The sequence below is a fragment of the Panicum virgatum genome, chromosome 2N (assembly GCF_016808335.1).
Source record: "Panicum virgatum strain AP13 chromosome 2N, P.virgatum_v5, whole genome shotgun sequence".
Taxonomy (NCBI): domain Eukaryota; kingdom Viridiplantae; phylum Streptophyta; class Magnoliopsida; order Poales; family Poaceae; genus Panicum; species Panicum virgatum.
The window spans coordinates 56,185,155-56,323,520 of record NC_053146.1 but is presented as its reverse complement, the minus strand read 5'-3'; the positions used below and the strand labels follow the sequence as shown (position 1 = coordinate 56,323,520).

The window sequence follows — 138,366 nt, the reverse complement described above, 5'->3', positions numbered from 1 at the left end:
TCTACACTTTCTTTACAAAAACACCACATTCATCCCATCCCACACACACACATTTTCTTTATGAAATAAATAGTATTATGAGTAAAATCCTAAGCGTTCTAATATCGATTAACGTCCAAGCAAAATCAGACATTAATCTAGGTGGTCAAGGAATGGTCATCACAAATCAAGGGGTGGCTATCCAACCGTGTTTTCATGCAAGCAAAACATATGCAATTTTATAAAGCAGGCCATTGGGTTGTGTTGATAAAAACTAGGACAGAAACATGCATCAAAGGATGGGATTGAACTTGCCGTCTTCGTAGCCTTCGGGGAGGTCTTGTCCTTCGGGCTCGGGGTCGCGGAACTGGTCCTCGTTCTCCTGCTCACAGTACGGCTCGCTGACGGGTTCTCCTTCGTTCACTCCGTGGTCTACAACGTAAACGAACAAGCACACAATCAATACTTAGAAAACAAAGACTTATCGTTGAGCTCGGGTCGGAAACACATAAAATATGGAGATAGAAGTGACATCTTTGAGTGGTTTGGTACTAACGCGGCCCGAAACTATAATAGAAGTGACATGGTAAAGTTTGGGGTCAATCGGAGTTGTTTCGGCGCATGAAATAATAGGTTTTGTAAGGGTTCAGGGGCTAGATCAGGAAGCGGGGACCTACTTGTAATTATTTTCTTGAGAAGGGAGGGGTCTGTTTGTAATTTCTAGAAATATTTGGACTGAACTGAAAGGGTCAAGGGTATACTTAGAATTATGTTTTTAAGTGGAAAGGTTTACTTGAAAATAAAACAAAGGGCAGGGTTGTTTTTGGATAAGAGCCATAAATGGGGGGGGGTTCTTTATGGAATAGAGGGAAGGGGGAGGGCCTAATGGCAAAACTGCCATCTCCCTCCTCCCCTCGCACGGGGAAACAGGGGAGGCGGTAGGGGGCGCCGGCGGCGGCCGATTTGGCCGTCCTGGACCACGGCGGCGGCCGGGAGTGGGGGGAAAAGGGGCTAGGGGCACTTGGGGTTCGATTCCCCGGCTCACCTCGGGCTGGGGCGGCGCTCAGAGGCGGGGCGACGGAAGCGGGTGGCGGCGGCTCTGGTGGCGCGTGGCGGCGGCGCTGCGGTCTAGGAGGAAGGGCTAGGGCTGGTGAGTGCGGTTGCGGGGATGGCCGGGGAGCTCGGGGGCTCTTTTATAGCCGAGCTAAGGCGGTGGAGGTGGGTGGCGGCTCGGCGAGGCTTGCGGGCGGGAGTAATGGCGGGCGGCCGCGTTAGGTTGTCGCGGAGCGGCGTGCAGCGGCGAGGGCGTCGAGACCGCCCACTGTGGCACGTGGAGGGGGAAGGCTGGGCGCTGGCCTTGGTGCGGGCGGCGAGGCGGCGGCACTGCTGCTAGGCGTCGCGCGGCGCGGCGGCTGCACGCGGGCACAGGGCGAGCGGGGCCGAGGCGAGGCGCCAGCGGCGGCCTTGGTGCAGCGGCGCGCGCGTGCGGGGCAATGGCAGGGCGCGGCTGGGCAGCGCTCGGGCAGGCGGCACGAGAGCGGAGTAGGCGCGGCCGGGCAGGGCAGGCCGGGCTGGGCGCGCGGGGAGGAGGGCCGGGCACGGCGGTGCTCGGGCGCAGAGAGAGAGGGAAGGAAGGGAAAGAAAGAAAAAGGAAAAAGGGTGAAGGGAAAAAAGAAAAAGAAAATAGAAAAAAGAAATGAAGAAAAAGGAAATGGGGGAAAAGGGAGAGAGAGAGAAAGCAAAAAAAAGGAGGGGGAGGGGCGGTGCGCGTCAGCGGCGACCGCGGCTGCGGTCGGCCACGCGTGGCGTGCGGGACGCGGGAGGTGGGGCACGCGGTCGGAGGAGAGAGGGGAAAGGAGGGGGCGGGATTCGCGGCGGCCGGTCATGACGCGTCGCGTTGGATGGGGAAAGAGATGGGACGTGGATTGAATTCGGGTGTCGGGTTGTTCGGGAGAGGCTCTGGGAATTTAGGGTTCCGGGTTTAAGTCGAGCTCAACGATAAAACAACTTTAGCGCATGATTTATTTTGGTGAGTTTTCGGGATGCTACAGAGAGCTCCCTTGAGCAAAGTCTTGCTGCGGCAAGCAACCGTGTATTTGTCGTGTGACCCTCCGACTTGGTGTGGAGCGGCAACGACACTTTGTGCGGGAAAGGAGACCCCTCTTGGTGAGAAGCTCCGATAGTGAAGACGGTGCCGTTGGTGACGCTTTGAGAGAGACGGTGGCGGTGACCTTGTCTTGGTGACTTGGCGCCACTTAACCTTTGCTTGCCGGAAGCCTTGGTGGCGAACGCAAGACGGTGATCAAGCGAAGAGACTCGGCATCACACTTGTTCTTGTTGGACAAGTGGCCGTGGACGAAGGGAGGAATTTGGTGTCCTAACCGAACCACGTTAAATCGTGTCTTGGTGTCTTCACAGGAGTTTGCATATTCTCTCCCTTACCTCTTTACTTACCGTATTACGTTTCCGCATTTACTCTATCTTGCGTGCCTTTACTTTCCTAGTTAGTTTGATTATGATTGGCTATATGTTGTAAGTCTTTTAGGAGTAAGTAGAGAGTAGCATAGATAAACCTTAGTCATAACTAGCATGTGTAGGACGTGTTAGGTTTATCTCATGCAAATAGATTGAGCCCTAGGATAGAACGCGATTAGCGACCCTATTCACCCCCTCCCCCTCTAGGGTTGGACACCCCAGTGATCCCTACAACGGAGGAGGCCGGCGCCGGTCGGGCGGAACCGAAGCTACGCGGCCATGTCGGGCGGGCGGGCAGCCAGCGGCGACGGCGAGCTCCTCCGGCCGCGAACTAGCTGCTGTCCGAGGCACTACGCCACATACGATGATCGACGATGAACTTGCGCGCATGGGCATGCCTTGATGCTGCGGGCGAGCACGCATGAATAGCCCGGAAGAACTCCTCGTACTCGGCGGCGTCGCTAGACTTGCGCCGCACCTCCACGACTACCAGCTCCGGCGTGAGCTCGTAGATCTCCACGACCACCACCAGCGCGCCGTGCTCGCCCTCCCGCGTCCCTTCCATGTTGACCGACCCGTCGTCCAGCTCGCGCACCACCAGGCCGGCCCCCTCTAGCGCCGCCAGGATCTGCTCCACTGGCGCCGCCGACATGAACCGCGCCGCCACCGGATGGTGGTGCTTCTGCTTCGGGCCGTGGCAGCTGTTGTCCGAGGCCGTCGCCGCCGCGGAGCAGAGGCTGGTGGCCGCTCCTCACCTCGGCGCCTGCTCCCGCGCGCGTGGATCGAGGATGGCCGACGGCAGGAGGGAGGGGATGAGCGAGAGAGGCGCTAGGCTCGGGGAGGCAGTTTGGACCGGCAGTGACACGATATAGCAAGTTTAAGGTGCTGAATGGACGTTTTGCAAGTACCGGGGCCTGCATGAGAACGTGGAACAAATTAGAGGACCGCCGGTGAAATTTACTCTAGATAATATATCCAGTCCAGCAGGTTTATTTTGTACAGCTCATCTGTACTATGACTAGCATGATTCTGTGAGCATGAAGAACATTTGACTACATTAATACATTAATACATTGACATGGCAGGTCTGTGCTTGTTCTTTTAGTCGGACCTAAGAATGTTCATACGCAAATACAGAACAAGAGAGCGTAGTTCCAGGGCCTTGCCGTGGCAAGTCAAAACTAAGGCAAGTTTTGGCCCTGGCTTGTGATTGTTTGTTGAGCTGGTAGCATTTGGCTAGTTGAATTCATAAGAATTTTTTCACGAGTAATCAGCTGGCTATACTGTGTCTCATGCTAAGCGTCATCTGTTTTTACATTTTGGGTTTTGAGCTTTGCAATTTGGCCTCGCGTCTCCTCCAGAGTCCAGACTAGATTGTTGATGCATATCCGCCTCCACTACCGATTCGCGCACACCAAAATACTTCTCGATGCGTTCCAATCTCATCACTGTTACTGACATAGAGGTCCCACTGTCATCCACAAATCCGTCCGAAATTTCGCGAAGCCGCCCAAAACGCTGGGGCCCACACTCCATCAACCCACGAAACTACGGTTCCCTTCGAAACCCGTCGACCCCGCCACATCCTCACAAAAGAAACACACCTCCCGCTCCCCCACCCCGCCATGTCACCGATCCGTGCACCCCTACACCCTTCATTCTCCTCCACCCATCTCGCATCCGACGGTGCACATATCGCATCACACGGATCGCGCCCTCCTGCCTGCCCCTAAAGCCCTGCCTCTATAAAACCCAGACCCACACGCCTCCAACCCACCCACCTCAGCACCAGGCTCCGCACTTCACACCAGCGCAACCACCACCACCTACAAGCGGGAGCGAGCGGCGGCTTCGGCGATGTCGGGCAGGGGCAAGGGCGGCAAGGGGCTCGGGTAGGGCGGCGCGAAGCGTCACCGGAAGGTGCTCCGCGACAACATCCAGGGGATCACGAAGCCGGCAATCCGGAGGCTGGCGAGGAGGGGCGGCGTGAAGCGCATCTCCGGGCTGATCTATGAGGAGACCCGCGGCGTGCTCAAGATCTTCCTCGAGAACGTCATCCGCGACGCCGTCACCTACACGGAGCACGCCCGCCGCAAGACCGTCACCGCGATGGACGTCGTCTACGCGCTCAAGCGCCAGGGCCGCACCCTCTACGGCTTCGGCGGCTAGGTTAGGGGTCTGCCGATGTGATTCGGTTCGATGGGTAGCCCTATCGCCTTCATGTGTTCCGGTAGTTGCTGTAGCGGAGATGGAGTAGCTGGTTGCTTGGTCCCTTCCGTGCTGGTTGGGTGGATGTAAGAACCGCTGGTTCGAGGCCATTGGTTTTCATGCAGGATGCTGATGTAGGAAATTTGAAGTTCAAATTTGGTTCTGTTCAGTTTAGACTTATGCTCTTTGTCTCGATGTGGATTGTGCGATGCTATTTTGTTTTGTTCAGTTTTCATCAATTTTGGAACCCCCTTACTGGCTGCACAGACCGGTTCAATTCGGTCGAAATTGTGAAATGCGCGCATCGAAACGGAAGATCCCCTCGAAATTGAAATTGATATGCTGGATCGTCGGTGTGTAATTCTCTATTTCTCACTGCAAAGTTGATAAAAGCCTCTCGCAGTGGTAAATTCGTGGTTAACTCTTAAAATTTGCGGAGTTCAATCTCAAGCAAAGGGCAGTATTATCGGTTTTTATTTGGGGGAAGTAGGCTACATGAGCTGGGGCACCAAAGGTACAAGCGCTAACCCCTTTCTGTTCAGTAATTTCGTCGAGCACCTAAGACGCATTGTCTAGGGTGTCGACGGCACCGATGCAATGATCATCCTAAGATTCATTAATCCTGTTGTCTGCTGCAGGCCGCATCATGCCCCCCGGCGCTCGCATTTCGGTAGTTTCGGTAAAGTCTCGACTGTTCCGTCTCGTTGGGAGTCGGGATAAGGACGGCGCCGCGGTGTCGGCGAGTAGCAACTGCAACCTTGCTCGGTGTTGCTGTCCTGTGTGTCCTCTGTAGCTTGGATTCCGCTTGGCTGCTCTGCTGGTAATGATTCCTCTACCTCTACATGTCATTATCATGCCTTTCGTTTCAGTGATTTATGGATGCTGCTTCCGCAAAAGTTGCTGGGATTATTCTTGTGGGTGGTTGTTCCCTAGGGCTAGGGGTGACTTTCGTCAGGTTCAGGCCAGCTAGTACACACTTTTGTGGTTATAACACGATGTCTTGTTTGCCAGTTCATTCAGAGGTATTTCCGTACTTTGAATGCAAGCTGAATATTGATGTCGTGTTAGAATTGAACCTTCCCTCGCAAAAAAAGAAGAAGAAAGAATTGAACCTTGATCATTCTGAGCTTGACACCAACGTTCCGGAATCAGTTTCGCGCTGTTATGTTTGCTTGGCCTAAGTATCTGACAAACTTCTGTAGTTGTGCCAACATGTTGATGAAATACTAAACTGGAATTGACGTATTCAGAAGCAACTTCTATATTTAGGCAAATGATCATATTTCAAAAGGTATCGAGCAATTGAACTAAAGGTACAATAAAACAAGGGTCATGTTAACAATTATCATGCTAAAATTGAATTCCAAATTCGCAATCCTGCCATGGAAGGCTCAAACTATGAGACAGTCTGGAAATGGTGTGTAGTTTAGGTTGGGGACCAAGAATACTGATGCCGTGGTTCTAGTGAAACTATTATGTACTACCAGTCTAGCTCCACCCTTGTCCTGATTTTGCAACCTGTAAATCTCATGTCGATTCTGTACCATCCTCATACCATATTGTTTCTATGATTCTATCTGAATCCAGAAATTTAAATCTGACAGTTCAAAACCACTTGGTTCTTCTGAATTGTACCACAATGCATTCTGATTTGTGCTGCCAATGTTAGGTCATAGTTTTATTTTTTTGAAATTTGAGCAGGAGTTCTGCTATTTCATTAAAGCAGAGGGCAAAGTAATTGCGAAGGAAAACAACTCTCCTTAGGGCCTGGAGTAGAGATTGCAGATCATAGGTAATTGACTAAGGGGATTGGCACCTTTGGTGACCTTTACTGTAAAATGATGCTTGCTACTGCATAAGAAAGGAATATGTAAATAATATTTGTCAAATTAGATTTCTGCCTCTGCATCTTACTTTTCTTTCACTATAAATCACTGTGTTTAATGATAGATACATAGGAAAACGAACCTTGAAGTACCAAAGTAGTATGTTTATCTATTACAGCATAACTCTACATGAAGAGTCAGAGTCCCAAACTTAGGTTGTCATCCTGTCGAAACTCCAAAGTGAGAAGTGATGTTACCAAACATATACAGAGTCTAAGTGCAACTGATAATGAAATTTCTAGTTAGATGTAGTTAAACAGCTGTCTTTTCAATTCCATCACTTTGTTTTGTTGCGCCATAGATCATCAGATATGAACTGCATCCATGAGTTGTCTTTACCATGCTCACTTGAACCAGATGACTGTCCAGCATCCCTGACGTTTGTAAACTGTTCTTGTTTTTCTTTAGCTTGTGATGAGCTGCACTCTCCTTGCTTTTGCTCATGGAACTCTCCAAACGCCGCATTTTTCTTGAATACGCGACACAGTGCATAGGAGTCCTGTTAAATAACAGCAAGAATTAACACGAAATTGACATCTTCTCCATTTCATTGTCAATTCAGGTGAGATGTTTTTTGTATTGCACGGTTGCACCTACTGAAGGAAGATTTGAAGTTCAACCATTTGGGTGAAGATCTATTGCCATGCAAAATTGAATACTAGTAAGTTGTTCCTTGAGCTTTATATCCCTTCTCTGACATATAAGACCCTATACTTAAAATGTTTGTCTAGAGCGTACTGTACCATTCTGTTTGAATTTTTTTTGCTGTGTTCCATGTTCTGTTTGTTCAAATACATTCCATGTTTATTGCTTTTGTCTTAAGGGATAGTATCCCGAGACCAGGGTTAGAAAATTCAGCATCAAGCACAGCAAGAAATTAACAATGTGCAGATTCAGAACTTATGTCATGACATTGAAGAATTTTCTTAGAACACAAGCAATCACTCATATTTTGATTTTAGTTCAACTCTTGTCTGATTCGTAGAAATACCAACTCATAAGTCAGAAGTGATGTGCTGCTAAAGAATTCAATTAGAACGCAAGAAATCACTCATACCTGCAAATAGTTTACTGTGATATTTCCTTGGGAACTGAAATAGGTAGTCATGAATAGTTTTAATTCAACTCTTGTTTAGGCCATAGAAATATCAACTCATGCTTTCTCTAACAGAACTATATACGTTTCAGAGTACCATCCTAGTTAAGTTTTTTGGTTTGTCAATGTCCTGTATTCTTCGATCTAATTCACACTAAACATGGGATCAGACATTTTTATCAGTTTTGGCTTTAAGTTTTCTACAGTTGAGTAAAGTAGGATCGGGACCTAGAGAATAAAGTGTAAAGCCACCGACACAACAATGGACCACACTGGAGGATGTCTAAGCTTTAAGATAGCATCCACATGCAACTGACCTAGATTATGTACGCTTTGAACTCTGCATAGCTACTAAACTGTGTACAATCATGCTGTATCATTTCACATCCTCCACCAGGAATTGGATGTTAAATTTGTCTTATCAAGAGCACTAGAAAAAGCATACCATGTGTGGCGGTGTGGCCCATTAAATAACTGGAAAGAAACTTCTGCTGTACTTTGCAAAGTAGCTATGGTCCATGGAAGCAAGGAATATTTTATGGCTACCACAGATGGATACAGGGAGAAAGGGGAGAAGAGCCCTAACTTTACATGCACTCCATGCATAAACAACGTAGCTTCCTTGAGCAGGCAATGCCCTAATTTGTTTTTGAATATGTTTCATCGTCAATTTTTCTTTAGCATGGTATTTCAAAATTTCTGTGTATTTAAGGACATGGTTACTACGGCGTTAATTAGTACAGAGAACACACATCTTTTTATCTTAGGATGTTGGCTAATTTTTTTTGATACAATCGAATGCAAACAGAGAATCTGAGATCACTAAATGCACCAGAAGCAACACACAAGGGTTTGACTGATATTGATGTATAGGTCTATTGGAAGATGGATGAGTCACCTGAATCCCCTTGGTGTTCTCGCATTCGCTCTCTTCGATGCGGTACTCATGCATCACCCAGTTGGTCCTCAGACCCTGAGGAGCTCGACCCTTGTAGTAGACCAATGTCTTCTTCATGCCAATCGGTCTGTTCTGGTAGCTGACCCGCCGATCTTTGCCTGTTGATTTCCAGTATCCTGCCTGGGTTGCACGGTTCGTGCGGCATCCATTTGGATACTTCCTATCCCTTGGCCCAAAGAAGTACCACTCGGAGTCTCTGCTAGGCAGGAATGATTTCTCTTCCAAAACAAAGATATCTCAATTTCAGTCAGGAAAGATGAGTTCTCAGGATGAGCAACTGAATGAACTTTGGTTTCAGGTTACCTGCTAGCTCCCAGGGCTCACATTTGTAGAGGTCTACCTCAGGGATTATGTCGAGCTCGATGCTGAGACCATGGACCTTCCTCTTGAGGTAGTAGTTCACAAGCTCCTCGTCAGTTGGATGGAACCTAAAGCCTGGCGGGAGATCAGCCGGCGCCATGGCCTCCAAGTTCGCTGCCTCCTTTCTTGCTGATCTTTCTCTTTGTCTTTACCCTTTGTCTTTCCCTTCCGTCGCCGGCCACTGTGCTCTTTAGCTCCTCCGTGAAATGATTCAAAGCCTGCCCTACAAGTAGCCCAAGTAGCCTTGTTTCCCTTTACATGATTCTCACACAAGCTCTGGAGTCTGGAGTCTGGGCGTCTTACAGCACCGCAGGATCTTCTTTTCTTATCTTTTAACGGAGCCAACTTTTATTTTGTTTTTTTGGATAACACACTTTTGCGATATTCATGCTAGTAGATTGTGTAGGACTGTATTGGGATGCGAAATCTGTCATGGCATTGCCCCTTTGCGCCGTGGGGGTATGTTCTTTTGTTCACTGAATTTGTTTTTGTGTCTCAGAAGCTTGATCTCTTTGAAGTGTCAGAGAGAAGAGGACTAAAGGCAAGGGTTATCTAATAACATGTCTCTACGTATCGGGATCAGCACTGCAAAACAGAAAGTTTAGGGAAGGTAAAAAGAGAAGGAAAGGCCCATGTAGCCATGAGGCCTTCCAGTGTCAATGAGCTTGCATTGCTATCTATTTACCCATCTAGATCAGACAAAACTTTTAGCTTTGGATTTTGGTAAAGGAGTACTCGAGTACTATGGATCATATTTCACTTTTTTAGTCTAGCATATATGTCTCTGGATGCATAAACTTGATTGTCTTCCATAGAAAGCTCAAGTTTAATAATAGATAGATATGATCGAGATCCTTTCTTTCTTAAATGAAAGATTTATATACGATGATCACAACTCAATCAATATAACATAATTTTTGTTTATTTGCAACCATGGTTGGGGAAAAAATATTTTCTGTTCATCTTTTCATGGCTCACTGCCCTTTTCTTCTAACTTCGCCAACACCACAATGACAACATGCATGTAAAGAGGTAAGCAAGTATAGTCTTAGCCAATTCTACAGAAAAGACAGGCATCACTTTCAGCTGCATGTGGCCTAAAGCAAAATTTGCTGCTAAATGTAGATTTGCAAATTGCTTTCACAGTTGATACTTGATATACCTGCTGCCGAAATGGTGGAACGATTCAAAGGTGGTGCCAGGGTACTGTGTGTTGACATTAAGGGTGCACTCTGATTCTCTGAACATGCAGAGGCATCACGCTTGCAACAAAGTTTCACGATGAAGATGCGTGTGAGGTAGACTGCTGAACTTTAGTTTTGCTTGATGCTTATAAAGATGATACAGCACAATGCTAATGTTTTGCCAAAATTGGCAGAAAAGAATTCTTCAGCATGCGGTTATTGTAGATCTGTTGTCACAGCACTTCCCATAGAGTAATTCGCTCTGACGCGTTGAACAACTTGGTTCAAGATTTCCAAGGTAGGAAGGTCCAAAACATCACTGCACTTATATACATATATATATTGACCTGGAAGGGATTCCGATTGACAGCAGGGCTACTGCCAACAGCATGTGGTAACCTAACCTCTAATCTTACTTACGGATATAGTGTTCCTTCAACCTTCTGTGAACCCAAGCGTTTCAGCTTAGCAAAGCATCACAACTGCCTGCATGTGATTGAACGCCTGCCATTAGGCTTTTCCATAATACCGAATTCATAGAGGCATTTATATCTGATATGATATGGTTAGAAGAACAATAATGTTGTTTGAACAAGTAAGCTATATATATATATCCTCTATGGTTATATGCGCTAATAAAAGGGAAAACTGGTTTTCTTATGAGATAGATATTTGATGCCCTATGAACTAGTATGAGCCAATGTTTCTGACAAATAATCTCTAAACTTTTCAGTAATGTAGTATATGTGAATATCCTCATCTCTTATGATACATGTACACCGATGAACTACTTTGTGTTTATATTTAGTTTTGATTTTCCATTTCTTTTTATTGGCAGACTGCAGGTGCAACTACACAAGATGATCTGGGACTTGACAGAACTTAGAGAGGACAGGTATAGTGTCATGATTGCATTATCTTCAATTTTGCATTCATACTAGCCATTCCCCTGTTGGGGGTGTCGTGTCGGAGCTCCAATCCTACTCCACGAGTGTCTAGGTGAAAACCTTGTCCAGTTCCTGGACGGGTGACGGCGGCGCCATTGGCGTCCTACTCTTCTTGGAGGCGTCACCTTTAGAGACCCATCTAAGCTCTTGGCATTTCTGGTTCATTGGTCATGGGCGGCCGCAGCCGGTGGTGGCAATCTCTCCGCATGGCAAGCTGTATGGGTGTTGTTGAGCCCACGTGGAGGTGTTCGCGGCTATGGTGGCGGTCGGAGGTTGTAGCATGTTTGTCGATTGTGGCTGCTTGCAGCGGACCACGGCGGCTGGCGTTGCTTGGCAACCGTCAGTGCGGTGTGGGACTGCGTCAGAGGACAGCGCTTGCGGCGTCGGCAGCGTGGGACGACTTGGCTGGCAGCGGACTGCGGCGGTTTGTCCAGCTTGACTGGGCTATCCGGTGCGGAACATCGTCGTATGATGGCGCTAGCGACTTCTTCGACTTGTTGAGATGGTAGCGGAAATTATGTGCGCGGGTGATGCAAGGAAGTGAGGTCGACTTGCGGCGTCGGCTCAGCGGTTCGACAGAGGTCCGGGGAGGTAGGTCAATTTCGCCCACCACCCTGACGGCAACTTAAGACACGGATCCGTGATGTGGAGACTGAGGTGGGGTGGCGAGGTCGCCGCATGCGGTGTTTCCCTGAGGCGACGAGAGAGAGTTGGAGTCCAACGGCGGATGCGGCGTGGCCCCCGCGCGTTGTGTTATCGCGGTGGCGACTGCGAGGCAGCCTGTGAGGTCCGGATTCGGTGGTTTCATCCTGTCGGGTGGTGTGTGGTGTTGCAGCGGTACTATGGCGGGTCCCGCATAGCGGTGGTCTTCTCGGTGTGGTGCGGTCTGCTTCTGTTGGATCCCTATCGATGCAGGGTTGCGTTTGCAGTTTCGGCGATTACATTGGTGGATTGTTGGTGGTTGCCGCATCCGACGGGGTGGTTGAGGTCCGAGTCGATGTCCCAATCCGACAGGGCAGTGTTGTCTTGCAGAGATGCGTTGTGCGGCTCGCGTCGATGTCCCAATCCGACCGGTCGGAGTTGAGTTGTTGTTGGCATGCGTTGATGTCCCAATCCAACCCGTTGATTTGGTGTTTTTTTCCTCTTTCTTTTGTTGTCTGGTTATGGTCTCCCAGGAACATAATCTTGTATTTTTTTCTCCTATATCAATAGAAACGCACTCGTCGAATGTTATTCGTTCAAATATATATATATATATATATATATATATATATATATATCACTTGGAATAACAAGACAAAAACTATGCAATGGCATAGCTATATCCACTCTGCTTCTCACAGAAAAAAAAGAGAAAAGAAATCACTCAAAAAGTACAATACATTCGATAAACCATGCACCAAGAAAAGAAGAGAAGAAACCAAAAATCAAGGAGCAGTTTGTTCCTATATACTATATGGTATAGTAAATATATATATCCCTCCTTATGAACTCAACTCAAGGAAGGACTCCAACGACAACCTTGAGGCTGCAACAATCCTTTCAACTCCCAGCAATAGGATGGAAGCCGAAAACCCAAAGGATGCCAGCTTATTGCTATGATCTTACACCTTGTAGACTCGTTCGCGGTGGTTATTAATAGCTAGCCAGCAGTAGCATCTCGATCAGAGAAAAAGAAAGGAAAAAAATAGTTATTAGGTGATTTTCTTTTCATCTGCAGCATCGTTGAGCAAATCAGAGCTTCGTTCTCAGCTGGCCAGGGCCACACAGGATGTGCTCTCCTCGGCGCCGTCGGCCGTGCTGGAGCACCAGGCGTCGTCGGAGATAAACTGCATCCAGGATTCGTCCTTGTCCGCGTCATCGTCGGCGCCACCGGATGTGGAGCCGACGGGCACGTCTGGCGACGGCGTCTGGTACTCCTGGCTGCCGCTGGTGAGCAGCTGCTGGCAGGCGCCCTCCAGCAGCGCCATGCTGCACTGCGCCTGCAGGTCGTCCACCTCGGTGCAGATCGCGTTCTTCTTGAAGACCCGGCACAACGCATAGGTGTCCTGATCATGACAATGCAAGTAATATAAGGAGAAAAGAAAATAATTAAAGAAAAGAATCATCAACACATAGTATATATTTCTGTCTTTTTTTGCAAGCTAACTTATGTGCTACACTGACTCACGATTATGCTTGTACTACATGCTACATTTGCTAAATAATGTTTGGGATAAAATCAAACAGCATTGTCCTTTACTGATGTAGATTATGCAGCGTGTTGTATTCTACTCTGGATACCAGAAAAGAGATGAGTTGATTTGTGAGAGAAAGAAGACGGCGAGGGAAGGGAAGGGTGTGAGGCTGATGATGGATTCAGCATGGAATAAAGCGGAAAGCGCGCGACACCGACTTGCTCGGCCATGAGAGCGGGAAGAGGGCGAGAGAGATGGTTTGCTTTGTTTTGTTTTGCTTTGCTTTGCTCTTTAATGCCTCATTGACATGATCAATGCACAGCCCAACGCAGATCATGTCTGCTGATCCTAATATAAAGAGAAGTATAGAGGATTATTACGTACGTAAATACGCCTGTCCACCAAAGTAGCACTACGTACTAATACTAAGCGACGCCTTTTCCCTTTCTTTTGTTCTTGGTCAGGATTCAGGAAGGCTACATATTTGTCTCATCAGAGTGTGGGGAAGCCAAAGCTGTATCAGAGAACAGCGTACTGCTACCGATCGTGGTGCGTACAGACGCAACAAAAGGAGTTTTAATGCCTCGCAGAAATTTTCTTTGCCCAGGTCACTAGGTCAGGGCAAAAGGAAATACAGAAAGGAGCCGAGCTCTCAAAGCCCTAGCACATGATCATGGTCATGTGAAGCTTCTATACGTATACATATACGCAAAAGCTGCATATATTTGCATAGGATATATATATGTACATGTAGCAAAGAAAGTGCAAATGTATTTGCAATTCGATGCTCATCATGAGTGCAGCGCGTGCTTATTCAGATTCAGTAGATAGCTAGCAGCTGATCTGATAGATACATCACAAAGCTAAGGCAAGCTAGAGAGCAAGGTAGGTTAATAACCTGGATGGGCAGCGTGTCCTCGGCGTCCTTGTCGTCGAGTCGGTACTCGTGCATGACCCAGTCGGTGCGCACCCCCTGCGGCGCGCGGCCGCGGTAGTAGACGAGCGTCTTCTTCATGCCGATGGGGCGGCCGCCGTGGTGGAGCACGCGGCGGTCCTTGCCCGTGGACTTCCAGTACCCGGCCCGCGTCGCGCGGTTCGTGCGGAACCCGTTGGGGTACTTGCGGTCCCGCGGCCCGAAGAAGTACCACTCGGGGTCGCGGCTCGGCAGGAACGACTTGTCTGCACGCCGGCGATCGATCGCCGTCGATCAGATGCATGTATGATGATCACTCTGCAGCAGCAGCAGCTAGCAGATAGGATGAAGAAGAGACGTACGTACCTGCGAGCTCCCATGGCTCGCACTTGTAGAGGTCGACCTCCGGGATGATGTCGAGCTCGATCTTGAACCCGTGGATCTTGCGCTTCAGGTAGTAGTTCACCAGCTCCTCGTCCGTCGGGTGGAACCGGAACCCCGGCGGGAGCCCCACCGGCGCCATTCCTAGCTATGTATATCGTCGATTGGCGGCGACGGTCGTCGTCGTCGACGACGATGATGCCGCCGGCCCGGGCGCGGCCGGTGATCGACCGATCAAGCTGCTGCTGGCCGGGGAATCAAGCGGCGATCGATCGTCCCTTCTGCACAGGCGCGCCACGGACGGGGTGTGGCTAAAGACACCTTGCTTGCTCGCTCCTCTTTGCGCGCTGCTGCGGATCGGTGCCTTTACCAGCGACCCCCTTATAAGTAGTTTTTTTTCTGGCGATCGCCGGCCGGCGTCGTCAGCTGGGGCCGACACAGACGCGGACACAGTCATGCCTCTCTCACGATTTTGGGCGATCGGATGGCCACCTTTAGTGGCCTCTTTTCCAGATTCCCGAGCCCTCACAAGATTGATGACCCTTTTTCCACGGGCTCCACCGATCAGCCCTCTCCTGTAAGGCTGTAACTGTAGACTTCTCCTCTCCCCGACACATCCTGAACTCCCGGTCTCATCTACCTGCAGCACGCCAGTGCATCACTACAGGTACGGTCTTACTCTAGACGACCCTACATGTGGCTATGTATGATTCTCCAGAGTATACTTCGTGTTCATTGTCTTGATTTATGAGACGTGGATTGCAGCACAGTCAGTCTATATAGTCTGTAAATGTTTTTTGAGGGTAAATAGTCTGCAAATGTAAAATTCTAGGGAGCCGAGAGGTGTGCATGGCTCCTTGTTGTTTGAAAGTCCAAACAATGCCGGTGTTTATGGTACTGGCTCTTGTTTCATCGATCTTCTGATGAGAATAATGGAACATTATATTGTGTCGCGCCAACTTGCCATTCGTGTTGATGGATCTGTGCAAATGTATGCACTGCGTGACAAAAAGCAGAAAAGAAGGAAGGCGACGAAAGAAAACGAGCTCAGCTAAAGAACGGTAGGGAAAAAAAATATCTTTAGAAGTCTTGAGGAAGAAGGGGATACAGAGAAGCTTTGCTGTCTCGGCCACCCTTTGGTGTGCCCGCCATGCATGCACCGCCCCAGCTTTTACTTTCAGGGATAAGTGTTCTTCACCTTATCTTCCATGCATATGATGGCACAAATAATGCAAGCGATGATCCAGGTGGTGAGATCAAGTACATTATTGTCAAAACCAGAGAACATTTTCACAAAATCGGATGGACTACGGACAGTGCAGACGCATCACGCGTTTGGAGATTTGTTATAGTAGTCTTGAAGATGCATGCAAATTAATTAAACGCATTCTCCTGAACTAATTAAAGCCGTCGGTTAACTATATTTTTCAGACGTAATCAACGTCAAAAAAAAAAGTTGTTTTCATACCCATGTGAACGAGGCGCGTTCGTCTTTGGACAACGTATACCGACTGATCCGGTGAGTCGTAGAAGTAGGTGTGTAAGCAGTCGTGCTTAGCTTTCTCCATTTTGACTTGTGCTACCAGCGTCAAATAACAACAGTCGTCGTTATAACTCCGTTTGAAAGAGCTTACGCTTAATTAGTATCCGTTTGGCGCATGGCTGATGATGTGAGGTTGCCGTGGTTCGCGGTGGATCGGAGTGCATAAAAAAAATCTCATTGTTCTGTGACATAAATTGTATTATTGTTTTAAGAGTGAAAACCAGCTCATTGTTTAGTAGTACACATTAATTTTGGACCATGGTCACCGTGGAATTTTGTTATTCTATATAGCATTTGATTTTATTCGGCTGTAAAAGTAACGATTCAGTTGTATATTTGGGTTTGTTTCGGCAGTTTCTTTTCGCGGTATATATTGTTGGGTGAAACTCCTGTTATTGGACCGTTGTCTAAATCTCGTTTTCGTCACGTGGCTGAAACGTTTTTGGGCCGAACACCTCCTCCGCTGGTCCGGCCCGGCCCGGCCCGGCCCTGCCTACACCATGATAGAAATTGGGGTGCGGCTCCAGCTATTTTTCTCGTGGTAGGCTGGTAGCCTTGGCGGCGTGTGTAGCGCTAGCGACTGGCGAGATGCGCGACGACAGAGAGATGCGCCGTGTGCCGCACTGCAAAAAAGTCAATGACACCAGATCACGTCACACGGCAGCCCCAATCACGACAGATCAATCGGACCGATCGATCAGCGTGCAGGATCGAATCCTGCCCGGCCCGGTCCGCATTGATCGCCGTCGCCGGCCTGCTATAAGCTGACACTGGAGGCTGGTGGACCCAACATGTCAGGATGCCGTCGTCGTCGTCGCCAACAGGTCAGCAAGGACTAGAACCTCGGACGGACGATTAACAACTCGGGGGGGGGGGGGGGGGGGGGGGGGGCGCATTCCATGTGTTCGGAGACATAGATGATACTGTCGACAGGTTCGCATCAAGAACAAAAATTGTTCGAAAAAACATTTGCAGCTAGATTGCAGCTATGTCTGTTCCATCTTTATACCGAGCAAAATGAGGCAGCAGCTCCAACAAAACACTATCCGTGTGTTTGGTTGGGGGTTGGAGCGAGTGGGGTTGGGTTGGACCCGTCCCTACGGCTGTTTGGATGGAATTCGAGGTGGGTTGGGTTGGACCCCGAAGCGAATATTCGGTTGAGATGCGGATCGGCGACGTCCGCTGAAATCTGGCGAACGGAGCGAACCCCTTTTCTTCGTCTGGAGCGCCGTGAGCGTCGGCAGGCAGCGGTGGGCGAGCTCAAGCCCCGAGCAGGAGCGGCGCGGTGGGCGAGCTCGAGCCTCGGGGCAGGAGCGGCGTGGTGGCGAGCGCGAGCCCCGAGCAGGAGCGGCGCGGTGGCGAGCTCGAGCCTCCCTCACTCTTCCTCCCCGGCGCGGGCGAGGAGGTCCGGCGGCCCCGCGTCGGGGGCGGCGGCGGCGCACGGGCCCGCATCGGGGGCGGGGGGGGGGGGGCGGAGCCGCGTCGGTGCGGCCATGGGAGGCGCGGCGCGAGGAGGTCCTGCGGCGCGCGGGCCCGCGTCGGGGGCTGCGGGGGCAGCGGGGGCGGAGCCGCGTCGGGGGCGCGCGGGCCCGCGTCGGGGGCGGCGGGAGGAGGTCCGGCGGGCCCGCGTCGGGGGTGGCGGCGGCGGGGAGGTAGCGGCGGCGGCGCGCGGGCCCGCGTCGAGGGCTGCGGGGGCGGAGCTGCGTCGGGGGCCGGGCGCAGGCGGCCGGCTTCGGCGGGGGCCGTGCAGCTCGGCCGGCGGCGGGGGGTCGGGCGCAGGCCGCTGGAGGGGGGCCGGCCGGGGGCAGGGGGCCGAGCGCGCGGCGGCCGGCGGCAGCTCGGCCCCGTGGCTCGCGCGCTTCCTGGAGGAAGAAGAAAGGAGGAAACGGAGAGAGAGGAGAATGACAAGTGGGACCCACTAACGGAGTGAATCTCACATCCCCAATTCCTCCAACCAAACAAAAATTAGGGTTGGAGCCAATCCATTCCAACAAAGACAACCAAACATGAGGAGGGTTGAAGTCATCCCTAAAATCTGAATTGGAGTGGCTCCAAACCACCCAACCCGCAACCAAACACACGGTATATGAATCCTCTCACCCTTTTGGCTAGCTTCTCTTGAAGGTTCGGGTTGAGCTTCAGGCGGGACTGTCTGGGGGAGCTCTTTCTTGTGGATTTTCTCTGCTACGGTTCGGCGTCCCCCTCTGAAAAAAGTTTGGTTATATTAAACTTTGCTCTTGCATAAATACTGAATATCAGAAGAAAAATAACATGATAATTTTTTCCCATGGGCAACTACTCTTTCATGCTCAATAAACACATGTACCCGAGCTGATTCACTAATAGGGGAAAAAATGACAATGCGACATTTTGCGAATGATACCTCCCTTCTCTCCTATAATCATAAGAGGCAACTTATTTGGGCATAATAACTTTTCTGCTAATGAACAAATTAAATAACAAAAATGTAATCCTATCTACTTTTTTTTAGATCATGGCCTGCACAGTTTTAAACGTGGCTATATGCACCTAGTCATAACGCATTATCTATTATGGCACGCATGTGCGTCCAGTCGTAACGTACTACACCACACAATGGTGAATTGAATTGCGCGCCAAAATTTAAACTAATTGCAAGAACGGGGCAATCACATCGAACCGAATTACTATCATTTGCTTATGGCAATAAACCAAACATATGCACACCTCTTGTCCTAATATTATATCATATCTAGATGCATAGTAAAATTGATGTATCTAAAAAAAAGCAAAATGAATAATAATTGGGATGGAGGGAGTATAAAACTTCGCAAAAAGTTCACATACCTCGTCTCCTCCAGAAATTTGGCCGAATCCAACCTAGAGCCTCGAAAGCTTGCACCTTCTCTTGGAAAAGCTTCACCTCCGACGTGCCGGTGGCAATGTCAGCGATCTCCAAACAATGGGCAAAGTGTTTTTGATCACCATACAGAGGCTCGGAGAAGTAGATGCTGTTCCTCTTCAACGCGGAGGCGCTTGTTCCGGCGAAGCTGTGACGGAAATGGTTCGACACGAACAGCGTCAGATCGCCGGCGTCCTTCACCCTGGACCATGCCGGGCTTGGGTCCAGGAGGTTGCACCTGTAGACTATGCTGCTGTAGCTGAACCTCTGTGCCCAGCGGAACACGTTCACCTTGGCTCCGACCACGTACAGCTCACCGTTCGATTCCAGGTAGCTGCGGTGGCAGAGATCCTCAGGTGGCGACAGCGATGGCATCGGCGTCGCGGTCGGCCTTCCATGGGCAGCGATGTTGCTGCAGCTGGAGATCTCTCCGGTGCAGTCGATTGCCAAGAACCTCCCTTGGCAGTGGACGACGAAGTCCACGGAGCATTCCAGGTAGGTCTCCAGCAGCGTCCAGGCGCTGTCGACCCCGACCCGGCAGAACGCGACCTCCGTGGAGCTCGGGAGGACTGCCATGGCCACGCAGCCTCGGCCGTCGGCGTCAGGCGGCGCGGAGAGCACGATCTCGTAGAAGAACACTTGTCTCATCTCGTCTAGCTCGATGGCGCTGGCAGCAGCCGCGTCCCCGTAGCCGTCCTCGGGGTGGAGCACCCACCGGCCGTCCTTCTTGGACACGAACATCGAGGAGGCAGCGGCGACGTCGTCGTCGGCCGGCGGGAGCTCGACGCGGGCCCCGGTGAAGGGGTTCAGCAGCGTGACGGCCGCGGACCCGTCCATGAGCGCCAGCCACCCGCACGACGCGCCGCACGGCACCTTGCCGCGCGCGTCCGGCGGGAGCGGCAGGGAGAAGGTCTTCCCTTCGTCGACGCTGTAGAGCATGACGCGCTCCGTGTCGGGCCCGAACGGGAGCAGCAGAAGGGGCGCCAAGGCCGCGAACGGCACGGCGTCGCGCCACGGCGAGCAGACGGACCGGAACGACGCCGCGTCGGTGCCGGAGGCGAGGCGCTTCCCGATGGCCTCGAGGAGCTCCGAGGGGAGGCCGGAGCTCCAGTTCCGCATGGATCTCGCCGCCGGAGGCCCCTGAGCCGCCATGGACACCACGCTACACGGCTGTCGCTCAAGAATCGGCGGCTGCCGGAACATGTGACTCTGGATGGTGAAAGGCTCCTATAGACGACATGCATTTTGGCATTTCGGTGTTCCGTTACTTGCAGCTAGCGCTGAAAAAAGCGCTGGCTCGAACACGTTTTGCAGTGAAGCGCCGAAACGAAGAAGAGAGGCACCTTCCATCTCCACCCAAAGTGCCTTTATTGCTGCTAGCCTGCTATAGATAGACAGAGCGACTTAGTTTCGGGTGTACTGGCCTTTCATCAATTTTTTGAATGAGCAGATGATCTTTCTTTATTTTTTGAATTATAAATACTTATGTCTTGCAGAGAATTAAAAGGATAGCCAACACTGAGTAATATACATGGCTCGAATAATCCTGTCTCTAAATTTATAAAACCAGGAATCCGGATCCTTGAACTTGTCAGGGTATAACATCTCGATCTCTAAACTTAGAAACCAGGAATCCAGGTACATGCAGTGATTAAAAGTGGCTTCGACCTATGTTTCTAATTCAAAAAACAAATCCAACAAATAATAGATATAGTTTTTAAACCATAAAAATATCTCTAAGCCTCTAAAATTCTCCAAAGTTCCAACAAAATACTAGAGATACATGAAGCCTAAATAAAATAATTGAAGCTCATGAAAATATATTTTCACATTCTCCTAAAGTTAAATCTAACTTTTGGAAGTTTCTAAAAGTATTTTCATGAGCTCTAATCAGTTTTTAGGCTCCTCGTGCTCAAATTATTTTCTTTGGGCTTAGAGATATTTCAAAAAAAAAGTAGAGATACATAGGAGCAGATGGAGCTAAACAAAATAATTTGAGCTTATGAAAATATTTTTAGAAACTTCTAGAAATTAGATTTAACTTTAGGAACATGTGAAAATATATTTTCATGAGCTCCAATTATTTTATTTAGGCTCCGATGTATCTCTAGTATTTTTTTAGATTTTGGAGAATTTTGGGGGTTAGAGATATTTATATGGTTTAAAACAATATCTATTATTTGTTGGATTTGTTTTTTAACTAAAAACATGGTTTGAAACTATTTTGAATCATTGCATGGATCCGGATTCCTGGTTTGACGACACACCATGACAAATTCAAGGACCCAGATTTTCGATTTTATAAGTTTAGGGACCGGAAGGACATAATAAGTTTAAGAACTGGCCGTGTATTTTACTTGCCAACACTTAATATAACGAAGGATGTAAATGATCTGTGGAACAATGGAAGAGTGAACTGCTCCGGTAGACCAAAATTTGGCATTTCAGTGCCGGGTTGCCGTGCGCGGCTGTATTTGTTGCAAAGCACTGAAGCTGTTGTTTGGGCACGTTTTGCAGTGGAAGTATACTCCTTTCATCTTCATCGAAAGAACCTTTATTGCTGTAGACAGAGTGGTGATGCCTAAAAGACCCTCTCTCTTATTTGTCATATATATGCCAGTCGAGTAAGAGTTTCGGTTCTCAATCCTTTACTAATTTTTTATTAGGAAATGATATACTCCTATTAATTTAATTATAGGCATTCATCTTACAGTCTACGTGCCGGATTATCAGTGAAAAGTATATAGGTGAAATTTGGTAGCATATTACAAAGAAATGTAATTGCTTTCTGCAGCTGTACATTGTACAACGTTGATAATGTGAGGTTACATGATGAACCCTTTGGGAATGTAGACGTGCGAGTGCAAAAAAATAATAATAATAAAAACACAGTCATGTTTGTATATGAATGGTTGGTCAGAAACCTGGGCAAGGCAAATGCACCATTTGGGTTTTTATATGTGAAGTAAGACCTGGACTAGGTGCTTTAAATGTGAGAGTGTGAGACCTACGAGAATGTTCAGAAATCAGAACTTGGCGCCTGGATGTCTCCTCTCTAGATGCAGAGAAAAACAGAAATTCCGTACCAGCCAGATGAAAATACGAGACGTATCTGCTATGACCAATATAATAGCTATCATACAAGTGAAAATTATCTTTACTTCATTCCATTACGGTTTCATAAGCTTTAATGGAATTACTGTGAATACATATGCATCGATGGAGTTACTGAAAAGTTCAATAATTTTTGACAAAAGTACAGGTCCTAATCTCATACCCATGAATTGATCATTTCTATTTTAGTCAAAATACTGAAATCAGAAGGCTCTTGACAACGATTGCCGTGTCTAAAGCAATAGTAGAACGTAAAAGATTGACCAGACAGTTATCATAAAATTGAATTTTTATATTTACTTGATCACTTCATCTATTACCTCTTCCAAGTGTCATTGGCGTTACTGTAAGCGCTTGCACATCAATGGAGTTACAGAAACTGAAGCTCCAAAAAATTTCGAGAACTTAAACATATGAGTAGCCTTCATTAGTTACACTGCTTATCAAAATTACATGTACAAAGAAAGAGGTATACAGGTTATCATCACTAGTTTTTTAAAACTTCCTACCCATAAGGTCATGACTCCTACTTTTTTCCTTAATAGATTGGGGTTCCTACTGTTAAGAAATAATAAAAGAAATCTTGTCCAAAGGCACAAACTGGCCATGCAATTTTTTCACATTTCATACTAGCCTAGCGATCAAACTTGATAAAGCGTTCCATGCTTCCCATGGATGAACCTCGTATCGATGGATGCCTATCAATTATTTGGGAAAAAATTGGTAGCTTTTCGACATGCTTCAATGCTGCCTCTGCAATACGCCGTGTTCTGGAATCACCATGTTGAAAAGAATGAACAAGTGCCGATCCCAAACCGCGATCAGTTGAAGCGGCTTTAGAAATCTCCTCCGAACACAGTATCCTCTCCACAGCCCACGTCACCCTGTGCTGAAGACTGCCTGTTGGGTTTTCCTTCCAGATGTATTGGAGCAATTCCACTAGCCCTATGGAGCACCAAAACTCCTTCTGCAATCTCCACTTCATCCTCGAGTAGGGTGCAAAGAGCTGCCAAAGCAGCTTCAGCTACCTTCTTGTTACCATGATTTAAACAATGAGCCAGCCACTCCACAGCTTTCCCTTCTAGGATACAGAAGCTGTCCTTAATCGAACAAACTCCAGAATGAACACAACAAAACTGAAAGCTCGGTTGTTTCCTCCCAAACAATGCAAGCTTAGATTTCTGTTCAGGTCCATCAAATTTCGGTGTGCTAGTCAGATATTTGGATTCTAACGAGAGATTCATTAATGCCCTTGCAGAGATCAATTGTACCTCGTCCTGACCAATTAACCGAAGCAAGCTGGTGAACAAGGCAGCAAGGTTGTACTCACGAGCAAGGGATATGCATCGGGGTTCATCTCGCAAAACATATGTTATCCTTGCAAGGACTTTTGCTAGGCCCTCAAGCACTGTATTATCATAAATGTCACTTCCAGCCTCCCTGCGACAAATGCTTAACACCTTACGAGCAACTATCTTGAAAGCACCTTGCTCCATTAGCTCTCTGGTGAGGTGCCTGTCCCTTTTAGGAAGGTTTGCCAGAATCTGAAGTGCAGCATGTTGCTCATCTGTGTTTCCATCATTTAGGAATGCAACTTCAACTAAGCAACCAAGCAGAGTTGGGCTCGCCCGGAAGACTTGCGCTATCTCATGATCCATGTGGAATGAAATTTTGTATATCAGCTTTAAAGATGCAAAACGGCTTTCCTGATGATCACTCTCAACAAATTGCACCAAGTTGGTGATAGCACCAGAAGATTTTATAGCCGAGACAATGGATAGTACTGTTCCTGTGGAGCTGCTCAGTGTATCAAAAAATTCAAGAAGCTTGCACTGTATTGGAGGTGAGGTGTTACTGATTAAATGAAGTAGATTGTGAACAATGTCTTCAGACACCAGAGTACGATCACCGTCAAGTGGTACTGTCCCAAAGTCAACACCAGATGCAACCAGATTAGCTAGAACTGCGGCTGCAGCCTCTTGCAACCTTGGCGGAAGGAGATTGGTGCGATTGATGGAGAGAACTCGGAAAAGAGGGAGAAGGACATTTTCCTCTATAAGAACCTTAGCGCTCTCAGCATTGGCGGATATATGCTCTAACACCTTGAAAACAACTTCTTTTGCTTCCAAGCTGCCCTTTTCAACAATATCAGCAAACAAGGAACCCACTCTTCGGGCCACTAAGATCTTCAGGTCATTAGACAAAACAATCTTTTCAAGAGATGATGCCATTAGCAGCTGCTTTTCTGGAGAACCTGATCAATTTCAAGGGGGGATAAGTATCATGGTGTAAGAAAGTTATTAATAACAGATAACCAAATATCTGTAGAGAACCATATATAAGCAATAAGGAAGGAGATGAACCTTCAATAAGCAGGTTAAGTAGAGGTTCCAGTCTGCCATTTTCGGCCATCTGCACGGCATTTTTCTCACACCTGTCCAGATTCTGGAGTGTCATTTCAGCCTTCTCAGCAACTGTTGGATTTTCAGCTTTGCTTCCAGCCACCTTGCCCAAAATAAGCACTGCTCCATTCAATTCGCTTATCTTTCCGCACACTACTTCAGATTTTGAAAGGTCGCACAATGCAGAGACGGCCAATTCCCTCTCCTGACAATCTTCACAATCGATGAACTTGATGATTGTTCGAATGGTGTCCCCTTCAGAAACAGCTTCCTACAAAGGATGAAGACATGTTGTCAATACTAGTATCGTACATCACGTTATCATACACGGTGTTGTTGCATCCCCTTCCACCTACCCTGTCTTGATCAGTTTCTTTGGCAAACTCCTGAATAGCTTCCAGCGCTTTGAGACGCACCACGGCGCTGCCACTCCTCAGCATGCCACCGACCATCTGCATCATCCCCTCGCCGCGCACAGCGCGCCTGCACGCCCTCCCCCAGCTCCATCCTCGCACGGCACAGCCTAACGCCTGCACGGCCTCTTCCTCCGCGGCGTCCTTGGTGAGCCACTGGCAGGCCCCGCGGAGCTCGTCCCTCTGCCGCCTGTCCGTCCACTCCCCGATGGCGGCCCGCAGAGCCAAGACGGGCCTCAGGTCCGCCCTGCGCACCTCCTGCATCGCGATCGGGCAGCACGGCCCCCTGCCGAGCTCGCGGCACTCGGAGAACCACCGGGCGATGGCCTCCCGCTCGTAGGCGTGCCCGGTCTCGATCACCACCGGGTCCCGCATCACCTGCATGGTGATCGGGCAGAGGAACGCCGACAGCACCCCGTCGTCCTCGTGCCCGTCGGAACCGCCTGCAAGTCGGGTTCAATTGTTCAAAGAAACAGAGGTCCACGTGAGCACTCCGTCGAGCAGCATGAAGGCGCGCCGAAGTGTGTCTGCGATCCGTGAAGCGACGGATCACGGCTCGTGCGTGCGAGTGTGTACCTTCTTCTTGGCGCTGCGAGCCTTGGCGGTGCCGTTCCATGTGCCGTGGCTCGGGGAGGAGGAGGAGGATGCCGGATGATGCCGCCGCGCCGGGGCTGGGGAAGCGGGAGGGAGGAGCGGTGGGCGCTGGACTGGTTGACTCGGCGGCATTGGGTTGGATTTCGCGTGGTTTAAAGAAGAGTTGAAGAAAGGGAGTGGGGTTGGTTGGCTACTTGGCTGGCCAGTGCCCCAGCGCGGACGGAGACGCCGGCCGGCGGGGTCGCGGCGGTGACGACGCACTGACGCGCGGGGTGGGAGCCAGTGGAGTCGTGGGAGCCGGTTGACGGTGGTGGGCCGCGGCCGTGGGGAAGGCGGACGGCGAGAACGAGCCCATGCGAGCGGGGCATTCGGTGATGTGAACTGATCCGCTGCCAAGGCCGCTGTAAGAGCATCTCCAAGAGTTTGGCAAATCGAGTTGCTATTTTTGATTTTTGGTAAAAATATTAAAAATACTTCTCCAATAGTTTGACAAAAGACTTAGCAATTTTTGGCAATTTGGGAAAAACCAGCCTCCAGCGCGTAAATATACGCGCGCTGGCATCGTGGTTTCTAGTCAGGTGGGAGGGTGAAAAAAGAAATAAATAATAAAGAAGAGTTCCTGATTTAATTTTTCAAGAGGTGGAAGGGCATAAATATAATTTTGTTTCTCTCTCAGGGTTCCTGATGTAAGTTATATCTGGATTTGGCAAGTGAATTATGCCAAACTGTTGGAGATAACCTATTTTTTTACTTGGCATATCTTTTTAGAAGTTGACAAAACATAAGATATGCCAAGTAAAATATGGCAAACTCTTGGAGATGCTCTAACAATTTTTTTATGCCGGTTTCGTACGTGGATCATGGAGAACATTCGTCCATCTCGGCATTGACCGGTCGTTCACGAAATTACCGAGTCACCGTCGATTGCCAAGTGCCCAAGTGGCAAGTGGCGTATTCTTTGTGGTTGAATTTTGTCGGTGACCACGATTAGGGGCACCCTAATCGGGGTAGTAAACTCACCCTAAAAACGAAAACAAATGTTAGGCGACTGAGCCCACGAAAGCTCACGGCCTCCTTTCAATCTGGAAGAAAGGAAAGGACACAAAGAAGCCCAGCATGCGGCCCATCTACACCCCCTTGGACTCGCGAGGTGATCTCCATCTCGCTCGAGGGCTCCCATCGAGACCCTCGACCGCGCCCCGCGTCTCCGCATCGCTCGAGGGTAGCGAACCTACCTTCGAGCAGGCAAACCATCTCCGCCTCGCTCGAGGGTAGCGAACCTACCCTCGAGTAGGGCGAATCATCTCCGCCTCGCTCGAGGCCACCCTTCGACGTAAAGGACAAACAACCCTTCCGCTCACCCACCCGTCGTATGGAGGCATTGAACGCCAACCACTCCTCCACAGCGCCCAGGACAGACGACGTCAGGCCGCCATTCCCCACAGTGGCTGTGACCGGAGTCCCGTCCGCCAACTCCGGTCACTGCTCCGCCATCCCGGACACTGTGGCAGCACCGTGGGAACCTGCGACACGGGACGAGACGTGCTCGGCACAGCTCCCGTTACTATTCTGCCAACTCCGGCTGTCCGGACTCCACCTCACCACATCTATGGCCCCGGACCTGCCTCCTGCTCGGTTAGGGGTCCGGTGTCACCACGTGCCCCTCAAGGAGGGACGCTCAGCACTAGCAGCCGGAGGCCCGAACGTCCCCCCTCGAGGGGTCCGGGATCTCCATGTGACTCCCGGACCTCCTTAGTGCACACGCTAGCACTCCGTCCAAGGGGGGGTCCGGGATCGCCACGTGCTCCGTTACCACTGGTGCACATATATATGGAAGACCCTGGCCTGCAGGGCCCACGGAACGCCACCACGCCACGTTTGGAAGATTGTACACCCTACAGCGACGACCACGCCGCCTGCTGGGGCTGGCAGGACGCTGGCGCAATCTCCGCAAGATCAAGGACGATTGCCACGCCCGACGCCATGCCCCACAGTGTACTTCCTATAGTATTCGATCACTGCACCCCCGCGACTTGGGGGAAGGACGATGACTTCCACGATCCCCTGTACACGTACACCGTCCCTCCTTGTGTCTATAAAAGGAGGAGGCGGGCTCCCTTTAAGGGGGGCTATGATGTCGGCAGCATCGCGCGATCAGACCCACTCGACAGAACGCAACGCTCAACCCCACTAAGCACCCGATATTGGCACTCGCCTCAATCAACTCCTCCTCTAACAGAGACCTGGGAGCTTCCCTCCCTCTCTCGCCGCGCCTGTACCCCCTACTACAGGCACCTCCGGTGCAAGATAATACAGTGCCCTCGCACACCCCTTTGCTGGACGTACGGCCCCGCGGCCGGAACCAGGATAAACCCGTGCGTTACTGTGTTGCCTCTTGCATCAACATCTGGGACGAGAAAACACGCAGCATTACTAGTTGGGATCCGGACCGCTGGGTCAGGACACCGACAGTTGGCGCGCCAGGTAGGGGCTCGCTGCGTGACATTTTCTCCTTTGTTCCCATTTGATTTCCAGGGATGGCGTGCAGATCCAACCCATTCCCCATGGGCGTCGCGGATCCGCTCCCAGTAGGATACGTGATCTGGTTCGGGAGTCTTGAGTTCAGAGCAACCGGCAACGTTTACCTCATGGAGCTCCTCTCGCCCAGACGCAACCCGGACACTCCGACTTCACCAGCCCGGCGCAAAAGGCGCCCGGGCCAGCATTCGCGACAAGCGAGCGTAGAGCGGCGCCGGGCGGCGCGCCTCAGCTCCCCCACGTGGGTTGAGGTAGCCATGTTACGGCTCAGTGTCGCGGCCGACGGGGCCATCGCTTCGTCATCACGTGCTTCGGCGTCAGCTACGCCGACACCATCATCGACTGCAGCCCTAGTGCCTCCAAGGGGGGGGCGCGACTGCGCCGTCGCCCTTCCCCCATCGGGATGCGCAACGCTGCCTCCTACGCTTCTTCGTCCAGCACCAACTTCGCCGAGTATGAGGATCTACCGGGTCATCACCTCCTGTCGATCTGCAGCCTCATCGCATCATTATCTCCTAACGACTCCTACCCCGAGACGGCGAGCTCGATCGCCGACGACATCAGCTTCTTCATGGACAACTTCACAGCCGAGGAGGCCGAGGACTACTCCGGGGTCCACGACCCCGGCGCTTTCCGCTCGTTCCAGCTGGCGATGGCTTACTGCCTCACATGCTCCGAGGACTCCAACGAGGGGGATTACGATCCCGCCCGGGAGTGCTTCATGGTCCAGCTCGCGGACGGGCAAGAAGACAACGCTCCGGATGATGACAGGAACGGAGGGGCAGACGCGCAGGCAAACCAACCGGTGGCGCCGGCTGTGGCCTCTTCTTCTTCGTCAAGCTCGGCAGAGCAGAAGGCACAGCTGGCGCAGCTCAAGGAGCTTCAAGCCAAGCTCGACGAGCAGCGTCGGTAGACTCAGGAGTTACGCACCGCACTCGAGCAACAGCGCACCACGCGTGGCGCACTTGCCCAGGCGGCGGCACGCGTTGCTCGGGAGCGGATCCAAGCCGACGACAACATCGACAAACCTCCAGAATTGAAAACAGACGGCGAAAAACTTGTCGCTGCGGCCTACCTACTCCAAGCGATGCCCGAGCCGTCGACTACTTCGGGTCGCAACCTGCGCCGCGAGGCACAGGCGCTCATCGAGCAAGCTGCTGTGCAGCAGGCCGAGAGCTCTGCATCACGCATGCGCTCGATAGCCCCGAAGCAGCCCGGTGGGACTGCACGTCAGGACCACGAGGCTTCGGTGCACACTCCGCCAGGGGGGAAAGGAAAGGCAGCCGTAGCGCATGACGCGAAAGCACCCTCGGTGCACGACCGCATCGGGAAGGCTCCCGCAAGGGAGCGACTCCATGACACGCGTGGGCATGCCGTCGACGGCGACGCCCGCTACATCATCAATGGCAGGAAGTACACCCCTCGACGGGGTGGACGCTTCGACCCCGAGAACGACAGGGGTGAGTCACCAGAGCCTCCGGGCACCCAGGTGTTCATCCGGGAGATTCGAACCGCACCTTTTCCCCCGCGCTTTCGACAGCCCACCACCCTCGTCAAGTACTCGGGCGAGACCGATCCCGCAGTCTGGCTCAATGACTACCTTCACCTTGCTGACGCTACACGAACGTGGCTCGAGCACTTGCCCACGGACGAGATCCACAACTGGGCCGACTTGGTCCAGATCTTCGTGGGCAACATCCAGGGCACGTACGTGCGCCCTGGGAACTCTTGGGACCTCAAGGGTGTCGCCAGAAGCCCAATGAGTCCCTGCGCAACTACGTGCGGCGCTTTTCCAAGCAATGCACCGAGATCCCCAGCGTCACCCACGTCGAGGTCATCAACACCTTCCTCGAGGGCACGACGTGCAGGAACCTGGTGCACTAGCATGCGCGAAGCCATCCCGCCAACACCAATGAATTGTTCGACGCTGCCACCAACTACACCGCCGGCGAGGAGGCGGTTGGTGCCATTTTCGATGACAAGCCAAACAAGCGCAAGGAAGATGTGCCCGTAGAGAGCGGTAATGCCAAGATCAACTCCCCCGCCAAGAAACAAAAACGGGGGAGGAAAGGGAAGAAGCAGGCCCCACCAGTCCAGCGTGGACCGGGGCAGGCAGAAGAATCCGACGAGGCCTTCGTTGCCGCCCCGGACCGCAAAGGACCTCGAGGCCCCCCTCGAGGTGGAGGTGGTCTATTCGATGACATGCTCAAGAAGCCGTGCCCTTACCACAAGGGCCTGGTCAACCACACCCTCGAGCAGTGCGAAATGCTCAAGAAGTACTACAACTGCGTCGCGCATCGCGACAAGGACAAGAAGAAGGATGCTGGCGACAAAGGTGGAGATGACGAGTTCCCCCCCGGTGGAGAATGCCTTCTTCATCTTTGGAGGGCCAACGACGAACATGACCTCTAGGCAGCGCAAGCGTGAGCGCCGGGAAGTCTTCTCCGTCACCAAGGCCACGCCATCCTACCTCGACTGGTCGAAGGACACCATTTCCTTTGGCCACAAGGACCACCCCGACTACGTCCCGCACCCGGGACGGTACCCGCTTGTTGTCGACCCCATCATCGGTAACACCCGCTTCTCCAAGGTGCTCATGGACGGAGGCAGCAGCCTCAACATCATGTACGCCCACACCCTGGAGCTCATGGGGATTGGATTGAACAAGCTTCACCCCAGCAAGTCGCCATTTCATGGCGTTGCACCGGGGAGGCGAGTCCAACCCCTCGGCCAGATCGATCTACCCGTCTGCTTCGGCACGGCAGCCAACTTTCGCAAGGAAGTGCTCACCTTCGAGGTGGTGGGGTTTCGGGATCCTATCATGCCATCCTTGGTCGTCCCTATTACGCCAAGTTCATGGCCATCCCCAATTACACCTACCTCAAGCTGAAGATGCCGGGTCCGAATGGTGTCATCACCGTCGGCACTTCGTTCGAGCATGCCTACGAGTGCGATGTCGAGTGCGTTGAGCACGCGGAGGCTCAAGCGGAGGACGAGGCCCTCGCAGCCACTCATGACAAAATGGCAAGCGAGGCCTTGGACTCCACGCACCGACACGTGGGAAGCTTCAAACCCGCTGAGGGTATCAAGAAGGTGCCCCTCGACCCGAATCGCTCCGACGACAAGGCATTGCAGGTCAGCGCCACCCTCGACAGCAAATAGGAAGTGGTGCTCGTCGACTTTCTCCGCGCCAACGCAGACATCTTTGCGTGGAGCCCCTCGGACATGCCTGGCATACCGAGGGAGGTCGCCGAGCACTCCCTTGATATCCGACCCAATTCCAAGCCGGTAAAGCAGCGCCTGCGACGCTTCGACGAGCTCAAGCGCCGGGCGATCGGCGAGGAGCTGCAGAAATTTCTGGCGGACGGATTCATCAAGGAAGTATTCCATCCCGAGTGGCTAGCTAATCCTGTATTAGTGAAGAAAATGAATGGGAGTTGGCGGATGTGCGTAGACTACACTAGTTTAAATAAAGTATGTCTGAAGGTTCCTTTTCCTTTGCCACGCATTGATCAAATTGTAGATTCAACTGTGGGATGTGAACTTTTATCCTTTCTTGATGCTTACTCCGGTTACCACCAAATTAAGATGAAAGAGTCCGACCAGCTCGCGACTTCTTTTATCACGCCTTTCGGCATGTACTGCTACGTCACGATGCCCTTTGGCCTCAGAAACGCCAGAGCTACATATCAGCGGTGTATGCTCCACGTTTTCGGGGACCATCTCGGGCGGAACATAGAGGCATATGTTGATGACATCGTTATAAAATCCAGGAAGAAAGACAATCTGGTTGCCGATCTCAGGATCGCATTCGATTGCCTAAGGGCTAAAGGGGTAAAACTTAACCCCGAGAAGTGCGTGTTCGGAGTCCCTCGAGGCATGCTCTTGGGCTTCATTGTCTCCCAGCGGGGCATCGAACCCAACCCTGAGAGAGTCTCGGCCATCACTCGAATGGGACCGATCCGAGACCTAAAGGGGGTACAGAGGGTCATGGGATGCCTAGCGTCCCTCAGCCAATTCGTCTCGCGTCTTGGTGAGAAAGGCTTACCCCTGTATCAACTCCTGAGGAAAACCGAGCACTTCACGTGGACCCCCGAAGCTCAAGAAGCCCTCGATAGGCTGAAGGCATCGCTCACTCACACCCCCATTCTCACGCCACCCGCGGATGGCGAGCCCCTCTATCTGTACATAGCCGCGACGACCCAAGTGGTCAGCGCGGTGGTCGTTGTCGAAAGACAAGAGGAGGGCCATGCTCTGCCTATCCAACGGCCGGTGTACTACATCAGCGAAGTGTTGTCTAAAACCAAGACACGCTACCCGCAGATTCAGAAGCTGCTATACGCAGTAGTTTTGGCATGGCGCAAGCTGCGCCACTACTTCGAGGCCCATCCCATCACCGTGGTCTTGTCTTTCCCTCTGGGAGAGATAGTCCGCAACAGGGAAGCCAAGGGTAGAATTGCCAAATGGTCTGTGGAGCTGATGGGAGAAACTCTCACATACGCTCCCCGCAAAGCGATCAAGTCCCAAGTCTTGGCAGACTTCGTGACTGAGTGGACGGACACTCAGCTACCCCCACCACAAATCCAGGCTGAATGCTGGACCATGTACTTCAACGGGTCGGTGATGAAAACCGACGCCGGTGCCGGTCTCCTCTTCATCTCCCCCCTCGGAGATCACATGCGATACGTAATACGCTTGCACTTCCCTGCGTCTAACAATATGGCGGAGTACGAGGCCCTCCTTAGTGGCCTCCGCATCGCCATTGAGCTCGGCGTCAAACGCCTCGACGTGCGCGGTGACTGTCAACTCGTCATCGACCAAGTGATGGAGGCATACTGCAAAGCAGTACGCCGCCTCGAGGTCAATTTCGACGGCCTAGAACTCAATCACGTCCCAAGCAAGTACAACGAGGATGCCGATGAACTGGCCAAGATCGCGTCGGGGTGGACCACCGTCCCCCCGAACATCTTCGCTCGCGACGTCACCAAGCCCTTCGTCGAATTCAAGAATCCGGCGGAGCCAGGCCCCTCGAACGCCGGGCCCTCCGGCGGGAACCCCCCGGCGGACGAGGCCGAGCCCATGGACATTGGCTTCGGGACCTCCTCCGCGGACGAGGCCGAAGCAATGGAGATCGACGGGCCCCCCACTTCGCAAGATTGGCGCGTCCAATACCTTGACTGGATGATTCAAGGGGTCCTACCTGTGATGGCCCAGGTTTTTTTAAATGTTATGCAGACAAAATTAAACCAAAGTCTAGTTGAAGTCTAAGTGAGAAAGTAAATTTTTGTACATGAAATGATGAGTTCTTCATATTACAGTTTCGAAATGTTTAAATTATCTTTCAATTGGTAACAAACAGGATTTCAAAATAAATTTTAAACAGTTGTTCAAATGAACTTTTGCCCAAAACCAATGTTATAGGTTTTCAAATGGCGAACAACTTTCATGTTCAAAGTTTTTCGATTTGCCACACAAAAATGGAAGAAAAAAATTGAATTTCAAAGTATATAGGATATTTTCAAATGCACTTAAGTTTCAAATTTTATCTTTCAAACGAAGCCTCAAATGAATTTGTGCCTAAAACAAAAGTTGTAGATCTCAAAATTTTAAGCAAGTTTGGTATTCAAAAGTTTACAAACTGGAATTTTGAACTTCGAGTTAATTACAGAATTGCCCTCACTCCATCTCTCTCTCTCTTTCCTCTGTTTCTCCCTCCCTCACGTCGTTCGCCGCCGCACGCCGGTGCCGTCGGCCATGCGCCGTGCCCCCGGACAAACTCGTCCTCGGTGCCCCTGGTTTCGTCAAAACCACCCTCCCTGTCACCTCCCACGCGCGACACGCCATCGAACGTCGTCGTCTCGCCGTTGCCGCTCTCGACGTTCGAGCCACGCGTTGCCGCGCCGCTGTCCCCGCCCATGCCGTCCTTATCTCGCTCGTAGGCCAGCTCGCTCCTCTCCCGAAGCCTCTCCATACTGCCTGAGCCACCCACGCCTCTCCCTCTCCCTCTCGCGCGAGCACCGCCGCCCGCCATGGCGCCGCCGCCCCCTAGGCCACCGTCGAGCCCCTCCTCCATCTTATATCGGCCCAAATTGGCACCCCAGCAACATTCCCTACCTCCTCCCGAAGCTCCCAGACCGGGCCGCCCCACCCCAACGCCGCCGGTGTGCCTCCACCGTGGAGCAGAGCTGCCGCCGCCGCTGTGGACCATCGCCGCCGCCCTGCTCCCGCGGAACCCCCTCCTCCGCCCCACCCCGAACCAAATCAACTGCGCAGCAAGCTTCTCCACCTCACACCGGAGCGCCGCCTCTGCCGCTCATCGCCGCCGCCGCCACCCCTGCGCTGCCGACCCACCGCCTCCGGCCGTCCCGCGCTCAACCGAGCACACCCCTAGGTAGCTTCCGCCCTCCTCTAGCTCCTCCACCCCGGGCCCCTCGCCGCCGGCGACCGGAACCGCCGGAGCCGGCCGGCCAAGCCGCGCCCCTCCTCTGTTTTCCGGCCAAGGGCCAAAGCATAAGCCCCCAAATCTTTCCAGGGGGTTTTCTGCAAATCCAGGGGCTTAAACATAATATTAGATTTGTTTTTAAATTTTTGCAGTAAATTTGTAAAATCAATAGAAATTCGTAGAAAAGTCCTAAAATAGCAAATAAATACTTTTTGGAATCCTTATCGAAATCTCTACAATCTGGAACCATAATATGACATGTTTGAGTTAGAAAGTTTTGCTGCAAAAATAGATTTATGTTTGATAGTGCACAAAGACTAGTTGATCTTACCTTTTTAATAACTGATGTTGGGAGCCATGACATGTTATGAAATTTTTATGGTAGAATATACATGTGATTCTAGTGTTACTATAAAATTTTCATAGTCAGTTCTCATGTCTAGATATAGATGCTATTAAATCTTGATTTATGAATGAGTGTGGTAGTTTTAATTTTTCACCATGTTATGCTTTTATTCTGAGTTTGAAATTTCTACAGTAGGATCAACCCAATGAATGTATTCTGTGGTAAAATTTGTAAGCACTCTACTATTTAACATGCCCAAATAATTTATCTAGGTTTAAATTCACTAAAACATCATAAATAGTTTCTATTCTTAGAAAATTATTATATTTTTAACCAGTGAGTAGTTTTGAGTACATTATCATGTTGGAAAAACTTGAGACCCATAAACTGAGTTTAACTATCTGTATAAATAAATCTTGATTAATATAGATCTAGCTTGACTTATTTTCTATACTCTGTAACTTGCAAAATAAAATATGAAACCAGTAGTTTTAGTCGTGTTATGACCTGTAGTACCCAGTAAAATATTTCCCGTGCTGTTTCTCAAAGGTTTGTAAGGTAGTGCTTTAATCGGGTCTATTCATGCTAAGTAGGTTCGGTGGGTTGTCTTTAAAAGAAAAATAATAACACCTAAATCGCTGAACAACTCGAAACTTTGCATTCATACATATGCATTGTTGCATTTCATTTAGGTACGATAGAAGAACCGCGTGAATGACGTGATATCGGAGCCGAGCCAGAAGACGGTGAATAGTGGATACGTCTAGAAGATGGACGGGTGGATCCCGATGTACAAGACCGAAGGAAGCTGCTCGTTGAGCAATTCTCCTCTAACTAACACTGACCTAGTGTTATTCTCAGGCAAGCCCCGGAGCATGTCCTATCTATTTTAAATTTATGCAACTTATTACTGTTCTATCTACTTGCGCATTTAAGTTTACAGGAGTTGCTTGGAACCTTAGCTGCATGATCCTAGGTACCTATGCTTGAACACTAGTATGTGTAGGTCGCTAGTTGGCTAGGCTAATGGTTCGGTAGAAGTCGAGTAATTTCCTGTCACTCGCGAGAATTATAGGAGTTGAATGTTTACTACATACTGCAACTATAAGGCTCACGGGCGGGGTTGTGGTACTTGTGATACCCCGTCTGTTTAGTGAAAATGGATAAGGCCGCAGTGTGTGGTAGTGGTGGTTAAGCTTTTGAACGTACTAACCACATGCCGAGAAATATGATAATCGGTAATCTTAAGTACTGGATTGCACAGAGGCCGGAACATACTCCCCACCGTCTTTGAACGTTGTTCTCATGCGGCCACAAGCGGGTGCAAGAAGGCTTACGACCCGGCATCGTACCGTGGCGGGGATTCTTGTAGTAGAGGGCGGTGGGCCTGTTCCGCGCAGCGGGAATTGAAGGGAAAAGTCGCGTGGGCGAAACGAGACGTCGATCCCCATGTGTGTGTGTGTGTTAGGTCTACCTGGCCAGGTTAACAAATTCGATTCGAATCGTCCGCTTCTCATGGTTTGGGACTGCTTAACCCTTTTGCCACATAGAGTAAGAAGTGAAAGATGATGATGATGATGATGAATATGGTTGGTTGGATGATGAAAGATAATTGTTTCCCACCATGTATGCTATTGGATAGATGCTCACCTAGAATGATTAATTGAACTAGAAATTGGAAGCTAAAATCTGAAATTAAGGATCTACTCTTTACTGCTTTTCGGCAAAACAAACCCCTCAAGCCAAAAGCCTTTCATGTCTAGATTAAGGGCTAAGTATACCCTTAGTCGGGTAAGCCTTGCTGAGTATTAGTATACTCAGCCTTACTTGTGGCTTTGTTTTTCAGGTGGTTCATCGGAGTTTACGGTTGACGTCATGTACGGGCTTCATCATGACATCTGGTTTCGACGCTAGACTATCGTTCATTTTTCGTCAAACTTGAACTCTGTTGTACTTTTATAAATTCAAACTCGGTTTGTAATAATAATTCAGTTTCATACTCTGTATAGTAAAATTTGCGGAATGTTGCATTCTCTGGACTGCTTTGTCGATCCTGTTTCAAGTGGTTTAATCGGGATTTTACCCGATAGTACTGCCGGACTACTCCGTTTTAAGTGCGTATGAACCCTAGTTACCATTTCGGTGATGGTTAGCGCACTTAAGCCGGATTAACTTAGGCGGGGCTGCCACACTACCCTCGAACCACGCTCAGGCGCGGCGCCTCGCTAGGCGGGCCAAGTCCTTCGTCCTAATCGACCACGAGCTGTACAAGCGCAGTCCCTCGGGCGTCTTGCAGCGATGCATCCCCATCCCCGAGGGCAAGGAGCTAATCCGTGACATCCACACTGGCACCTGCGGTCATCACACCGCACCACGAACCCTCGTGGGTAACGCATTTCGACAAGGTTTTTACTAGCCCACCGCGGTCGCCGACGCCACCGACATCGTGCGGACCTGCGAGGGCTGCCAGTTCTACGCTCGAAAGACACATCTCCCGGCCCATGCTCTGCAGACCATCCCCATCACATGGCCGTTTGCCGTGTGGGGACTGGACCTCGTTGGCCCGCTGCAGAAGGCGCCCGGGGGCTTCACCCACTTGCTGGTGGCAGTCGACAAATTCTCCAAGTGGATCGAGGCTCGACCCATCGACAAGATTAAATTCGAGCAAGCCGTTCTGTTCTTTACTGACATCGTCTTCAGTTTTGGGGTCCTGAACTCGATCATCACCGACAACGACACCCAGTTCACAGGCAAGAAGTTCTTGGCGTTCTGTGACAGCTTCCACATACTGGTCGGCTGTGGCACACCCACAGACGAACGGGCAAGTGGAGCGTGCCAATGGCATGATCCTCCAGGGACTGAAACCAAGGATCTTCAACAAACTGAACAAGTTTGGCCGGAGGTGGCTCACAGAGCTACCCTCGATTATTTGGAGCCTGAGGACGACCCCAAGCAGAGCCACGGGCTTCACCCTGTTCTTCCTCGTCTATGGCGCCGAGGACATACTCCCCACGGACCTGGAGTACAAGTCACCAAGGCTAAAGGCCTATCAAGAGCAGCAGAGCCAGCGAGCCCGCGAGGACTCGCTGGATCAAGTGGACGAGGCTCGAGACGTGGCGCTCCTACACTCTGCACGCTACCAGCAGTCTTTGCGAAGATATCAAGCGCAGAGAGTCCGGCGCCGAGACCTCAACAAAGGTGACTTGGTGCTGAGGCTTCGACAAGACAACATGGGCTGCCATAAGCTCTCACCACCATGGGAAGGCCCATACATCATCGCCGAGGTGCTCAAGCCCGGCACGTACAAGCTGGCGAACGAAAACGGCGAAGTCTTCACCAACGCTTGGAACATACAGCAGCTACGTCGCTTCTATCTTTAGAGTTCCGAGCTATTTGTACATCGTTTGTACTCGTATTTTCGATTTCCCAAAATAATGAAGAAGTATGATTTACTTGTTTATTTTTTGGGAACCTTCCGGACCCTCGAGGGCTCGGATGCGCACGAACACTGAGGTACGCCTGACTTTACCCTCGGCAAAGCCAAGCCTCCCTCGGGGGCTACTTAGGGGGGAACCCCCGAACGTCCCCAAAAATCGCCAACGTTGTCGGGTACCACGATTAGGGACACCATAATCGGGGTACTAAGATCACTCTAAAAAAACACAAACACGTGTTAAGGCAACTGGGCCCACGAGGGCCTACGGCCTCCTTCCAATCTGGAAGAAAGGAAAGGACTCAAAGAAGCCCAGGATGCGGCCCATTCGCACCCCTCTCAGGCTCGCGGGACGATCTCCGCCTCGCTTGAGGGCTCCCATCGGGACCCTCGACTGCGCCCCGCATCTCCGCCTCGCTCGAGGGTAGCGAATCTACCCTCGAGCGCGCAAATCATCTCCGCCTCGCTCGAGGGCAGCGAACCTCCCCCGAGCAGGTAACTCATCTCCGCCTCGCTCGAGGCCACCCCTCGCCGTAAGGGACAAACGGCCCTGCCGCTCAACCGCACGTCGTACGAAGGCATTGAATGCCAACCACTCCTCCACAGTCCTCAGGACAGACGGTGTCAGGCCGCCATTCCCCATAGTGGCTGTGACCGGAGTCCCATCCGCCAACTCCGGTCACTGATCCGCCACCCCGGACGCTGTGGCAGCACTGTGGGACCTACGACGCGGGACGCAACGTGCTCGGCACTGCTCCCGTATCATTCTGCCAACTCCGGCCTTCCGGACTCCACCTCATCACACGTATGGCCCCGGACCCACCTCCTGCTTGGGAAGGGGTCCGGCGACGCCACGTGCCCCTCCAAGAGGGACTCACAGCACACGCAGCCGAAGTCTCGGACCTCCCCCCTCGAGGGGTCCGGGACCTCCATGTGTCTCCCGGACCTCCTAGAGTGCACGCCAGCACTCCGTCCAGGGGGGTCTGGGACCGCCGCGTTCCCCACCACCGCTGGCGCATGCAAGACTCTGACCTGCAGGGCCCACGAAACGCCATCACGCCACGTCTGGAGGACCGTACACTGTGGGGCTAGCAGGACACCGGCGTGATCTCCGCAAGACCACGGACGACATCCAGGACGACTGCCACGCCCGACGTCATGCCCCACAGTGTACTTCCTACAGTGTTCGATCACAGCACCCCCGCGACTCGGGGGAAGGACGACGACTTCCACGATCCCCTGTACACGTACACCGTCCCTCCTTGTGTCTATAAAAGGAGGATGTGGGCTCCCTTTAAGGGGGGCTACGACGTCGGCAGCATCGCGCGATCAGACCCACTCGACATAACGCAACGCTCAACCCCACTGAGCACCCGATATTGGCACTCGCCTCAATCAACTCCTTCTCTAGCAGAGACCTGGGAGCTTCCCTCCCTCTCTCGCCGCGCCTGTACCCCCTACTACAGGCACCTCCGGTGCAAGATAATACAGTGCCCTCGCACACCCCCTTTGCTGGACGTACGGCCCCGCGGCCGGAACCAGGATAAACCCGTGCGTTACTGTGTTGCCTCTTGCATCAACATCTGGGACGAGAAAACACGCAGCATTACTAGTTGGGATCCGGACCGCCGGGTCAGGACACCGACAAATTTATTTATTTATCCGGATTCGAACTCCCCGATTTGGTATGGGTGATTATATTTCTTTCGGTAGTAGGTGATATTTCTATCGACAGCGAGTCGTTGTGACGACTTTATTAGGATCTGCTGGTTTAGTTTCTCGGTGGTGGCATGGTGCTCGTAAGAGTTAAATTAGGATCTGCTGGTTTAGTTTCTCGGTGGTGGCATGGTGCTGCGTAAGAGTTAAATTGTATATGTATTCGTGATCACCTTTGACTTACCTAAAAAATAATAAGTTTTTCTAGTGTGGGACAGTATCTTCATATAGATAAAGTTTTGTTCTTTAAAAAAAAGATAAAGCTTTACAAACGCCATTGGGAACGTAAGCAGGAAAGTGGCAACGTCAACGGTTGACCTCCTTTACATGGGGCGGGGCCTTCGTCACGCACCGCATCACGGGCCCTGCCAAGCGTCGCTGAACCCCAAGAGCCATGACAAACGCGCAGGCCCTGCCAAGCTGCGTGCGTCAGGCCGCGATTTTTCTTTTTTATATTTAAAAAAATTCAAATTTTCAAAAATATATGTCCGTTTCGAAAAATTTCAAAAATATACCCCGGTCGCCCACCCAAGGGGCGACGGGACATATTTGTAATTTTTTTCGTCCAATTTGCAAATAGGTTCCTGGCCGGGGGCGCGCTGGTGAGGGGGGGCCTGTCGCCCCCCCCCCCCCACGGGCGACAGGCCCCCCTCGGGAGACTGGGGGTGCCCCGCCCACAGGCGACGGGGGGCCTATCGCCCCCTCATTGGGCGATCGGGTGTGCCCCTCTATATAAGCCCTTGACCCTTCATTCCCTTCTCATTTAAGACCAAAAATTTCACCAAAAATAAAGAAAAAAAGAGAGGGGTGAGGAGAAAGGAATCGGCGAAGCCCTGTCGGATTGCGCACTTGTGATTTGCAGGTAAGTATATTTAGCTTATGTATTTTTCCATTGGTATTGTAGAGTAATTTAATTTAATTAGTGCTATTGTAGAATCATTTAAGTACGAGTTTAATGATACTTTAGTTACGTAGTAGTAAATTAGTTTAGAAAATTAGTACTATGCATTTATTATTACAATTGCAGTACTATTAGAGACGTGTTTATAAATTAATTACGATTTAGAATATAATTTCACATATGCATTATAGAAATTGAGTGTCATCACGTAGTTATGAATACTTATATGTTGTAGTTGAAATCCATACTTAGTTTTTACGAATTATTGAATAAGGTAGGGAAGTAAAGAGTATAACTCGATAAGTATTCTGTAATATACAGATATGTCGAGTAAGATGCAGTTTCAAATATTTTTTGGTGACTACAATGTTTTGTATGGGTCAAATGGAGTAGACATTTCTGCCTTTAAGTGCACATCTAGCGCCATAGATAAACCTCTGTAGAGGAGTTTTGGTTCCATATGTAAGTGGCTGCAGCGTGGGTTCCGTGTTCATCAGGAGACACATGTGATGACCGTCCAGTCTCTTGTTAATTGGGAGGTAGAAAGTGATTTATGAGAATGGATGATGATACACAACACTGATGACTGGCAGAAGTACATGCAAGCAGCTCTAGAGCGTGGGTGGCCTCTGGCCATTCTTGTTCAAATCCGGGAGAAGACACAAAATAAAATCCAACATGGTGCAGATCAAGTAACTCCGAGTATTGGAAGAGAGACCAACTATGTTGAGCAAGATGACTCAGAAGAGATAGAGAACCAAAACAACGGACCACAGGGCCTTGCTGATGAGGGAGAGAGGATACATAGCATTGTGGACGAGATGGAGACAGAAAAACAAACCACAATGGAGATGGAAGAATATGAGGGTTCATCTGATTACGAGCAGTACTCATTGCCAAAAGAGTGGAAGGAGCATGGTTTTGGCAATCATGTCACAGAAGACGTACGAAATCAGGACTGGGAGTACAGAGGGAATGAGGTAGTGCAAGGTGCAACATATCCAAACATTGAAGCCGTAAAAGATGCTGTGAGACTATGGGCAATATCATTGAAACGAGAATTTAGAGTCATAAAGTCTGGCAGTAAAGAATATAAGGTGAAGTGTGTGAATGATGGATGTCCATGGCGAGTACATGCATTCAAGGGAAAATGGAAGTCGAACTGGAAATGTTCCATTGTGACAGGGCACACTTGTTTGCTGTCAGAAGTTCTTCCCTCGCATCGCAATATATCATGCGACTTTGTTGCAAAGCAAATATATGGATTGATTATGGACAACCTAAATTATGAGCCAAAATTGATTGTTCGACACATTGATCAGACTTACCAGTACACCATTAGTTATTTGAAGGCATGACGGGCTAAACAAAGGGTGTTCGAGATGTGGTTCGGCACATATGAGGCAGCATATGATAACCTACCTCGTATGTTATCCCAGGTTGCTGCTAGAAATCCTGGAAGCTTTTATGACACATACCTCGTACCAACCGTGACTATGGGGCAAAGCATTCTGCAACGAGCCTTCTTTTGCCTAGGTGCATGTGTTAGGGCATTTCAAAGTTGTTTTCCTGTGATCTGCATTGATGGCACATTTCTGATTGAAAGTTATAAAGGTCAGATACTCACCGCAATCGGGGTAGATTGCAACAACCAAATAGTTCCGTTCGCATTTGCATTTGTTGAGAATGAGAACTTAGACAGTTGGTATTGGTTCCTTGAACGAGTGAAGGTTCATGTTGTTGCTGCACGTCCAGATGTGTAACTTATTAGTGATAGGCATGCAGGTCTGCTACAATCAATACTGAAATTGCAACGTGGAACTGCGACAACGCCTCCATTGTGGCCCGATGTCCAAAACAAGTGGTGCATTAGACATATGGGTGCAAACTTCTATGACCACTTTAAGAATAAGGATCTTAAGAGCATGTTTAAGAGGTTGTGCACCCAAAATTAACAGAGAAAATTCAATGCATTATGACAGATGCTTGATCAGTTGACTGCAGAGCTAGTGAAGGTAATGGCATCAGGAACAAGCACGAGTCAGGCTGCAAAGGCTAGGGATTCAATTGAGATGCTATTTTCACACTGGATTCGAGGTGCACCTAAGGAGAAATGGTCATTCCTTTATGATACCAACGGAATACGGTATGGTATTCAGACAATGAACCATGCAGAGTGTTTCAATATGGTTATGCGTTCTTGTCGTGCCTTTCCTCTTGTGGGAATTATTGAGTTCATCGTGTATGTTTGCATGAAGTATTTCAGAGAGCGTTACATGGCTGCAAGCATAAACATCAGCAACCCCCAAATTCAGTTTTGCACAAGAGTGACACAATATATGCAATAGAAGATTAAAAAGGTCAAACTACACCGCATCATATCGACAGGTATAATGGAGCATAGATTTGAGGTTCTATGCAAGGATAGAGCTGGTCGTGGTATCTGTAGAGATAGGGTGGTACAGAAGAGTTTGATTACAGCAGATGGCAAAGCTTTCCGCTCCTGCATGAAGCCTAAGTTATTGCATTTGCCATGCTCGCATCTCATTGCGGCATGTGCAGAGTCTGTGTTGCAGCCAGAAGTATTTGTTTCACCTTATTTCAGCAAGGAAGCAGCTGTATCCACCTAGGGACATGAGGTATACGGGATTGGAATAGGGGGACCTTTCATTCAGGATAATGAGAATAAGATGTTTATTACTGATCCAGTCACTAAGAAAGGCAAAGGTCACCGTCAGACACGTCGTATTCGGAATGGTATGGACGAGTCCGAAGCAAGTAAGGCACAAAAGCATTGCAGCCAATGTGGAGCATTGGGTCACAACTACAAGAAGTGTCCTCAGAATGCACTTCACGATGCTGCTGATGTCGGTCCTTCCAGAAATCCCAGAGATGGAGCACCTCCTACGTTCAGACGACCATCAGCGAGAATTGCTCGTTGAAGCCACTCGGTGTCATGATCCATCAGTGTGCAGTTTGTACCTATATACTAATCGTGCGTGGAGTTTGTATCGAACATATCTGTAATATGTAGTAATCGTGCGTCCAGTTTGTATGAAACATATCTGTAATGTATAAATATCGTGCGTCCAGTTTGTATCGAACATATCTGTAATATGTAGTAATCGTGCGTCCAGTTTGTATGGAACATATATGTACCTATGTGTTCTTATATATTTTTGAATGCAGGTATGGAGATGGACTCCTTGCTAGACCCAGTTATCGACTCGAGCCACAGGTCTTTCTTTGCAGCAGTTGAGCACCGAGCCCAAGAGGTGCTACGTCCTCGTCCACCTAGGGAGGCGATCTCTATACACCACGATTGAGTTGACAGGTATGTAATGAAATATTATTGTATATCACTTATGTATTCATCGGTATTCCTTTGTTTCGACAATTTTGTTTATTGCAGGTTACGTGAGTCCAGTCTACTGACTCTGGGCCGTCTTGTCGAGGGTGGGCCTGTTCAGCTCGACCGATCCCTCCTGACGGCGCTCGTTGACAGATGGAGGCCGGAGACACACACGTTCCACCTCCCGTGTGGGGAGATGACTCCTACGCTGTAGGACGTGGCCTTCCTCCTCGGCCTCCCTATCGTCGGGGAGGCTGTAGGTCCGCGTATGCTGGCGGCCTCGTGGAAGGATGAGCTGGAGGCCCGTTTTGCTCTGGTTGACTGCGTGGAAGAAGCAGGTCCGATCAACCCGCACCCGCGAGCAGCAGGTCCTTCGAAGACCTGGTTGCTACAGTTTACAGTACGTATTCATTGCATATTTAAGTTTAATTGTTACAATTTACATGTTGCATTGTCAGTTGAAACCATTAATCTTAATTGTTTATGTAGCCTACCCTGTTGGCTGCAGATGCCGACGAGTACAGTGTGACCAGATCGCTTGAGGCATACCTACTTTGGTTGTTTGGTTACATCTTGTTCAACAACACTCATGGCAACTCGGTCGATAGGATTCTCCTTCCGTATGCATGGGAGATTGCGGATGGGGACGAGGACGTACCGCCCTACAGCTGGGGTGAGGCGGTACTTGCAGCCACTTACCGTGGACTCTGCAGCCTCTGATCACTCTCGTATTTTCCATTACATACGATAGATAGTATGTTTATGCTTCGCTGCTGCTCCATTAGAACTAACTACGATTCAAACTCGACATTATGTACATGTCCAGTGAATGCAAGTTAGGTACGAGACATACATACAATCATAATACAACATTAACAATACTAAATGCGAATACATCTTGAACCGATGAACATCATATGTTATAGATCATGACATGAAATCATCTAGGTCGTCATCCCAGTTGACAGATGATGGTGCTGCAGGTGGTGTAGTATGGCTCGACGAACCTCTTGACTTTCACTTTCTCTCTTTTCTGGATCTACGTTCATGTACAGGGGGAGGAACATCATGTGTTGGAGGCCATGGTTTGGGGGGCATAAAGTCATCCATGTCGTCATCCCATTTAACACAAGTTGGTGCTTGAGGTGCTGCAGCATGACTTGACGAATCTCTTCCCTTTCCCTTTCTCTCTTTTCTGGATCTAGATTCATGTACAGGGGAAGGAACATCATGTGTTGGAGGCCATGGTTTGGGGGGCATGAAGTAATCCATGTCGTCATCCAAGTTAACACAACTTGGTGCTTGAAGTGTTGCAGCATGACTTGACGAACCACCGGTCATCTGTTCTTGTGGAGGCCAAGTACTATCACCCGAAGATCTTCTCCACCTCCTTCGCCTAATTTGCGGCATAAGTCCACCGAAGATACATACCAATTTACGGAAATTTGGTATCGATTTGTTAATCAACTCCGTGTCCTCGGGGTAATCCTAGCATATAATTAAACAATAATATTACTGTTTCAAACATATGGATTCCAAATGACGGACGGGATTAGAACTGAATGAGAGTTACCTTAATGTGCATCTCATACACCTCTGGCCGCATCCATATCTTACAAGAACTTTGTAAGAATCCAATGATATTAGGGTGATTCGCTAGTTCACATACTCTTATGTATATCTTTCGACGTTCTAGCAGGTGTCCCTTTACATCTTGCGTTGTAATACCTCAAAATAATGTGAAATATTTAAACTCTACTACTTTGGACAACACCATCTCTATCGTACCATCCGCTAACGGATCCTACTTCTTACTGATAACAAGATGGGTCATGATATCAAGTATTATACTAGATTTTTCTTCGGTCCATGAAAATCCTCCACAATTAGAGGCAGCCATTGCCTTATGCTGCAATATCAATAAGGTACTGTCATAATTCTATTCTAATTCATAATTAATTTAAAAACAAGTCTATAATAGTACTGAATTTGTAATACTAAACGAGTGTTCTAAATCACCAAATCTAATTCAGCTAATCCGCTAATTAAATTAAATTGTTATACAATATCAACGGATTCATACGTAAGTTACCGGTAGATCACAAGTGCGCAATTCGGCAGAGCTTCGCCGATTTTTTTCTCCTCACCCCTCTCTTTTTTTCTGAATTTTTGGTGCAATTTTTTTGGTTCAAATGAGAAGGGAATGAAGGCCAGTGCTTATATAGGGTGGGAGACCCCCTGTCGCTCTGTGGGGGGGTCTGTCGCCGGGGGGCAGCCAGGGACCTCTTTGTAAATTCAAAAAAAAATTTACATTGAGGTCCTGTCTCCCGTTGCTTGGGCGACAGGACCCCTGTCGCCCTTGGGCCGGACGATCGGGTTATATTTTTGAAATTTTTCGAAACAAAAATATATTTTTGAATTTTTTTTAAATATAAAAAAAGAAAAAGGCGCCGTCGGGCCAGGCACGATCCAGCCCGCGCGGACGGCCACGGGCCAAGGTCCATCGCTCTCCGGCGCCACGCGCAGGCGCGCACGCCACCACGGGTCCACGGCCGTCCTCCCCGGCTCCGTTTCTCCTCTCCACGGCACGTGACTGCTCCAGGCATTACTGTAGCATTACTGTAGCAATTTAGTGTCTACTCACGCCCTAATTAGGCTCATTAGATTCGTCTCGCGATTTACAATCCATTTGTGTAATGCGATTTATTTTTTAACTACATTTAATATACCATGCAAACAATTTACAAAAATTTTACGTTTTGCGTTTACATTATCTAAACACGGCCTTACAAACGATAGCTGCAAATTTCTCTCCGGAATTACCTACCAGTGCCGTCTGCCTGTTCCATGGACAGGTTTTAAAAGCGACCACCAACAATGTCTACCACGGAGGCGTGCACTGTCACGCACGTCACGCACACACCTGCCCGGCCTCGCGTCATTGACCGGCGCCGATGCCGTGTCGTCAACTGCTCCCAGCGCCGTCGGGCGCCGGCCCATCATCACCAGCCAGCCAGCCCAAAACCACAGCCCATCGGCTCGTACAGATACCAGACCGAGACGATCAGACGACCCGCTGCCCACTGACCAGTTGTCCCCCAGTTTCTGGACCCAGCCGTCAGCCAAGCAGCACGGTTCAAACCCGCGGCACGGCCACACGCACACGCGAGACGCAATTAGCACGGGGATTAAAGCGCCCTAATCACACAATTAATCTGGGGCCTTTCCTTTCCCTTCCTTTCCCGGTGGTGGCGGAACGGTCACTTGTCCCTCTCCGGCTCTCCCCGACCGGAACGAGCGCGTGAAATTTGCAAAAAGGCCCCCCGCGTTTATAAATCGGAGCCCCACAGACCACAACCTGTCTTCCTTCCTCCCCGCACGAATTCGAATCCGCGGGAGGTGGTGGTGGTGGAGGAGACCGGGGGGTGATCCGGCTCCCGTCTCGGCCGATGGCGTCGCTGTTCGGCAACGGCGGCTACAGCTACTCCTCGGGGTCGTCGGATGGGGAGGACGAGGACGAAGGGACGGAGGGGTACCGGAAGGGCGGGTACCACGCGGCCCGGCCCGGGGACCGCTTCGCCGGCGGGAGGTTCGTCGCGCAGCGGAAGCTAGGCTGGGGCAACTTCTCCACCGTCTGGCTCGCCTACGACACCCTCCACAGCGTACGCACGCACGCCGGCGCTTGCCCCTAATTCATTTTCCTTTTCTGTTTGTTTCTTGTTATTTCGCTTGATAGATAATAGTTTCTTTTTCCCATTTGCGTGTTCTTTGTGCAACCTTGTGCACTTGCTCGGTGTTTCCGGTGGCTTTTGGCTTTTGGAGAGTTCGGTAGAGGTTGTTTGGAAGCTTGCCGTCACGCGAATCCAAAATAGTGCAGCTTTGCCCTTTGAACCCTGTTCCGTTCCTTGTCTTTTGCGCTTAATTTATCGTCTCCAGAAGAACTTGGCGGGCATTTGAGTACGTATTAAGGCCGAAATTGTGCTTTTGATCCCTTAGATTGTATCTTGCCTTCACAGCAACTACTGCTGCCCATTTTCATTTCCAATTTGTGACCAACGGCCTCCTTTATCTCGTCTATGTATAATGAATTTACTAATTGGGATGTTGTAAATGCAAATTTGGCAGAGATTTGTGGCCCTCAAGATCCAGAAGAGCGCGAGGGATTACGCACACGCAGCTCTCCACGAAATCGAGCTACTGTCAGCGGTAGCGAAAGGAGACCCGACGAATTCCAAGTGCGTCGTGCGGTTGTTAGACCATTTCAAGCACGTTGGCCCCAACGGGCACCACGTCTGCCTGGTCACGGAGTTTCTCGGCGACAGCCTGCTCCGGCTGATACGGTACAACCGGAACAAGGGCGTTGGGCTGAGCAGAGTGAAGGAAATCTGCCGATCTTTGCTGGTCGGCCTTGACTACCTGCATAGTGAGCTTGGCATCATTCACACGGATTTAAAACCGGAGAATGTTCTTCTGGTTTCGACAATTAATCCGGCCAAGGATCCTGTGCGCTCGGGGTTCACCCCAATTCTTGATAGGCCTGTGGGAAGCCAATATGGTAGGACAGTGATCAGTTTCAGTGAGAAGATGCTAAAAATGAGAGCAAGACGTGCCGTGGCAAAGATTTCACGGAGGCGAGTTTCGCTTGGCGGGTTTGCAGCTGAAGTGGAGAAGGAGAGGAACCTTGATGGGATTAGCTTGAAGTGCAAGATCGTCGATTTTGGGAATGCCTGCTGGGGCGATCAGCAGCTTGCTGGTGAAATACAGACAAGGCAGTACAGAGCTCCGGAGGTTATCATCGGTTCAGGGTACTCGTATTCTGCTGACATGTGGTCGTTTACTTGCATAGCCTTTGAGCTTGCCACTGGTGACTTGTTGTTTGCTCCCAAGAATTGCGAAGGATGCAGCGAAGATGAGGTAAAAAGAAAAAAAAACACATTTTGTTTGTTTGCATGTGCTTACCAGTTTCTTAGGATCAACAGTTTCCACACATATTTAAACTACCATTGTGGGCTTGTGGTATTCTCTTTGTTGCCAAGTTTCATGGGAACAAACTTTTCTTCATGCTTATATTGCAGACAGCACCATATATGGTCTGTTACAGCTTTTGTTGTGTTCATCCACCAAACTTTCAAATACTCACTTGCAACTTTTGGGGCATTTAAACAATAACACTGACATTAATATACTCTTCAGATTGTGGGCCACTTCAGAATTCAACAACTTTGCAATTGTGTAAAGATGTACCCAACCTGATAATTGCCAACCTAGCTACTGAAATCTTTGTAGAAATGAAACAAGATTACAGGGTCCACACTGGCAGTATTTAAATGAACATACCAACTTTGATGTGCAACATTTGAGGTGCCCCATGAGATGCTGCTATTTGAACAATTTTTTCTTGTGATAGTATACTTCTGGCTTCCTTTCTATTGTGATCTTGAAAAGCAACCTCCATTACAGTATGCAGTTTCATTCAAAGAACTGACCTTTTGGAATCCTTTTGTATAATGACTGTAAGCAGGAACTAGATTTTTGTGCAATTGTATTGAAGGTTACACAAATACGGGCCTTATGAGCTGTTCTTTCTGTACTGACCTTTTCTTTTTTGATAAAAGATACGATTCTAGTTGCCGGATGTAATGCCTAGGACAAGTTAAGTTTAATGAACTGAAAAATAATTAGTTGTATGTACAAACTTCTTTATTCTGATACCTGCTCAATTGCTCTATTAATGTGAACTTGACATCTTTCCTATGTAAGTTTCTATGTGTAAGATTCTATGTCAATTGTGCTCCTAGCTCAATCCACTCCGGATGCTGAGTCATGTTTATCAAGTTTTCTGTATATGTTTGTTATCATCAATCAAACAATTCATCAGCCTTTTTTGTAATCTATCTATAGGACCACTTGGCTCTAATGATGGAAACTCTTGGAAAGATGCCTCGGAAGGTCACAGCAGTCTCCCTCATTCCCTCTTTAGTGAGCTATCTGAATTTCCCTCTTATTTTATTTTTGTTGTCTTTCAGATTGCTACCTCGGGAACTCGTTCCAAGGATTACTTTGATCGGCACGGTGATTTAAAGAGGATCCGGAGACTGAAGTTCTGGCCCCTGGATTGTTTACTTGTTGAAAGGTACAATTTCACTGAAACTGACGCCCGAGGGTTTGCTGATTTTCTTCGGCCAATCCTAGATTTTACACCGGAGAACAGGCCTTCTGCTGCGCAGTGCTTGAAACACCCATGGCTTAATTGATCTGATGAGATGAGGAAGTCTAACCAACAGAAGTTTATACATACCAAGTACGCTCACGATCGAGGACTCTTTGTGACCGGGACTGCAGATATCCACAGACTTTAATGTAACATAGTCAGGAACTATGTTTTTTTTGGTGCAGCTTGATGAGGCATGATGCTTCAGCTTCTTTCTTCGTGGTATCAGGTGTTCTGATGTATCAGCTGTTCCACTGGTGTGTTTGAGGTGCAGAGCTAATGCGATGTCAACCTGCGTGTGTTAGTAGGGCCAACAACCTTTCTCCTTTAGCAGAGAAGATGCAGTGAAGTGTAGTGTAGTGCTTCTTCAACTAGTTACTGAATGGATCGTGCAATTGTGCGCTGTAAAGCTGCCTGTCGGCTCGGAACCAGCGTGCTACACCGCATTGGAGCTTGCTTGCTGGTGGTGTTTTATCTTCAGAACTAATATGCCTTTTCTGACAACGTGAGGTGAGGTTCAAGCCCATCCGTGCTGCCACTCTGCTCGTGAAAAAGCTCTGGCCCTCTTTACCCGTCAACGCGAAAAAAACATCACATCGAATGTTGGGACACATGTATGGAGTACTAAATGAAGTCTATTTACAAAATTTTTTTGCATGGATGGGCTGTAAGTCGCGAGACGAATCTAATGAGCCTATTTAATCTATAATTTACAACAGTGATGCTACAGTAACCAACTGCTAATTATAGATTAATTAGCATCATTAGATTCGTCTCGCGATTTACAACCCATCTATGCAAAAAGTTTTGTAAATAGACTTCATTTAGTACTTTAAATTAATAAAATTCCAACACAAAATTTTTACACGTAAAGAACTAAACACGGCCTCTATCTATCTGATGCCATCTGTGCCAGCTTGACACTGTATCAGTTTAACAGTGTGCCAGCCTAACAGTGTCAGTGTATGTCTGATTTTGCTGTATGAGATCTTAGGGAAGGCTTTCAAAGGTCGAATATGATAGAACTAGCAGTCCAGGTGGTTTGTATACAGCCAAAAAAAATATTGTGTTTGTCATTATTTTGCTGAACTTCGTTGTAGCCCAAAAATCTGGTGCTGGAGGGCTGCAAAACGCCGTCCGTGCAGCCCCCGGCCTGAATGTGCGTCAGGTGGGCGTTCGGCAGATCCGACGCCTCGTGTGGAAAAGAGCCACGCACGCCTGAATCTCTTGGGATCGATCGTTCCGACTTCCTGTTCGTCAGGCAGCCTGCGACCTGGCGGTGCAAATCCGGTCGCCGTAGGACGACGGCTGGTACTCCTGCGGCTGCCTCCCCGCATCTACCGACCCACCGCCGACCCACCTCCTCCCCTTCCCCTCACCGACTCGCCTCCTCCCCTTCCCCTCCGCCGCCACCATCCTGATTGCCTCGCCCGCTCTCGGGAAAAAAAAAGTGAGCCCGTCTGGCTGGTGGCCGAGTCATCCTCGCCGGCCTGGGAGCCGAGCCACCTGCCTCCCGCTGCGTTTGTGGGCTTCTCGTGGCCTCCGGGACGTGCGGCGCTCCTCTCTCTCTCGGCCTCTCCCACTTTCCAAGCGCGCGAGAGCGACGACAGGGGAGTGGCGCCGCCTTGCCAGCTCTTCGACGGGCGGCGCTCCGCCGGCCGACAAGGTATGTCCGCCCTTTCCCTTCCCTTCCCTCCCTGCTGTGCGAAATGGAACACCCAAACCCCCTCACGGTGTGCGATTTGTATTCGGTTCTGACCATGGATTTTCGTTTTTTTTGCAAAAATTATTGAATGTATATGTGTGCACCCATGTCCTATGCTGGATCCGCCCCCAAAACCCTTGTTCGTCCATTCCATTCCTTCCTGCTGTGCAATATCGAAAACCCCAAACCCTAATCTATGCTGGGGCCGCACATGTTAAACTTTTCAAAAAACTATCGGGTGCACATGTGTACACCCATTTCCCATGCTGCCCCCCCCCCTTCCTGAAGAAACCTACTTATAGCACTGCAATTTTGAAATTACCTGTCCTGTTTATTCTCCTTGCATATGTTTGATCATTGGGCATTTTCCTGTTTCAGCATATTCTTTTCCCAGTATGAGTAAATGCAGACCATAAAGCGCTTGCCGGAGAGCGTTCATAGCTCGTTGCGTTCAAGCGTTGTTCTGTCTGACCTGCCAAGGGTTGTTGAGGAGTTGATATATAATAGCATTGATGCCAATGCGAGCAAGGTATTGCTTTCCAATATGGAAAAGGAATAATAAGTAACATATAATATATGGTGATATCTTCTGTGTTGTGTGTTATCATTAATATACTTTGTACCAATTTCAGATTGACATTGCAATAAACATCAGAGCATGTTATGTAAAAGTGGAAGATGATGGTATGCACTTATGCTATATCTCTCTCTCTGTTTCTTTTTGGCGAAAAAATCTTGAAGAGGTTATCATTTTAAAAAAATTATTGCAATATTGTACAAATCGCAGGTTGTGGTATTACACGAGATGAATTGGTTCTCTTGGGAGAAAAATATAGTAAGCCAGAATTATTGTTATTTATTTGCATGTCTTTTCCAGTTTTCCTGTTGATGGTACTGTTTTTGTCATTTTACTTTGCATTGTTGCAAGCGATGCAACATAAAGAAATGGTTTTCTGGATGTTCATCTTATTCACTTATGCCAGATGTAGAATATGGAGTTATTGATTTGCTTAGGACATAATAATGAAAATGACATTCATGTTGTTGTTTATTTAAGAAGTACTGTACCTATTTATTTAACAATCAGGGACCCCTGCCATCATTGTTAAAATTGATTATGCTATTCATTTTAATTAAGTATAGGTCCATTTTACTTACCTGAAACATGTGTAGGTTTTGAAAGAATAAATATACTCAATTGTGGTTCTAACTGTGCTAATGATTAATAATTCGCTTCTGCCATAACAGCAACATCCAAATTTCATAATGTGATGGAGGACAAGGAACTTAGTCCTAGAAGTTTTGGACTAAATGGAGAAGCACTCGCATCACTTTCTGATATCTCTGTGGTTGAAGTCAGGACGAAAGCTCGTGGGAGACCAAATTCATATTGCAAGATAATAAAGGCACCACCACTGAGCTTCTTTAATGATGTACACTATCTTGATTATCCATGGTTAGTCCATCTGAATTCTTCTGACAATCGCACAGGGATCTAAATGCTTACATCTGGGAATAGATGACAAGAGGGAAATGGTTGGCACCACAGGTATTTGTTCTACTTATCTTCTGGAAACAATGCAGTGTCTATATATACATAATACATGTGAAGAGTGAGATTTAACGGTCTATCCAAGACCCCAGTCATGTGTGTTATATTTCTCCTGTGTTATTTGAGCTATTATCAGGCCTTTCTTCTTCGCAGTTGTTGTTCAGGAGCTTTTTTACAATCAACCAGTACGGAGGAAACAAATGCAATCTAGGCATGTGATAATTATTACTACTATTCATACGCATATGTCTCTTCTTATTCACAGCTCTGTTCAATAGATCATTTGATTAATATTTCCCCATATCATATTTTGTAGTGAGAAAAGAGAATTACATCATGTGAAGAAGTGTGTCCTGCAAATTGCGCTTATTCATCCACAGATTTCAATCAGACTCCTTGACATTGACAGGTTGTGTGTTGTGCTAAGGTTGGTTATGATTTTTCTTGTACTAAACATATTGACATGCCTGTTTCATTAATGCAGCGAAGATGAATTGCTAAACACAGCTTTTTCATCATCCCCTTTGCCCCTTATATCAAAAAGTTTTGGGGATGATGTCTCCAGATGTCTCCATGAGATATCTGCCTCTGACCAGAGCTGGGTTCTTTCAGGGCATATATCTGGACCTGCAGATGTGTTTCGTACGAAGGTAAGGTCCATTATTTAAGCTATGAAGTACTATTTTGATAAAGTATTTTCAGCAAAGTTCAATTCTCATTTTCAGGATTTTCAATACTTGTGTATCCTCGTCAATTTGCCGTTATCTACTTTTATTTACTATCTTCCAAATTCTTGGAAACATCCTTGACTTTCGAAAGACATCAACTCAAGATTCGTGAATAGAAACCCGATTCATAATATGCTCAATAATCTGGCGTCTAGTTTTCAATCTTCCATTATGAGGACAAATGAAGAAATTGATGTTCAGAGCAGGAAGAGGCAGAAGACTGATATATACCCTGCTTTTCTACTGAACATTTGCTGTCCTAGATCTAGCTACGATCTACATTTTGAGCCTACAAAAACCATCGTGGAATTCAAGGTGACTCACTATGACTATGGTTTTGATCTTCCTTGTTTGTAGTAATTCAGAAACATGATGTTACTTGTTTCATCTCTAAATTATTTACAGTGTTATATTTGGCTATTTAATCTCCCCCTTCTTCCCACCTCTAGGATTGGCAAACCGTCTTGCTTTTCTTTGAACAAACTATCACAAACTACTGGAAGAAGAATGCACTGCAATCACCAAAAGGTGAGACAATGAGACCTCAGTGTCCCTTGCTTATGGCTTTGTGAATAAATAATTATTGGTCTGAAGGCGTTATCATTGTACCCTTTTCCATTAGCTGATGGAGTTTGCGCTGGCGGTACCAGTGTGCCTCTAAAAAATGATGGTTGGTGACTTGGTGAACATACTTCACATTTTTTTTTGTCTCTTTGATCTGTTAAGCTTCTGAGCTTTTTTCATATGGTGCTGTTGCAGTGAAATTGAATAAGGGACTCCTAAGGCATCATAATGTGCAGAACAATGAAGAGTACGCTAACTTCCAAAACACTCAGCAGAAGAATGCAGTCAGAGATATCAACAGTGATATGAGTGCCACAGGATTACAGAAAGACTCACGCTGCTTTTCTTTTGATATGGAGCCATCCATACAGCATGTCTCTTTTTCTGGACAGGTCACTAATTCACCCTGGCTCACTGACAATGTTGCCAGTATTGATTACAAGTTAGGGTATAAGGTAATGCAATCTCCTGAAAGAATCAATTATCGCTGGTTAGAGGATGGTCCTTCCCAGTTAGATGCTGATCTTTCAAGTGTTAACCCAACTGGTCGGAAAAGGCAAAGGACAGAAGGTATATTCCATGAGTGTGCATATTCTGGTAATTTTGGGATGTTGGAGGACATACCAACTGAAGGTTTTTTAGCTCACAAACAAGAATCTGAGTTGATTGGTTCAGAAGTTGAAATACGAGAACCTTGCTTTGGGTCTTTCAATAGGTCAGACAAATTGAGGTCTGATTTGGTGCAAAATCAAACAAACGTAAAGGCATTCACATCTGGCTGGGATGGATCCTGTGTTGAGTTTGATAAAACAAATGGGGATTGCCTACTCAATGAAGCTACAGATACAATTACTAATATTTCTTTCCCCGATATGTTACAGTTCAGTGATGGATTTTATCATAATGATGTTAACACCTCCAGGAGCTTCTGTAGAGTTTTGAGAAAGTGCAGCATCAATAAGAAGTTAGGGACTGCAACTGGATGTGTTGAAGGCCTTGAAGCTGATACTGTAAGCCAGATGAACTTCCCTGATATTCATGCTGTGTGGAACAGTGACTTGATGGATAGGTCCTGCATTGGGGATACTTCCCATCATTTTTCACATCTATCCTCATTGGATGATACACCTTGCAGTCGTGCAAGGACTGGCTGGATACTTCACAAGAAATCAGATAAAAGCTTTGGTTCTTGGAACTGTGAAAATATTGACAGCGATGTTAGATTTGCCTTGGACAGATTTAGCAATGTTTCATCAATGATATGTGAAGGAACTAAAAATTTGGATAACTTTGACAGGGCAATACAGCCGCTTAATTACTTCAATAAGGATTGTGGTTCAACTGACCAGTTTGGTTCTGAAGATGACCTGATAATGTGGAAATCAAAATTTGACACAAGATTTTCAGTTGATATTTCTCCCGAGAGAAATGATAATGGTTGCCATTTGAACGTCCCTTCTTTTAATATGGCAAATGCCAACTCACTTGCTAAAGATCTGCTGAATCAACGCAACCTTGGACTGGACCAGAGATCCAGGCCTTCCAAGGGCAGTAGATCTAGGTGTCATTCTGCTCCACCATTTTATAGAGTGAAACAGAAATTCTCTCGATTAAATGAGCTACTGAGCAAATTGGCCATAGATGGCGATAAAGGTATCTGCACTAACAGCCCTGAAGGTACATCCTACAACCATTGCCCCTTTTGAATTGCATTTATATGAGGGTTAACTTTACATCTTCTAATCAAATGTAGGCAATGCATCTACTACACCTGTGGATATCTCACGTATGAGTTCAACCCAGCCTGTTCCTGAGACTGATAGCGGTGAATTTCCAGACTTAAGTTTCAGGTAAGCTCATCTGGCCTATTTTCCTTGATATACCTTTAGTACTTGAACATATCTCTCTAAGCCTGTTATTATACACTTATCTTGTTTGGGTCAGCTCGAATGGATTTGTGAAATTTGGAGATGCATGTTCTGATGGGCTTGAGGATTCACCTGCTCAGATAACTAAATGGCGAGATGACTCTGGCCAGCATACAGTTAAGCATGCATTGAAATTGGGATACTCACATAGAGGTTGTATATGTCCTTGCTATTGTGCATCTTGTTATGTTCTTACTGCTTTACCTCCCTATGCAGGCTTCAAACATGCCGCATGGTCCTTTTGAATGCTATGATGATGTACTTAGCATTTCTTCTGGGACCTTGCATCTCTCTTGTAACTCGCTAGTTCCTGAATGTGTTGACAAGAACTGCTTTGAGGAGGCAAGGGTCTTATTGCAGCTGGACAAGAAATTTATTCCTGTGATATCTGGGGAAACTATCCTCCTTGTTGATCAGGTTCACTTTTTCTCATTTTTGCAAGGGGATTAGGTTCCCCGTTTGTACCTTCATTTTTAAGGGGCCTGGTACCATGGTAATAGATACTAGCACACTATTTATTCTTGTTGTTTTGGCTGGAACAATCATGTTATGGCAATACAAAATATTTTTCTTGTTGCTGCATTTGGAGCAGTCAAATCATGCGCCAATGCTCATGCTCTCTACCAGTTGCTTATTTCTTTTTATTTAGTAAACCTTTTAGTCAGTTTACTAGTACTGATGTAAATTCAACTTCTTAAAAGGAAATACTTAAACCTTTTAAAACAGTATCTAAAATATGCCCTAAAGCATTTCGATTATATATCTATGCCAAAATGTGGAACATGCATTTCTTATGTTCATGTTCATTCAGAAGTAGGTAATACATGTGCTGAGCTGCTGATGAAATGCTTTTATTTTTCAAAATACATAGCAAGCCATGTACTTACGTCCTCTTGTTTTACTATTATACAGCATGCAGCTGATGAAAGGATACGTTTAGAGGAGCTTCGTAGAAAGGTTGTTAATATTACAGTGGCCAAGAACAAAAATATTTTACTCTTTCATACTCATATAGTGATCGTGCAGGTTTTATCAGAAGAAGGCCATGTTGTCACTTACTTGGACTCTGAGGAGGAATTAGTACGTCATGTTTGTTAGTCAGCATCCGATGCATTATGTTAATATTGCATTTGTGAACTTGTTTCAATGCTAATATGCTGCGTTCAATACTGCACTCGCCAAAAAAAAATTCAGTCTCTCCCTGAGACTGGGTTTCAATTATTCCAGAAGTATGCTGAGCAGATTCGGAAATGGGGCTGGATCATCAGCAGTGGTAGCAATTCCTCTGAATCATTCAAAAAGTAGGTGCTTGACTAGCATTTGGTTTTGGGGGAGTTTTTTTTTCCATGAAGTCGAAAAGCCATTCACCTCATATATATGGAATCAAATGTATGTCTGTCATTTGATCATTTGCTTTGTATATTTCAGGAACATGAATATTCTGAGGAGACAAACCCGTCTTGTTACTCTTGTTGCTGTAAGGAACACCCTTGCTTCTGCCGTACCATTTAACTTGTTTGGAATCAATGCTGCTATGTACATGTTTTCCTTTAATATGCTGAACATGGTTTATAGATTTGTATTCTTTTTTATTATTTGTTTTTTTAAACATGTAGGTCATCGAACATTATATAAGTTGTTTGATATCTGTAATTGTACACATAGTAATGACAAGAATGAGACGGAATGGTGAACCGAGATCTTCAAAGGTTCATGTCAAATATTTACAAGAAATATATGAATTTCAAACCCAGATCTTCTCATTTCTGTGGAGTTATATACGAAAATGGTGTTACAACCAAGTATCTGATTGAGCCTTGTTAGGTAAATCATATGCCGCGTTCAATAGTTCATGTATGCTAAACATAATCTGTGCTACACAGGTTCCATGTATTTTGGGTGTCAATTTGACAGGGAAAGATCTCATGGAGTTTATCCAGCAGGTAACCACTATGTTATCATGTGCAACTTAAATTCCTCACTTGCAAAAAATACCTCTGCAAGTGAATGAGCCTCAGATTTTTCATCTTATTCTATCTGTAATAAAAAAAATGTATGTGGATATTTTATTACATTTAGTTGATTAACCTTTAGTCATGTTACCTATTACTGTCTTTTCCAGCTTGATGAGACTGATGGGTCATCAGCAATGCCCCCAGCAGTTCTCCGTATTCTTAACTTCAAAGCTTGCAGAGGTTACTACTTATTTGCCCCATATAGATATAGTTGTCCATAGTGCAAGCATTTCTGTGTATCACACTTCGATAAAACATGGCTTGTTGATGTTTCTTCTTGGCTTACTGTAGGGGCGATCATGTTTGGTGACCCCTTGCTACCATCCGAATGCTGTCTGATTATTGAAGAGCTGAAAGCAACATCCCTATGCTTCCAGGTAAGGACGGTTGGCTGCTCGGTTTCTTATTTCCGCTGTTACTCTGTGTTCCTGTTATGGAAAGAACCTTTCCTCCGCTGAATAAAACCCTCTCTTGCAGTGTGCTCATGGGCGCCCGACCACAGTGCCTATAGTGAACGTCGCATCCCTCCACGGCGAGCTGGTGAGGCACCAAATGCTGAGCGGAAGGCAGGCGGAGACATGGCACGGCTTGGCGCACCAAGGGCCCAGCCTTGAGCGTGCTCAGATGCGCCTCAAACAACTGAGAAAGCTGCACCGTGGCCTGTAGCTGTAGGAACATATCGAATGGTTGAAGTCAGATAAACGGGAGCGTGATTTGTACAGTTTGTAGAGAAGGGAGTGGAATTCCACTGTGCTGTAGTACCATTGTACATATGATAGACATTCCTTCCTGATGAGGAGATAAAACGGCGCCCATCATCACCTGAGAGGCGACTGGGATTTGCCTTGGCGTTGTTGTAAACTGTGTACATTCTGGTTTGTTATATCAATGCATACCATTCATGACGGTTAAGAGTTGAGTTGGGTGCGATATCTTTGTTGACCTGCGTTGTTTGTCCTCCTCTGTCCGAGATAGTCACTGTGCTGTGATCTTTTGACTTCTGTGCGCATATGGCGAGCAAGCAGGGCGCAAATGTACCAATGGTTTTAGCATCGCGATTAAATTGCTTTTGCAAATTGCTGAAAAAACAAATTGTGGAATCACTAAAATATGTTGATACTACAAATAGATGTTTTCCGCTGAAACTTTACTGTCGCCCTTCAATCCAACGAGCACTGCCAAAGTGCACAGCCTTTTCTGCATTTTTGCAAACAGTAACGAATTGCACTGTGAATTCACTCTCCAGAAGTGACTTCTTCAAGCTTAGCAACATGCATGGAATGTGCTGAGTGAAAATGTTTGAGTTGGGCTGCTATTCGGGTTTTTCGGGTACCGTGATTTGAAATTCGAATTATCCATAATAATTTCGGGTACTGTGGGTTGAAACCCGAATTAGTGTTCGGGTTTTTCAGGCTCCGGTTTTTCGTGTTTGGGATTTAGGTTTCGAGTATTTTGCCCAAACATAATGCATGTACTGCAGGGTGTGTTGACACTGGCAGGACGCTGCCACGCTGAGCGTTACCAATCATGCGAAGCGACCATGGTAAATGCAGTATGCAGCAGAAGCTCAGCGCACTTGGGCCATCTGAATCTGACCGAACCGTTGTCTCGCCTGAGCCATGGGCCAAATCCCTTCAGAAGATACTGTTGGGCCTAACGAATATTAGCCCACGAGCACAAGCTCATCATCTCGCGAAACGTATCATATACACCAGGGTGGCGCGGGGCGACTTTTCGAGCAGCATTTAGCTTCGCATTTCCCCCCAATTCCTCCCGCCCAACCCACCGCCCAAATCCTCTCAGCCACCCTCCGATGGGCGCCGCCGCCATGGCCAGCCCCGACGCCGACGACTTCGTCTCGCCGTCGGCATCGGCGCCTCCCGCCCCGCGAGCGCGGGCCGACGGAGGCGTGTACCATGTGGCCGGCGTGCCGGTGGAGTTCCCCTACAAGCCCTACGGGACACAGCTGGCGTTCATGGGGCGGGTCATCGCCACGCTCGACCGCGCGCGGCGGCAGGGGCAGTCGCACGCGCTCCTAGAGTCTCCAACCGGCACCGGCAAGTCGCTCTCCCTCCTCTGCTCCGCGCTCGCCTGGCAGCGGCACTACCCGCTCCGCTCCCCACCCACCGCGCCCGCCACTCCCCCCGACCCGTTCCTCCACGGCGGAGGATTTGTCGCCGACGATACCCAGCCGCAGGCGACGCCGGGTGCGCCTCGCTCCCCATTTCCTCTCTCTTCAATTCCTTTGGCGGTTCTTGGACCAATCTTTCTTGGTAATCCGTGGCTTGTCGTTTGCTCATTTTCCCTTTTGGGGGTTCTTGATTGTTCAGTCGTCCCGGTGAAGGCGGCCAAGAAAAAGAACGCTCCGACCATCTATTACGCGACGTAGGATTTCTGCTTTGTGACTTCGATTGATGAGGGCCGTGGACGATTTCGACTCTGATTTCTTTGTTGGTTGTATTTCTGAAGGCGGACGCACGCGCAGATAACCCAGGTTGTCCGGGAGTACCGCAAGACGTCGTACCGAGTGCGCATGGCCATCTTGGTAATCCTTGTTCCATCTGAATTTGTTTCTTGCCTTTTTCTCTGTTAAGATAGAGAACGTGTAGTTCAAACGCATGTTGTTTGAACTAGATTTCTAATGGTAACTGATAGTTGTTCTGGGGCGACAACAACATTGTCTGTTTCCATTTGTGGTTCATAATGATGAGTCTGTACTCTGTCAAAGCAGGCCTCAAGGAAGCATTACTGCGTAAATAAGCTTGCTTGCATGAGTGACAACATTGATGAGCAATGGTAATTAACATAAAACAGCATCTCTTTCAAACCTTTTGCATTCACATTAGGAACCTAACTTCTAATTGAGTTTTTCTCTCATCAGCAAGTTGCTGCTAGACGACAATGTTCAAGGTTCCTCATGCTCAGAATTCAAGTGAGCTTTCCTATCTTCTAAATGTCAGAACATATAGTTTGCCGGGAGAGCATCTTTTCCTCTTTAAATGCTAATGCTATGAGTTAAACGTGCAGGAATGCTCAAAAACTAAGTCGACATCCATCCCTTCAGATTGGTGGCTGCTATGAAGTTCATGATATTGAGGACCTTGTCAGGGTTGGACGGAAAGTGAAGGGTACATGTCTCTTTAGTTTCCACCTGATAGTTTTATATGGTCCTTGCTGATTCCCCTTCAATTATCTACAATTCCATTATTGGCAGGATGCCCATACTTTGCTGCACAACACATGGCAGAAGCAGCACAGCTGGTTTTCTGCCCATATAACTACCTGATTAGTCCGGTTGTCAGGAGGGCAATGGACATTGATATCAGTGGCTCAGTCATTATTCTTGATGAGGCACAGTAAGATTTCACTTCTATGACTCTTTTGGATAATCAATTACTTGTTGATTTCGTTTCCTCAATTAAATTGGAATGGTTCTTGACTTCTTGTGCGCGCCTTTTTATGTGATTGGCTCTCAATATTTCCCTTCAGAGTGGTTTTAGGCATGTAGTGACAAAATGGCGACCCTGCTTATTTGTCTTCATCTTGCATCCTCATTTTGCAGCAACATAGAAGATACAGCACGTGATGCTGGAAGTGTTGATGTCGATGAAGAATCACTTTACTGTAAATCAACCGCAAAAATCTCAGTCGAAATTCATTTTCCGTTAAAGTTTAAAAGCATGCTAAAATTGACTCTGGCAAAGTGTTGCAGGCAGAACTACAAAACTTGGCCACTGATGAGGCTGTTGCAATGATATACCAACCCCTACATGATGTTATTCAGGTACCTCTCAGAAGAGAAGAGAAGCCCTACTGTTTTTTCTTTTCCAGTAAAAGTAAGGATAATTTTATTAGTTAGTACTAACATTATTCCTAGACCTAAGCTTTTAGTACTATTGCAGGGTCTTATTGGTTGGATTTCTGAGCGGGAGGATAATCTGCAGAATCACGAGTTTGGACATCCAGCTTTATAGTACGTAGCATGTGACTCATTTCCTGGTTCTTATATGATTTATTGTTTACTATTTATTGAGCCATGTATGAAGTGGCATTCACATATATATTAAAAAAAACTCGACCGGCAGGGGAAAGACCGCCCCCACGGCATTGCATTAAGAAACCTCAGCCAAGCCGGCTGAGAAAACCTCCGAAACCCTGGCTTCACCCTATAGGGCTGCATGGTAACCTGGGCCGACCACAACCCACTGTGTTAGCGACCATTGCAACTACCCCTGGTAGGAGGGTCCAAACCAACCACAGGTGCCACAGGCCGGCGCCCTACCACTATATTTTGGGTTGCCAGCGTTTTCATTATTATTCTTTTTTTGCTACCACCAGGATTTGAAGTTTGAACCCTAGTTGGTGTCTTCCTCAACTGGGAAGCTTACCACTACATTACAGGAGTGTTGGTGTGACATTCACATATAGTGCAGCACTGTATGTTTTTCCTACCTACAGTGCACTTAACCTTCTGTAATCTTCAGTTGGACTGGTGAAAAGGCTATGAAAGAACTCGAGTGGGCTGGTATTACTTCAACACACTTCTCGGTATTGCAAGAATGTGCAACAAAGGTGCTTTTATTTCAAATATCGCAGTGCAGTTGCTCTTGCATATATTAATCTATATTGGTGCGGATGTGAAACGTTCAGACTCTCAACTTATATACTGATATTCATATTCTTTCTTTAGGCAGTTAAAGCTGCTTCTGATACCGAATCAGATGGATCACACTTAAGTGGTGGTCGTGCTATGAAACTAGAGAGTAAGTAGTAGACTGGCAACTACTTTATTTCATTCATCTTGAGTACACACTTAGTAACCCAATGATGTTATTCAATCTTTTGCAGGTCTATTCTCTTCATTGAGCTATTTTTTTGCTAATAATGGGCGTAATTCATGTGATTATCAACTTGCTTTGCAGCGTTTTGTTAAAAAGGAAGGTAATAAGTCATTTATATCCTTAATCTAAATCAAGAAACAATCTTAGAACCCAGGTAAATCTTTCATGATAACATGAGTACAGTGATAACTGATAAGACATTGAGTAAAATATTTAATCCTCCAGGTTGTGCACTTTAGGTGTTGTAAAAGAGCCATTAGTGGCATTGTTATTCAAATCACAAACCTGGTTGCTTACTTTAATATAATCCATTAATTCTTTGTATGCTGTCAGTTCTATTCCATTAATTCAAGAGCAATATTTCTAATTTCATCACATGACTTTTGAACCATTCGCAGGCAAGGATGAAATTTCTTCAAAATGCACAATGAGTTTATGGTGTCTCAATCCTGCTGTTGTCTTTCGAGAAATTGCGGATTTAACACTTTCAGTAATTCTGACATCTGGGTAAGTCTGCTCAGTCCTTTTCCCACTTCGGATGTTAAAATGCTTTAATTTGACTTTAGTAATACGGCCCTGTTAAGAAGCAGATATCCGATCAGATGGTGAATGAAACTAGGAAAAGAAAAAAAACATAGAAGATGAACTAGACATGCTGATGGTAGCTACTCCAAATACATCAATCCTGCATCGTTCATGGTTTTGACAGTATAACTGAACATTTCTTTTGCATTGTTCATGGGAAAGGGGACGAATTAGTCAGTGACTGCCAGTAACTTGCTTGAGTAGTTTTTTTTTCTTTCTGGAACACGTATAACTCCTATGAGTAAGTCCCAACATTAAAGCATTAACATCATGCAGATTTCTGCCAACTGGAACTTGTCTGAAGACAGGGTTTTCAGTATTATGTGGACTAGTGTAAAGGCTTTTCAGTACCTTTTAGACACATGGCCCATCAAGATAGACATCTCACAAACCAAAAATTCATTTATTATCATATTATGCCACAATTGAGGTTCTCTGAAATTTCCTATGATAGTTCTCTCCAGTGTCAGATAATTTACAGCTCTTAAACTACATGTATCTGCAGCACACTTTCACCAATGGGTTCATTTGCATCTGAACTTGGTGTCCAGTTTGAGGCTTGCCTGGAAGCTCCTCATGTAATTAATGTCGATTCTCAGGTACATCTAATCAATGTTTTTTATTCTGCAAATTGACATTAGTTCATTTTTCTCCAATGCAATGTCTGGGCATAAAATACACTATGTCACTGTTGCTTGCTTCTCTTCTTCTGACCCAAGGTAAATGTGACGGAACCGCCAAATTAAAACTCTAATTAAGCGTAATGGCCGTCATTTGAACACATCGGGCTCATTAGCTTAATGGTTTAATTTGGCGATCCTTTCTCAACCCACGCCCCGATCGAAACATCACCGATAGTCCCACGCGAAGGTGGGCGCAGATGGTACAAGCACGACACATATTTGAATATACAACAAATATACATAGAACTTGACCTTAAGTTTTACAAACCGAGTTTGAATAAATACATACTTCACAAACTCTACAATACTGAAATCCTGGCTCGTCTAGAGGAACGGGCCTACAGCTACCAAAAGTGAGCCCTAGAGAGATCCCTAACTAAACGTCCGGCTCCACGACCACCCATCCCTCTGCATCCCGGCGGATGAACTTGGCGCAGCAGGGACAGAAGTCTACGTCTGCGTGCCCTGAAATAATGTTGGCAACAAACCCTGAGTATTCTAATACTCAGCAAGGCTTACCCGACCAGTGGGTATAACTTAGCCCACATAGCTAGACATGCAAGGCTTTTGGCTGGTGGTTATTTTGCAGAAAAAGCAACTAAAGTAATTCCTTACTTTCATTATTTTAGCTTCAGATTCTAAATAAATTAACTCTCATCTCATATTCGCAAAGACCTACTATAGCAAACATGGTGATGCAAGCAAAATAATTCGATGAGCTCAATATTTTATATAAACATACCTAACTCATGTTCTACATTTTTGCTACGGTGTGACAAAGAGACCAAGGCCCTCATAACCGCGAGACACGGCGAATCGATCCGATTTAACCTTGCAAGGTGGACCTAACCAACACGGCACGTATTTGCCCCGTTGGACTATACATACCAACCATTCCCCTCCCCGCCTCGAACTACAGGAACCAGCCCAACGACATATGGTCAGCCGAGCTCAACGTGAGACCACCAAAAGTAAACACATGCATCCCAATTCTCCGCGACTACTCGACTCGCCCCAGGAGTTGGGTGCGGGTTCCTGTACTTTCGAAGCAAGGCAGTACTCGGCTTACCGGTTTCGACTACCTCCTACTCCCGGCATGCGGTTAGTACAGTTCAATCCCCGATCAGCACTGCCACATCCACCGGTCCTTAATCGACACAGACGGGGCTAAGACACCCAGGAACCCTGTCCTGCTGCCATACCTATCCATCATCCCCGCCCGGTCTCACATTTCCATGTTCATTTCGAAACCAAGCTCATATACTGAATTATATAAAGATAATAACGTATCTCGCGAGTAACCGGAAATTACTCGACTCCTAACATCCTACATCTCGCGAGTGCAGGAGACCACTCGTCTTCTACCGGTAACATTAAGCTTAGCACAACTATCGTCCTATACATGCTAGTATAACTCGGGGAATCCTAGGAATCATGCAACTAGGGTTCCAAACAATTCCTGAACTTAATGCACAAGTAATAGAAACATACATAGGTGTCTTAATTTAAAATACTAGGATGTGCACCGGGGCTTGCCTTGCGCCTGCTGCTCAACACTGGGGCCAGACGGGCCTTGGGCCGGGTGCTCACACCCCTCCTCTTGAGCTTGCGTCGTTTGCTCTTGTGGTGCCGCGATCACCTCAAAGACGGCTCCCTCAGATGCGGATGCTACACGTATGCATATGAATTAAATGAGTGCAGCCCAAGAATGTAACTAGTTTACTTTAACTGAAACACCCTGCGGACTGTCCGCGCCCGAGTGGCGGACTGTCCGCCGCACTATCCTACCAACCCAGCAGAGGCAACAACGTCTCTGGAACTTTTTCCCATTTTACCTGCGGACTGTCCGGCCACCCCTGGCGGACCGTCCGCAGTTCAAGTACTCAACCCACCAGAGACGAAAACGTCTCTGGACAATTTCCTAGACTCTACTGCGGACTGTCCGCGCCCTAGTAGCGGACCGTCCGCAGTTCACCCCTGCGAACCTCCAGAGACGACATCGTCTCTGGAACAAATTTGAGCCTCAATGGCGGACCGTCCGCTCCCCGATAGCGGACTGTCCGCAGTCAATCTTGCAAAAACAACCAGAGGCAACATCGTCTCTTGACAAAACTAACCTGACCGGCGGACCGTCCGCGCCTCCCAGGCGGACCGTCCTGCGATAACTAATTTCTGACCTTCGCCCTAGGCGGCAGCAAGGGTGGCGGCGACGGCGGAGGCCGTGCTCCGGCGCCGCCGACACGCCATGGAAGGGGAAAAAGGCTGGGAAGCATAAGAAACTCACCACGAATCCATTCCCGCGGTCGGTTCGAGTGGAGGGCGACCGGAGAGGCGGATCAGCGGTGGAACTGAGCTTCAACGCCTCCAATGGCGTCCGGCGGTGGTGGGAAGGATTCCGGCCGTGAGGAGCCGGTCTGGAGGTTTGGGAAAGTGGAGGAGGGGCTAGGGAAGGTACTCGCGCAAGGAATCGAGTTAGGATGGCCGGAGAAGGGAGATCGAGGGGAGAGGGCGACGTCGAGGCGAGCGGTCTAGAGTCGCTCGGTTCTGGACGAAATGAGGAGGAAGAGAGATCTGACCAGCGGGTCCCACATCCGTCCAGATAAATATCTGGCGATGCCTCGCGGACTGTCCGCGTGGTGGTTGTTACAATCCTACCCCCTAAAAGAAATCTCGCCCCGAGATTTAAGGAATAGCTAAAGTGAGAGTTATAAATTGGTGTGTACCTCGATAGACTTGTAGCAATTCCGGACATTTAGCCTGAACAAATTCCTCCGTCTCCCAAGTAGCTTCCCGCTCGGAGTGGTTGCTCCATTGCACTTTATAGAAAACACTGGTTTGATTCCGAGTGACCCTGGTTTTGTGATCAACGATTTTGATTGGGTATTCGGGATAGACAAGATCGGGTTCCACTTGTAGTTTCTCAATGTCAAACACCTTCTCTGGAACACGGAGGCATTTCCTGAGCTGAGATACGTGGAATATATTATGAACCGCGGATAAGTGGGCAGGAAGCTCCAAACGGTATGCCACTGGCCCACATTGCTCAACAATAAGAAAAGGCCCAACATAACGAGGTGCGAGCTTTCCTTTCACCCCGAACCGTTGAACCCCCTTCATTGGAGATACCCGCAGATAGACATGATCCCCCACTAGAAACAGGGTGGATTGACTGCTTTTTGTCCGCATAACTCTTTTGTCGGGATTGGGCAATCTTCAAATTTTCCTGAATGACCCGAACCTGCTCTTCTGCTTCATTCACCATATCGGGCCCAAAGAAAGTTCTCTCCCCCGCTTCTGACCAATTCAAAGGCGTTCTGCATTTCCGTCCATATAAGGCCGTAAATGGAGCCATCTTGATGCTTTCTTGATAACTGTTGTTATAAGCAAACTCGGCCAATGGCAAGCACTCATCCCATTTCTGACTGTAGGTGAGCACGCAAGCCCTAAGCATGTCCTCTAATATTTGGTTTATTCTCTCTGTCTGACCGTCAGTCTGGGGATGATAAGCCGAGCTGCGGAGGAGCCGAGTGCCGAGGGCGGCATGAAAGTGCTCCCAAAACCGGGCAATGAACTGAGCACCCCGGTCTGAAATGATTGTTTTTGGAATTCCATGAAGACTCACAATGCGATCTATATATAGCTGAGCGTATTGCTTCGCCGCATGTGTGGTCTTTACCGGTAGAAAATGGGCCGACTTGGTGAGACGATCTACAATAACCCATATCGAGTCATACCCCTTGGTAGTTTTGGGTAGACCGACGATGAAATCCATACTAATGTCTTCCCACTTCCAGGATGGAATACTCAATGGCTGCAAGGGGCCGGCTGATCTCAAGTGGCTATCCTTAACCCTCCGACAGGTGTCACATTCTGACACATAACTTGCGATTTCCCGCTTCATCCTTGTCCACCAAAACCGCTGTTTCAGATCCTGATACATCTTGTTGCTGCCAGGATGGATAGAATACCTAGAGAGGTGAGCCTCATCAAGAATTTGTTTCCGGAGTTCTAAATCCTTAGGTACCACCAGCCGGTTCTTAAACCATAGCACACCCTCGCCATCTAGCTGAAAACATGCCACACGAGGGTCCCTTTCCATGAGCCTCTGCCTAATCCTTTCCATGCCAATATTATCTCTTTGAGCGGCAATAATTTGATCCCGCAGTGTTGGAGTGAGGGTAATATGAGTAAGTGTACCCTCCGCTACTATAGCCAAATTCAGCTTCTCCATCTCTTGGCATAGAGTTGCATGCATAGGGGTTACTGAGATACAGTTGCAACTTGCCTTTCTGCTCAATGCATCTGCTACCACATTAGCTTTGCCCGGGTGATAGTGGATTTCCAGATCATAATCCTTAATCAATTCCAACCACCGTCTCTGGCGCAAGTTTAGCTCATTCTGAGTAAAAATATACTTTAGACTCTTGTGGTCGGAGTATATATGCACAGGATTACCCAGAAGATAATGACGCCAAAACTTCAGCGCATGCACCACTGCTGCCAATTCCAAATCATGAGTGGCATAATTCTCTTCGTGTCGCCTAAGTGCTCTGGAAGCATAAGCTATCACCCGCTGATCTTGCATAAGGACGCAGCCAAGGCCCGTACCTAATGCATCACATACAAACATCAAGGCCAGAATCATACCTGGCTAAGTCAAAGGCGGAAATGAGAATGCAGCCAAAACTCATACCTGATGCATCACAATAAACATCAAATGGTCGAGTGATATCTGGCTGAGCCAGGACAGGAGCAGACGTCAGAAGTCTTCTCAAGGTCTGGAAAGCCTGCTCACAATTGTTGCCCCAACTAAATCTCACTCCTTTCTTGAGTAATTCGGTCATGGGCCTAGCAATTTTTGAGAACTCCGGTACAAACCGGCGATAATATCCTGCTAGCCCAAGAAAACTTCGAATCTCAGGAACAGAGGTAGGAGTCTGCCAATCCAGGACATCCTGAATCTTGCTAGGATCAACAGAAATCCCTTTGTCCGAGATGATGTGGCCCAAGAACTGGACTTCCTTGAGCCAAAAATCGCATTTGCTAAATTTGGCATACAGCTTGTGCTCCCGCAGGCGCTGAAGCACAATGCGGAGATGCTCTGCATGCTCTTCTTCATTCTTGGAAAATATAAGAATGTCGTCGATGAAAACAATGACAAACTTATCTAGCTCGGGCATGAATACCGAGTTCATGAGGTACATGAAATGAGCAGGGGCATTGGTTAGCCCGAAAGACATGACCAGATATTCAAAAAGTCCGTATCTGGTGGAAAAAGCTGTCTTGGGAATATCCTCAGCTCTAATCTTTATCTGATAATAGCCAGAGCGGAGATCAATCTTGGAAAATACTTTGGCCCCGAATAACTGATCAAACAGAATATCAATCCGGGGAAGGGGATATTTATTCTTGATTGTGACAGCATTTAGAAGTCTGTAGTCCACACACAACCTGAGGCTTTCATCCTTCTTTTTCACAAAAAGTGCAGGACAGCCCCAGGATGACTTGCTAGGACGGATGTAGCCCTTATCAAGCAATTCCTGCAATTGCTTCTTTAGCTCAGCTAGCTCATTGGGTGGCATCCGGTAAGGTCTCCTAGATATCGGTGCCGTACCCGGTTGCAATTCAATGGCAAATTCCACATCACGGTCCGGTGGCATTCCAGGCAAATCATCCGGAAAGACGTCCGGATATTCACACACCACTGGTATGTCCTCTAGCTTCTTGCCCTCAGCGTGGTGCACCGCATGAGTCAAAGACGCTGGGTCCCTCAAATTCAAAGTCATACTACCATGAATAGAGGAGTTGATGTGCCCGGATTGTGAGGTCGTGTCCAGAGTAACTCCCTGACCCGCCATCCAGTTCATACCCAATATAATATCTATCCTTTGGGTTGGTAACATTATCAGGGCCATAGGGAAAATTTTTCCTTGCAACTGTAGGGGTACTTGCTTAACAAACTGATTGGTGATTAACTTTCCCCCAGGCGAATGAATGTGGTATGGCTTGGGCATGCTTTCAATTTTTAATCCCAGTCTAACAATACACCCCTTGCTAATAAAGGTATGAGACGCCCCTGAATCAAATAATATTGTAACGGGTTGTTCATTTACTGAGAACGTACCCGCCATCACTGGAGCTCCCTCAGGAATACCCTCGAGGGTGGTGTAGTGCACTTGCCCCGACTTGAAGGGGGCCACTTGCTGCTTCTGACCCTGCTGGCTCGACTGCTGGCCTTGCTTGGGTGGCATTGGGCAATTCCGTGCAAAGTGACCCGGCTGCCCGCAGTTGTAGCACGGAAACAGATTGGGGCGCACCCCCGGCTGCTGCACCCAGACCTTCTGCTCATTCAGCTGAGGAGCAGGAGGCCTGACCGTCCCCTGTGGCTGAGTGTACTGAGGGGGCCTGTATCCCCACTGTTGCTGTGGCTGGTGCAGAAAGGGGGCTCGCTGTGGGCCCGACTGCACCAAGCGAAACCTCTGAGGGGCACTGCTTGAGGATCCCGCTGCCGGCGCCTTTCTCTTCTTTTCTGCCTTGTGAGCTAGGTGGGCGTCCTCCTGTATGATAGCCCCGTTGACTAGCTCACTGAAACTGTCGAACCTGACCATCGCCAAACGATCCTGGAGCTTGGTACTGAGCCCCTGCCTGAAACACGCCTGCTTCTTCTCGTCAGTGTCCACATGGTACCCAGCATACTGTGAGAGAGTGTTGAATGCTTGGGAGTACTGTAGTACACTGTTATTGCCCTGCTTCAGGGCCAAGAACTCGGTGAGCTTCCTGCGAATAACCCCTGCAGGAATATGATGCGCTCTGAAGGCTTCCTTGAACTGTTCCCAAGTGAAACGAGTGTCCGCGGGGAACATTGTCACATGATTATCCCACCATGTGCGTGCTGGGCCCCTAAGCTGCTGAGCGGCAAATCCTGCCTTGTCCCCATCATTGTACTGGTGCAGGGTGAATTTGGACTCGATAGTCCGAAGCCAGCTGTCTGCCTCCAGCGGTTCATCCGCTTTATGGAAGAGCGGTGGTTGAGTAGCCAGAAACTCTGGATATCCAGGAGCAGGCGGCTGGTGGTGATGTCCAGGCTGCGGCGCTCTGCCCTGCGCCACGAGCTCACGGAGGAGTGCCGTCTGCTCATCGCGCCCAGTGAGCATGGCCGCAATGGCCTGGGCCAACTCAGGAGGGTTCGGTGGTTCTCCCATTCTGCATTCAACCATGACGAGGTTAGTTCCATCATCCATGGTAAATCAAGACAAAACCGATAGCAACTAATCCTTGCAAGTCATGGCACAATGCAGAATGTAGGGCTTCAAAACAATTCTGAAGGATACTAGCAGGCGGGGCCAGGCGATTGATCGGCGCCACCAATTGGTCTGACCGAGCTGCCCTGGTCCAGCCGAAATTAGTACGGCGGACCGTCCGCAGTACATAAGCGGACCGTCCGCTTCCCAAAATCCTAGTTGACCGGACTGTCCGCGGAGAGTCTACGGACCGTCCGCCGTGCGCACTGTCAACCAGATTCAGTTCCACCCGGCTCTGGTAAATTTTTCTCAAGGTCCGGCGGACCGTCCGCGGGTCCTAACCGGACTGTCCGCTGAACATGCCTCGCGACAGTGCCTCCGGTCCGGCCGACGATACTCTCGCAACCTTTCACGCCCCCCTACCAACCCTCTCGATCCGCACGTCATCTACAAAGGTCCTTAGGATCGTAGACTCACACCCCCACCAATTCCCACGGAAAAACCCCAAAAACCTTACAAAAACGAGATGCATGCTCGCCCTACGCACAAAACCCATTTTTATATTTTTAGAAAAACTCGAAATTTAGTCACGCCTGTACCACCCTCGGTGAGTTTCGGCTCTGATACCAGCTGTGACGGAACCGCCAAATTAAAACTCTAATTAAGCGTAATGGTCGTCATTTGAACACATCGGGCTCATTAGCTTAATGGCTTAATTTGGCGATCCTTTCTCAACCCACGCCCCGATCGAAACATCACCGATAGTCCCACGCGAAGGTGGGCGCAGATGGTACAAGCACGACACATATTTGAATATACAACAAATATACATAGAACTTGACCTTAAGTTTTACAAACCGAGTTTGAATAAATACATACTTCACAAACTCTACAATACTGAAATCCTGGCTCGTCTAGAGGAACGGGCCTACAGCTACCAAAAGTGAGCCCTAGAGAGATCCCTAACTAAACGTCCGGCTCCACGACCACCCATCCCTCTGCATCCCGGCGGATGAACTTGGCGCAGCAGGGACAGAAGTCTACGTCTGCGTGCCCTGAAATAATGTTGGCAACAAACCCTGAGTATTCTAATACTCAGCAAGGCTTACCCGACCAGTGGGTATAACTTAGCCCACATAGCTAGACATGCAAGGCTTTTGGCTGGTGGTTATTTTGCAGAAAAAGCAACTAAAGTAATTCCTTACTTTCATTATTTTAGCTTCAGATTCTAAATAAATTAACTCTCATCTCATATTCGCAAAGACCTACTATAGCAAACATGGTGATGCAAGCAAAATAATTCGATGAGCTCAATATTTTATATAAACATACCTAACTCATGTTCTACATTTTTGCTACGGTGTGACAAAGAGACCAAGGCCCTCATAACCGCGAGACACGGCGAATCGATCCGATTTAACCTTGCAAGGTGGACCTAACCAACACGGCACGTATTTGCCCCGTCGGACTATACATACCAACCATTCCCCTCCCCGCCTCGAACTAAAGGAACCAGTCCAACGACATATGGTCAGCCGAGCTCAACGTGAGACCACCAAAAGTAAACACATGCATCCCAATTCTCCGCGACTACTCGACTCGCCCCAGGAGTTGGGTGCGGGTTCCTGTACTTTCGAAGCAAGGCAGTACTCGGCTTACCGGTTTCGACTACCTCCTACTCCCGGCATGCGGTTAGTACAGTTCAATCCCCGATCAGCACTGCCACATCCACCGGTCCTTAATCGACACAGACGGGGCTAAGACACCCAGGAACCCTGTCCTGCTGCCATACCTATCCATCATCCCCGCCCGGTCTCACATTTCCATGTTCATTTCGAAACCAAGCTCATATACTGAATTATATAAAGATAATAACGTATCTCGCGAGTAACCGGAAATTACTCGACTCCTAACATCCTACATCTCGCGAGTGCAGGAGACCACTCGTCTTCTACCGGTAACATTAAGCTTAGCACAACTATCGTCCTATACATGCTAGTATAACTCGGGGAATCCTAGGAATCATGCAACTAGGGTTCCAAACAATTCCTGAACTTAATGCACAAGTAATAGAAACATACATAGGTGTCTTAATTTAAAATACTAGGATGTGCACTGGGGCTTGCCTTGCGCCTGCTGCTCAACACTGGGGCCAGACGGGCCTTGGGCCGGGTGCTCACACCCCTCCTCTTGGGCTTGCGTCGTTTGCTCTTGTGGTGCCGCGATCACCTCAAAGACGGCTCCCTCAGATGCGGATGCTACACGTATGCATATGAATTAAATGAGTGCAGCCCAAGAATGTAACTAGTTTACTTTAACTGAAACACCCTGCGGACTGTCCGCGCCCGAGTGGCGGACTGTCCGCCGCACTATCCTACCAACCCAGCAGAGGCAACAACGTCTCTGGAACTTTTTCCCATTTTACCTGCGGACTGTCCGGCCACCCCTGGCGGACCGTCCGCAGTTCAATTACTCAACCCACCAGAGACGAAAACGTCTCTGGACAATTTCCTAGACTCTACTGCGGACTGTCCGCGCCCTAGTAGCGGACCGTCCGCAGTTCACCCCTGCGAACCTCCAGAGACGACATCGTCTCTGGAACAAATTTGAGCCTCAATGGCGGACCGTCCGCTCCCCGATAGCGGACTGTCCGCAGTCAATCTTGCAAAAACAACCAGAGGCAACATCGTCTCTGGACAAAACTAACCTGACCGGCGGACCGTCCGCGCCTCCCAGGCGGACCGTCCGCGATAACTAATTTCTGACCTTCGCCCTAGGCGGCAGCAAGGGTGGCGGCGACGGCGGAGGCCGTGCTCCGGCGCCGCCGACACGCCATGGAAGGGGAAAAAGGCTGGGAAGCATAAGAAACTCACCACGAATCCATTCCCGCGGTCGGTTCGAGTGGAGGGCGACCGGAGAGGCGGATCGGCGGTGGAACTGAGCTTCAACGCCTCCAATGGCGTCCGGCGGTGGTGGGAAGGATTCCGGCCGTGAGGAGCCGGTCTGGAGGTTTGGGAAAGTGGAGGAGGGGCTAGGGAAGGTACTCGCGCAAGGAATCGAGTTAGGATGGCCGGAGAAGGGAGATCGAGGGGAGAGGGCGACGTCGAGGCGAGCGGTCTAGAGTCGCTCGGTTCTGGACGAAATGAGGAGGAAGAGAGATCTGACCAGCGGGTCCCACATCCGTCCAGATAAATATCTGGCGATGCCTCGCGGACTGTCCGCCGTCACCTCGCGGACTGTCCGCGTGGTGGTTGTTACAGTAAAGAAGAGAATTGCAATCTGTATTTGCAAGCTTTATCTGATGGCAAATTAGCAATGAACAGTCCTAGTTTGGTTAGGATGCATATTGCTAATTGGGATGCCGATGTGCCAACATGTATTTGAAATGAGCGCTTGGTTAAATTTACGTGAAAGCTAAACATATTGAGATAGCATACTTGGCCTGAACTTGATGTGCATTTGATATGGACTAGGGAGATCAGCTTTATTAATCCGAGCTTAGAGATAACAATGGCCTAGATCGGGTCTTGTTCACCCTCGGAAGAGGCTCTGAACCATGATGACTCAATCTCTGGCTAACAAACACAAAGAACTACCCAGCTTATATTCTGCTGGGACCTAACAACCAAAACTACCAAACCTAACTAATGTTGATCCTCTCCTGATAATCCTCCAACCGTGCTGAACTGATCAGGAGCTGGTGCCTGATGCTGAGGGCGCCTCCTTCACTGATATGTCCGGCCCACAAAATACAAATGCATCCACAACAGCATTATTCGTATCTCACTGTTTTAATTCTTGACTTCTATTTGGATCTGGTTTAAGGTTTATTAGCCCTGCTTTCTTATGTGAGTCCATAGCCTCTTTAAATTAAAAAGAACTTGACCCAAGAGAGAGACACCCCAAGGCATTGCTTGAAAGGTTGAGAAAAGACACCTGAAAGCTGCTCTTATCCTTATGGGGACACCGTTGCCACAAGCTGGGCCTTAACCTGTACTTTTGGGGAACAAACAGGGAGGGGCGTTTTTTCATGAGATCCAGGGTCGAGCCCTGGTTGCTAACCTCACAGCTGGAGAACTTACCATCATGCTACGCTACAGACATGTTCTCCTGTAGCCTCTTTAAAGGATTTTATAAATTGGTTCTTGGTTCATCGATGTAAATAGTGGTTAATTATGCCTCATACTTTCAGCGTTAAGAAACTTTTGCCTGATGAGTTCTCTCCCTTAGTTTGTTGGAGATCTAGATGTGGACCTTTTGTACTTGGAAAGACTAGCAAATATAGTTTACGTCAAACAGTAGTTGTTATTTGCAGTTTTTCAATCTTGGTTTGCAGGTTTTTGCAGCTGTTCTATCATCTGGTCCAACAAGACGTAAATTGAATGCTAGCTATAAAACTGCGGACAATTGTTCTTTCCAGGTAACTCTTCATTAAATCTGGTTATATGTTATTAACTTATTTTGAAAATATTATTTTGTTTTTACATAGGATGAACTTGGAACTTCACTAGAGGAAATATGCAGAATTGTGCCTGGTGGTGCTCTAGTGTTTTTTCCTAGCTATAAGTTGTTGGACAAATTACAAGTGCGCTGGTCTCAAACAGGTCAATGGGCACGGCTTAATGCTCAAAAACATGTGTTCGTTGGTAAGATTTCGTGAAGTATTCTGAAACATCATTTCGTTAACTATAGAAGACAGTACTATGCCATGTTAAGTTTTCTATGTTCTTTATTTATGACTTGGTTGTTTCAGAGCCCAAGGGAAGTACTGAGGAACTCGAGCCTGTTTTAAAAGGATACTATGATGCTATTCTTGGTAAAGCTCCTGTCAAGAAAGGCAGAGGTGGTGCAAAACAGATAGTGAAGAATCGATTGACAAAGAATTCATCACAGGAATCTGCAAAAGCAGGAGCCGCTCTTCTTGCAGTTTGTCGCGGGAAGGTGCTACTTTCTTACATCAAATGCTTATATGAATTCATTACATTCTTAAACCCTCCTTTAATTGTCTCAATCTGTTATGTGCTTATATGGTTATATCAGCTATAATTATGCTGGCTGTTGATTTTATTTCCAGGTATCTGAAGGGATTGACTTCTCTGATGACAATGCTAGAGTTGTGGTATCCTTTTGTCTTTTTACAACTAAAACTGATATGCCCTGAAGTGTTAGTATCAAACCATTTGCCCCTACTATCATGTAGCATGATTAGTAAATATTGTAAATGATTTCTATATCCAGTTGCTTCCTTGACCAGACATAAGGTTATTGTTGGCATCCCATTTCCAAATATGTATGTTTCTTTCCTTCTTTTTCTTTCTAGAGATGCAATGTGTTTACCTAATGTTCGACACTAACATTGATTCAACATGGATCAGAAATGATGTTCAAGTAAAGCTGAAAAAGAGATATAATGATTCATTCAAGTCATCAAAATGTTTGTTGAGTGGGAGCGAATGGTATTGCCATCAGGCATTTCGTGCTTTGAATCAAGCTGCAGGTATTTGACTGTTGACTTACCTGTTAAGCATCTCCTCTGGCTAAGATGTTGAAATTGCTAATTATTGTCCTTGTCTTTTTTAGGCCGTTGCATTCGTCATAAATCTGACTATGGAGGCATAATTTTGATTGGTAAGTTATCTGTATCTAAGATTTGCATGGCTGGACAGTGTAGGAAAGTAGGATTGGTGTATAATGTGGTCGATATATTGCTTGAGCCCCTTGGGCGGTATATATAGGAGTACATGGCTTGGAGGGTAAGTAGCCTCTCCTAGAGATAAGGAAGGTTATCCCGGGATTACAATCAATCCTAAACTAACCATATCCGGAGTTGCCTAATATACTCTAACATCCCCCCGCAGTCGTAGCGGTAGTAACACGAACGGTCAGACTGGAGAACAATGGAGACGTATCCCCCCTGCAGTCGGAACGCCGGTGCGAAAGCTTTGACTGGCGACTCATGCAGATGATAGCCCTTTAGTGACGTAGTAGCCGAAGTCGAGGTGGACGTGGTCGAAGCCGTGGAGGGGGCGCGGGTCGAAGCGTCGTCGAGGTGCTCGAGTCCACAAACTCAGCAGCTTCTTGCCGAAGACAGCAGCAGGACGGTGCGGCGGATGATGATGGTAGACGGCGCAGTTTGCGACTTAGGTCACGCTCAGGACAGGGGTGGTGACGGCGCAGGTTGCAGCAAGTGTCGCGCTCAGATCAGGGGTGGCGACGACGTCTTCCTTCAGGAACATCGGCGGCGATGTCCGCGCGAGAACGGCTGGAGGCGCGGAGGCGGATCGAGTGCCTGCTTGACGAAGACTGGCGGCGAGTGGCGCCACCGCCTGAAAAGGCGACGGCACCGGTAGGGTGGCTTGATCACGAACGATGTCGCTGCAGCCTGGAAGGGCTTAGTGACAACCTCGTCCTTCGGGAGTGTCGACGATGAACGGAGACGAACGGCAGGGCGACACAAACCGATCTTAGATCGAAAAAAATAGCAGCAGCATCAAGACGAACCTACGGGTACAATCTCGGGTGCACCAAGTGATGCCCTCCCAAACCTTATCCTCATCCGCCTGTTGGCCAGAGGGCAAAGGAAGGAAGGGGCAGGAGCAGCCTGAGCGGCTCCTCTGCTCCGGCCGCGCAGCAGCCCGACGACCCCCAGAAGCCGCCCCCGCAGCCGCGACCTTGCGGACGGCGGCGTGGCGTTGAGGGAGGAGGGGAAGCAGGCTCGCGGCGGCGTGTTGGAGAGGACCGGTGGTGGAGGGCGGTGGCAGCGCTGCGGCCCGGCGTGGACGTCGATTGGCGGTGCGGCGGCCCGCCGGCCCCGATGGTGCAGTGGCCTGGCGTCCCCGCGGTGGTCCTCCGCAGCCACGCACTCGCGCTCATGGCAGCGGTGCGGCGGCGCTGGTAGGAGTCGGGGCGCCTGGCCTGATGCGCGGGAGGGGCGGGCGGATCTGGATGCGGAGCCGAGGGGGACGACGACGCGGAGGCGTGCAGGCCCAGTGGCGCCCCCATGGCGATGTGGTACCCGACGGGGACGTCGAGCGGCGCTGCCATGGGGCGACCAGGGAAGAGGTAGGTCCTTCTACTGCTGGTTGACGACGACGGCGGCGCGGATTAGAGGGATCCGCGGCGCATCCTACGAGGGCGCTGCCCCCGGCGGAGATTGATCTCCCCGGGGGCGGCGCGGGTTGCAGCGGAAGCGGCGGCGGCTAGGTCAGGATCTAAAACCTAGGCGTCTGATGCCATGTGGGAAAGTAGGATTGGTGTATAATGTGGTCGATATATTGCTTGAGCCCCTTGGGCGGTATATATAGGAGTACATGGCTTGGAGGGCAAGTAGCCTCTCCTAGAGATAAGGAAGGTTATCTTGGGATTACAATCAATCCTAAACTAACCATATCCGGAGTTGCCTAATATACTCTAACAGACAGAAAAGTTTATTCGTGAAGTTTTGGTATTTAACTGATTTGACTATTTAGTAAATGGAGTGTGCCTTTTGAATCTAAATTTCCATGTTATGTGTACAGATGAACGATATCAGGAGGACAGAAATCTTGTTTACATTTCCAAATGGCTTAAGAATGCAATCAAGAAGTATGATAGTTTTCAGGATACAATAGATGGGTTGCAAAGGTTCTTTCAAAATGCTGAGGTATTGCTATTGTTACACATGTAATTTTTCTAATGTGGGGATGGGCCTGTCTGAAATATATGACCATCACTTCAGGAAAAAATAAAAATCAAAGATCATAACATGTTCCCCAAGATAAAGTTGGAATCCGAAGCACTTTCATCTCTCAGTGATAAAAGAAAGCTGCCATGGCCAGAATTAAGTTTGTCATACCACTCAGCACCGGAAAAGAATCAGAAGGTAAAGACTGAATGTCTTAGTCAGAAAGTTCCATACATTGATGAAGTGGCAGCAGACCAAAAAAAGGTGGGTACGTGTTATACGTCGCCAGAAGTATCAAAAATCTTGTCGAGATCTTCTCTTTTAGTAAAGAAAGAGATCTCTCTGACTCCCAACAGTCCTCAAATAGCATACCAACTGCCTGCCTGCAAAGTTCAATCTCATTCCGAAGGTGTAACTGATACTGAGGCAAACTATGAAGTCAAAACAGAAGTTATCAATATTGAAGAGGATGATTTTAAATATGAAGTCAAAACAGAAGTTATCAATATTGAAGAGGATGATTTTAAATCTCGGTAATCTATCATCTTTCAGGCTTCTTTTTCCTAGTATTGTACAATCATTTTTTTTCTTTAAATTGCTATATCCTAACATGTACAGGTATAAGATGACAATCTTAAATCCATTAGAAGGCAGATTGCCGCAGTCTACTCCAGTTGAGGAAACTTCTCCAGTGGCTAGCCCCAGCAACTATTCTGCAGTAAACATCTCAGTGGGGATCAACAATCAAAATCTTTCTTGTCTATCCACATCAGCATCTACTCCTGAAAGAACCACCTACAGAGACTGTCATGATACTTTGATCAACAGAAGTGTAAATTCTCACTGCGAGAAAAAGAGAAGGTTGAGATCCCCAATGAGCTGTTGCACTTACTCAGATCATTCTAATTCTGCAAGCAAATCACACTGCCATACTGATTATGCTGTTAACATACTCCATGGGGAGCTTAATAGAAATGCTGAACTGTATTGTAAGAATATGAGCATGTCAAGATGTGAAAATGTTGAGCTTGAAAGAAAAGTCACGGCAGAAGAGGTCTCAGAAAAGACGCCTAAGCAAAAAAAGCTTCTCATTAGTTGCATCAGATGCAAAAGAGCTCTTGGTTTAGAACAAGATGGGTTTCTTGTTACTTGTTCACAGTCTTCATCATCAAAATTTTACTTGGCATTTCTTTTGAGACATGGACTATCAACTATTGGTTTCCCAGAGGATGGTTTACCAGAATCAACTCCAGCAGAGATAGAACTATTAGAGTGTGATGCTTCTTCACTCAACCAGAATATCTTTGGCAAATTTAGCAGCCAGGGTTCATGTCATCATTCTGGTGTATGGTCTGCCAAGGATGGATGCGTGTACAAGGCAGTAGCCTGTCCTTTCTGCTTTTCTGAAAATGCATGCGCCACGATGATCCTCGGTGTACAAGTTCTTGCAACTGATAAACCAAATCAACAATTGGTGCAAAAGGTAGTTTGCTTATCTGGATGCATATAGTAATTTACTGGTATTGTTGCCGCATTAATTTGATGGCTGTCTCTTCAAATGAAGGTGCTCTTGTTCAGTGAGCGTTTGGATGTCAAGCCTGAGCCATCTAAGGGACAGGTATGGTGTCTCTTTTACCTGACTAAGCTGTTAGTGTACATTGCAAAAACTAATGGATCTAATTGGGGCTATCTGCTTGCATCTGAAGGCTTCAAGGATCCGGAGAGATTTTAGTAACTCCATCTCACCGCCACCAGTAATGGACCTTGAATCTTTTGCATATAAGCCATTGAAGAAGGATCCAGTGCCGCTGAACTCAAGAAGGTCCAAGGTCAGTTACTTACTGCCATTGCTGTTATCTTTTGCCGTTCTGCTCGTGATCACTTTCCCAGAATTTGAAGTGTAATCAGGTTCGCATGGTCCTCATCTTGCATCAACATAGTAAAACTTCTCAGACTATATAGTAACATTTCTCAGACTATAACTGATATAACACTCCAATTTTTCCCCTTTCAATTTTCTGAGGTGCAGCTAAGGTTACCTTCCACGAACAAACCCACAACTGGTACATGATATGGAAGGTCCATAAGATCAGGCAGCTATGACCTTTGCTACAAAGCATTGAGAAGAACTTTGTTCTGTGAAACGCGGCGTGCAGGGAAAAGATGCAGATGTCAACTTGCCATGCAAACATCTACATGGATTAGAGCAGTCGTTCCCTGAGCTGAATCAGGACGTAAAGTGCATGGCCTGGCAGTAGGATAGGATGCTGATATGTACATACATCTTTTTTTTTAGAAAATGTACATACATAATTGACGATGCCTCCGAGTGTACATTTATTAACAGTTTTTCATTTCAAGAACTTCGTGCCCACAGAAATTTCAAATCAAGGCTAGATTGAATTTGTCAACATTGACTAATCCTAAATAAACTTAGCACCCAACGTTCAAGGATAAATCAGGACATTGCTCAGGTTTGCCTTGGAGGCAAAAGGACTCGCCAAATATTTGACGAGTTGCCTTGGTCGTTGGTGGCCAAAAGAAAAAAAAATGAAAAAAGCGAATCTAAAAGAGAAAATTACAGCTCCCGGCGAGGATCGAACTCGCGACCTTTCGCTTACGAAGCGAACGCACTACCACTATGCTACGGAAGCAGGTTTTAATGATAAAAGATATATTAAATATATATCTTAAATACTGCCAATACCATGGCGACAGCTCGAACATGTAGGTCAGCAAAAGCAGAAAAGGCATATGAATTATGATGCCACGCCTTTCATCGACCATTTGCAGTAGTGGTAGCACCACCATGCATCTCATTCACGCGTGCGCCGGCACTGCAATAGTTCGGGGGATTGACCAAGATTGCCATTCACCAGTCAAGTAGCAGTCTAATAGCAGACAGCAGCCAGCTTTACCCAAAGACTACGAAAGAGGCGGAGTTGTTCAGTTCTGGGTAGAATGCATATACAAATAACGATGGGACAGGCCAAGTTACACATCCAGCAAACTCCCAGAATCATCAACAGATCGGAAGTCCTCAGCTGACCAGAAATTGTCGAGGTTGTTTCAGGTTTCATACCAACAATTCATACCCCCTCCAGGCAAAGGTTAAAGAGACATGCCAAAGAAACTATATATGATAAAAAGGCATGTTGTATGGATCAGTAAACTTTAGCTCATCCCATATATTACAGAGGTAAACATTGAAAATCCTGGTTATTTAAAGAATAAACATGCTAACTCTGGAGACGACACAAAACTACACTCCAATGGTGTGGCACCGTCTACAAGGCTCAACAACATTTAACTTAACTGTAGCAGGAACTTTCGTTTCAATGTATTTTTTGATAGCCAGGAGCGCCTTCTGTGCTTCCATGATATTACCCTTGGGCATCGAAAAACATTTCTTAGACTTGCTGTCAGAACACCTGAAAGCTCCCTGCAAAGTGGTGTCTAGCATGATGCATTTGAGTGACAGCGTGCTCTCAAGAATATAGCATGTTAGCTCAACCAAGCTCTTTGCAGAGCCAAAACCTGTGATCTTGAATCTCTGGAGGTTGTGATGACAGTGTCGTTGCATCTGCCTCAGATCTGAGGAACCTCCAGAAATCCAATCATGCTCCATGAGTTCCTGCAGTAGCTGAAAGTGTAAAGCAGATCAAATTTAATGGTTCACACTAGCGACCGGTATGTTGTCAAATTGAATAATGACTTACATTGAGGCTGAAAATCTCCAAGGAAGGAGAAGCATCAAAGAAAGAAGCCAGCGAAAAATAATCATATGCTGGAGACACTCTATAAAGATGAATACACAAGTATTTGAGGTGGAGGAACTTGCTAGGTGCTGTTGGTGCATTGGTCACCTGCATATATATGCCACAATTTTATTAAGAAGTTTTTACCAGTGTACCATTGTTAAAGTTACAAATTACCTATGTACCATCAAAAATTTCAAAAATTCTTCTGTACCATCAAGTAAAATTTTCTTTCCCTACCTACCATTCCGTCCTCCTTCCGTCTCATTCTTGCCGTTTACACATCCTAACGTGCGGGCCAGATTCACAGTGCCACCCCCCTCCTTCGCACCTTGATTTGCAGCTCCTGCCGGCAGTGCCCCGGCCGTCGTGCCCTGAGTCCCCAAGCCGCCGGCAGGTGCTCTACTCCTGCTCGCGTCCTGCACGCCGTCCTCCTCTGGCGTGCGAGCCGCCGCAACCGCTGGTCCACGAGCCCGCGCCGCTAACGCGTCGGCCCACACGCGCACGCCTGCGCGCGTCCGCCGCAGCCGCGTCGGCTTGCTGCCCGCGTCCGCGTTCACGCTAGCCGGGGCGGAGCTCGCCCTCGAGCGCGCCAGCGCGCGCCAGGGAAAACCTCGACCCCACGCACGCCCGCGGCGGCCGGAGGGATGGCTGCACGAGGCTGGGGCGTCGGAGCTCCGGCCACCTCCTCCTCCCGATGGATCCTCCGTGCCGGCGGCAGTCAGCCTAGGGGCGCGGCCTCAGTTCCGGCGCGGAGCTGCGAATCTAGGCGCCCGCGAGCTAGACCCGCTAGGCCCCACCGCCGGTGAACATCCCCCACCCGCGAGCTAGCCCCGCAGCCGGCCGAATCCACCCCTTGGGCCAGCCACGCGCAGGATTGCAGGAAAGGGCTGATGGGTAGGCAACCGAGGAAGGTGGAGGCAGGAAGATGTGACACCGAGGCTGTTGCTGGTGTGTGCGCCGGGAACAGAGAGAGGGGTAGGAGGTGCCATGGGAGGAGCAAGAGGTGGAAGATATGAGTCTTGGCCACTTACAACATGGTCCCACTGAATAGTTGACACCGTTAGAGATGAAAGTGGACGGAATGGTATGGAGAGAAAGAAAAAAAATTTGGATGGTGCTGAAGAACTTTTATAATTTTCGATGGTACAGAAGTAACACGAAACTTTTACAATGGTACATAGGTAAAAGGGTCTTTTATTAAAGTGCAAGCTGGCATGGCATATGGTATATGCATATCATTAGTTTTAGATTATACCTCACAAAGAGAGCTCATGGTAAGAGTCTCAAGACTCGGGGCGATTGATGGAAGCTCTGAACGAGCATAACAGGTAGCATCGTTGCATCGCATTTCTATGTTGTTCAGATGCAACAACTCTCCAAGGCGCAGCGACACTCCTGGAGAATATAGTGCCGGGAACTCTTCAAAGTAAATGGTGCGAAGATTTTGAGCCTTGTTCTCTATGTCTTGCAGCATGCTGCATCCATACACATGCAGATAGCTGAGGCGGTACAGGAAGCCAGGTATCTTCAAGCAAATTATCTAATAGCAATCAATAAGTTCCAACCTCTCCAACACTAGAGAACTGGAAAGAAAGCACCCTAGTTCGTCCTCCGTCATACAAACATGGCGCAGGTGCAGCCTCGTTAGGCTTCCCAGGGGACCAAGATGTACTGTGGATTGGAAGGCACAACGTTCAAGATTAAGATACTGAATTGAGTTTCCTCTTCCATTTGATAAAAGTGAACATGGGAACTTGTATCTCAGTATGGATGAATACTCGTCGTCTGGAAACCACCCTGGATTGTCACTCTGGGTCGTCTGGAAACCACTCTGGGCTTATAAGTGTAAGTTCTTCAATCTGTGGTGTAACAGCAATTTGAAGCCAACTATCTAGATGATTAATAATGTCGTTGCAATCATAACACTCAACAAATTCAAGAATGAGTTTCTTCATGCCAACGCCAGAGTGATTTTTCAGAATGTTGTTAACAAATTCAAGAATGAGTTTCTTCATGCCAACGCCAGAGTGATTTTTCAGAATGTTGTTAACTTTCTTGGTGAAATCCCAATGATAGCAGTGTTAAGGTGAGGTTGGGATATTGTCTCCAAGAACTTAGAAAGGCACGAGAAACACAGGCAGCACGGGCAGCATCTCACAGTAGCATTAGGGAATGTATATGCTTCCAAATGTCCTGCATCCACCCATAAGAGAAATATAAAATGCAGCTAACAACTCTACTAATATGTTGCATAGAAATATACAGCAGTTGGAGCAAAGAAAAACAATATTGATGCACTAGGAATGTATAGGGGATTACAGCATGAAAGGATCTGTTTTAGTTACAATCTTTTTTTCTATTTGGGAAAAAAACGTTACATGATTTATTTAGTCAACATAAGATATACGTAAGATCCTTCAGCAAAGCAGTCATGGTTATTTGTATATCTATGTTGCAATATGATCATATCTCATCCATTAATATTACTCCAGACGACTCATTTTGTCAACTTGAGAATTACCACCTTATGGGCAAGGTGAGGCAACAGATCAATCTGCAAAACTAACAAGAGAAAAGCAACGCGAATCAGGGCCGGCGGCGGAGCTGCTCCAGCTCGGGGAGGGCAGGGGCCGGCGGAGCTGCCCAGTCGGGGGAAAAAAGGGGCGGCGGCGCAGCTCTGCTCGGCGGAGTGGGGCGGCGGGGGAGGGGCGTCGGGTAGATAGGGGCATAGGGCAGTCGGGGAGAGAGGGCCGGCGAGGAAAAATCCGCTAGCTTAGAACAGCAGGTACGCGATTTCTGGGCGCAGCGTTGGGGGCAATCGGGCGCTCAGTTGTTTCCGGAATTTACTGGTAAGCGGCGGCCTAGATAATCTCGAAAATAATGTCGTTTGGACGGGGTTCTAGCTTATATTCCAACTAGAATTGGATTATAAGCGGAACCAAACAGATCCTAAATAGGTCTTCAAAACCTTCAATTAATCATAGATATTTTTTCCAAAACATCAGGCCTTGAGACTCCAAATAATACATTTGCCTCCCAAATTTCAAGTAACGTTTGATCACTGAAACTTGTTTCTTCTCCTCCCGAACTAATTGCGGCGTCCGGACGCCCTAGCATCACATATTACCGATTAAGATTTTACTATAGTTATTATAGAATGGATGGGCATCAAGGTTAGCTGGCTTAAATGCTTAATTCGACAAATCAATTTGCCCCCTCGCCATGTTGCATAAGGCCGTGGAGTGTAAAAGATGTTAGGATGGCTGGAAGAAGAGCACGCAGACAGCAAAATATAGGAGTGCAAATCGGTGACATTTAGGGCCTGATTGATTTGTTGCCAAAAAAAATTGGCATGCCACATTTTTGGCAAGCCAAAATCAAAGCAAAAAACTTTGCCACCATTTTGGTAGAATAAATGTGAGATGTGGGCATCTTTTGGCACTAAACCAAGTGATGGCTTAAGAATTGGTAATGCCCAAATTTTGGCATGCCACAATTTTGGTAGCCAACCAATTAGATCCTTAGCTGTCCCTCCAATTCTCTTTAGGGCATGTTTAGTTGTCAAAAAATTTCCTACAATACCCATCACATCAAATCTTCGAACACATGCATGAAGCATTAAATGCAGTTGAAAAAATAACTAATTACACAGTTTAACTGTAAACGATGAGACAAATCTTTTAAGTCTAATTAGTCCATATTCAGATATTAATTGTCAAATAACTAATTACACAATGTTGTGGCATTTAGTCATTCTGTTCACATGAAGATGAATCGGCGCAGATCACAAGGCATTCACGGCGAGAACTTGTGATCCAGCAGTTACTGGCGCACGATGGTTAGTCAGGCCGGATGATGGAAACGGTTAATCAGATATCAGCGTCGCCCGTGAAACATCCTGACTCGATGCCTCAAGACTCTGTCCAGCGATTAGCAGTTGACGCCATCTGCTCCGACCTGAGGCTGAGATCCGTTGCTAGTACGTACTACTATTCGTGTAAGATTGACATCCCAACGGTCGTGCACTCGTGCTCCGAGCAACGTATCTAGCATGCGCAGCTGCAGAAAGGCACACATGCCGTCAGCCCGTCACGCCTCTCAGCGATGGCCTGCCGCCTGCCTTTTCCCCAGTTGTGACGTCTTGCCTTGAGCCCGTTGAGCATGCGATTCGTCGCCGCCAAAGATTCCAATGAATTGCGGTTTGCCATTCGCGAACGCTGCTGCACGTGCGGCGTGCCAAGTACGAGCCCGTTTAGTTACCAAAAAATTTCACCAAAAATTTTTTGCTTACTCTTTTGAACACACGCATGAAGCATTAAATATAGTTAAAAAATAAAATTAATTGTACAGTTTGGATGTACATGACGAGACAAATCTTTTGAGCATAATTAGTGTATGATTAGTTATAAGTGCTACAGTAACACACATGTGATAATGATGCGTTAAAGGCCTCAAAAGATTCGTCTCGCGGTTTCCAAGTAAATTCTGAAATTAATTTTTTAATTAGTGTCCGAAAATTCCTTTCGACATCTGGTCAAACATTCGATGTGATATCCAAAAATTTTCATTTCACCAACTAAACACACCCGACAGCCACAGGCACATAGCGTTGCGCCGTTGACGCTGCGTCAAATCAGACGAGACTGTTCAGCAATCAGCACCAAGGGTGTGTTTAGAGCAGGGCCAATAAACTTGGCTATAAGTTATCAAGAGCTCAACACACGAGACAAGTCATACAACAATCTTGTCTCTCCTCCTATTCCAAATATAATTTTAAATTTATGCAGGATCCACTGGCTATTTTTTACTGTCCTCATCTTCTCTCACAGCCTTGTAGTGGTGGCGGGACCCACAACTGCACAGCAGTGCAAGCAACCGGCGCGGCCTGCAGCGACAAGCTTATTCTCTTTCCTCACTCCTCTCTCTCCCACGTCGCAATATGCTGAGCTGTCTTGGCGTTACGACCATTGACGTGGCTTTATTGTACCTGCTCTTAGATACCCAAACTCCTCCCAACTTTTCAAACTTTCCATCACATCTCCATCACATCGAAATATTAAATATAGCAAATGACCCATGCATGGAGTACTAAATGTAGGTAAATAAAAAAACTAATTGTATAGTTTTGATGTATGTTGCGAGACGAATCTTTTGAGTCTAGTTAGATCATGTTAGGACAATATTTACCACAAACAAACGAAAAGTGATACAGTGTGCTACAGTGTTTTTTCATCACTACAGTATTTTTTCCATGGGAACTAAACACAGCCCAAGGAATCATGCATCGCCGCCGGCAGATGTTCTGACCGGATCACAATCCCAGTTGAATGTCGAATCGCACCAGGCCCATTTGGTTTGCAGCGTGCTAGTGAATAGTGACTGCTAATTACGGTGTTAAACAAAACCAGTTTACAAAACTAACTTCAGAACCCCCGCGCTAGTGACTCTAAAGAATCTAATGAGGCTTTTGACCGCGCGATTAGAGAATGATTTACTGTAGTATCACTGTATCAAATCATCGATTAATTACCGTAATTAGATTTGTCGCGAAAAATTACACCTATTCCTAAAAAAAATTTGCAAATAGACTTCATTTGGTCTTTCATGCGAAGACTAGAAGAGGCGCGCTAGAATTTTAGCGTGCGAACCAAACGAGACCCAGAAAGCAAAGGCTGTGTTTAGTCCCCATGGGAAAATACTGCAGCACTGAAAAATATTGTAGCATACTGTAGCACTTTTCGTTTGTTTGTGGTAAATATTGTCCTACCATGACCTAACTAGGCTCAAAAAAATCGTCTCACAACATACATCAAAACTATGCAATTAGTTTTTTTATTTACCTACATTTAGTACTCCATGCATGGGTCATTTGTTATATTTAATGTTTCGATGTGATGAAAAATTAGGAAGAGTTTGGGGTATCTAAACACACCCAAAGGCTAAAACTGCAGACTTTCTTCCGTTCTGGCCTTCTGGACAGAATGTGTAGACAAAACATGATACTAGCAGAACATTCCAAATTCCAGATGGACTTCAACTTGAACAAATCAGAATGTGTCATGGTCATCTCAGGTCATTCCAACTTCCAGTTGCAGGAAGAAACAATTGAGACCAGATAACAACAGCCAATCAGACTGATGACTGCAGAATATTCAGATGGACAACCTAATCTTCACGATCTCACATCATGGCCAAGAACAGCCCAGAGGCCAGAATCGCTGTCATCGAACAGTAGACATCAAGCAGAGATGCAAACAAGAGAAACAGAGAATTCAGTTCAGCAAAATAACTCATCTATTCAGATCTGAGATTTAAACAGGAACTGATGCTTGGGGTAAGTACAGACTGCAGGGTGACATAAATTCCAACAACGGTTAAGTGCCGAAGAAGCGAACACACTACCACTAAACTGCTTCACTTCAGGGACGACACTTGCAACTACCAACTCGAGAGTGGACAGCTACTACTGCTACATCTAGAGAGACCGACAGCATCCAGAGGATAAGGAGCAGCAATGCCCGGTTAGGCCGACGAAGACTTCCCTACTACTGACTGCGACGACTTGGCTGGAGAGACATGGATGCATCACTCGTCACCCTGCAAAACAAGTTTCAGACGACAGATCTGTGAGGTTGTGACCCTGAGAGAAAGTGAAAACAGCAGGCAGCGGAATGTACACAAGGAAGAGCAAGAAGGCGGCTCTTCTCTCTCACCTCCTCATCCTCGTCGTTCACCTCGGACTTGGACTTGTCAGAGTCACCAGAAGCTGTAGGGCCTCCAGCCTGCAAAGCAGATGCCAATGGACACATATCACTTCCATGCACAATCCAGACCAATGGGCAGGCAATGTCAGGCCATGTGAGTGGAGAGCGGAGTATACCGTCTTGTTATTGTAGGCGTCCATCTTCTTGGTGTACTCAGCTTTGAGCTTCTCGGCCTTGGACACGAAGGGAGCTTTCTCCTGCATGTCCAGCAGTCACATAGCAACGTCAGAGAACAGAAAATGTTCCATCTTAAGTTCTCATTTCAAAAATAAATAGCCATAGCCAATATATACTGCAGCAGGGCATCGCAGTGCGGAATGTACAAGTTCGTCAATAAAACAATCTTATGAACGAACAGATTTCAACACAGAATTGAACATGGGCAGTGTCTAATTCAATCTCTTTTAAACCAAACAGTAAACCATCAAAGCAGAATTTAACCAGACATCAGCCGCTCAATATATCTAAGATTTTAAGGCTGGAACAACTTAACCACCAGTTAACTACTAATAATAAGTCATGAATGAAATTTGAACTGGTAACCACCTATGGGAGCATAATCCACAAAACATGAACTCGACGAACACATAAATTTCGCAGATCTAACGTTGCAGCAGATAACCACAGATATACGCGCAACGCAAGGGCCCTAAACCCGGACGAAATTGAACAGGCATTCAAACGACCAAAAAAAGCACAACGAAACAAAGCCACTTGTCCAAGGCGGGTACTTCTGAGAGGGGAGAATGCAAACTCACAGCATCGGACAGGGACTTCCACTTGTCACCACCAGCCTTGCCAATCTGCGATTCAAAAAGCCAGAAGCATCAGAAGCGATAAATTCACAACCAAGCCAGGCAAACTTTCGAATCGAATGACGAATCCGCGGAGGAAACAACACTTACCACGGAGACTTGCTTGACATTGGGGTGCTTCTCCTTGTAGTCCTTCCTGAACTCCTCCCTGCAGAAACCATCACACCAATCGATCAGAACGAAATCAAAACGAGAAAAAAAAACCCACAAAAACCCCATGAATCTAGCACTCACATGAAGACGAAGAAGGCGCTCGGAGGCCTTTTGGGCTTGTTCGGGTCCTTCTCGGCCTTGGACTTCCTCACGGAGAGCCTGCACCACGACCAACCAACAACAGCAAACGAAACCCAGTCAGAACCCCAAGCAAAACGAATCGAAACCACCAGATAAACATCCCGGAAATGGGGGAAAGGAGGCGGCCGGATCGAATCGTACCTGGAGTCGGCTCCGCTGGACCTCGCCCTCGACTTCATCTCCGCTCCGAACCTGCCACACCAAATCCAACAAAACCAAAACGAAACTCAGCAACAACCCACATCAACAGCCTCGAATTCGCAACGATTTGATCTAGATTTCGAACTCGCAGTACCTCCGGGTCGGATCGGGAAGTGGGTTTGGATGTGTGCGTGACGAGTGCCTGTGGGCGTTGCGTGATGCGAAGTGGAGGCGGAAAGGGGGCCAGAAGGGGGCGGCCTTTAAAGAAGCGGGAAGGTGAGCGTTTGCGCGGGACCTGAAAATTTTTCGCCACGTCACGGATCCGGGGGCTCGCCTCCTATTGGCCGCGCGGCGCGCCGCTGGCTACTGCCTCCCCGCTACAAGTACGTGATCTCTGGCTAGCCTGCGGGTGCTGCTTCGATGGGATTCTGGATAGTTGGGGGTCCTCGGGCCCGCCCGTCAGTGACTATGTGGGTGTAGTTCGGGTTATTTTCCGCTGAAGGCGGGAGTTTTCACGGTGTGCTTCTTCCGCCCGCGCCCTGTGCTTCTTGGAGGGTCAGTTCGGGCATTCCGCAATCTCGTGAAAGTGGTCGAAGGATCCGGGCCCACGTGTCATATGTGGTGGGGAAGATGCATTTAAAGCTTTGTGGTTATCCTTATGTACTCACGCGTGGCCCACATGTCTGTGTATATTACGCGTGAACGTACCTGCTTCTCCACTGTGCCTAAACGTGGACCGTTGTACTCACGCGTGGCCCACATGTCTGTGTGTATTACGCGTGAACGTACCTGCTTTTCCACGGTGCCTAAACGTGGCGATTTTTTTATTTTTTTATTTTTTATTTTGGTTTTTTACAAAAATATTTTTTCGTTTTCGAAATTTACAGAAATATAGCCACGTAAACCAATGCTAAGTGCAAATTACCAAATTGCTTCTTGTCTTTTGTAGAAAAAATCTAGAAATTGACTTGTTTTTTGTATGAAAAGTTTGTGGAGACTCTTGTCTTTTGTGGTTGATAGGTCAAAGTTGCATTTTTGTGGGATAAATTTTGAATTATAAAATTGCATTTATTTTGGGACGGAAGGAATATGTTTTTTAAGGCATGTGCGCAAAAGTATTCATTCCAACCGTGAAACAATAGCAAAAATTATTTTCGCATGGCATAGTTATTTTTTAGAAAAGAGGTTTCTCGCATGGCATAGCTATAGCAATGTTTTCCTAGTACACGGTTACGACACGTCGACATGGAGCCTCAAAATGTCTAGGCTTTGTTTAGATCACTTTGCATTTTGAATTTTTTGATTTTTGGAAAGGAATCTCCAATATTTGAAGTATTAAATGTAGAATAATCATAAAACTAATACAGATCTCGTCTATAAACTACGAGACGAATCTAATGAGCCTAATTAATTCATCATTAGAGCATATTTACTATAGCATTGTTGTAGCAATTTAGTGTCTAATCACGTCCTAATTAGGCTCATAGATTCGTCTCGTAGTTTACAGTCCATTTGTGTAATGTGATTTATTTTTCGACTATATTTAGTACATCATGCAAGCGATTTATAAAAGTTTTGGATTTTGCATTTTGGGATCTAAACAGGGACCTAATACAACAAACTCTGCACTACAATAAACTATACTCGGTCCAGTAGATAACTCCCAGGCTGCTGCGTGCAGGAAAAGAAAGCCTCAGAGTCAAGGTCTCAACTCTCAAGGAGTTCAATGTCCTGGCGAGGATGTTTTGAGAGAGCTGCAGAAGGAGAGGAAGACATTTGCCCTACCCTTAGACAAGGATGTCGCCCATACCGTTATCCGTTATCCGTGTGAGAGCGGGCCGATGGACCGGGACCACTTTACATGTAATTTGGTGTGTAGCCAAGCTAGGAGATTTTTTTAATCTCAGCCTAAAATACGCTTCTACCGGGAGTCCTAGGACTTGAGTGTTACTGACGCCACCTAAAGTACAAAGAAGAGGCGATACTCAAAACTCAAAGAGGAGTGCAACTATTTCAGCTCTAGAGGGCAGGTAGGTCACTTTCTTGTGTCTCCATATATGAGTATGACACCATTTTTTGCATGGAACATTCAGATGATTAAGGATAATTAATTGATGACTTTTAGGTACACCTCCAATCTTCTTTAGTTTAAATATCACATCTCATTTTAAAGAAAGAATACAAAATTTTGAACTAAAAAGTGTTGGAGGTGCATGTAAGAAATACTATATGTTTTCCTTGGCTTGTCTGTCAAGCAATGCCAATCTCATACCAACCACCGCTGTCGGCGTGGACTCCTCAAATGTCAAACATAAGATGCGATTGAATTGGTAAACAAATGTGGCCTAATCTTCCAAATTTTTGGATTATTTTACCTAGTGCTTTCGTAATCGAGCCCGTTCAAATCTCCCCGAAAGCAGGAATGTCATCCACCTTCTGGTCATCATTGCTGTCAGGCTAAAGAGAAAAAAAAACTGGAGCAAAATCTTCAGTCTTGCGAGTTATTCACATCCTTTCAGCCGTTTTGAAAGGAGAAGTGCTTGATGGCTTGGTCGGGGATCAGGTATGGGTATGGCACGGTCCTCCTCCTCCTCCTCCTGTTGGTGAAGCCGTGTGCATCCGACGACCGCCTCGTCCCGGGCAAACCGCTGTTCCCTGGTGCGACCATCGTGTCCGGCAGCGGCAGCTTTGCGTTGGGCTTCTTCTCCCTGACCAAATCCACGCCGGCCAACCTGTACCTCGGCATATGGTACAACAACGTCCCAAGGCTCACCGTCGTGTGGGTCGCCAACAGAGAGACCCCCATCACAAACAGCACCTCCCCTCCGCCAGCGCTGTCCCTGACCAACACCTCCGACCTCGTCTTGTCCGATGCCAGCGGCCGGGTTCTTTGGACGACGAACGTCACCGGCGGCGTCTCTCCATTGCCAACGGCGGCGGCCATCGGCCTCGCCGCTGTGCTTCTGGACACCGGCAACCTCGCCGTCCGGTCTCCGAACGGCACTACCTTGTGGCAGAGCTTCGAGCACCCGAGCGACACGTTCCTCCCCGGGATGAAGATCCGGATGAAGTACAAGCACAACGGGGAGCGCCGTGGCGAGCGCGTCGTGTCGTGGAAGGGCCCCGACGACCCCTCGCCGGGAAGCTTCGCCTACGGCGCGGACCCGGTCACGTTCCTCCAGATGTTCGTCTGGAACGGGACGCGCCCGGCGCTGCGCAGCGCCCCCTGGACGGGCTTCATGGTGGACGGCCAGTACCCGGCGAACTCCAGCGCCTACATCTACGTGGCCATCGTCAACACCGAGGAGGACACCTACATATCCTACAGCCTCTCCGACGGCGCCGCCCACACCAGGTACGTGCTGACCTACTCCGGCGAGTACCAGCTCCAGAGCTGGAACGGCAGCTCGTCGGCGTGGGCGGTTCTCGGCAAATGGCCGACCTGGGAGTGCAACCGCTACGCCCACTGCGGGCCGTACGGCTACTGCGACAGCACCATGGCTGCTCCGACGTGCAGGTGCCTCGACGGCTTCGAGCCTGCCAACTCCGACGAGTGGAGCAGCGGCAGGTTCTCGCGAGGGTGCCGGCAGAAGGAGGCGTTGCGGTGCGGCGACGGCGACGGCGACGGCTTCTTGGCCTTGCCGGGGATGAAGTCGCCGGACAAGTTCGTGCTCGTCCCGAACCGAACCGCCGGGGAGTGCGCGGCGGAGTGCGCCAAGAACTGTTCGTGTGTCGCGTACGCTTACGCCAACCTGAGCAGCAGCGGATCATCCAAGGGGGACGTGACGAGGTGCTTGGTTTGGGCCGGCGAGCTGATTGACACGGAGAAGATGGGTGATATGGCTGGCGGTGAGACGCTGTACCTCCGGTCTGCAGGCTTGGATGATACTGGTGTGCTAACGATTTTATCTCCTCTGCCTTTCTATCAGTAAACTTTGAATTGTTCGCTAAAATTTTCAGGCTTGTATCATTGTATGCATAAGTCGTTGCACTGACCTTGAACAGGTAGCAGAAGCAGGGCAAATACCCATGCAATGAAGATTGTGCTGCCTACTGTGTTAGTAAGTAGCACTGTGATACTTGCGGGCACTATCCTTGCATGCTTCAAGTTACAAGGTACAAACTCTGCTTCTTCTTCCTTTGTATGCGTCTATGAGGTACTCTGGAACATAATGGGTGGTAATTTTTTGGGAGCAGCTAGGAAAAGAAATAGGGAAGATCACAGGAAGCTTGAGTTAATTCTGGGTGGTACTGGTACATCTGATGGGCTTGGGGAAGGAAACACGGCCCAAGATTTTGAATTCCCTTTTGTCAGATTTGAGGATATTGTGGTTGCAACAGACAATTTCTCAGAAGCATGTAAGATTGGGCAGGGAGGTTTTGGCAAAGTTTATAAGGTTATTTCTTCACTCAGCACAGGCTTCTGCTTGATTCAATCCAGTAATAATTTTTATGAGTTGCATGTATGCCAATTCCTTTTTGTATATTTCTGAAGGCCATGTTGAGTGGTAAGGAAGTTGCTATCAAAAGGCTGAGTAAGGATTCTGAGCAAGGAACCAATGAATTCAGGAATGAAGTTGTTCTAATTGCCAGATTGCAACATAGAAATTTGGTTCGACTTCTTGGTTGCAGTGTTCAGGGTGATGAAAAGACGTTGATTTATGAGTATTTGCCTAATAAAAGCTTAGACGCCACCCTTTTTGGTACTTTCAAGTTACACCTTTATAAGCTCTTAAAAATATCTCAAAATGACATCTCACAAACATATTGCTTTCTTTCGAACCATCATGCAGATAATTCAAGGAAAATGTTGTTAGATTGGCCGATACGATTCAATATAGTCAAAGGAGTCGCAAGAGGACTTCTTTATCTCCACCAAGATTCGAGACTGACAATAATTCACAGAGATCTCAAAGCCGCTAATGTTTTACTAGATGGAGAGATGAGACCCAAGATAGCAGATTTTGGCATGGCAAGGATCTTCAGTGACAACCAAACAAAGGCAAATACACGTCGTGTTGCTGGAACATAGTGAGTGCTTATTTCATAAATGCTTAATTGGCGTCTGACTACATTTGACTTCCCTGTGATAATTTGTGCAAGTGAATGGTGAACAGTGGCTATATGGCTCCAGAGTATGCAATGGAAGGCATCTTCTCTATTAAGTCTGATGTATACAGCTTTGGTGTGCTTCTCGTGGAGATTGTAACTGGTGTAAGAAGAAGCTCAATTGATGACATAATGGGTTTTCCAAATCTTATAATCTATGTGAGTACCTTTTGTGAAGTTCTAACTCAAGATCAAAGTTAGAGGATTTGAAACTTTTGGAGATACCACAATCAAAATGTTGGTTCTGTTTTTATTTTTCAGGCATGGAATATGTGGAAGGAAGGAAAGACAGGACATCTGGCAGATTCATCTATTATGGATACTTGTTTGCCAGATGAAATTTTGCTTTGTATTCAAGTAGCACTGCTTTGTCTTCAAGAAAACCCAGATGATAGGCCACATATGTCATATGTTGTGCTCTCGCTGGAGAATAGAAGCACCACACTTCCGAAGCCAAATCAGCCTGCATACTTTACGCAAAGGAGCACTGAGATGGAGCAAATAATATATAATAAAAATTCTGTGAACACTCTTACTCTTACCAACATAGAAGCACGGTAAAAAAAAATCCTATAGTTTTGTCAAGATTTGTGCAAAATTGCTCTTACCCTGGAGACTGGAAGCACTACACTGCCAATACTGAATAACCTTGGGCACTTTGAAGTATGGACAGAGGACTAGTGATGCGGAGCAAAATAAGAGATAAAAATTTTCAATTCGATGAATTCTCTTATTCTCAGAAACATAGAGGGAAGATGACTTCTGGAATAAGAATCATTGTGTTCTCGTTTAATTTCCTTGCTAATATATTTCTATTTCATCATCATCTTCTTATATGTAAATCCAGTGGCGGAGCCAGAAATTTCTGGCTGGGTATGCCAAGTATAAATTATATATATTTTTTTAAAACAAATACTCAATATGATGGATGATAAGTTATAATGGTCATAACAAATACATAGTAATAACGAAAGTACAAATTCTAAACATGAATAATTAAAAAATATTACAAAACATTAAAGGCTACTACAATATAACCCTACGATCCTCTTGTTAGAAAAGATTGATGATATCCCCACCGTTCACTTGACCGAAGAATTCTCTCCCAATAAAAGTAACCAAGCAATTGTTCAAATATTCATCACCCATTTTATTCCTCTGCTTGTTCTTCACAAAATTCATAGTAAAAAAATACTCTTTCAACACATTTGAAAGAATTAGAAAAGAATATCTTCAGTAGTTTAATGAGGAGTGAATGTGGATCTAAGGTCATACTGTCTAGGGTGTAACCTTACCTTGCTTAAAAGTTGAAGCTACTGAGGGGCTGGTGGTGGCGGAGGGCGGATGGTGTCGCGGTGCTGCCTGCCTACCTCTGCCGACCACTGGGGCGACGCGTGCTGCTGGCCCGCTGCCTGGCCACCGGTGGCTGCCTCTACTCCTCGCCAGTGGAGTGCTGTTGTGCTAGGGAGGTCGAGAGGACCGGGCACAGCCCACGGCGGTCGGCGGCACAGGGCATCAGGGCGCGGACGCCGCCTCACCACTCGCCGTACGACAAAGTGGGGGATAGGTGGTGGCGGAGCCAGGCGCCAGGCGGGGAGCCGGCAGGGGAGGACCAAGGGACAGGGCGACGGGGCGCATGGCTTGGCCCTGTGGCTGGCGACGGGATGAATGGACGGAAGTTTTACTGGTTCTGGGCTTCTTCCTTCGTGGGCTTTCTTTGTTGAATTAGGCTTACAAGGTTATGAGCTATTGTATAATTTTTTGTATATCAGTATATGTATTGGTATTCCATCCCATATCTTGGGTATGCATTGGCATACAGGGGCATACCCCCTAGCGCCGCCCATGTGTAAATCATTGCCTGCTCATTTCCTTACTAATTGTGTTCTAATTTTCTTTCTGTTTGTTGAGCTTTTTAATAATGATTGTAAAGTACCAATGGGTACTTTTAGGTACTTTTGCCTTGAAATTTTTTCTGGTCGTTGATCAATAGAAGGTATTCACAAAAATTAAATTAAATTAGTATTCGGTCCCACTTTTTGGTACTTTATTCCATATTTTTGTACCACTAGGTACTTTAGTCTAGGTACTTCCAGATACTTTGTTTCCTAACATAATAATATAGAAAAAAAATCAAAGAAACTTTTTTTAGATTAAGGCAAAGCCGGCCTCTACCGGAAAGGTACACAGCCAAGTACAAAACTGCAGTGCTTAGACTGCCAAGCAAACGCTTGAACCTGAACACAAGAAGCTAAAACATCGATCAGAACGACAACCAACAGAAAGCTACAGCAAATCTGATTTGAACATCTAACACTCTATCCTGCTCCTGAAATTCCACCCACTTCTGGAAAACACCTCCAACGCCAAACCTTCCAAGTGTTGGCACTGCTTCTTTATAAGATTCTTCTCTTCCTCTTTAGACAGCTGCGACCAAAATCTAGTTTAGTATGTCTCTCTGAAGATAACCTGCAAATACGAGTTAGGAAAGGATTGATTCAAAGCTGCATCATTTCGGGTTTTCCAAATTGCCCAGCACATTGTCGTTGCCTTTACCAAAATATGTTTTCTAAGGTTGCTCCTACCAAAAATATGTTTCCTAAGGTTCAGTGAGAAACCTCTCAGCCAAGAACCCAACATGTTTGCAATACTAGTAGGTTGCTTTATCCCGAAAGCAAAGAAAACAGCATTCCAAACAGTTTTTGCCACATGGCACACAAAAAAAGAGATGCTGAATAGATTCATCTTTGCTGCAAAAGCAACAGCTACTGATCCCTATCCACTTCCTCTTTAAGAGATTGTCTTTTGTTAAGACGACTCCCTTCTTTAAATACCACAAGAAAATCTTTATTTTTAATGATATCTTTAACTTCCAAATATCACAATTAACCCGCAATCGCTCAGCTTGCATTATAACTCTATACATCGACTTTACTGTGAAGTATGTTTTAGTTAAACTCCACTGAAAGTAGTCTTTGTCCTTTGTTAAAGTCACATTCGCTACTTTAGACACTAGCTCAAGCCACTGCCTTAGCTTGTCACCTACTAGAGCTCTTCTAAAGGAAATGTTCAGTGGTCTTGTTCCAAGAACATCAGCCGCTCTTTGGTTCTTTCTTCTAGCAATGCTATATAGGGAAGGGTACTGCTGCATCAAAAGTGCGTGCCCAATCCACCAATCCTCCCAAAACCTAGTTTGATCCCCAGCCTGAATCTGAAATTTTCCTTTTACTAAGAAAAGGTCCTTGACATCCATTGACCCCGACCAGAATTGAGAATCTCACTAGGCTGCTTTTGTCACTTGTGTTAAAGTCTTTTTACTCAAGTAAGTGAACTTTGATTAAAAGGAGATGGGTCGCCATCTATTATCTTATTATTTGGCCAACAAACGGAACCTCCACGTTCACTCTCAAAGTCTAGAAATTTCCATGTTAATCAGAGAAAAATAGAAAAATAAAATTACCCACCATTGCCATTATGATAAAAATTAGCCTAAAATACCCCTGCGCCTAATTAAAAATCACCCACCAATGCCATTATGAAAAAATAAATATAAAATACCATTTAGCTATGTATCAGTTACAAACATATATTATTAATAAAAACTAAAGCTAACAACAATCAATCAAAATAAAATAGAAATAAAAATAATTATATGCATAATATTATTAAAGCTCAACAAATCAAATTGTTATTATAGGTAGATCATATTTGAATTGTTTTAACCAACATTAAGACATAATTTACGATAATGAAAAGGGTGATGTATGGTAAAAAAAATAGTATAATCTTTAAGTAAGGATACAACGACATGCAAATTTTTGAATTTTCAATATTAGCCACACAAATATGCGGTCTTTACGTCTAGTTTAGTACTAAAAGGAGATCAACTTTCTTAAAAAGGAAGAAACATTTGATCCCACAAACTTTCAAATAAAAGATGATTTGTTTGCCTTGTCATGCATCAACTAATAAATAAAATAAATTAGTTAACAGCTCCTCATTCTCAACCTTGCAATTGGTGTCGTGGTTAGCAGAATTCAATTCCATTTCAACATTTTAGGAAAAATCCATTTTACACTCTCAAACTATCACAAAAGTCTGATTTTCAACCTTCAACTGCAAAACTGGATAAGTTTGGCCCTTTGGTTGGTTTCAAAGGTGGTTTTGCATTTTATAATAAAATAAAAATTCTGGTTATATATAAAAAATCAAAATTAATTCGTTTTACATAAGAAAAATATGAATCAATACCCATTTTTTTCAAAAATGTAAACTATCTATTGAGGCTCTATGAATCTTATTTATTCAAAACTAAAAAATAATAGGAACATGAAAAAGTTGGATCTTAATAACTAACGAGTAGAATGCCAATAGATAGATTATATTTTTAGAAAAATGTTGGCACCTATTTCGGATTTTTATTTAAAATAAATTACTTATGATTGTTTAGTTTAAACTTGAATATTTTTATTTTCATAAAATGAAAATCCTTCAAAACCATTCAAAGGGTCAAATTTGTCCGGTTTCGACAGTTGGATGGTCTCCGTTATTCGGTTTTGTAGTTAAAAGTTGAAAATCAGACTTTTGTGATATCTCTAGGGTGTAAATTGAAAATTTTCTCTAAATTTTTTATTACCCTACCATTTGGATTGTCAGACTAGATTTTACAATTGTAGTCAACAGAATTTATGTTTTTTTACTATCATGATGGTTATAATCATATCATTTTGACCTCTAGAGACTTTCGATTCAGAATCCAAGATTCTAAAAATCTTAGTTTACAGATGATTCATGGAAGAAAAGAAATAATTGATGAGCAGCAGCAACTCTTGGATTTCACTATGATGGTGCGTACTTAATCTCACGTCAGCCTAAAACTAACCAATGATGAGATGAAACCATACGGAAACTGGAACTCTTGTATTGAGTACAACAACATATACTCCTTCAGAAAAGGACAGCATCAAACTGACACAATACATTTCTACAATCTGTTTAGTTGGCTTGTCAGCAAGGAAGTCAGCAGTGTTTTTTTTCACACCAAATCAGCATCAGCCACCAGCCAGCAACCAGCCAGCAGTAATTTCTCTTACAACTATACCTGGGCATTTCTCGGGTCGGGTCGGGTTCGGGTCGGGCCGAAAAAAACCCGGTAGAAAAACTCATGGCCCGAGCCCGCCCGTGGCCCGGCGAAAATTCTAAAATGTTGGCCCGAGCCCGCCCGCAGCCCGACCCGACGGCCCGCGGGCCGACCCGCTGACCCGACGGTCACCCACATGATCCCAGATTCTGCACAAAGAAAACAAGGGTGGTTAGTACTTAGTAGCAAATAATGGAAACAACAAAAGCCAATAAATTTATTGTAAGTGAATTTACCTTCATCCATCTTCTCACGGAACCAATCTTGTAGACACATCAAAGCTTCAACAGTTTTGAAACCAAGCGAACTGCGGGGTGTCTTTTTGACCGGGCCGTCGGACCGGCCCGCGGGTTTAATTTTCAACCCCCACCCGACCCGAATTTTTCACCGGGTTGAAATCATGGCCCGGACCCGCCCGCCGTGTTCCTCGGGCCGGGTCGGGTCGGGTTTTTTTCGGACGGGTCGGTCCGGGTTCTTCGGGTCGGGCGGCCCATGCCCAGGTCTACTTACAACAAATAAGCACCAGCTACCAGCCACAGCCCGGCCGAACAGACCGAGATGTCGCCAGAATGTCTAGCAGCAAAGGCAATGTTGTCCTAACTTTTGCAGCAGCTGACGTGGACAACTGAAATGTCAACCATAAATACGTGTCTGAATCCTTGAAAAAGTCCATCGGACTTCCAAGCTCTCGCACTATTGTACCTTGTGTACGTTCTGTGTACCTTCATTTCAACCATCTAAATCTAATAAAATGCTATCATGATCATTTGTCTGCCTCGTTCATCTCCTCCGTAACAGATGACGCAGCCATGATTATTTTTTGTTAGTTTCTACAAGAAAACACAAGACAGTCGCGTTGACGTGGTTTGCCAGTAGACCGAGGCTCAAGGCAGCAACACCTTCTCTTCTTAAGTAAAACCTCCATGACCAACAAGGCACCATATCCTATGGAAACCAAAGGTCTTGTGCAAACTTTAGAAACTCCAACAGAGGCTACAGAATCCCCATCCGAGGGCACCGAACACATCTAGGGAGATTTTACAATTTGACGCCCGCACGTCCCCCAAACTGACCAGCGATTTTTGCACATCCCCCTGCATCCGTTCCCCCATGCACCGTCCACTCCGTTCCGTCTCCCTCCATCACCTCCGTCACGAGCGCGCACTACGAGCGCATCGCGCTTCGTCCCCTCCCCCCCGCCGCCGCCTAGGGTTTCCTCCGCCCCACAGCGCCGCCGCGCCATCCCACAGCGCCGCCGACCTCCAGCTCGTCCAGTGCCGCCGCCCTCAACTGCCTCCACCAGCACTGCCGCCGTCATCTTTCGAATCGCCGCCGCCCTCCAGCTCGACCACTGCTGCCGCCTTCCGTGGAGCGGCCACCAGCACCGCCGCCCTCGTCGGAAGGGTCGTCGCCGGCCTCGTCGCAAGGAACTATGTAACTGCATTCAATTTTCATGCAATAATGTGTGCACGTGAATTGACTAAACAGTGGTTATATGGCTCCTGAATATGCAATGGAAGGCGTCTTTTCCATCAAGTCCGATGTCTATAGCTTTGGTGTTCTTCTCTTGGAGGTTGTTACTGGTATAAGGAGAAGCTCCAGTTGTGGCATCATGGGTTTTCCTAACCTAATAGTCTATGTGAGTATATGCATTTCCTGAAGTCATAAACTAAATTCAGAGTCTTTCCTTCTCTATCAATGAAATAGGCACAGTCTCGTGCTCGTTCGTTCAAAAAAAAAAACTAAATTCAGAGTCCAGAGGGCAGAGGCGCTAACATACAGCAATTCCGAATAATTGTTTTGGTTGTTTCAGGCCTGGAACATGAGGAAGGAGGGGAAGGCAAGAGATTTGGCAGACCCATATATTGTGGACACTTGCACGCTAGATGAAGTTATGCTTTGCAGTCATTTGGCCCTCTTGTGCGTTCAGGAAAACCCAGATGATAGGCCACTTATGTCTTGTGTTGTGCTCACTCTAGAGAATGGAAGCACCAGACTGCCAGCACCCAACAATCCTGGGCACTTTGTCCAGACAAGTAGTGATGTAGAGCAAATAAGGGACGGAACTGAGAATTCCATGAATTCCCTTACTCTCACAAATATAGAGGGGCGATAATCTGCTTTCATGTACCAAAACTAGCCATGCCAATGAGTTGGGTTAAAATTGGTTCAATGGGTTGGGTTTTGATATGGTGTGTTTGGATGGATTAAAATGAGTTGTATTAGTTAATGGGGTGGGACGAAGTGAGTTCTATGTAAATATGGGTTGGGGTGGATTAGGATGAGCTGAAATGGATACTTTATGCAAAATAATATGACTATATATAAATATTGGTCTAGTATTAAGAGTTGAATTCTGGAAATAAAATCTCGCATTCACTCTATAAATTTTACCGAAAATTGACTGAAATTTATTAAAGATGACTTATTATGACTAGTAGCTACTCTATGCAAAACAGTGTAATTAGAATTACACGTGAGTCCCACGTCAAGAGCCAAACCCTAAAAATAAAATCTCGCGTTCACACTATAAAGTTTTACATTGAAATTTATTGGAGATGACTCAATATGACTAGTAGCTACTCTGTACAAAGCAGTGTGGCTAGAATTACAGTGAGCCTCACGTTAAGAGCGGGACCCTGAAAATAAAATCTTGCGTTCACACTATAAAATTTCATTAAATTCGACTAAAATTTGTTGGAGATGACTCAGTATGTCTAGCAGCTACTCTGTGCAAAACAGTGTGGCTAGAATTACAGATAGACCCCACGTCAAGAGCTGGTCCCTGAAAATAAAACCTCGCGTTCACAATATAAAATTTTATCGAAATTGACTGAAATTTTTTGGATGACTCAGTGCGATTAGAAGCTACTCTGTGCAAAACAGTGTGACAAGATCTATACTATAATTTTTTTGGAAAACAAGTTCTTATTGGATTGTAACCATAGTTTAGCTAATAGTTTATTACATTATGAGCTGAAATGTTTGGGTTGGATCGATATGTGGTAGTGGTAGTTTGGAGTGAAGTGGGTAATATTAATTTTACTCATGAGAATGAATTGGTATGGATATAGTTTGGTTCAACCCATTTGCAGGACTAATCAAAACACAAGTATTTCTGAACGAAAGCTCCCTCACCTTCTGGGGTTTATTTCCCAATTTTCAATTTCATTTTTGGTTACGCGAGGAACCGTGCTTCCACACTGACTTCGTATCCCGTTCCAGCGTCATGCCAGCTTCGTTCTAAACAGAATTCTGAATAAGTGTGGTTGTTGGTTAAGATTTCATCGTGCGTGACACGTGCAGAGACGACCTGTCCTTGTTTCTAGCAAGTTTTTTTTTTTTGAGATTTTGTTTCTAGCAGAACGCAACCTGTTTATTTTCTTTCGTGGCCATGCTTCGTCGTGATCTTCAGTTAAGAACTTAAGATCTTGCTTCGAAGAAGAGCAGAACTCCACGCGCTGTTTGAATAAGCAGCGTGCACTAGAAACCGTTGTTCCACACCCTCCTCTGCTCCAACTCCAGAAATCAACGCAGTTGGTGGTGTCGGTTTCGTTGTGACACATACAGAGATGACCGGTTCGTGTGCCACTCGTTTCTTGGTTCATCACCTCATCACCTGCCACTAGGCGACCATGTCCATGTAGGCGCACCAATGCCAAGCGTCCTCCTCGCCAACTGCCCAAGCGTCAAGCTCCGAGCTTCTCTGAAACTCCGAGCGCTGAAACTAATCAAGTGAGAACCCAAAATTTTCTATCACCATCAACTTCCAGGTCAAGTCTTGGCACGGTAGTAGTATACCAACTGTGTTGTGCTACCGTCCTGGAGAGGCGAGGAGGAGGATGTCTGCAGCATCAACAACTATACCGACCTGTTTCTTTGGTGCCATACTGAATGACGTGTGAACCATGGAGTGGTCGCGCTGCACCTGCATCACGGCCGCCGTCCTCCTCCTCCTCCTGCCGCGCCTGTGCTCGCCGGCCGGGGACAAGCTGACCCACGGGGAGTTGCTGCGGCCCGGTGACACCATCGTGTCCGACGGCGGCGCCTTCGTGCTGGGCTTCTTCGCCCCCTCCGACGCCACGCCGGCCAGGCAGTACCTCGGCATATGGTACAGCAACACCACCGTGACCGTGCAAACCGTGGTGTGGGTCGCCAACCGGGACGCGCCGGTCACCGTCGACGGGCGTTCCGGCAACTCCCCCTCCGCGCCGTCGCTTGCGCTGGCCAGCGACGCCTCCAACCTCGTCTTGTCCGACGCCAGCGGCCGCGTCGCATGGACGACGAACATCACTGGCGCCACCAGCTCAGGGGCCGCTGGTTCAACGGCGGCAGTGCTTCGGAACGACGGTGACCTCGTCGTCCTATCGCCGGACGGTGCGACGCTGTGGCGGAGCTTCGACCACCCGACGGACACGTTCATCCCTGGCATGAAGGTAGGGCGGCGCTACCGCCCGCGCGACGGGGTCGATGGCTGGCGCATCGTCTCGTGGAAGGTCCCCGGCGACCCTTCGCCGGGGAGCTTTTCCTACGGCATGGACCCGAACACGTCCCTCCAGCTGCTGCTGTGGAACGGGACGCGTATCCACTGGCGCACCTCGGCCTGGACGGGGTACATGACCGCCGGCAAGTACCACGGCGCCACCGGCACGGTCATCTACCAGACGGTCGTCGACAGCGACGAGGAGATCTACGCGAGCTTCTCCGTCGCCGACGGCGCCCCGCCGACGAGGTACGTGGTGACCGACGCCGGCAAGTACCAGCTTCTGAGCTGGGACCGCAACGCGTCGGCGTGGGCCACGCTCGAGTCCTGGCCGTCCCGCGCGTGCAGCCCCTACGGCAGCTGCGGTGCCTACGGCTACTGCGACCACTCGCAGGCCGCGGGGGCGTGCAAGTGCCTCGATGGCTTCGAGCCGGCGAGCCAAGGGGAGTGGAGCCGCGGCGTGTTCTCGCGGGGCTGCCGCCGAAGTCAGGCGCTGGCGCCGTGCGGCGGCGGCGGTGAGGGGGATGCGTTCTTGGCGATGGCCAATATGAAGGTGCCGGACAAGTTCGTGCTCCTCGGGAACATGGTCTCCGACGACGAATGCGCCGCGGCGTGCCGCCGGAACTGCTCCTGCGTGGCCTACGCGTACAAGAGCCTGCGGAGCAGCCGCGCCAACGGTGACATGGCGCTGTGCCTGGTGTGGACAGGGGAGCTGGTCGACGCGCAGATGATCGGAGCGATCTGGGGCGTGGCCGCCGAGACGCTTAACCTCCGGGTTCCTGCCGGATTCGCAGGTTTGATTTGATTTTCTTTTTTTTTTGTTTTGTTTCTTTTTCCGATTATACAAGGATAGGATGAAATTGACATGGGCACACTGTACTCACAAACATGTACGGTTCGCTCGTATCACTGTCTCAATTTTAAACCGGCAGCAAAAGCATCTACTTGCAATCGCTCATGGCATTGGCCTGTATTTGTGCAGGCAAAAAGACAGGGACAAAAACTGTGAAAATTTTACTTCCAGTGTTGGCGAGTGTTTTGATAGTCACATGCATTGTCCTTTTTTGGTTTTGCAAGAGCAGAGCCAAAGGTACGATAATATTCCTTTTGTATTTTATATCTGCATACTTTCTCTGTTTCACAACACTGTTGTTTGAGCCTTAGACACAGTAATCAAAGGACCATCCTATCCTTGGTTAATCCTCTCAATTGTGCATTTATGTTGTCTTTCTAAAAAAAATTGCGCATTTATGTTTTGAAAAGTACAAACTCTGAAGTGCGCATTTATTAAGTACGGGTAGGATTGGAAAACATGTTGACAATGGAGTTGTAGAACAGCAAGTATTTTGAGAATAGTAGAAGTTAAAACATTAACAATTGTGAAACAGAGAAAGTAGTACATGTTATCACAAAATAAATGCTGTTTAACATCAAATTTTGCAGGTAAGAGAAGAAGCAGTGAAAGTGAGAAGAAGCTGGTGCCTGGCAGTGTGCGCACTTCAAGTGAACTTGGAGAAGGAAACCCTACTGAAGATCTTGAATTCCCTTCCATACAGTTCAGTGATATTGCTGTGGCAACTAATAACTTCTCGAAAGCATGTATGATCGGGCGCGGAGGTTTTGGCAAAGTTTACAAGGTTCTATACTTCTATTATATTCTGCAGCATCCTTTTCCATCTGAACCCATGCACATCCTTTTCCATCTGAACTAAAGAGTAAACACCTCAGTTATTGTTCTATAATTCTGAAGGGAACATTATTAGGTGGTCGCGAAGTTGCTGTCAAGAGGCTCAGCAAGGATTCTGAGCAAGGAATAGAGGAATTCAAGAATGAAGCTATTTTGATCTCCAAACTGCAGCACCGGAACTTGGTTCGGCTTCTCGGTTGCTGCACAGAGGGAGCTGAGAGGTTGCTGATATATGAGTACTTGGCCAATAAAGGCCTAGATGCTATCCTTTTCGGTATGTTCCGTTCATCATAACTGAAGCTGCTAAAATGTCACATTGAATTATCATGATCCTGACTATAAAAGAAGTAAACATCATCCCCGTATGGTATGGTTATTCAATGCAGACAACGAAAGGAAATCTCTGCTGGATTGGCCGACAAGATTTGGGATCATCAAGGGCGTGGCTAGGGGACTTCTGTATCTCCATCAGGATTCAAGACTGACGGTGATACACAGAGACCTCAAAGCGAGTAACGTCTTGTTGGATGCAGAGATGAGACCCAAAATAGCCGATTTCGGTATGGCCAAGATATTTGGCGAAAACCAGCAAAAGGCAAACACTAAGAGAGTTGTCGGAACATAGTGAGTAGTACTTCGATTTTGCCTTTCAACACTGAATTTTGCATATGATTAGACATGGTTTGTGCCTGACGAGACTCTGAAGTCTGAATTTCTGATGGTGTCACTAGTGGCTACATAGCTCCTGAATATCAAATTGAGGGCGTCTTCTCTGTCAAGTCTGACGTCTACAGCTTTGGCATATTGGTCCTGGAGATTGTGAGTGGCGTCAGGATAAGCTCTACCGATGACATAATGGGGTCCCCGGGCCTTGTAGCTTATGTAAGTACACATTATAAACATCTCTGAATTTGTTTGGGTAGTATGCAGGCACTTGGATTGCAGCGCGTGCGTGCAATGGTTTGTCAGCCTTGGAGAAAATATGATTTGGTTTGATTGTTTCAGGCATGGAAGCTGTGGAAGGAAGGGAGTGCAAGTGACCTGGTAGACTCATCCATCGCGGAGGGCTGGGCGCTGGATGAAGCCTTTCTCAGCGTCCACGTCGGGCTCCTGTGCGTTCAGGACGACCCGAACGGCCGGCCGCTCATGTCCTCTGTCGTGTCCATCCTGGAGAACGGGAGCGTGTCTCTTCCGGCGCCGGACCGACCGGCGTATTTCGCAGAGAGGAACAGTAAGGTGAAAGGAGATGATGTTCAGAGCTCCAGGAACTCCATCACCATGACTGTTCTTCAGGGACGGTAGACAGCCAAGACAATGCTAACCTTTTTCGGCTCGGCTGTACATTACTACGGAGTCGTGGTGGCTGGGCTGTGCCTTCATCAGAATCTATTCGCTTCTGTTGGTCCCCGCACACGCGCCAGTTGCACTCTGTCCAGGACGTCCACATCGTCACCGGCGGAGCGGAAGGCGGCGGCGCATTCGCCAGGTTCGGTTTGTGGCGTGCGCGCGAGGCGCGGTGCCAGTGCGGAAGTACGGGGAGGCGGAGACCACCAGGAGGGGGTGTGGTGGGGTGTCGTGTAGGGAAACGGGTAGGCTATGCTAGCATCACTATTGTATATACCCAAAATATTTACGAATAGAAGATCATAGATCGTTATCACTAGACGCGCAACGCAGCGGAATAAGTCGTGCGTCGATGTAGAGGAAGTAGTCGATCACGTCCCACGAACCGAGCTCCTCGTCCTTGATCCCAGCAGCCGATCAGCGCAGCAGTCGCAGCAGCGCCTCCATGTAGTCCACACGTACGGGGATGAAACGCTGGGCGTCGGTGTGCTAGCACCACACGCACGGCAAGGGCGGCGGCCGAGAAAGAGGGGGCGACGGCTAGGGAGGTGGCGGGGCTCACCGGTTGTCTCGCCCCCCTAGCCCCTCCCTCGTATATATAGGGCGTACTAATGGGCTTCTATCTCATAGACCTATTAGTAACCATAATCCCTCTTGGATCAATATCCTCTTGGGCCTTTAAACCGTATTGTGATGATGGGCTCTTGGGCATATCACCAACAATCTTCCACTTGCACTAGAGACAATCATACATGCAAGCTTTCCAACATTCCAAACCCTTTAAGTGTGTGACCCGTTAGATTCATGTGTAGGTGGTCGTGATTGGAAGTCATTTCCGAATCACAAGTCAATAGCGGCACCTAGCAGGGCATAGTGACTCACAAATACACATAAAGATCATATCGGCCGAACCTTAGATATAATCATACACCGATCCCTTTGCCACACGATACCAGTCAAGCTCAAGGCGAGATGCGTGCCACCTTTGTGATAGCTCGACCATTCTCTCGATCTAATAGTGGATTCTATTCATAACTAACCTTTAGTCATCATGATTAACTCTTTAATCACTTTGGCATGGTCATGCACTTTCAAATCCAACTATTTCGAGGGGCCCAGAGATATCTCTCCCGTTATCTAGGAGGGGCAAATTCCATCTTGATCCGCTCACATCCCATTCCATGTTTCATGACACATATGTAAGCTACTTTTGTAACTACCCAGTCACGGAGTAGCGTTTAGCAGCCCCAAGATGCACCACTACACATAGTGAGAAACAATGTCGATCTCAGGTCTAAGAATCCAGTAGGTATAACACTCAAGAACAACTGATGGCACATACAAAATAACAATCCCAACATTGTCTTGGAGTGGGTCAATCTAACACCATGTTCACCAACATGTGTCCACATCATTAATCCGATATCTCCATATCCATGATCCGTGAAACATGATCATCAATTAATGTATGTGCTAGTCTCAACATCGTTGTTGTCCCACATAACGACATAAATGAGGGATAATTTAGAATCATATCATTATCAACAAAGAGTTTCACGAACAAGTCACATACTTGATAATCAATGTAAAAAATAATCATCCATGAAACAAATAACAATTATTCATCATTACATAAATATACTCATGACACAAAAATCTCCCACGCACACTAGAATTACTGATGTAAGTATCTAATACCCATAGATCTCATGTGCGCCTCATGCTTTGGTTGTGGGAGAGGCTTCGTCAATGGATCAGCAACGTTTGAATCCGTGTGCACCTTGCAAACCTTCACATCACCTCTCTCAACAAAGTTACGGATGAGATGATACTTCCGCAGTATATGTCTGGACTTCTTAGTTGTTTTAGGCTCCTTTGCTAGTCCAACAGCACCACTATTATCACAATAGAGCTCCACTGGACTGGACACACTAGGAACAACACCCAAGTCAAAAATAAACTTTCTGATCCAAACAGCTTCTTTTGCAGCTTCGGAAGTTGCAATATACTCGGCCTCTGTCGTCGAATCAGCCACTGTATCTTGCTTGGAACTCTTCCAGCTCACTGCCCCACCATTGAGGCAGAAAACAAAACCGGATTGCGATTTGGAGTCATTTTTGTCTGTTTGAAAACTAGCATCGGTGTAACCCTTTACAAAGAGCTCATCTTCGCCTCCAAATATTAGGAACATATCCTTAGTTCTTCTAAAGTACATAAGGATACTCTTTACAATTGTCCAGTGAGTTTCACCGAAATCTGACTGATACCTGCTCGTAACACTTAGAGCAAATAAAACATCTGGGCGCGTGCAAAGCATAGCATACATGATCGACCCTATAGCTGAAGCATAAGGAATCGTACTCATCCTCTTTTGCTCATCAGGTGTCGTAGTACACTGACTCTTGCATTAGAGTAATGCCATGTGACATTGGCAAGAAACCTTTCTTGGAATCTTGCATATTAAACCGATTCAATATCTTGTCAATGTACGTGTCTTGGCTTAATCCAATTAGCCTTTTTGATCTATCTCTATAGATCCTAATACCCAGAATGTAAGCCGCCTCTCCTAAATCCTTCATCGAAAAACTCTTTTTCAATGAGGTTTAAACGACTTCAAGCATTTTTGTAAACACAAGGCTCATCTTCATTCTTGATGAAGCCAAACCCTTTGACTACTTCATCAAAACGAATATTCCAACTCCGACATGCTTGCTTCAATCCATAGATGGACCTCTGAAGCTTACATATTTTTCCAGCATTTTTAGGATTGACAAAACCTTCAGGCTGTGTCATATACACATCCTCACTTAGATGTCTATTAAGAAAAGCGGTTTTGACATCCATTTGCCATATCTCATAGTCATAATATGCGGCAATTGTTAGGAGAATCCGAACAGACTTTAGCCTTGCGACGGGTGAAAAGGTTTCCTCATAGTCAACACCTTCCATCAATGTCTAATTTTTTCTTAAAAATCCACTTACAGTCGACAGGTCTTACACTGTCAATTTGATCGACCAAGTTCCAAACTTGATTATCATGCATGGATTTTAACTCGGATTCAATGGCTTCAAGCCATTTGTCGGAGTCGGGTCCCATCATTGCTTCTTTGTAGGTCAAGGGATCATCATTTTCTATCAATAATACATAGCGCTCCTCCGTAATAAGGAGGTTGAGCTTGTCAGTAGCGCGACGTGCCCTTATAGACCTTCATGGGGCTGGTGCCTCAACTACGGGTTGTACAACATCTTGCACATTCCGTGGATCTTCAGTGGTTGCTGAAACAGTTTCGGGTGTTTCCTGAATTTCTTCAAGTTGCATCTTGCTCCCACTAAATCCTTTTGAGAGAAACTCCTTTTCTAAGAAAGCACCATTGCGAGCGACAAACACTTTGCCTTCCGCCTTATTGTAAAAATAATATCCTTTGGTTTCCATATGATAACCCACAAAGAAGTATTTGTCTGACTTTGGAGTGAGCTTATCTGACATCAAACATTTGACATAAGCCTCACATCCCCAAACTTTGAGAAAAGATAATTCGGGACGCTTCGCAGTCCATATCTCATATGGTGTCTTCTCAACAGACTTACTTGGAACCCTGTTCAGTGTGAACGCAGCAGTTTCAAGAGCATAACCCCAAAATGACAGTGGAAGATCAGCTTGGCTCATCATGGACCTAACCATGTCCAACAAGGTTCGGTTCCTCTGTTCGGATACCCCATTCCATTGAGGCGTTCCGGGCGGAGTTAGCTGCGGAATAATTCCACATTGCTTCAAATGATCACCAAATTTAAGGCTCAAATATTCTCCTCCACGATCAGATCGCAGAAATTTAATTGTCTTGCCTAATTGATTTTGTACTTCATTCTGAAATTCTTTGAACTTTTCAAATGATTCAGACTTGTGCCTCATTAAGTAGATATAGCCATATCTACTAAAGTCATCAGTGAAAGTAATGAAGTACTGAAAACCACCTCTGGCTATTGAGCTCATTGGTCCACATACATCGGTATGTACAAGTCCCAACAAGTCACTCACCCTCTCACTATGACCAAGTCACTCGCCCTCTCACTATGACCAGTGAAAGGCGCTTTGGTCAGCTTTCCAAGCAAACAAGACTTACATGTGTCAAATGATTCCAAATCAAATGAGCTTAACAATCCATCTTTATGGAGTTGTTCAATGCGCTTCTCATTTATATGACCTAAGCGACAATGCCAAATAAAAGTGGGATTCAAATCATTTGGTCTAAGCATCTTAGTATTAATGTTACAGATAGATTTATCCTCAAGATCAAGAACATATAATCCATTCACCAATGGACAATGAGCATAAAAAATATCATTGCAAAAAATAGAACAACGTTTGTTCTCTATTACAATCTTAAAATCATCAACTTCTTCCAAACATGAAGAAGAAATAATGTTCTTGCTCAAAGCAGGAATGCAATAACAATTATTGAATTCCAAAACTAATTCGGAGGGTAGAGACAAGTGGTAGGTGCCGACCGCCAACACCGCAACCTTTGCGCCATTGTCGACACGAACGTCCAACTCGCATCTTGCAAATCTTCTAGTCTCACTTAGACCCTGCAACGATTTGCAAGTGTGAATCATCGATCCAGTATCAAATACCCATGATTCACTGGAAGATAATGCAATATTAATTTCTATAACATTTATACCTGAAGTGGAAGTCTCACTTCCCTTCTTCTTCTTCTTTTCTTCCAAGTACTTCTTGCAGTTCCTAGACCAATGTCCCTTTTCATGACAATGGAAGCATTCATCCTTAGAAGTAGGGCCAGATTTGGCCTTAGGTGCTGGCTTTAGCTTAGAGCCCGAGGACTCACCACTGGAACTCTTTTCCTTGCCTTTACATTTGGGATTAGGAGGCGTCCAATGCTTCCTTTTTTCTCCTTCTGAATCATCATCACATGATTGGGATTCTTCTTAATGCTCTCCTCTGCTGTCTTTAGCATCCCATGCAACTCACTCAATGTTTTATCCAAGCCATTCATCTGAAAGTTCATGATAAAAGGCTCATAGCTCGCCGGGAGCGACTGGAGAATAACATCAGTAGCCAAGTCTTGGTGAAGTTCAGAACCAAGTCTGTCCAAAGTCTCAATATAACCAATCATTTTGATCACATGAGGACTGATCGGGCTACCTTCTGGCAGCTTGCACGCAAACAAAGACTTTGAGATATTGAACCTCTCAGTCCTGGCTCGGTTCTGAAACATCCCACGCAGCCCCTCGATCATGGTATGAGCATCCGTATGCTCATACTGCTTCTGCAGATCAGGGGACATTGTGGCGAGCATCAGACAGCTGACATCAAGTGAGTCATTGCAGTGCTTCTCATAAGCTCTACGATCAGCAGCAATTGCATTGTCAGGGAGATCATCAGGATATGGCTGCTCAAGAACATACTCCCTTTTCTCTTGCCTGAGGACAATTCTCAGGTTGCGGTACCAATCAATAAAGTTTGTTCCATTCAACTTTTCTTTCTCAAGAATAGAACACAAATTGAAAGCGGAATTGTTACTGGCAAACATGATCTACAACATTAAAGTAAAGCAAGATTTCAGCACTAAGTTTATGTAAAGATTTTCATTAACTGATTTAACAAAAGACAACCTACTATATCAAAGTCATCTTCCCTCTAATGACATATAGTGGTTCAAGATCCATAATCACTAAAATCCTAGTGAGCTTTAGTATCACGGCTAGAAAAGTAGTGATACAGGTAAGCAACAAATTACTAATCACATCTCTATGCGACTCTTGTTTGTTGGGTGGCATCCAATGCCCCGGCCCCAACCCTATGCTTTAAAGCCCAAAACTATTTTGATAGCTTTGTTGAGTAAACCAATACTATGCTTGTGAATGTCCGACATCCACCATATACAAAAGTGATAGCTGAGGGTACTTTAGTAAACCTACCACACAACGATCAAAATTTATAGGTGCAGCTATTGGTAAAAGGCATAAAAAACTCAACCTTTCCTGAGGGAAGCTATTCTATCATGATTAAAACATCCACCATATGTAAAAGCATGAGAGAATAGTATGACGGGAAAATAAACATCACAGGCATATAATCATATTATATTGTGAATAGTATGGCCTCTTGCATCACAATGGGCTCCATCGCCATGGCTCCAAGGTGACCTCCATTGCCATCCGTCCTGTCTTGTGGTGATCATCATCGCCATCATGATTGAAGCCTCCATGAAAAGATACTAAGCTACTACATCTAATAGCTAGTGAAATAATTACATGAGGATTCAAACATCACAAGTTGACACGCAGGTCATTATACAATAATGGTGCAACCTCAACCCGGTTGTGTTAACATGCGACACACAGGCCGCACAAATCATCACATACATCATCACATGACATTGAGGCCATACCATTTACATCACACCCTGCAAAAACAAGTTAGGCGTACGACGTGTTCTACCAAAGTAGCGCTTAGGAAGCCGCTATAGCGAGAAAGCAACGGCGGTCCCTATGAAATCTCATCAGAGTGATCGCATCACCTCAAATCCGAGCCATTCATAATGCCTCAATTTTCACTAGTTCAATCATATTGACCGTGCAAACTTTGCACTTGAGAAGACTGCATCTACACATGACCTCGATCTGTTGGTTCAATCTGCTAACTATGCACACAGTTAGTCCCTGATGGTGATTCCAGCCGGTAGGGACATGTCATATGCATAACAGAGAAAGAACACGAACTAATCTTTTTGTCACATGCCGCGCAATCAACTCACTCCAGTTTTTAACTCCTTATGACCAATTGATCTAATCAAATCGTGCAAAAGTAATAGATCCAATCTACTACAACAACATATCACCTATATGCTAATGATCCAGACCAAAAACTACGCAACCTGGCTCTGGTACCACTGTAGGGAAACGGGTAGGCTACGCTAGCATCACTACCGCATATACCCAAGATACTTGCGAGTAGAAGATCTTAGATCATTACCACTAGACGCGCAGCGCAGCGGAAGAAGTCGCGCGTCGATGTAGAGGAAGTAGTCGATCACGTCCCACGAATCGAGCTCCTCGTCCTTGATCCCAGCAGCCGATCAGCGCAGCAGTCGCAGCAGCGCCTCCACGGAGTCCACACGTACGGGGATGAAACGCCGGGCGTCGGTGTGCTAGCACCACACGCACGGCAAAGGCGGCGGCCGAGAGAGGGGGGGCGGCGGCTAGGGAGGTGGCGGGGCTCACCGGTTGTCTCGCCCCCCTAGCCCCTCCCTCGTATATATAGGGCATACTAATGAGCTTCTATCTCATAGGCCCATTAGTAACCCTAATCCCTCTTGGATCAATATCCTCTTGGGCCTTTAAACCGTATTGTGATGATGGGCTCTTAGGCATATCACCAACATGTGAAACTGTGGATGGGGAACCCACGAATCAGGGTGCCGAACGCGGGCACCGTCGTGGGCGAAAGAGTCGCCGCCGGTTGCCTCCATCCCCCGTTGAGGTCCGTCTTGAACTCATGATGGCATGATGCGAGGAAGACGAACAGAGTTGGGGGCTTCTGCAAAACTTTGAATACATTTCAGGGGGTTAAGTGAACAAATTCGGGGGGTTTCTGCAAACAATGTTAAATCTATTGACCAGAGTGGCAGAGTCAATCTGCATGCCGGCACCTGCCGCCGTTGGATGGACATTCTACAGTGTTAGATTGAGGAATTGACCGGACTAGTTGAAGGAGGTCTTTCACCATGGCCATGCCATCCCCCGGCTCCGTGGTCATGCCATCCCCACGACCCAGGATTCACGCCTCTATGTCCCGCAGGCAAGAGCACTGGCTTCGTACAGGCTCGACGAGCGCGGCGTCGCTACGTCACCGTCCGCGTACGGCGCCGGCGCTCCCCTCCCTCTTTCCGTGGTTGGCGCCTGGCGTCAACATCCGGGCGCCTCCTCCGTCCTCCATGCCAAGTTCCTCAACGACCACCGGACGCGCCTACAACCGGGCGAAGGCCTGGGGCCCTAGGCGTTGACGAGCGAAAGCACTGCGACGGACAAGGACATTGCGAGCTTAGGTCATCGTATCCGGTGAGCAAGATGTACGTGCACGCTTTGAACGCGCCGGCGGGGAGGAACTTGCGGTCCCCGGTCATGAGGCTGCACGAGCAGAGATCCTGCGCCGCCCTCCCACCGAGAGGAGTATTAGAGATATGATCTTGTTATCCTTTCCTTGTATATCACGGCTGTGACCGTATGGATATGGTTGTTGTTGTACACGGTGATATCTTGAGTAACCGACCAGGCTTGTTAGAGTTAACTCGAGAATATCTCAACCGGTGCACAACAAACTTGTAATCTCATGATGTAATCTTGTTGCGGGTTTACCCCTATATAACATGAAGCCGTGGTGAGCCAAGATAGGTAACCACGTTCCCATATTCTTTACATGGTAATTAGAGCCACCTCTTCCCAAAATACATCTGCTATCACCTTCCCTTGACCATGGCGTCGACATCATCGGCGGCGCTCCTTCCCCTCGGTCCTCCTGTCACCGAGAAACTTACTCGTGACAACTTTGTGCTTTGGAAAGCGCAGTTCCTTCCTGCCATCCGTGGTGCTCAACTCATGGGTATCCTGGACAGCACGATGGCGGCTCCTCCGAAGATCATCGAGATTGAGAAGGACGGCAAGAAGCAGATCGTGGCCAATCCGGCACACGATGTCTGGCTGGCAAAGGACCAGCAACTCCTTGGCCATCTACTGAATTCCCTCACCAAAGAAGTGCTGGGGTAGGTCGCCACCCTCACCACCGCGGCGCAGGCTTGGACGGCGCTCGAGACAATGTTCTCGGCACGCTCACGGTCGCGGGTCACGAACCTACGACTTCAACTCGCCAACCTCAAGAAGGGATCCACCTCGATGGCCAACTACCTCGACAAGATGAAGACCATCGGAGATGAGATCGCCGCGACTGGTAAAGTTGTTGATGAAGATGAGATGGTCGGTTACATCTTGAATGGTTTAGATTTCGATTATAATCCTGTCGTATCTTCCATTCTTGGCCGCACTGACCCCATCACCATGAGTGATCTATATGCTCAATTGCTGTCCTATGAGACTCGTCTGGAGATGCTCAGAGAGAACAACCATGATGGCGGACATTACCAGTCCTCTGTCAACTCTGCGTCGCGAGGCCGTGGTGGTCGTGGACGCAATCCACGTGGCCGTGGACAAGGTGGTCGCTCTGGCGGTGGCCGGGGCAGTGGAGGTGCTTCCAAACAGCACAACAGGGCACCCGCTCCACCAAAGTTCAGTGCCAAATCTGCAAAAAGTACAATCATGAAGCCCTAGAGTGTTGGTACCGCTTCGAGGAAGATTACCAGCCCTCGACCAGAGTTGCAGGTTCAGCGACCACAAGCTATGGGGTCGACACCAACTGGTACATGGACAGCGGTGCATCCGACAACATCACAAGTTCGTTGGAGAACCTGTCTGTCCGTGACAAGTATAATGGTGGAGATCAAGTCCACACAGCAAGCGGCACAGGTATGAAAATCAGTAATATTGGTCATACGGTTTTACATACCCCTAGTGTTGAACTCCATCTCAAAAATATTCTCCATGTTCCTAGCGCCCATAAGAATCTTGTTTCAGTTCACCGTCTTACCTCAGATAACAATGCCTTTCTTGAATTTCATCCAAATTATTTTCTAATCAAGGATCAAGCCACGAAGAAAATTCTTCATCGAGGAAGATGTAAAGGGGGACTTTATCCTCTTGAGCCGCAGCAGCATGGAGTCGTTGGAGTAAAACAAGTTTATGGAATCAATAAACCATCTACAAGTAGATGGCATAGTCGTCTAGGGCATCTTGCCTTTCCCATCGTCGAGCGTGTGCTTAAAAACAATGATATTTCTTTTTCCAGTGATAATTCGGTTGAGTCGGTTTGTGATTCATGTCAAAGAGCTAAAAGTCATCAGTTACCTTATGGCATGTCAAGTAGCATATCTACTTTTCCCCTTGAGTTAATTTTTTCTGATGTTTGGGGACCAACTCCTACTTCGGTTGGGCGCTATTCTTACTATGTGAGCTTCATTGATGATTATAGCAAATTTACATGGATCTACCTTCTCAAGAAAAAATCTGATGTTTTTCAGGTTTTTCATGACTTCCAAAGCTTTGTTGAGAGAAAATTTAATAGAAAGACCATCTCCATGCAAAGTGACTGGGGTGGCGAGTATGAGAGGCTAAATTCCTTCTTCCAAAAAATAGGGATATCGCATCGAGTCTCTTGCCCTCATGCACATCAACAGAATGGTGCTGCAGAAAGGAAACATCGACATATAGTTGAAGTAGGCCTTGCCCTTCTAGCAAATACTTCCATGCCCCTAAAATTCTGGGATGAAGCCTTTCTCACAACCACTTATTTGATCAATATTCTCCCTAGTAAAGTTATAAACTTTGACACCCCCTTCCAACGTCTTTTTAAGGAGAATCCTAACTATAAGTCCCTTAGGATTTTTGGTTGTGCATGCTGGCCCAATTTACGCCCATATAATACCAGGAAACTTGCTTTTTGATCTACTCGATGTGTCTTTCTTGGTTATAGTGGCCGGCATAAAGGTTTCAAGTGTCTCGAACCATCTTCTGGGAGAGTCTATATCTCTAGAGATGTTGTCTTTGATGAAGCTATTTTTCCCTTCTCTGAACTTCATGAGAATGCCGGTGCTTGCCTTCGCAAAGAAAATTTTCTTCTCCTAGACCATCTTCTTCCTAGGGGTGTAGACCGTACTGACCCTATTACTGCTAACACAAATGTGCCTAGCTGTGATGATGAACTGCAGGTACACTTGGGTGAAAATCTAGAAGAAAATGATGCAACCGCTGCATCAAATCATGGCGCACAGGCTGCAGCACAGGCTGCGCGCACCCAGAAGCTGATTCACCTGCCACTGACAGCGTTCGCTCCCAGGCGGATTCTCCTGCGCCATCGTCAACTAACTCTGAGTCGCATGCAGCCACTGGAGCATCGCCGCATGGGGGGGGGGGGGGGTAGCGCAGTCCTCCGACAGCAGACGCGCCGCGCCAGCGCTTGGGTCACCCGGATCCTCTACATCATCTGGATCTGCGACATCATCTGCGGCTACGACTGGTTCATCTCCAACACCTTCTGCTGGTTCAGATCCGGTTGAATCTTCTCCGATCCCGCGTCCCAGAACACACTTTCAGAGTGGAATTGTCAAACCTAAGAAGTATACTAATGGTACAATCAGGTATGGATACTTGTGTTTGACAGGTGAACCTCAAAACTTACAAGAAGCCCTAGATGATCCCAAGTGGAGAAAAGCCATGGAGGAAGAATATAATGCTCTACTCAAAAACAATACATGGCATCTTGTTTCGGCCAAGAAAGGTACAAACCTGATTGATTGCAAGTGGGTTTACAAAGTCAAAAGAAAAGCAGATGGGACCATTGATAGGTATAAGGCCAGACTGGTAGCAAAAGGATTCAAGCAAAGGTATGGAATTGATTATGAAGATACCTTTAGTCCTGTTGTTAAAATTGCTACGGTTAGATTGGTTCTATCTATAGCTGTTGCTAGAGGATGGTGTCTACGACAGTTAGATGTACAGAACGCGTTTCTTCACGGTGTTCTGGAAGAGGAAGTATATATGAAACAACCACCTGGATTTGAAAGCAATGATGCACCCTTCTTGGTATGTAAATTGGTAAAGCCATTTATGGGCTCAAACAGGCGCCTAGAGCTTGGTACTTAAGGTTGAGCATGAAACTGATTGAGTTAGGCTTTAAATCGTCAAAGTCAGATACTTCATTATTTATATATCAAAAGAATGGCTTAACAATTTTCATGTTGATCTATGTTGATGATATAATTGTTACTAGCTCGTCTCAGGAAGCCGTGGCAGCTTTACTCAAGGATCTTAAGAAAGATTTTGCACTTAAAGACTTGGGTGATCTACATTATTTTCTGGGTATTGAAGTCAAAAGGAACAAAGAAGGCCTTGTCTTATCTCAGGAGAAATATGCAAAGGACATTCTTTCCCGAGTGGGCATGACAAAGTGCAAAGCTACAGTAGCCCCATTGTCTTCTACTGAAAAGCTCTCAAAGATAGAAGGAGAAGCACTTGGACTCGAAGATAGCACAAGGTATAGGAGTATTGTAGGTGCTTTGCAATATCTTACTTTGACTCAACCAGATCTTGCTTTTTCAGTTAATAAAGTATGCCAGTTTCTTCATGAGCCAACAACAGTTCACTGGACGGCAGTTAAAAGGATCCTAAGATACATATGGTTGACTAGTGGAACAGGATTAAGAATTGGCAAAACAGACTCTGCACTCCTAAGTGCCTTTTCGAATGCTGATTGGGCTGGAGATGTTGATGATAGGCGATCTACAGGCGGGTTTGCGATATTCTTTGGATCAAATCTTATCTCCTGGAGCGCTCGAAAACAACCAACGGTTTCCCGATCAAACACAGAGGCAGAGTATAAATCTATGGCAAATGCAACAGCTGAACTAATTTGGGTTCGGTCACTTCTAAGGGAACTTGGAGTGTCGGTTACTCAGATTCCTTGTTTGTGGTGTGATAATCTTGGTGCAACATATCTTGCTGCTAATTCAGTGTTCCATGCCAGAGCAAAACATATAGAGATCGATTTTCATTTCGTCCGTGAACAAGTTGCAAACAAACAGTTGCAAATTCGGTTTGTGTCTTCCAAAGATCAGCTAGCTGATGGATTTACCAAAGCTTTGCCTACTCGACAATTTGAAGATTTCAAGCGCAATCTAAATCTTGAGTATCACCAGAGTTTAGATTGAGGGAGGGTATTAGAGATATGATCTTGTTATCCTTTCCTTGTATATCACGGCTGTGACCGTATGGATATGGTTGTTGTTGTACACGGTGATATCTTGAGTAACCGACCAGGCTTGTTAGAGTTAACTCGAGAATATCTCAACCGGTGCACAACAAACTTGTAATCTCATGATGTAATCTTGTTGCGGGTTTACCCCTATATAATATGAAGCCGTGGTGAGCCAAGATAGGCAACCACGTTCCCATATTCTTTACAAGGAGGACGAGCCCGTCACGCGACGACAATATACCTCGTCGTACGGCTCTAGGCCGCTGGCAGCGGCGGTCACGACGGGTGCGGGGCTGCGGGCTCCAATGGCCCTGGCAAGCGCTGCATCCGCATGTGGCGACCTCCTCTGTCCCAGTAGTTGTGGAAGAAGCCGAGGAGGAGGCCGGGAACGAAGCAGTTGGGGCGGGGCCGGACCGCCGGAGGCACAAGGCAGCATTGCCGCGCCGATGATGGCGCGCCGCCACGGCTTTGCAGACTTCGGTGCAGCGGAGCGCGGCAGCCGCCTCCGGCCGTTGAAGATCTCAAGAAACAGGTCGGACGGCAGCGACAACCACATGTGACATGTCTACGTCTACGTCCGTAATTCGTCTTGGTTTTGGAGATAGATGCGTGCAGGGATTCAGCATAATTTGTTAGGACAAAATCAACTTATATACTGTAGTAAACATAACATACGATTCCTTAAGAAATTGTCACGTCATACGAATCCGATAAGATCACTAACGAAGCTGCAATAATTTTAGGACAATAATTGGCTTTCAGATTTTCGATCTACTCCTTCTGTTACAACTTATAATTCGTTTAAATTTTTTGATCCCAAATTTGACCACTCGTCATATTCAAAAAATTTATATAGTTAAATTTAAAATTTGAAGAACTTTTATTAATAAAGCAAGTCCCAAATTTTTGGATAAAATGAGTGGTCAAATTTGAGATAAAAAATCAAATAAATTATAATTTGTAATGGAGGGACTATTAACCTACACATATTTTGATACATTATTTATTACCACTTGGGAACATTTGAAATAATAGTTTGTTTACAATCCTTGAAAATGAGCAGGTTATAAGCATATTGAAAAAAAAAAACTCAAATCCAGGGCACTTTTTCTTGAGGTGAAATTAACATCAGCACACCGATGATCAGAAAAAGAAGAACATCAGGTAAAAAAGCTTCGTTTAATAGCAAGCACCTCGCTTACCACCCTCTCAAGATTTACACAAGAAGAGCCGCCTGGCCAAGCCGCGAGTGCGGCCTTATCCTTCCACTCCGCCGCTGACCTCCTCAGCTCCTGCCCTCTCCCTCCGCCCATCACCTGCCGTATCGCCGCTTCCACCTCCTCCCGCCCGGGATCCTCGCTGAGCTCCACACCGACGCGCCACTCCGTGCACGCCATCCTGCTGTTGGTCTGCTGGTCGGCCGCGAACGGCCAGCACAGCATGGGCACCCCGGCGCAGATGCTCTCCAGCATCGAGTTCCACCCGCAGTGCGTCAGGAACGCGCCGACGGCCTCGTGCCGGAGCACCGCCTCCTGCGGGCACCAGCTCGTCACGCGGCCCCGCCCCTCCGTCTCCTCCAGGAACTCCGGCGGCAGGATGGCGGCGGTTGCACCGGCGGCGCCGGTCGCCTGCTGGTCGCTCCTGATCACCCACAGGAACTCGTAGCCGCTGCTGGCCAGCCCCCAGGCGAGCTCCGCCAACTGCTCGCCGGTCAGTTTCACTAGGCTCCCGAAGCTCGCGAACACCACCGAGTTGGTACGCTTGCCGTCGAGCCAGTCCAGGCACGCGCGGTCCTCCTTGGAAAGGCTGGAACCCGCCGACGTGGTGGCGGCATGGTCACCGCCGGCGCCGGCGCCGGCTTCCCTGAGGAGAAGCGGTAGTGGCCCGATGGCGTAGACAGGCGGCAGGATGACCGACATGACGCTGATGACCTGGCTCTCTAGCTCCTCGAAGGTGTGGAACACGATGGCGGATGGGACGGTGCGGTAGCACTCCGTTGAGCGCAGGGTCAAGGCGAGCACGGCGTCGTCGGGGTCCGTGGTGCGGATGAAGCTCGGGAAGTCTTTGAGGCGCATGCCCTTGGGCAACCCCTGTACCTAGTCAATGACTGTGCTGTCCAGGTATCCATTCCTCAGTTGCTCAGCGTCTGCACATTTTTACAGCGACTGTTATTTTATTTAGTATTTATCCCATCAAATAATAGTAATTAAGCTACTGATGACTACTGGAGTATTCGTAAACAATTCTTCATCGTAGCTAAGTATTTACTGTACCTTTGAGAGGGACAAGACCCTTGGCAACGAGGTGCCGGACCTGCTGCATGGCCATGAACGAGCTGGCGCTGCTGACCCAGAAGGTGACGCTGGGCAGGCCGATCTCCTGGGCGGCTCGCAGGATGGGGTCGACGTCGGAGACGAGGAGGCGGCGGCAGCTCGCCGTGGGGAGCTCGGACAGCACGAGCTCCTTGAAGTGCGGGACCATGGTCGGGAGGGAGAGGAGCAGCGCGGCAACGTCCCGCGCCGCGTCCTCGTCGGACGGGGGCAGGCCGTCGGGGACGGCGGCGAAGCGGAACCCCGGCGCCCCCGCCAGCGCGCCCGGGCCGCGCGCGCGGAGGAGGCGCCGCCGGTTGCGCTCGGTGTGGACGAAGGTGACGTCGAAGCCGTGGCAGCGGTGGAGGAGCCCTGCGAGCTGGAGCGCCGGGGTGATGTGGCCCTGCGAGGGGAACGGGAAGAACACCAGGTGAGGCTTCGCCGCCATGCCCGGCACGCGCGCTCCGACGTGGTCGTCCTCCTCTCCTACCCACGCTTGCGGCCGCCTAGAGCAATGCAATGCTTTGTCGAGGTTTTCACGATCGACCAAGCGATCGATAGTAGGTATATATAGAGATGGATGGAGCCACAGTGCGTATATATAAGATTTATGTTGTCACTAAAGTAGAGAAATGGGCATTAGAAGAGGTAGAGATTTCTCTCTATTGTCATATATACTAGCTCATGAAGACGACGTGCTGTGCTATCATGTTTTGTGTTGTGCCACTCACCGTGCTAACTAAGATCTTGGCACGGAAATAGCTAGCACGGCATAGCAAAAAAAAAAAAAAGCAAGTGCGAAATGTCAATGGTCTGCTAGACTGCTAGCCCGTCGAGGTCGCCCGCCGGTTGTATGTAGGTGATGGCCTGATGGGTGACGGTATCTTGGCATATGCGTTCCAATAATGTCGGCGTTGGTTGGAGAAGTTGAGCTAGGGCTGTCTCTGCCTGTCCGGTGAGGGTGCCAGCCTCTGCATAGTACTAGCAGTAGCAGGTGCGTAGGCAAGAAGAAACGCGAGCGAGCAAGAGATGAACAAGGCCGGCCGGGAACATCATTGGACGGATGGGCACGGCAGCTAGCACAGTAACATCCAGAGTTGCCGATCGAGCTCTTTCTCAATGGAACGCTAATCCGATCCGATGAGCTGCCAGGAGCAATCGAATCGAACTAGAAACTGCTGGCGCGGCTATGCTGCGCCCCCTTGTATAATTATAAGACGCGACTTACTTGTTAGAAACAAAGTGGTGGTTCGGTATATGTCAGGGGATAGTTATTTTGTCAAGCACGTGGCGTGCAGTCCATATTTGTAGATCCATTTATTCCTCAGAAACGATTCAGGGGATAGTACTATGTGTTCTCATATCGGTACCACACCAGCTGTAGTAATCTATTTGCTATTGTAGAGGTAAGAAGGCAAAGAAAATAGAGGGGTTCAGAAACTGTTGTTATCAACACACATGATACAAAATTAGCCCTTGAATACATACAAAGGCACATGTTGCTGTACAGAATATGGATTAGCTGAGAAGAAAATATATGAAGTACATAAGATGGAACTACATTTATGGTTGTATTGTGATGCATCTTTTGATCCCTAGCACCAAGGTGAAGACTTCGATGTCGTCATCCTTATTTTCATGTCATTTCCATAGTTTTGGTGTCCATCTGGAAGCAAGATAATGGTCATCTGCAATTGTAGGAAACATGTTAGTATGTAGGCACGTGTGATCTTATTCTAGATTAAATCAAATGAAGAATTTGTTTGTATACAATATTTTGAGTTTCTGTTCCACATGTGCCATTCTCATTCTCTATCAATATTTTGAGTCCTTTTCTACTTGTAACTCGCGATATAGCAACATATAATTGTCCATGTGTGAACACAGGGTTTTTTTAAATATACTCCGACATTGGATAGAGTTTGTCCTTGACTTTTATTTATGGTCATGGCATAGCAAACCTTTACTGGGAATTGTCGTCGACATAAAGTAAATGGCCAACAGCATCCTTGTGTTGTTAGATTTATTCTGGGTATATATGTTCTATGTCCAGTATGTGTGCCTGTTATTATAACAGCTTCAATAACATTGTCGCCTAAGTTAGTTACTATTAGTCTTGTCCCATTACATAAACCTAGGCTCTGGTTGAGATTTCTTAATAGCATTATTGGAACACCGATTTTTAGATGCAACTTGTGAGTTGGAAAATTATTTGCGGTTAGAGTATTGAGATATTCTACTGGATATAGTATCTCAGCATCATTCAATGTATCCGAACATTTAGATATCGTATCTGCACTAAGGTATTCTTTTGCTATGCTTGGTACTAACTGAAGCATGTGATCATTGATCTCATCGACAATCTCATTAGTGGTTGCAAGAATAGCTCTCTCCTTGAGATACTGCGGATCTTGGAACTTTGTTTTAAAATCTGGATATGTGAACTGTACTAATGCATCTATTTTATTTCCGGTTGTGTGGATTAGTAGATCTTCTGGTATCTGGACTACTATTGAGTCTGAGTCTGGATCATTATCAATATTGAATGTTTTTTTAATAGTTCCATTTCCAATACCTAGTATCCAATTATTGAAGTTATTTTGCTCTATGTATTCTGTACTTGTCGGTTCAATTTTTCGTAATCGCATATTCTCGGTGAGGTAAAGTCTTGTTACATTATTCCAAAGGTATGATCTAACTATTGAAGCATTTATGATTTGTGATTTTGATCCATTTTCAATAACAGGTAATATTTGTTTTGGGTCTCCTCCAAGAACAACTACCTTCCCTCCAAATGGTATGTCAGAGGCTTTTTCATTAGTTTCAGATAATATGTCTCTTAGGGATCTATCTAGAGCTTCAAAACATTGCTTATTTGTCATCAAAGCTTCATCCCATATTATGAGTGAAGTTTCCTTTAGTAGTTGAGCAAGTTTAGTTCCACGTTTTATATCGCATAATGACAATTCATCTATATCTATTGGAATTCGAAATCTTGAATGAGCTGTACGGCCATTTGGAAGTAGTAGAGAGGCTACCCCAGATGATGCTACTGTTAGAACAATTCTTTTTTGTGCTCTTAGGTATGAAACAATTGTGTTCCACAGGAACGTTTTGCCAGTACCTCCATGGCCGGATAAAAAAAAAACATGGTTCATTATTTAAGACACTATCAATTATGCGATGGTAAGCTTGTCTTTGTTCCATGTTGAGTTGCAAGTATAATTTATTAGCTTCTTCCTCTAAATAGTTTGTATCATAATCCATTTCTTCTTGAATAAGTTTGTTTTCCAAATCTAATATATGCTGTTTTGATTTTTGAGGTAGATTGAAGTTAGTTATGTTAACCCCATTTTTAGAGAAGATATCTTCTAATTCTTCGATAAGTAGATATTGTAGTTCTTTTTCAGTAGGACAATATTTAATTGGATGGTACCTTAGAGTTAATCGGTGCTCAATGTCATCAATCATTTTTTTCCAATTTTTTTCATAGAACCTGTGTTCATCTTTTAAATTGCAAAACTGTAGCAAGGTCGTGAATAGGTAACGTAGTTGTGAAGCAGTAGCCCAATTTGCAGCTTCTTCAAATGTATGGTACCACTCATTATCATCATTTAGTAATCCTCGTGCTGCACATGCTTCTTTAAAAGTTTGGTATTGAATTCCATTGTATGTTTTTACATCGTTGTAACTTGTCGCTCCTTTCACAATCATTAGGAGCATACGAAGAAAAAAGCGTTCTCCCTCTGTTGGGTTAACATAATATAGTCTTCCTATTTTAAATCCATGTTGTCTCTTGATCCATTTTTTGTTCGCTTCATCCCATCTCCATTGTTGTGGGAACTCACAATATGTTAGGTATCTGGCATCTTCGTGTTCCTTATTAGCTTGAAACCACTCTGTGAGCATTGTTTTTCTATTTCTAGGATCTTCGATGATGTTTCGTAGTTTGGCATCTTGTTTTAACCTAACTGTATTCATTAGAGGTAGATGAACATGCAATCTTTCGACTGGTGGCCAATGGTAATGTATTTCATAACCAAGTAATCTCCATAGTGCATCTTGCTCACATATATATCTACAATCTAGATATTCTTTAATTTCATCAATTTCATTGGTTTCTTCATTTGTTGGTGGATGTATACCCTTTTTAATACGCTCAAAAATAATCTTTGCCTTATCACCACCTTTGTTTACATATTTGCATAGATACTTTAATAGTCTACTCTTGTTTACAAATTCAACATTTATATGTGCTTGGTATTTCTTTAGGAGTGATAAATTATGTGGTACGACCCATTTGTTGTCTAAGTTGTGGTTGTCCCTACGTATGTATATTCCAGTATCACGACGTCTATAATGAGTGAAACCAGTATCGGTAAAATTAGTCTCATATTAGAATTCTTTATGGTAAAATTTTGAACATTTCCCTTTTTTCATGCAAGCACAGTTTTTGTTCATTTCACCACATGGTCCATGCATCATGTGTTCTGATACAAGTATATATCCCAAAGGATCTTGTATAGGGTCAGGTATTTCAGCGGATATCCACTTGTCTATTATTTCAGGAGTTATTTCATTTGCATTTTTATCTAACCAAATTAAGATATGAACATGTGGTAGTCCTCTTTTTTGAAATTCTATTGAGTAGAGGATAGCTGATATAGGACCAAAGATTGAACTTGAGCGTATGTCATTTAGTAGTTGTTGTAGTTTCATATGGAATACACGTACTATAATGTCAGGTCTATCATTGGGTTGTTGTCCTTCTAGAATTGCTAAAGTTATTTCAGGCCATTTGGGATTACATGTGAATGTTATGAAGAGGTGTGGTGGTCCATATACACGACATATTGCGATGCCATCATGATAGTTCTGTGTTACATAACGTTTAGAACCAGTATGGCTTGATGGCAACAAGACTCTTTTTCCAATTTGGTTTGCTTCACTTAAGCCTTTTTCAACTGCATCAAATATTCCTTGTAGATATTCAGCTCTTAATTTTTGTTGGTTCCTAGCAATAAACATAAGTCTGTCTTCGTCTTCCATTGCACGAGCATCTACAATTGCTTGTTTTGATAGTCTACCATAGCATAGATAAGGATTTGGTTGATTTGGTCGATAATGCATATGGTACTTCAAAAATTCATGCATTGTAACAGTGTTTCTTTTTGTTAAGTTTTTTTGTTCATGATAAGGTATACCAAGCTGGAATCCTCTTTCTCCATAAGGGAATAATAAAGGATATTGCAATGGCATATACGCAGGATGAAATATAGATATGCGTTGGAGACCTTTGTTTCGGCTACTGATAACTATATCTCTTTTGTAATTCTCGACATTGAGCTCACCTACAACCAGTATTGCTAATTCTTCAATATGTGGCATTTCATATTGTACGGGATCATCTTTATTTGCTCCTATAATACGGATACTGATATCTATACTGTTGTGTTCTTCAAGTAGATCACGGGCGTGTCGAAATGTTTTTACTAACGGATTATGTTCATCTAGCATTTTTTGAAGCTCTTGTACTATATAAGGGTCTATATCATTTTCTTCGGGGTCCTCTTTGCTTAATGCTCGTATCCTATTTTCAATTTCATTTTTTGTATCGAAGATGTACAGTTCAGCAAACTTTGGCTCTTCATTTCTGTTTGGTAGTAGTGATCCTATACGATGATGTATCTGGCCATTTATACGAAAAACATACGGACCTTCTCCTTGGTTTATATTTTTATCAATATTACCACCCATTGACGTGAAAGCAAACAAGCTATTGTATTGTCTTATTTTTTGTAGGAAATGTCTAGACATAGGATCTTTATTGTCAAGTAATCTTGCAAGAAATTTTAGAGGGTTTTTAAATGGTGATATTCTGATTTGACCATATTTACAACAATTAGAGTATATAATTTCCTTTCTATTATGCTTATTTTTATCTTTATTTCGTTCATTGAACCAAAATATGGCATTGCAATATCTGCATTTGTGTTCTGGTATGCCCAAATATGATCTTTCATTGTATGATTCTTTTATATGTTTGATATATTCTGGTGTGAAATACACCATACCGGAGGACGAAGATAAATATGAATGCTTACGTTCTGTGTTTAGACAATGTCGTTTTAGTGCTGTTTCTCTCATATGAAAGCTATCTTGTTCTTCTCTTTTTCTTTTTTTCTCTTGTATTTTCTGCACTCTCATGTATTTCATTCGCTTTGTATGTGGCTGTGCAAATTCTATTTCTTGCACTGGGCTCTGTCTCTTATTGGACTTTGTATGGAAGCTATCTTGTTCTTCTCTTTTTCTTTTTTTCTCATGTATTTTCTGCACTCTCATGTATCTCATTCGCTTTGTATGCGGCTGTGCAAATTCTGTTTGGTGTATAGGGTTCTGTGTCTTATTGGACTTTGTATGGAAGCTATGATCGTTTTCATATAGGTTCTCAGGCATATCTGAATATTTGTGTAAGGCTGTAAGCAAAACGCAAGAGAACATAAAAGAATATAATTAGTAATCAGTAATTTTCAAGGACATCAACGAAAAAAGAATGGGGTACAGAGGAAATATAATGCAGTTAGTTTTTTTTATTTGCTCTATGTATAATGCTTTTAGGAATCAGTTTGGAGTATATTTAGAGTTATAATGTGTAGGGCTCTTCTGCTAGCTAGTTGTTCTTTGTTCAGAATTGCAAGTACCTGCTTATCTAGCATGTAGCAGTTAAGAGTTAAATCGAGATGCAGCTATGGATTGGCTTCAGAAATTGAACGGATAGTAACTCAACAATAGAAATACAAGTTAATTCAAGTAGCGAGGCAGAGGAATGCGCCTTACCTTGGGTATGGATGACGTTTGTCTGTACAGGTCGATGAGGGTTGGACGGATAGATTCAATCGCGCTTGATCGGCAGGAGGAGCTGGGGGGGCTGCGTTCGGAAGCCGCCGGCCACTCGAGCTCCTTGCACAGCTTGGCCTTCTTGGTCCGCCGGAGCTTGTCCTTGTGGTAGTCCTCGTTGTCGTTGGGCCTGGCGGGGTCGTGCTCCTGCAGCACGGTGGACTGGACGGCCACGAACGCCGGCTGGAAGGATGGCGCAGGTGCGGGCTCGGCGGCCACGACAGGGGCAGCCGTGGCGAGAGCCGCTGAGGCTGATGCGGAGGCGGTCTTGGGTGAGCGCAGGTGCTGGTTGCGGAGGAGCGAGGGGGGCGGGGCGAAGGTGGTTGAAGGCTTACGGGGGATGGGCGGCGCCGTCTTGGTGGCGCTGGATCAGTTGTTGGGTTTGTTGCTCTGGAAGATGAGTAGGCACTGGATGGAAGCTTGCTGAAGATGAACCGGCACTGGATGGAAGATTGTTGCGGAAGATGAACAGGCAAGGTAGCAGGCACTGGACGGAAGCTATTGTTGTGGGAGATGAACAGGCAAAGCATTTATCTTTTGGCTATGGGATTTACTGGACGAAGCGTTATCAGGAACTTGCTAGATAAAAACCGGTACAGCCACGCTGGTAGAAGCTCCTAGACGACGAAGCGTTATCAGGAACTTGCTAGATAAATACCGGTACAGCCACGCTGGTAGAAGCTCCTAGACAAATCTGTTGGCTAGTTGTTGCTACAGCCGTCCGATCAAACATCAGCAGCAATCTAACGGCCGAGAAAAGGAGGCGACGTGGCCCAATGACAGGCCAGATATTGTCCGCAGGTTTCGGTCTCTGAAGATGGCCGGCGAGGAGGCGCTGTCGGCGTCCGCGTGGGTGATCCAGATTCCAGACCGTCTAGTGCCAACTCTGAACGAAACCAGCCTGATCACCCGGCCGGCCTCAAGCTCAGCGATCGCCCTGCGGCCAGCCACTATGGTTGCCGGGAATCGCCAAGGCCATGGACGTCGAGTCCAGTGCGCCGCCCGGCGAGTGCAGCCGCATCCCGCAGCCCCTCCTTCGCGACGGTCTCGGATCTCACGTAATCCATGGCCGGAACACGTTGTGTCTCCAGTCCATGTCCGCTGCAGCGCTGCTCATGGGGCGGGGTGCACTGCATGGCCGGTGATGAACCAAAGGCCGGCCACAGACCACATGAGATGAGATAATCCTATTTTCTCAGCGCCACAAGAGCTAAAAAATCCCATAAAAATTCACAGAGACGAGGAGTGTAGTCTCCAAGAACCATACGAATTTTCAGACTCAGATGCCACGCATACCGGAAGAAGCAGAAAAGAGAAGTCTCTCCAGGGGGTGGTCGGTAAATGAAACAACGACCACTCCCATCCATCTGGAAATCCCCATTCCACGGCGGCACAGGTGCGCAGAAATCCTAAAAAAAATCATGGAGATGGGGAACGCGGTGGCAAGGTGTCACACAAAATTTCAAGTTCAGATACGATCCACCGATCGAGAAAGAGAAAAGAGAAATTTCCGCGTGGGGTGGACGGTAAATGAAATCACGACCACCCCGTGTCCCCGTCCACACGCGCCACTCCTCGCCGCGGGCCGCGGGGGCTAGTGCGCCCGGAGCGTGATCTATCTGCCTGCCTTGGAGCCGGCGATTAGCGCGTCGCGGTTGGTGGCAGGCAGGCGGAGATGATCAAGAGCGGCGGCGTCCGCGCGCGCGGAGCGCGCGCCGGCGCTCAGATCGCGTCGAGCCTGGCGCTGAGGGAGCGGCGGCCCTCTGCTGCGGCGACGTTAACCCGGGGGAGCCTCCAGTGCGGCCGTGGGAGAAGCTGCAGCCCGTAGCTAGCGCCCCTTCAGTCCGTGGCTCTGCGCCTCTGCTGGTATGCCCTGTGAAAGTGATCGGGTGCTCTAGCCTAAGAGGGGGAGGGGGTGAATTAGGCACTAATAAAAACTTAGACCTATGGCTCCAACTAGTTTGCACAAAGCTTAAACTAAAACAAGCTACTAGATGTGCAACTAGGTTGTTCTAGTGTAAAAACCCCTATCCCAAAAGAGTTTAGCAACCTATAGCATTTCCTATCAAGAAACTATTCTATGAAAGTAAAGGCATACAAATTACTAGAATGAACTGCGGAAGCTTAAAGAGCGGGATAGGAGATAGCAAACTCTTGACGCGGGTGTTTATCCCGTGGTTCGGTTAGCCACAAAGGCACACCTACATCCACGTTGTTGTAGCACTCACTAAGAGTATTGCTACTCGGCCACCAAGTCTCTTCCGTGAACACAATCACGGTCACCTTGGCCCCGGGTTCCACTAAGGAGCTTCTCCACAAAGGATGGGGGTCTCCACGTCCCCCGCACAAAGGTGTCGTCGCCGCTCCACACCAAGTCGGAGGGTCGATGACGTTGCCGGCGAGCTCCACGCTCCAAGGTGCCGGCGCACCAAGCTCTTGTTTTGGTTCACTAATGAACCACAGCACAAAGGCTCTAAGCCTTGCAAACTCACTCACTAAGAGCTAATCCTTTACACAACACTCTCAAAGTGTGCTAAGGGCTAAGGATATGATCTTGATGCTTTTGTATGGCTTGGAGATGTTCTTGGGTGTGTGTGGGATGTCCAGCAACTCCAGCAATCTTCAAATGGCCGGGGTGAGGCGTATATATAGGCCACCAAGTCTTGTAGCCGTTGCTCCAACGGTTAGCTGAAAATCTGCGTGCCACCGGAAGAACCGATGCCTCTTGGCAGGGTAGCGTCGGTTCATCCGGTCACTCATAACACGAAGTAGCCGTTGGACTCCTGATGGCTGACGCAGAGACCACCGGTTGAACCGATGCTTTGCACCGATGCCTCACCGGTTCAACCGGTGCTGAAGGAATCTTCTCCTGGACGCTGACGTCATTACACCGGTGGTATGCACCGATGCACCGTCGGTTGAACCGGTGCTGAAGAAACTTCTTCTGGGCACTTGACATCGTCTCTGGTACAAAGGACGGCCATTGCACCGATGCCCTATTTTAGACCGTCGGTTCAACCGGTGCCTATAGGCTGACTTGGCTTCGATTCCCTTCTGCACCAAAGTATCAAGGCGTCGGTTCTTCCGACTACCATCGGATACTCCGATGCCCTGGCGTCGGTTCTTCCGGTGCTACTGACCGAAGAGCTTTCAGGGCGCTGCCCTGAGACCCGCGAGGGGCGGCTCCCCCTCGACCCCCGTCCGCTAACCGGGTAGCGGAACCCCCGTAGGGGCTGCCCTTCGGGCCTTGCTACGCCTATTTTCTCTTTCTCTTTGTCATCACTTGAACCTAAAAGCCTGAGAATAATTATCTTAACAATCATATTAGTCCAAGTGTTGTGTTGTCATTCGATCACCAAAATCACTCGAAATGGCATCAATGGTGCCATGTTCGTTACACCCTGTCACGGGGGATGCCAATTTCGTGGCAACCCCACGCCGCGGGGCGTGCGCCCATGGCATGATCGGCTAAGAGACGTCCTTGCCGCACAGCGCGGCAAGCGCACGGGCGCTTGAGCGTTTCGAAGCAGCCTCGGCCCTCGATCTCCCTCGCAGAGCGCTGCTGGCCTGCACCCTCGCGCGCTGGGCTTAGGAGATGGGTGCGCGCGAATGCTGCGCCCGTGGCGTGAGGACTGAGGAGTGAGGACGACGCCTGTGCGCCGGACGGACAGGAACATCATCGGAACATGAACGCCAGCGCCGCTGATGGCACCCAGTGGGGCCGGCCGACGAGGTTGGGTAGAGGGTAGAGCGCGCCACGCGACGATTCCGCGCCCCGAGCACGATCCGCGGCGCCGCGCCCTTTGCATCGTGGTTCTGCGCACTCGCCGCATGGCGCCATCACTCCATCAGGGCGCAATAACTGAAGAGGGAGAGAGCGGTGCCGTAGTCTCGTTCGTCGATGGCATCCGCGCGTGCTCCAAGGCGAAGCGACGAGGAGCACGAGCGCTGTAGGAAGTGCTGCCGGCTCAGCGACGGAGGCGAGGATCCGCTTTGCGCTCGGGGAAATTCGCCTTGCCACGCGCATCCACGGGCTTGGGCACCCTCTTCCCCGGCCGCCTGCGGCAGGCCAGCAGTCACGCAGGGCCCCCAAACGGGTGCGCTCGGCCGCGCTAGTGCCACCAGTGCCAGCCCGGTCGCCGGAATCCTCGCCGGCTGCGTGCTCTCGCCGGTCAAAGCGGGGGAATTTAATTTTATACCATTATAACATTGCCATCTTCTAAAAGATAGTACTCCCTCCATATTGAAATAGAAGTCGTTCTGGAGGGAGGGAGATGTTGACAAATAGAAGTCGTTCTGTGGCTTGGGCGCTTGGCTGATGTTTTGGACGATGATGCCTCTGGACGCGTGAGTAAATGCGGCCGTTCGCGCACGCCTCGATAAGGTTCCCGGCTGTTCGCGCACGCGAGTAAATACTCCTACGGCCGCTCTTCGTCAACGCCTCGCCCGCGCTCGCAGGTCGCGTTGCCGCTCGCCATCGCCGCTCTGGTCGTCGTCGCTATCGCTGCTCGTCATGTCCCTCGCTCGCCATCGCCGCTTGTGTCCCTCGCTCGCCATCGCCGCTTGTGTCCCTCGCTCGCCCGCTCACAGCGCCTCTCTTCGTCCTCGCCATGGACTCTGAGTCATCGGTCGATTCTGCCGTTGTGGCGGCGGCCAGCGGTGGCACGGCCGCGGCGGCGTTCGCGCACCGGTCGTCGTCGTCTCCCGCCATGCTGCGGCCGGACTTGCTACTGGACGACTCCTTGCCGTCGGACTCCGAGATGGTGCCGGAGTCGTCGCCCAGTACTGGCAAGGGCGCGTCGTCGTTGTCGTCCATCGCCGGCAAGGGCGCGGCGTCGTCGTCATCTCGAGGATCGTTTAGATCATGTTCTAAATAAAGCAAGCAAGCAAGCGAACGTGGGAGGAAATAAGCAAGCAAGCATGGGAGGAAACAAGCAAGCAAGCGAACCGTCGGAGTGGTGCAATGACTAGCAAATAAGCGTTTAAATAAAGCAGCAGCTAGAGCAGTCCAAGCGTCCGAAGACGAGCGCCAAACGTGACCGCGAACGAACGCCACGAACGAAAATAACGCAGCGCCATGCAAAATCGTAGCAAAGAGAAGAAAAAAAATGGTGTGGCTCCGCGGGATCGAACCAGAGAAAAAAAAAAATGGTGTGGCTCCGCAGGATCGAACCCGCGCCAACGAGCCCTAGCACCCCAGTCGCGCCGCGCTAGCCCCTTAGTTACTAGTTTGGTTCTGGAACAGACTCGAACCCCAAATATATTTAATAAGGATAGACAGGGAAAACTTACCCATTAACGACTCCTTGGTATGCACAATCATGTCCTAAACGACTTCTATTTCAATATGGAGGGAGTATCTTCATTTTTGGCACTACAAAATCAGCACGAAAGAGAGAAAATATTTATATTTTTACCACTTTCGTCCTCGTGGACGTAGCACGTCAGTCCAAGTAGGCTCCACGTCACCTCTCGCCCTGTGCCCGACCCAACCCTTTTGTCCAGCCCGCCCGCCCAACCCAGCCCATTTCCACTCTCTTCTCCCCCGCCCCTCCTCTGTGGTCCGCGACTGCCTCCCCTCCGCCTCTGCTGCTGCCGCCGTCGGCATGGCGCAGGTCCTCCTCGACGGCGTCGATGTCTGTGGAGCGCACGAGCGCGGCGAACTTGGGTAGGCTGATGGCGTCACACGGAGGAGCGCGGCGAGGAGCGGGCGCCTGCCAATGGCGCACCTCGGCGCAGAGGAGGCTGTGCACGGTGGCGGCGGCGTGGTGCGCGGCGCTGGTGGCGAGCGCGGCGGTGAGCGCGTCAAGGAGGCCCTACACGAACGCCACCTGCTCCCGCGCGGAGATGGAGATGTTGAGGAGCGCCGCGGCGGCGGCCACGGCCGCGGGCGCGGAGAGCTGCGCGGCGAGCAGGGGCACGGCGCCGGCCTTCGCCAGCGGCGCGCGGATGTCCGGGTCTTCCTTGGAGGCGAGGCGGATGTCGGCCACGGCGGGCGCTGTCGGGGTCCTCCCGACGCAGAACACCGCCGCGAACGGCGAACAGAGCACCGCCGAGGGGGGGGGGTCGCCGGTGAAGTCACCCTTCCGGAAAACTCCAGCCCCGGACTTGGTGCGAAATCGACGCACCACAACTCCCTCGTACTCACCAAGCCGCTAGCCTCACGAATTGGACACCACGCAGAGCGAATTTTGGATGGCGAGAGGTAGATGATGAACAGTAACCACGAGAGGAATTTGCGCTCTAACGCACGGCACCGGACGCCGCTCTCTAATTCAACTCTGTAGCTTGATCACGGGGTTACAAAGGAGGCTATATAGCCCGGTGGACGCACGCACGACCCACCTACTGCCCTGAAACACCGGCACGACCTCCTCTGCTTCGCCGCGACGCGCTCCTACGCGCTCGACGTGCTTCAGAGATACCGCGGTCAATGCGGGCGCTCTAACGACCCCAACAGCCTCCCTTCTGCTCGCTCGGACGAGCTCGATCACCCCCCCCCCCCCCGATCTTGACTCCACTCACGCCACGACGATCGCCGCACACGATCGCGTTCCGCTCGTCCCGGTGCGCACACACAGCCGGACCCGAGCTCACACCCGCGCGCACACGCGCACACACGCACCCCCCAGCCGCGAACACGATCGCGCTGGGTTTATTTCCAACAATCACCCCCCTAAACCCAGCGCCACCGACGCCGGTCTTCACAGGAGAGCTGCTTCGGTTTACTCCTCGCCGACATCCGCCGTGGCCGCCATGACGACCTCCTTCTTCGGCTTGCGGC

The 138,366-nt window shown here is 47.5% G+C and overlaps 10 protein-coding genes, 2 long non-coding RNA genes, 2 other non-coding genes and 3 pseudogenes across 34 annotated transcripts; 8 read left to right on the top strand and 9 right to left on the bottom strand.

Moving 5' to 3' along the window:
* Positions 1–4,222: 4,222 nt before the first annotated feature.
* Positions 4,223–4,842, top strand: LOC120658456 (annotated as a pseudogene). Its single transcript, XR_005668665.1, has one exon. The product of XR_005668665.1 is annotated as a histone H4-like (transcript).
* A 407-nt stretch (positions 4,843–5,249) lies between these two features.
* Positions 5,250–12,283, top strand: LOC120658480. 3 transcript variants are annotated; one of them, XR_005668695.1, is made up of 6 exons: positions 5,250–5,482; positions 6,364–6,454; positions 7,111–7,209; positions 9,462–10,260; positions 10,341–10,444; positions 10,985–12,283. It is a non-coding gene; the product is annotated as an uncharacterized LOC120658480 (long non-coding RNA). The 3 variants fall into 3 exon arrangements; XR_005668693.1 differs by having other exon boundaries at positions 7,111–10,260; XR_005668694.1 differs by lacking the exon at positions 6,364–6,454 and having other exon boundaries at positions 7,111–10,260.
* On the bottom strand, positions 6,567–9,166 carry LOC120658421 (NAC domain-containing protein 45-like). Its single transcript, XM_039936697.1, has 3 exons — positions 8,906–9,166; positions 8,543–8,820; positions 6,567–7,047 (listed from the first exon to the last, which is right to left on the bottom strand). The coding sequence occupies exons 1-3, from the start codon at positions 9,060–9,062 to the stop codon at positions 6,826–6,828; spliced, it is 657 nt and encodes a 218-aa protein (XP_039792631.1). The 5' UTR covers positions 9,063–9,166; the 3' UTR covers positions 6,567–6,825.
* Positions 12,284–12,387: 104 nt separating the features above from the next.
* LOC120658412 (NAC domain-containing protein 86-like) lies at positions 12,388–14,933 on the bottom strand. The gene is made up of 3 exons (XM_039936689.1): positions 14,550–14,933; positions 14,169–14,449; positions 12,388–13,141 (listed from the first exon to the last, which is right to left on the bottom strand). The coding sequence occupies exons 1-3, from the start codon at positions 14,704–14,706 to the stop codon at positions 12,842–12,844; spliced, it is 738 nt and encodes a 245-aa protein (XP_039792623.1). The 5' UTR covers positions 14,707–14,933; the 3' UTR covers positions 12,388–12,841.
* Positions 14,934–18,925: 3,992 nt separating this feature from the next.
* LOC120662793 (F-box protein SKIP23-like) lies at positions 18,926–20,140 on the bottom strand. Its single transcript, XM_039941867.1, has one exon. It carries the CDS (start codon positions 20,138–20,140, stop codon positions 18,926–18,928), a length of 1,215 nt encoding a protein of 404 aa, XP_039797801.1.
* A 2,342-nt stretch (positions 20,141–22,482) lies between these two features.
* LOC120658288 lies at positions 22,483–25,838 on the bottom strand (annotated as a pseudogene).
* A 21,684-nt stretch (positions 25,839–47,522) lies between these two features.
* Positions 47,523–50,972, top strand: LOC120658353 (SRSF protein kinase 1-like). 5 transcript variants are annotated; one of them, XM_039936620.1, is made up of 6 exons: positions 47,528–47,901; positions 48,365–49,153; positions 50,141–50,188; positions 50,266–50,372; positions 50,451–50,540; positions 50,636–50,972. In XM_039936620.1, exons 1-5 carry the CDS (start codon positions 47,689–47,691, stop codon positions 50,491–50,493), a joined length of 1,200 nt encoding a protein of 399 aa, XP_039792554.1. In that variant the 5' UTR covers positions 47,528–47,688; the 3' UTR covers positions 50,494–50,540; positions 50,636–50,972. The 5 variants fall into 5 exon arrangements, with proteins under 5 accessions (XP_039792552.1, XP_039792554.1, XP_039792553.1 ...); XM_039936619.1 differs by having other exon boundaries at positions 50,451–50,954; XM_039936617.1 differs by having other exon boundaries at positions 47,532–47,901; positions 50,266–50,540.
* A 635-nt stretch (positions 50,973–51,607) lies between these two features.
* Positions 51,608–59,861, top strand: LOC120658268 (DNA mismatch repair protein MLH3-like). 7 transcript variants are annotated; one of them, XM_039936504.1, is made up of 26 exons: positions 51,613–52,116; positions 52,534–52,684; positions 52,788–52,839; positions 52,943–52,990; positions 53,404–53,561; positions 53,647–53,704; positions 53,861–53,918; positions 54,024–54,116; positions 54,192–54,357; positions 54,433–54,448; positions 54,527–54,750; positions 54,885–54,963; positions 55,058–55,105; positions 55,195–56,676; positions 56,753–56,849; positions 56,944–57,043; positions 57,144–57,344; positions 57,840–57,884; positions 57,954–58,007; positions 58,122–58,228; positions 58,356–58,404; positions 58,544–58,636; positions 58,811–58,870; positions 59,050–59,122; positions 59,234–59,319; positions 59,420–59,861. In XM_039936504.1, the coding sequence occupies exons 2-26, from the start codon at positions 52,559–52,561 to the stop codon at positions 59,606–59,608; spliced, it is 3,762 nt and encodes a 1,253-aa protein (XP_039792438.1). In that variant the 5' UTR covers positions 51,613–52,116; positions 52,534–52,558; the 3' UTR covers positions 59,609–59,861. The 7 variants fall into 7 exon arrangements, 5 of the variants coding, with proteins under 5 accessions (XP_039792439.1, XP_039792442.1, XP_039792438.1 ...); XM_039936505.1 differs by lacking the exon at positions 55,058–55,105 and having other exon boundaries at positions 51,610–52,116; XM_039936506.1 differs by lacking the exon at positions 58,544–58,636 and having other exon boundaries at positions 51,621–52,116.
* Positions 59,862–60,643: 782 nt separating this feature from the next.
* LOC120658267 (Fanconi anemia group J protein homolog) lies at positions 60,644–82,346 on the top strand. Of its 2 annotated transcripts, none has more exons than XM_039936502.1 (28): positions 60,644–61,149; positions 61,273–61,327; positions 61,412–61,487; positions 61,674–61,738; positions 61,824–61,874; positions 61,970–62,070; positions 62,157–62,298; positions 62,505–62,566; positions 62,647–62,726; positions 62,845–62,915; positions 63,427–63,514; positions 63,633–63,705; positions 63,791–63,883; positions 64,182–64,290; positions 64,874–64,967; positions 76,629–76,712; positions 76,782–76,938; positions 77,046–77,233; positions 77,367–77,411; positions 77,554–77,582; positions 77,668–77,789; positions 77,873–77,920; positions 79,810–79,934; positions 80,010–80,488; positions 80,574–81,438; positions 81,520–81,573; positions 81,662–81,863; positions 81,985–82,346. In XM_039936502.1, exons 1-27 carry the CDS (start codon positions 60,756–60,758, stop codon positions 81,857–81,859), a joined length of 3,948 nt encoding a protein of 1,315 aa, XP_039792436.1. In that variant the 5' UTR covers positions 60,644–60,755; the 3' UTR covers positions 81,860–81,863; positions 81,985–82,346. The 2 variants fall into 2 exon arrangements, with proteins under 2 accessions (XP_039792436.1, XP_039792437.1); XM_039936503.1 differs by having other exon boundaries at positions 60,645–61,149; positions 81,662–81,784.
* A 191-nt stretch (positions 82,347–82,537) lies between these two features.
* On the bottom strand, positions 82,538–82,609 carry TRNAT-CGU. Its single transcript has one exon. It is a non-coding gene; the product is annotated as a tRNA-Thr (tRNA).
* Positions 82,610–83,077: 468 nt separating this feature from the next.
* Positions 83,078–85,752, bottom strand: LOC120658402. Of its 3 annotated transcripts, XM_039936676.1 has the most exons (5): positions 85,282–85,752; positions 84,972–85,191; positions 83,675–83,821; positions 83,493–83,598; positions 83,078–83,397 (listed from the first exon to the last, which is right to left on the bottom strand). In XM_039936676.1, exons 1-5 carry the CDS (start codon positions 85,332–85,334, stop codon positions 83,378–83,380), a joined length of 546 nt encoding a protein of 181 aa, XP_039792610.1. In that variant the 5' UTR covers positions 85,335–85,752; the 3' UTR covers positions 83,078–83,377. The 3 variants fall into 3 exon arrangements, with proteins under 3 accessions (XP_039792610.1, XP_039792608.1, XP_039792609.1); XM_039936674.1 differs by having other exon boundaries at positions 83,078–83,598; XM_039936675.1 differs by having other exon boundaries at positions 83,078–83,589.
* A 4,235-nt stretch (positions 85,753–89,987) lies between these two features.
* On the bottom strand, positions 89,988–92,047 carry LOC120658435 (HMG1/2-like protein). 4 transcript variants are annotated; one of them, XM_039936715.1, is made up of 8 exons: positions 91,885–92,044; positions 91,731–91,781; positions 91,530–91,607; positions 91,386–91,443; positions 91,239–91,283; positions 90,597–90,677; positions 90,394–90,498; positions 89,988–90,313 (listed from the first exon to the last, which is right to left on the bottom strand). In XM_039936715.1, exons 2-8 carry the CDS (start codon positions 91,766–91,768, stop codon positions 90,302–90,304), a joined length of 417 nt encoding a protein of 138 aa, XP_039792649.1. In that variant the 5' UTR covers positions 91,769–91,781; positions 91,885–92,044; the 3' UTR covers positions 89,988–90,301. The 4 variants fall into 4 exon arrangements, with proteins under 4 accessions (XP_039792649.1, XP_039792650.1, XP_039792647.1 ...); XM_039936716.1 differs by having other exon boundaries at positions 90,430–90,498; positions 91,885–92,042; XM_039936713.1 differs by having other exon boundaries at positions 91,530–91,781; positions 91,885–92,047.
* Positions 92,048–94,329: 2,282 nt separating this feature from the next.
* LOC120658307 (receptor-like serine/threonine-protein kinase SD1-8) lies at positions 94,330–97,644 on the top strand. Its single transcript, XM_039936558.1, has 7 exons — positions 94,330–95,621; positions 95,736–95,846; positions 95,928–96,127; positions 96,226–96,433; positions 96,524–96,761; positions 96,848–96,998; positions 97,101–97,644. The coding sequence occupies exons 1-7, from the start codon at positions 94,784–94,786 to the stop codon at positions 97,398–97,400; spliced, it is 2,046 nt and encodes a 681-aa protein (XP_039792492.1). The 5' UTR covers positions 94,330–94,783; the 3' UTR covers positions 97,401–97,644.
* Positions 97,645–105,617: 7,973 nt separating this feature from the next.
* LOC120658283 (G-type lectin S-receptor-like serine/threonine-protein kinase B120) lies at positions 105,618–109,812 on the top strand. 2 transcript variants are annotated; one of them, XM_039936525.1, is made up of 7 exons: positions 105,620–107,256; positions 107,445–107,552; positions 107,906–108,099; positions 108,213–108,423; positions 108,536–108,773; positions 108,881–109,031; positions 109,155–109,812. In XM_039936525.1, the coding sequence occupies exons 1-7, from the start codon at positions 105,888–105,890 to the stop codon at positions 109,449–109,451; spliced, it is 2,568 nt and encodes an 855-aa protein (XP_039792459.1). In that variant the 5' UTR covers positions 105,620–105,887; the 3' UTR covers positions 109,452–109,812. The 2 variants fall into 2 exon arrangements, with proteins under 2 accessions (XP_039792460.1, XP_039792459.1); XM_039936526.1 differs by lacking the exon at positions 107,445–107,552 and having other exon boundaries at positions 105,618–107,256.
* Positions 109,813–118,466: 8,654 nt separating this feature from the next.
* Positions 118,467–118,605, top strand: LOC120663165. Its single transcript, XR_005670387.1, has one exon. It is a non-coding gene; the product is annotated as a small nucleolar RNA Z247 (small nucleolar RNA).
* Positions 118,606–123,536: 4,931 nt separating this feature from the next.
* Positions 123,537–125,381, bottom strand: LOC120662792 (annotated as a pseudogene).
* A 606-nt stretch (positions 125,382–125,987) lies between these two features.
* LOC120658476 lies at positions 125,988–132,395 on the bottom strand. Its single transcript, XR_005668688.1, has 2 exons — positions 131,523–132,395; positions 125,988–126,373 (listed from the first exon to the last, which is right to left on the bottom strand). It is a non-coding gene; the product is annotated as an uncharacterized LOC120658476 (long non-coding RNA).
* Between the last annotated feature and the right edge of the window lie 5,971 nt (positions 132,396–138,366).

What these genes read in the sequence shown, in the direction of transcription:
- LOC120658307 (XM_039936558.1), top strand. Translation starts at nt 94,784, where the DNA reads ATGAAGATCCGGATGAAGTACAAGCACAACGGGGAGCGCCGTGGCGAG. An exon ending in GTTTTGGCAAAGTTTATAAG is followed by an intron (nt 96,128 to 96,225) that starts GTTATTTCTTCA and finishes ATATTTCTGAAG; the next exon opens with GCCATGTTGAGTGGTAAGGA. An exon ending in TTCCAAATCTTATAATCTAT is followed by an intron (nt 96,999 to 97,100) that starts GTGAGTACCTTT and finishes TTTATTTTTCAG; the next exon opens with GCATGGAATATGTGGAAGGA.
- LOC120658402 (XM_039936674.1), bottom strand. Translation starts at nt 85,334, where the DNA reads ATGACGGAGGACGAACTAGGGTGCTTTCTTTCCAGTTCTCTAGTGTTG. An exon ending in AGTTCTCTAGTGTTGGAGAG is followed by an intron (nt 85,192 to 85,281) that starts GTTGGAACTTAT and finishes GTATGGATGCAG; the next exon opens with CATGCTGCAAGACATAGAGA. An exon ending in CCATGAGCTCTCTTTGTGAG is followed by an intron (nt 83,822 to 84,971) that starts GTATAATCTAAA and finishes ATATATATGCAG; the next exon opens with GTGACCAATGCACCAACAGC.
- LOC120658412 (XM_039936689.1), bottom strand. Translation starts at nt 14,706, where the DNA reads ATGGCGCCGGTGGGGCTCCCGCCGGGGTTCCGGTTCCACCCGACGGAC. An exon ending in CGAGCCATGGGAGCTCGCAG is followed by an intron (nt 14,450 to 14,549) that starts GTACGTACGTCT and finishes GCCGGCGTGCAG; the next exon opens with ACAAGTCGTTCCTGCCGAGC. An exon ending in AGGACACGCTGCCCATCCAG is followed by an intron (nt 13,142 to 14,168) that starts GTTATTAACCTA and finishes TGTCATGATCAG; the next exon opens with GACACCTATGCGTTGTGCCG.
- LOC120658267 (XM_039936502.1), top strand. Translation starts at nt 60,756, where the DNA reads ATGGGCGCCGCCGCCATGGCCAGCCCCGACGCCGACGACTTCGTCTCG. An exon ending in GGTTGGACGGAAAGTGAAGG is followed by an intron (nt 62,071 to 62,156) that starts GTACATGTCTCT and finishes CATTATTGGCAG; the next exon opens with GATGCCCATACTTTGCTGCA. An exon ending in CGGACAATTGTTCTTTCCAG is followed by an intron (nt 76,713 to 76,781) that starts GTAACTCTTCAT and finishes GTTTTTACATAG; the next exon opens with GATGAACTTGGAACTTCACT.
- LOC120658435 (XM_039936713.1), bottom strand. Translation starts at nt 91,768, where the DNA reads ATGAAGTCGAGGGCGAGGTCCAGCGGAGCCGACTCCAGGTACGATTCG. An exon ending in AGCGCCTTCTTCGTCTTCAT is followed by an intron (nt 91,444 to 91,529) that starts GTGAGTGCTAGA and finishes TGGTTTCTGCAG; the next exon opens with GGAGGAGTTCAGGAAGGACT. An exon ending in ACGCCTACAATAACAAGACG is followed by an intron (nt 90,499 to 90,596) that starts GTATACTCCGCT and finishes TCTGCTTTGCAG; the next exon opens with GCTGGAGGCCCTACAGCTTC.
- LOC120658421 (XM_039936697.1), bottom strand. Translation starts at nt 9,062, where the DNA reads ATGGCGCCGGCTGATCTCCCGCCAGGCTTTAGGTTCCATCCAACTGAC. An exon ending in TGAGCCCTGGGAGCTAGCAG is followed by an intron (nt 8,821 to 8,905) that starts GTAACCTGAAAC and finishes TTGTTTTGGAAG; the next exon opens with AGAAATCATTCCTGCCTAGC. An exon ending in AGAACACCAAGGGGATTCAG is followed by an intron (nt 7,048 to 8,542) that starts GTGACTCATCCA and finishes GTTATTTAACAG; the next exon opens with GACTCCTATGCACTGTGTCG.
- LOC120662793 (XM_039941867.1), bottom strand. Translation starts at nt 20,140, where the DNA reads ATGGCGGCTCAGGGGCCTCCGGCGGCGAGATCCATGCGGAACTGGAGC.
- LOC120658353 (XM_039936617.1), top strand. Translation starts at nt 47,689, where the DNA reads ATGGCGTCGCTGTTCGGCAACGGCGGCTACAGCTACTCCTCGGGGTCG. An exon ending in CCTACGACACCCTCCACAGC is followed by an intron (nt 47,902 to 48,364) that starts GTACGCACGCAC and finishes CAAATTTGGCAG; the next exon opens with AGATTTGTGGCCCTCAAGAT. An exon ending in AAGGATGCAGCGAAGATGAG is followed by an intron (nt 49,154 to 50,140) that starts GTAAAAAGAAAA and finishes ATCTATCTATAG; the next exon opens with GACCACTTGGCTCTAATGAT.
- LOC120658268 (XM_039936504.1), top strand. Translation starts at nt 52,559, where the DNA reads ATGCAGACCATAAAGCGCTTGCCGGAGAGCGTTCATAGCTCGTTGCGT. An exon ending in AAACCATCGTGGAATTCAAG is followed by an intron (nt 54,751 to 54,884) that starts GTGACTCACTAT and finishes TCCCACCTCTAG; the next exon opens with GATTGGCAAACCGTCTTGCT. An exon ending in CTGCACTAACAGCCCTGAAG is followed by an intron (nt 56,677 to 56,752) that starts GTACATCCTACA and finishes AATCAAATGTAG; the next exon opens with GCAATGCATCTACTACACCT.
- LOC120658283 (XM_039936525.1), top strand. Translation starts at nt 105,888, where the DNA reads ATGGAGTGGTCGCGCTGCACCTGCATCACGGCCGCCGTCCTCCTCCTC. An exon ending in TTGCAAGAGCAGAGCCAAAG is followed by an intron (nt 107,553 to 107,905) that starts GTACGATAATAT and finishes CAAATTTTGCAG; the next exon opens with GTAAGAGAAGAAGCAGTGAA. An exon ending in AAGAGAGTTGTCGGAACATA is followed by an intron (nt 108,774 to 108,880) that starts GTGAGTAGTACT and finishes TGGTGTCACTAG; the next exon opens with TGGCTACATAGCTCCTGAAT.